General features: G+C 34.1%; 4 protein-coding genes across 6 annotated transcripts; 2 read left to right on the plus strand and 2 right to left on the minus strand.

Moving 5' to 3' along the window:
- Window positions 1-1,788: 1,788 nt before the first annotated feature.
- LOC124367521 (sodium-dependent dopamine transporter) lies at window positions 1,789-44,780 on the plus strand. Of its 3 annotated transcripts, XM_046824402.1 has the most exons (11): window positions 1,789-1,919; window positions 9,171-9,325; window positions 12,139-12,263; window positions 16,461-16,599; window positions 17,583-17,717; window positions 27,589-27,692; window positions 29,759-29,996; window positions 32,426-32,554; window positions 36,768-36,968; window positions 37,374-37,541; window positions 39,352-44,780. In XM_046824402.1, exons 1-11 carry the CDS (start codon window positions 1,811-1,813, stop codon window positions 39,481-39,483), a joined length of 1,635 nt encoding a protein of 544 aa, XP_046680358.1. In that variant the 5' UTR covers window positions 1,789-1,810; the 3' UTR covers window positions 39,484-44,780. The 3 variants fall into 3 exon arrangements, with proteins under 3 accessions (XP_046680358.1, XP_046680359.1, XP_046680360.1); XM_046824403.1 differs by lacking the exons at window positions 1,789-1,919; window positions 9,171-9,325 and adding an exon at window positions 9,657-9,737; XM_046824404.1 differs by lacking the exons at window positions 1,789-1,919; window positions 9,171-9,325 and adding an exon at window positions 9,814-9,875.
- Window positions 44,781-49,270: 4,490 nt separating this feature from the next.
- Window positions 49,271-50,217, minus strand: LOC124367522 (SUN domain-containing protein 2-like). The gene has a single exon (XM_046824406.1). It carries the CDS (start codon window positions 50,160-50,162, stop codon window positions 49,356-49,358), a length of 807 nt encoding a protein of 268 aa, XP_046680362.1. The 5' UTR covers window positions 50,163-50,217; the 3' UTR covers window positions 49,271-49,355.
- A 15,100-nt stretch (window positions 50,218-65,317) lies between these two features.
- LOC124367523 (cytochrome b-c1 complex subunit 9) lies at window positions 65,318-75,751 on the minus strand. Its single transcript, XM_046824407.1, has 2 exons — window positions 75,448-75,751; window positions 65,318-65,428 (listed from the first exon to the last, which is right to left on the minus strand). The coding sequence occupies exons 1-2, from the start codon at window positions 75,586-75,588 to the stop codon at window positions 65,384-65,386; spliced, it is 186 nt and encodes a 61-aa protein (XP_046680363.1). The 5' UTR covers window positions 75,589-75,751; the 3' UTR covers window positions 65,318-65,383.
- A 5,516-nt stretch (window positions 75,752-81,267) lies between these two features.
- On the plus strand, window positions 81,268-113,675 carry LOC124367524 (mutS protein homolog 4-like). Its single transcript, XM_046824408.1, has 17 exons — window positions 81,268-81,514; window positions 84,098-84,455; window positions 85,624-85,742; window positions 86,506-86,654; window positions 88,944-89,134; window positions 90,477-90,598; window positions 92,097-92,317; window positions 95,998-96,195; window positions 98,089-98,275; window positions 100,478-100,617; window positions 100,708-100,811; window positions 102,475-102,694; window positions 104,959-105,060; window positions 106,776-106,889; window positions 108,941-109,149; window positions 110,168-110,345; window positions 112,125-113,675. The coding sequence occupies exons 1-17, from the start codon at window positions 81,430-81,432 to the stop codon at window positions 113,472-113,474; spliced, it is 4,047 nt and encodes a 1,348-aa protein (XP_046680364.1). The 5' UTR covers window positions 81,268-81,429; the 3' UTR covers window positions 113,475-113,675.
- Window positions 113,676-144,179: the final 30,504 nt, after the last annotated feature.

Genomic DNA, 144,179 nt, shown 5'->3' on the forward strand with positions numbered 1-144,179 from the left:
AGTTTCTTGAGAAACTTGAAGTAGATTGAATGTGGTTCTCATGATTGGGTTGATTTTCAAATCTCCGAAGGCTAGGATAACATTTGGTTTGTATTCGGGTGGTTTTGAGGAAACACTTATTGTTTTTATTTTTCGTGTAATTAAAACATTGTTTCATCACTCCTAATGATCTAAAACCACAAGTTGATTTATTTATGTAATCAAAAAAATCGGTTTCATTGGGCAAAGTTTTTTTTCCAACGAACAGAAAGACTTTTCGGAAATTTCTTTGCACATAAAGTAGGGTGACAACACCCCACAGTGGGGATTCAAATACTGCATAGCATAACTGAATCCTTTAAATTGATTATTGATTTGAACAAACCAGATTCTAAAAAAATCATCTACGTCCAAGGAAGTTATTGTTTCATGGAAATGTTTCCAAGAACATAGTGTGAATGTTGAGTTTAGCTCCAGTTCACTTTTCCAGTGCAGCGTCTGGAATCTAAGAATTGTAACAGGAGCTAAACCCAAAATTAATATTGGATGGACCCTTCTACCCTAGCTACGTTAAGCATTTGAGTATTATACAAGTATTTAATGTATATAGAAACGTTTAATGCATCAACCACTGAATTAATTTAGTCGAATTACGAAATAGGACAAAAGGTAAGTCCTTTATTCAATACAGTTGTTTCTATTCTAAAGTGTATCTTTAATAGATATTTTGATACATTTTCAATGTTTAGTTGTTCATCTTCCAAATAATTGTTTGGATCCGTATGGTGGTTTGAAAGGTTATAAGTTGACTTTGATTGGTTAGAAAGATTCCCTTTGGGATTGTAATTTTCATTGGAAGACAGGGTTAAAGGCAATATTAATGCCATTGGATTCTACCATTGGTTTTACAGCTTAACGAACTTAGATACATTTGTGTCCAAATTTAAATAATTTATCTTTTATTTAGAAGATATAGATTTTATTTTTGTTATAATCAGTTTATAAAATGACCGCCTATATTATTATAGAATTTGTTTGTAAAAGTAATATAGAAATGTTATTGATGTTTTATACCAATTTATTGTAATAAGGTAATTGAAAAAAAGTATATTTATTTGTTGATTTATGGGTCAGATAATATTCCTGAAATAATTTTATGTCTAAGTCAAGTCAACATGGGATTATTTTTCACTGCACCTTATAGCTTAATGTTTTTATATGTGGCTGTTTTTTAAGTATAAATGAGACTACTTTCAGCAGGATAAGGTTTAATTGATTATATATTCAATCAGTGTATTGGTTTATATTAAGGAGCGTAAAAGTGTTTGCAAACTTCAGGAAAGAACATTTTGTAATTCCACCACATATCATCTCCTCTTCAAACGGATCATTATCGGCTTTGGGAACACATCTAGAAGTTTGTTACTGACCCAAAAATAAAGATCTGTTCAAATCAGACTTTTAAAAATAAATTAGGATGACATTTTGATATTTTTAGAGATGATATAAAAATGCCTTTCTCAAAAGAACTACTTTGTATCTTGATAATTAATATCAACAGTTGCTTCCAGCAATGTTTCGGGAACTGGACAGGACCATTGATATCGCAGGACCTTTTATATTTGAGATAAAAAAATGACATTAATTCTGTCCATTTATGTTTACAGGTACCAAAACCATGGATAAAATTGTGAGCTCTGCTACCTCGCGGTCTAATTGATAAATACTCTACGCTACTTTGGAGGATTTTAATTATATGTAATATTATGTATGCATTTAAATACTGAGTAACTTCTTTGTCTTAGGAGCGTTCTTGGTGCCCTACTGCATCATGTTGTTCGTGGGCGGCATCCCCCTCTTCTACATGGAGTTGGCTCTGGGGCAGTTCCATCGCAAGGGTGCTATCACCTGCTGGGGGAGGATCGTTCCTCTATTCAAGGGTAAGTCAGTGTCAAATGTCTTATAAGAGCCATACAAAGTGAGTTTACATTGTTCGTGGGCAGCACCCCCTCTTCAACGAGGAATTGGCTCTGACAATGAAACTTTTACACCCCTACTAGCAGATAAAAAAAATAATTGGCCTACTGAGTGGTAGAATTTAAAGGTAATCCGCCAAATTCATTGTTGGGAATTCCGCCATCACAGAAGGGTCTATTTAGAAATTCTAGTTTTGTACAAAATTTAAAGTCTACCGATGAAATCTTTCTTGAGATATATTTAAATATGTTAAATTCACAGTTTTGTTGATTAAGTTAGATTTTATAGCAGTCTTCAAATAATAAATGTTTTGGTGACTCAAGGAGGGTACTACACACTAGGGGTACTACCACTGTAGGGTACTACAGTGCGCTGAAATCAAATCTGGTCACCAAATTTTAACATTGATTTACACACTTACAATATTCTTTACATTTTGAATAAAATGTGTCACATAATAAAATCTCGTACGATTGTAGTCATTGTAACCATAAGACCAACAGATAAGTGTTCTCTAACATTTAGTAAATACCACGGCGTTACATGAACTATCATCGAACTCAATGTTGCCTATATAGAAATGAAGCTTAATGTAATATTTCAAGTCTATATGTCAGTTCACTTTCGAGATATCATGCGGGACAGACAGACATAAATTAGATTTTTCCAGCCCCTCGAGTGATAAGCCTGCGCTTGCGCACAGTCAAAAAAACGAACGAACCTTTATAAGTCGCAGTAATTTTTTATAAATTCAACTTGAAATTTATATATGAAAATTGAAATTTATATATGACCTTTATACGTAAAAGTATAACTCAATTCAAAATTCAGTGCAACTAAATTCACTTCGTTGTTAAAGAATGCATATTTTTACAATCGTGACGATGGAAAGGTTTCACGCCTGAACGCGAGCTACAAGGCCGATTGTTGTTTAATGGATTTTGGATGTTTGAGCCGGCCGAAGGGGATGTATGCGTGTCCACTTGGTGGCTGTCACACTGTGGGTTGGATAATCATGTAATCGATTCCGCAAATGCAATTACTGATAAAAAATATTGACAAATAGCTCAATCAAAACGCACTAGATGTCATCAGTTATTCTTTACAAGTTACGGAGTAACTGTTGCGTTTACTTAAATGTACTAAGAGTATATACAGGGTGTAAAAAAGTCTCGCAAGGACTTGACGATTCCCGAACGATTACAGGTAAAACAATAAACTTGGTACATCATTACTGCACATATAAATCTACTTTTTGAAGTAACTACTATTTTTTGGCGTTAAGAAAATCTTACGTGAAAGCATAGGTCGAGTAGTACATTAAATTAAGGTCTCTTTTAGTAGACTACAATGCCGCAAATCCGCCCTGAAAAGGTTCACTCTTTAAAAAATTACGCTGGTTTAAAGTTTGAAACATTTACAAAGTAGGATTTACAGTAGTAAGTATTATAGTATTATATATTTAATATTGGATACAAATTGTGCATCATTGCCCGCATTTTCACCCGCAATTTCGAAATCTGTCAAAAACTGTATATTTATGGCCATTGTAATTTACACTGGCCTTTACATTTTTTTGTTCCATGGTTGATTTTGCCTTATTTCCTGATCAATAACAAGAAATAAATACACAAAAGACAGGGAAACCTACTTGACTTGACTTGAAATTTATAGTAAAAGTTAGATAGTAAATTTGCCCTTTATATCTGCATTACAGTACTGACAAGCACTACGTACTTAGCATTTGCTAAAATGTACAGTTAGTTAAAAGTACAATTTTATTTTATTCCCTGGATATGTTTGATCTGTGCTCAACAGAAAAGGTGGCTATAAAAAGTGACGTTACTATCAAGCTTACTCTATGCTTTCAAGATCATAAATGTAAATAATGTAAAGATCATAAATATGAAAATATTGGTTAAATTAATTTTAAAAATATGTTTGTACGGTGATTAAACTATGTTTAAACTGCTAATTAATTAAAAAGTTAAAAAAATAAAACCTTAAATTTGAAATAAAACCAATAGAAATTTGTTAATTAAGATAATAACTATCCTATATTTTAAGTTGGGTCAAGCAATACTTATATTCATGATTTCATTGAAATCGCTTCTGAGGTTCCGAACATTTGCGTAAACTATCATTGTGACATGAGATTTTTATATATAAAGAATAATTATGTTAATTTGTTTTCTATCAATATACTTGAATTTCTGTGGATTTAAACAGGGTAATCAGGTTTGGAGGAGTGAGGTAGGAGATCCCTTAAATCCGTTTGAGAACAATACAACTGTTTGTCCAACTTCATTAATAACTTTAATATTAAGCCGAAATAGACATTATAAGGACTCATTAGTTTTGGCTTTAGCTTGGATGGGCTCGAAAATGTCTGTCTGTCTGTCTGTCTGTCCGCACGATTTCTTGATAACGAACTGACCTACAATATATTATAAAAGTAACATCGAGATCAAAGATGGCCCATGTCACTCCAGGTATTTGTTTCATCGTATATACGTTTACATTGGTCTTATGGGTAGCAATAATGGCAACGAGAAAATTGCTGGATAAATGAATACATAAACTGAGTTTAGTCATATGACATTGTGACTTGCTACATAGTAATATATGTGGTCTGATGAAATAAGCAATAGACTTGTAATATTGCATGCAACCACACGTGGTGTGGCGTACTCTTACCTCGTTTTAATTACAGAATTTAAATTTCTCCAGCTCCTCGATTGATAGGCTTCGCCAACGCGCAGACAAAAAGTATTAAAACATTGAATAATAATTTCAAATCGAAAGAGTCGACATAGCGAGTGGTTTCTTAAAAGCGAAAATGACAGTTGGCGAAGCAAATTAGGGTGGCAATTTAGCAAGCACTCTCTTCTTGCCCCATTTCAGGGCGGAAGCCGGTCGTCAAAGGCTGCCCTGCGAGCACGGCCCTGCACTGCTTCTGCCCTTTGCGCCCTACCCCTTCACCCCTCCACCACTTACCGCCACCCTACGTGTTCTTACACTCCATTAAATTTCTAGTAGGTTGTAAGGAGATTTATTCCAACAAAATGTGTTATTATTGTTTCAACAGATGAGCTGGTTTATTACTCATGTGAAGTAGAATATGATCTGTGTATTAAGAGAAGAGGGGGGGGGGTGCGGGGGGTAGTGAGGAACACTGAAGACTCTGACATTGAAATGTGTTACTCTGCAGTTTTAGGGGTTTCCCAAACTAATCTAAACAATGTCAACATTTTTCTGATACAGAACAAAAATGTTCACGCTGTATTTAGAAATTATAACTATTCTGCATCGTAATTACGCTGCATTCTAATTCCTTTGTAGGAACAAAAAACACTCTTTGTTTAAATGTCGGTTTAGAACAATTATCATTTGTGAAAATAACGGAATTTTCATTGCCATCATTGAATGGAAGTAAAAACGGCATCACTACTTTGAATGTAGAGTTTAGCTCCAGTTCATCTTCCTTTTATTGTAGCGTCTGGTATCTGACGCAGTCACATATTTGATTCCTGGAATCTGGAGTCATGTTCGTCTACAGAGATCCAGAAACGTCGACGACAAAGAAGAGACACCTATATGCCACTTCACCTATTTATATGTGTCTCTGATATCGAAACGATGTAAAGGATTTGAGCTTCTTCGCCACCGACTCTGGATCTCTTCAGACGAACATGACTCCAGATTCCAGGAGTTAAGTCTGAGACAACATCAGATTCCAGACGCTGCAATGAAAAAAAGCTGAGCTCAAGCTAAATTCGACATTCAAATTGAACCAACCCTTTCTAGCATAGCTACGTTATCACCTATTTCTATATTAACATAATTTCCTACATGATAACTAACCTTCGTTATAGACCAAAAACTAAGTTATAAAGTTCTCACTGGTTGGTTGCAGCGAGCAAACGTACGAGTATGCTGCGTGCTTTAGTTCTGATCATAACACTTACTGTTTATTTAGTGCACGTTTTAGGAATAGTACGCGTGGGGTTGACACACAGCATGTTTACAGTGATATCCGACTTCATCGTGTGACAATGCATTGACATGATCTATCCACTTTATCCTAGTTTGTAGTCTACAAGTAGTTATTCGTTTGAGGGATCAATTTGAATTTATTCACATTTATAAGTTACGAACAATTGAAAATTATATATACATTGAAAAGTCCCCACTAGGACTATATGGTTTGTGAGTGGCGACGAGTACCTTTATCAATCCTAGGGTATCTTAATTAGCCATGGATAACTGTAAAATAACATACAATTAACAAACTTATATATCTGATGCAACTTGATTTAATTAGATAACAGTAGTCGGTGCGAATGAACTAATCAAATACTTTACAGTAAATTAAACCGAAGTGAACAGCTTTTTTTGTATATGTTATGATTGTGGTTACATTGTTCCATAGTAGTTAAATCAAATTCTAAAGTAAATAATACGATCATTAGTTTTTAACTCGGATTAAATAATAACATTTGCTTAAATAAATCAATTAATTAATGATTCTTATGCGTTTCTAATTTATAAAATAATCTATAAAACTATTGTTGAAGCATCAGCAAAATATCACATTGAATATATTTAAGTGTTTGTTACTATATTGTTCCACTTAGTAATTTCAATGTCGCAAGCCAATATACTGAAAAAAACTTGTTAATTTCACGATATAGTGTGTTTTGAGCAGGTAAATAAATAGTGCTTTATTTGTGGTTGTAGCTTACAATTTGTACAGTAAATAATGTTTACTTCATAATTGATTATTCTCATACCTATTACCTATTGTTAACCTACATTACACAAAAAAAAAAACATCCAAGACGTATTTGTTTAACGTGAATAATATTGGATTTTACACCACTAAAATACGTACTAATAAGATGGAACTATTTTGTTTATTGTTACAAAACACGTCTCAATTAACAGTTTATTATTCGTGAAACTAAATTTTTAGAATTAAATGGAACAAATTCAAACGTTTAGAAAAAAAAACAGCAGGTTTTAAAATACAAAACAATAAAGTTGAACGCAATACAAGAACACGCCACAACCTGTATTCAAATCTTAGTGTTTAGAAACTGTGAATTTCTATAGAGGAGTTGGCATTTATTTATCTCTTGCCATCCGCTTAAGGCATTACCCAATACTCGCTACTTAAGCATTGCTTTTAAGATTAAAATGCGCATTTTCTTTTAAAAATGTATTTTTATTTTGTTAGTGATTTATTTTTTTATTCAGTGTTGCCTATGTTTTATATAATAACAAGGTAAGTATGGTTATGTATATGTACAAGGGAACCAAGTGTAAAAATAGTATAGTATGCTAGTATATAGTATACTACACTTACGAGCAATCTGTTTTGTTATGTACATTTAACCTCAGTGAGGGAAATCCACAATAATGACCCTATCGTTCTTTATCATTCCGTCGAAAAAATGTTTCTGATACAATCTCGATTACTTCAATAACGCAAATGTTTTTTGTATAAAAAAAATCCAAATTTGTCTATACTTTTGAATCATTTTATAACATGAAGAAGATTTTTGCATTATAATTTACGTTTTTCCTGATAATACAGCAAGAAACCCATCCCGGAAGTGATAACCCTATTTGATATATTTAGGTGTCGTGAACATAAAAATAACCTTTTACGTGAATATTTATTGTTTTTTTTGAAGTGAAAACTTCTTTAGGCGCGTTGAGCGTTTTGGTAGAGGGTAAAATCCTCGGTTCGCGTCACCGACATGCTAATGATACTAACCTGCATGAAAAAGTCAGTCTCGCTGTGTTTTTTAACCGTAGACTTGGCCGCGGACTACTAACCTGCATGAAAAAGTGAGTCTCGCTGTGTTAAAACTGTCCCGGCGGAGTATGAAAACAGACTGCGAAAATCAGTGACCTTTACGGCTTCCTCTCGCGATTTTAAAGTGAAGCCAATGTCGTACAATTCTGTAAGATGCGTCAAATTAAAGCTCTTAATATTGGCAATCTATTGGTTACATTTTTAAATATTAAAAAAATTTCGAAATAATTTTGATTATTGTTTACATTTTACATAGCGTTTACAATAACAAGAAAAAAGTAGTAAGCGAGGATTTTTTTTATTTTTTGGTCAGACAAAATTTGTCAGCGAGAAAGTTGTGTGAAAAATAGATGAATATTTTTTTTGTAATTTATAATTTTTTTATTGGAAGTTTAGTTTAGCCTGTAGTAGCATATGAAGTGATGATGAGTGAACGTTTCTGCCGGAACTGTAGTTGGCGCATTGGCTCACTGATACCGTATTAACTCAATAAATTAGTTTATTGTGCAATAAAAAAATACCTTTGCGAAAGAACCAAGTTAATTTAACTAATTTATTAGTTTTAAAAATATTGTGAGTTTAATTGTTATTGCAATTATATACTTTATCCGTAGCAATAACTGTATTATTTACAACGGTGTTCAACTCACTGTTGTTCACTCGGTGTTTACTCACTTGTATTCTATGTTTAACTAACTATTAATATTGAGCAATTACAACATATTTTTATACAGATAAATGAATAATGAAAACAACGAATATATTTTTAAACATTTTTAATATTTGTACGAATATTTGTATTTAAAAATTTAGCATTATTCATTTTAATTATGTTTTTAATATTTAACCTCTTCATCATGAAATGAGTATTATTACGGTATAAGATTTATCTTACTAGCGTGGTAAAATAGATTTCTAGTTATTTGATAATATTTTTTCGTGGATTTTAAAATTGGAAAATTAAAAACGCGTCACATTTACAATTATAGATGTACTCCTACTATAACGTATTGTTAATTACTCTCAACTTAATAGTTCCGTTTTCACTTCTATCGGCAGTCCCACGACTGCTACTGTTTTTTTTTTTTTTTTTTTTTGTCTGCTTACAATAGTAAACACTGATTTTATGGGATGAATTTGGAAACGTTTAGTTACTTGTGAAACTGCATTTTTCGACCATACAGCAAAGTCCCGAAATGTTTCAAAGTGACTGAAAATTCTTTATTGATTGAGGACACTTTTTAAATTCATATTTATTCTTTTTAGAATATTGAATTAAACACAGTTACTAGCTATTGAAATTGTATTTAACTCACTTTAAATGTATAATTGACATCCTGGCAGTTTAGTTCGCATTTTTGACTTGTATAACTTTCCCTTGTACATACAGGAATCGGTTACTCCGTGGTGCTGATTGCGTTCTACGTGGACTTCTACTACAACGTCATCATCGCCTGGGCCCTCCGTTTCTTCTTCGCCTCTTTCACAAACATGTTGCCGTGGACCTCCTGCGATAATGAGTGGAACACCCCGAACTGCCGCCCGGTAAGTCTCCAACGGTTAACACATATATGACATATTAGTACAAGTTTCCGTAAATATTATAGTATATATCCTCTTTCACAAACATGTAGCCGTGGACCTCCTGCGATAATGAATGGAACACCCCGAACTGCCGCCCGGTAAGTCTCCAACGGTTACCACATATATGACATAATAGTACAAGTTTCCCATAAATATTATAGTATACATCCTCTTTCACAAACATGTTGCCGTGGACCTCCTGCGATAATGAATGGAACACCCCGAACTGCCGCCCGGTAAGTCTCCAACGGTTACCACATATATGACATAATAGTACAAGTTCCCATAAATATTATAGTATACATCCTCTTTCACAAACATGTTACCGTGGACCTCCTGCGATAATGAATGGAACACCCCGAACTGCCGACCGGTAAGTCTCCAACGGTTAACCACATATATGACATGATAGTACAAGTTTCCGTAAATATTATAGTATACATCCTCTTTCACAAACATGTTGCCGTGGACCTCTTGCGATAATGAATGGAACACCCCGAACTGCCGCCCGGTAAGTCTCCAACGGTTAACACATATATGACATAATAGTACAAGTTTCCGTAAATATTATAGTATACATCCTCTTTCACAAACATGTTACCGTGGACCATCCTGCGATAATGAATGGAACACCCCGAACTGCCGCCAGGTAAGTCTCTAACGGTTAACACATATATGACATAACTAGTACAAGTTTCCGTAAATATTATAGTATACATCCTCTTTCACAAACATGTTACCGTGGACCTCCTGCGATAATGAATGGAACACCCCAAACTGCCGCCCGGTAAGTCTCCAACGGTTAACACATATATGACATAATAGTACAAGTTTCCGTAAATATTATAGTATACATCCTCTTTCGATCATTCTGATTACCTCTTCTCTCATTTATTGTGAAGTCAGTACTGAATGATGCACTCAGTTTAAAGTTTTCATTAATTGAACAACTAATGTAGATGTTATTATGACTTGATTACATTTTGCATGTCAAAATCTAACAAAACCCTTGTAAAGGAAACTATTGTCCTAAAGGACTTTGCCGAAGCAGAGAAGTAAAAGGACACTCTACAAATAGAGTTCTAGCATTAAAGAATGATCAATAATCCTCAGATACTTTTGAAATGCCATCTTGATAGCTGATGTAAACTAATATTTAATGGCGTCACTCACAATCATATTTGCTATTAATTTTGTAGTCAAATCAGTATTGCTAAAATTGTGTGCTAAAAAGATCTGTTATAGAAAAAATATGGGTAGAAGGATTCTGCGCAGGAGTGATATGTGATATACAGGTATATATAGATGATAAAATATGATTAAATTTAGTGTTGGAGAATTTAATTTTTAAAATTATTAGATACCGTTATGTATTTAAAAAGAACAAAATTGTTTAACTGTAAGTAGCCCTAGTAAATTGTTTAAAACACTGGACATAACAAAAATAGAAAATGAAATGCATTTTACTGAACCACTACCTGCAATGCACTACTTCCCAACTGGGATATGCGAGAGACGTTCAATAACTAGCCTAAATTCTTTTTTCAGGACGGATGCTAGTAGTTTCCTGAGAGACTGGAAGTGATGCCTGGTGCATGAGCTACGTAGTCTCTGTGTTTTACAATTATTTCCTATCTGTTAAAATACCTTGACATTGTTTTGTTTGTTTTGTTTGATTGTATACTTATTATCTATTGTTGGTTTCATTCGGATCTACCTGTAATATTTGTAAAATTGGTGTTGTACCATTGAAATAAATAAAGAGAAAATATCTTCTTTTTTTTTTTTTAAAAAAAAAAACAAGGCTTTACCTACTCAAACGTTTACCTACTCAGCATAGTATCCGTAAAAAAGTTATGGACTTGTCCCAACAGCTTAACGAGGTTTTTTATACCGACTGATTAGACTGCCTTGACGTATGAGCCAAATTTTTGCAAAAAGATTTTTATATCTTGTTATACTGGAATTTAATCCCACATAATGCTTCCTTCTGAAGATAAAAAAATTGAATTCATATGGTGCTAAGTTAGGGAAAGGGATAGTACCTCCCACCCAAATTTGACCATGGTTTTACGAGTTAATTGAGCAATTTGAGGACATGCGTTGTCTTGCTGGGGAATAACAACCATCCCTTTGAGAGCCAAATTTCTCTTTCATGGTTCACTGTGTTCAAAGCATTTATATGCATAGTATTGGTTGTTTAACTGCTTGCTTTCCATTGAGATAATAGCAAAAACCTTCACATTCAGTGTCAAAAACACCGTCAACATGACTTTTCCCGTTTACGACTGGATTTTGAGTGTTAGATGCTTGGCTCTCAACCACTTCTGAACTATTCTACCCACTTGGAAACATTTCCGTGATTTGGACAACTGTTGACATTAATTTGAGACATTCTACAGTATGTATCAGCTGGTTTTTCACCTTTCTGGAGTAACAAATGAAACACAGATTGATGTTCAACCAATGTAGAATTTGAAATAGACTCGCCATTGTTAACCAAAATTTTGAGGTTATGAATACGACAATGTTTTGACTCGATCAGCTGATCACGGCTCATTCTAGTGATACCAACTTAAACCCTAAAACTATTACATTTGTCTTACTAACAAAGTTTTCCCCATATGTTTAACTATAAAAAGACAAATTCTCTCAATGTTAGAATTCAATAATATGTTGTGGAACCTTAACTTCATGTCGTACTATTGTACATTTAAGTTTGTAATTTAAATATACGTCTTTGTAAAAGTTATTCTAATGGATTGTAATTACAGCTGGAAGTTCTTCTGTGGTCTAATGATGACGCGTCCGGTTTGAACTTCACTAGCAGCCCACATAACATCTCCAATACCACAGTAGAAAAGACAGAGTATACATCAGCGTCATCAGAATATTTCAGGTTGGTTCCTTATCTTGACTTCAATTGGCAGCCTCTTAGCAAAAAGGTTTGGCAAATACTGATATGTTACTTATTGGGCATGAATATTATACATTCTAGTGTCTGATATAAAACAATAATGTAGGTATATTATCAACCTTGATTGTTAGTTTACATTTCCAAGCTATACACGCAAGAACGAAATTGCAAAGGAAAAAGGAAGGAAAGGATAGAAATAAAAGGAGGGGAGTTGTATCCTTGATACCAATCCTAGTTTAATTTCACCAATTCCTTCAGGAGGAACATGAGGTGTAGTTAGTACACTTACTTCCAAAAGTCCATACAGTTCAGATTGTTATCAAACTTTATAGCCTATTTCTACCTAGAAATTGTCTACTACCTAGGAAAATAATGACAATTTCTCCAAGCAGCTGAGATTTAGCCAAGAATTCCGCTCTGTACGATTAAGATTCCGAGCCTAACTATCGTGCACGATGAGAAGTCATACGTTTCAACATCGTAGTCTGAGAGAGAAGCAGAATTAATGATTAGTGATTTCGTTACTTAGTCATTCTATTAGTATGGAAAAAGCTTTACGACCACCCTGTATTAGGTCTGATACGATAAACCTACGACCTCTCATCTGCCACGATAATAGGCTTATCACGTATTCTAGAAAACCATTTGTTATTCCTAATTTTAATAGTTAGGAATAGCCAAGAGACTTGCAACGTCATAAGCGTTACATCTACTAATGTAGTTTTAATTACACTTCCTATTTAAACAGCAGAACCACAGCACAGTAGTTTATTGAGTTGTTTAACAACAAAAGGAAAACGAACCGCTTCTGAAAAATCTCAGCTGTAAGACTGATGAATCGAAACTTACTGAAAAGAATCGGAGTGTTTGGTCATGTAACTGAATTAAGTTAATACATATATATAACGATATATACAGTATAAAGAGTGTATTTCTTTAATGGGCCACCTCTGTGATCTTGAAACTATAAATCTGGCATCAAATTGAAATTTTTAAAAGGAGAAACATTTCCTTGTTTTAAAAACATTTTAAAGAGTGCATTTAAAAATTTAAAAACTGCTGCCATATATGGTGGTCAGCTTTGTTTTTTTTTTATTATGGAATACTCTTTATTGTATTATTATTTATGATAGGAAAATGAATTCTAAGACTTTGGTAGATATGAGATCTCAGTGTTGAGATTCCTTATGGTGTAACATTGAGTACCTTTTTATCTAGAAGTTCATTCTAAAATGCAAATCGAACATTGAAAATGGAATTATGAAACCTTTTCATTAAGTTAAGTTAGTTAAAACCAGAGACAAGTGATAGAAATTGGTCTTTGTTAGTACTTATGTAGTTAATGCTTATTTACAAATATCTTAAAAATAAGGGGAAATTCTCGTGATGCAACATTTACATTTTAGAACATTCAAATGGAGCCGAATTAAAAAAAGGTGTTTTCTCAATCTTAATTTTATTAAAATTTTATAATAAATCTTGGTTTTTTTTAATTTTTAATTACAAACTAATGCAAGATAGATAAACGTAAAGTTATTTATGTACCCTGTTTAATTTTGTTTGGAATAACATTTGTCCGTTATTGGTGTAAGTTATGCATTTGTAAATCACCTATTATAAATGGTAAGGTAATTACAACCCGTCTCATCTTTAGTTGCATGGATAAGGACTCTGATAGATGTATAAAAATAGTGCCAGAAGCGTGAAATATTGGTTGGTAGTGATGACAATGTCTCGCAAAGTACGTGGTTGAGGTTTTGTTGATATATAAAACGGCACATAAATGGAAGACCTGACCGTAACTAATACCACCAATTTTTTGGTTACTGATAGCAGGCTAGGGGTGGTTATCAAGAGAAAGGGAGTGGCAGAGAGTGATATGTGAGTGAGATAAATAATTTAATACGCGATACTAACGCTCCCCCAGGACAGCACACTGAACTAAAAGTGAGGCACTGCCTAGAGTAAGCAAAGCTCGGCCGTATGAATGTGTCATCTCGTGGTTAGTAATTAGTTCATATGATCAAATTGTAGAACAGTAAGTATTTAGAGAATTGTATGATTAAAAAGATCCAAAAGCTGCACATGACCGATGACAGCCGACGTACTACGTCCTGGTTGTACGAATATGGTCAGCTAAATGACGTGATGGGATATTGACGTAAAGGCTTGAATGTTTTTGCCACGTTAAGTAGTAAAATATGAACGGCCGGCACTAACTGAATGAGAACATCTGGCTCGCCACATACTCGGAAGTTATTGTGCTGCACTACACGAGCTACTACGGAGCTAAGTTATTGTGCTGCACTACACGAGCTACTACGGAGCTAAGTTATTGTGCTGCACTACACGAGCTACTACGGAGCTAAGTTATTGTGCTGCACTACACGAGCTACTACGGAGCTAAGTTATTGTGCTGCACTACACGAGCTACTACGGAGCTAAGTTATTGTGCTGCACTACACGAGCTACTACGGAGCTAAGTTATTGTGCTGCACTACACGAGCTACTACGGAGCTAAGTTATTGTGCTGCACTACACGAGCTACTACGGAGCTAAGTTATTGTGCTGCACTACACGAGCTACTACGGAGCTAAGTTATTGTGCTGCACTACACGAGCTACTACGGAGCTAAGTTATTGTGCTGCACTACACGAGCTACTACGGAGCTAAGTTATTGTGCTGCACTACACGAGCTACTACGGAGCTAAGTTATTGTGCTGCACTACACGAGCTACTACGGAGCTAAATTATTTTGCTGCACACACATTTAAGTAGGAACGTGTTTATATATTATTCCTTTTTTAATATTAAAAAAGATGCTGGCCTTAAATTTTACTAATTAATTTTCGTAAAATTCGTTTTATTAAGTGAAGTCTATCGATAGTAAAACTGTTTTGACACATAATGTTATTGTACGTCATTTGCAAATTTAAAAATACTAATAATAATTAATATAATTAAACTTACTATCTGTTCTTAATTGTCACTTGACTATTAATAATTAAATTTCAAGTCTTACTTGTGATGATGAATTGTAAATTAGCGTTTGCTGTTCCTACGTAAATAAATAAATATGAGCTTCATCTAGCTGTTAGGCTTAATACACCCATTAAGCGTACAAAATATCAGGATATAGGAAAATCAGCATAGTAATAGAGCATTGATAGATAACGTGCAATAGAAAGAAATTGACTAAACAAAGATAGTTAATTGTAAAAATAGTTCTACTACACATACTAACTAGGTGGTTGTTGTTGTAATAGTTCTGGATTCAAATATAATTCAGAGAATCCCTAATTATACTCATGAACGAAAATAACCTAATATGATAGCATTCGATTACTGAAAAACTGGCAGCTTGTGATAAAGAACCCATATTGATCGTTGAAAGCTCAGAGCGATCGATGATTGCTTGAGCTTCAGCTAATCACGATAGTGCTCCGTCCCTGCCATTCATCCTGTAAGCGGATGGTCATTACTGGCTTTGTCAGTTTTGAATTTCCAAAATATGTTGAATGAAAGCCTGCCTCTCCATAGCAGAACACAATTATCCCAAGATTTTAATTCTTTCAGCAATCATTCGACGCGGACTCATCCGGAATCTTTATTTCCAATGTACATTACAATCATTTGTTAACAAACCAATACATCACGAAAGTAGATAAAAGTACAATGGATTGGCAACTCTGAGCTAATAGCTGAGTTGAGGTTGCCATCACTAATTAATTAAAGGCAGATGGTCCTTTATAGTAGTCTAATAGTAATATTTGGTATAGTTTCAGATTACCTTCATAATATTACTTTCATTCAAAACATCCAAAACATTGAAAACATAGATCATTCATCACTATTAAATTCAATGACAAATTCAGTTGTTTTATGAATATCATTTATCGTTTGCATTAGACTATGTCTCATGATGAATGTAAGATAAGACCATGTGGTGCAAACTTCACCTGGATAAATAAATATCCGTTCATTCATTAGTATTCTCTCACTATTAATATTTATCATGAATTCCCTCTTCACATTTTTTTATTCAGATATTTTTTGTCATAACAGTCTAATTCTATGTTCACGTCTGTAAATCTTGTACACACACTGAAATTGAGTATCTAACAAGATGAAATTATTTCTTGAATCCTTGATTATTCAAATAGCATTTTTGTGTTACAGTCGAGCAATATTGGAACTCCATCGAAGTCAAGGCCTCCACGATCTAGGAAACATCAAGTGGGACATGGCACTCTGTCTTTTCATCGTCTATCTCATTTGTTACTTCAGTCTCTGGAAAGGCATCTCTACCTCTGGAAAGGTAGCCGATTTAGTTTAAATATTATATTAGTATTTGATTCAAACAATTCAATAATTCGTATGATTTAATTAAAAAATGTAATATACTTTGACTTCATACGAAGGTGTACACCGCTTATTGGCTTTCTCGAGGGGCTGGAAAAGACTTAATTTCTGTCTGTACGTATATCTGTATGTCCATCCGTACGATATTTCAAGAAAGAACTGACATAAAGACTGCTATAGTAATAGTAATGAAAAATACAAGATACCTGCCATAATACAAGGATTGAATATTCGCCTTCATCATCAGAAATATGATTTTACCATCTTCAGTTATTAAAAAATCTAAAACATTTTAAGCAAACTATGTAAAGATAATGTTGTTTTACCTCGGTACTATTAGTGAGTCAAGAGATTAAACATTTTGTTTTAGTATGTTCATACATATCTGGTATAGTCAAACTTCGGTGATAAAAATATTTGAATTAAATTTTATATAATCCGGAATTTCTCTAGAAGTTTTTTTTTAATTATAAATTATGGATAGTTTCAGTTTTTTAATTTATCAATTTTTCGAATTATCCAATCTACTTTCAAGGAAATCAAATAAGTTGAATGTAATATGTTACAAAAGGTATAACACAACGTTTCGAGGATCGGAATCTATCCTCTACGTCAGGTGGGGGAGGTATTACTACATTTAAAAATAAAGAACAGAACGATATCTTTGTATGTATTAATACCTCCCCCACCTTACGAAGAGGATAGATTCCAATCCTCGAAACGCTTTGTTATGCCTTTTCTAACATATAACGATCGCAAATGTTTGAAATTCTGTCATCCTTTTAAATCTTTCATCGTCAATAATACACTTTAAACAAAGAAGTTAAATGTGTTAAATTACTAATGACTAACATGCATTATTTAGTTTCATGTCTCATAACACATACTTCTGTTTCTTATTTACTTCTGTCAGATGTTCAACTCTTTACCTGTCCTCAGGTCGTCTGGTTCACTGCTCTGTTCCCGTACGCTGTGCTCCTGATACTTTTGATCCGCGGCATCACCCTTCCTGGGTCCGCCGAGGGCATCCGGTACTACCTCAGCCCCAACTTCTCTCTCATCACTAAAGCCGAGGTGAGTCATCTATTATTATTATTATGATATTTAAATTGTAGGTTTTATTTAAAATTCAGGATGATTAAAAGGAATCAATTTAATTTTTTTATGAAGACTGAACACCAATATTGTAATTCTCGATGTCGGATATTTTGTATATACAGATTGAAAAATGCGAGTTCTTGTCATGCCTATTCCTTAAAAACTTTATATTTTAACAAAATTGTAAACATAATACTGTAGTTGCAAATGTTTCATAAACCCATTCTAAGGAGTTTAGTAATCAATATTGACCACAAATTCTTACGTAAATTTCCAAATATTCACTCACTATGATTATGATGTTAAGTGACACAATAGTAAACTGTTTTAACTGTTCTGATCATGAAGTACTTTCATTAATTGTGCCAATGAATTGTTCTGATTTCTTATGAATACTGAGATTTGCATAAGTTTTCACCACTTAAATCCTTGAACTAAGGATAATCCCACGTTTTTACGTTTTACTACGGCCCTGTTAATAGTATTATTAGGTCTTAAGGTCGGGTTGCGCTGCAAGCAGATGTTTTATGAAGCTTCTGTGTTCTCACATTTCTGTGCCCCAGAAATGTTCACTTATAAAAATAAATAAGTGAATATTTCGTTTTCGGTCCACTTTTGTTAGATCAAAATTTATTTAGCTTAATTAATTTATGTATTTGTATAGAGTGTACTGAAAATTATGTTTGAATTTGTTTTTAGCTCACATAAACCTTTCCCTCAGAACCTCAGTAAGTAAATAAATTTCTCTTCTAAAAAATCCTTCTAAATTCGAAATGGTAAAAAATGTGGATAACTTATTATGTCTGAGTTAGTAATTAAAAAGTGGTTCTAAATTTCTATAAATTCTGTTATTACTACACTCTTATTGGTTACCTTATACAAAATACTGTCCAAGCAAATAAATTTAAAGTTTTTAAAATCATATCTAAGTAGTTTCAAAGTTTATTTGAATCTTTCTGAAAAATTAAATTTGTCTTGAATATCTACTGATTTTATGAACTAAACTCATGCAACAATGGCATTTGCAAATGAGACTCTTGTAACAATAATAACAACTAGTGGATTGTTACATGATAATACTCACTCAGAAGTGTTACGTATTGTTTTAATGTGTCACATCGTCTGGTCAAACCTGCCTGAGGGATCCATAAACAGCTGGAATCCACGGCCTTCTTAATCTTGCCTTCATATGTGCCGGTTGCACTATATAAATACACTTTTAGTATATGTTTTGTGTTTTTGTTTGTATTTATAAGTTGCGTACTACACATTGTTGTATAACACTTATGTTTATTTTTATGTAGTAATTTTACACAACTTAGTGTATTGAAGTCTCAATCTGAGAAATGTGTAGTTTGTCAAAATTGTGTCCTTGATGGTGAAAAGGGTATCGAATGTGGTTTGAAAGGCCAGTGTGATTGTTAGCGAACATTTGTATATTAATCCTAAGAAAGTAGCAGAAGAAATAAATTTGTACACAAACTGAATATAATCATAATGAGATTTTAACATGTGACCTAGTAACACATGTACCGTAATAAAATGACCTATAGACTTTGCATTGCACCCTATGCGTAGTCTGTTACACGACAAGTGGTGTGGCGTTTTACCTAAGGTACCTTGTATTATATACGATAGTACGAAATTTGTAGTATATTGATTTAATAATGTAAATTAATCAATATAAACATTTTATTTAAAAAAATATTAATGCACTTTTAATAATTTTATCCAGTATTAGAATAGATGTGCTGTAACTTAGAGAAAGAAATCTTTCTTTGTATTGAACAGCCTCACTGTTATAATAAAACGAACTAATGTGATCGAAAACAGATCCCTAAATCATTCTAGTCCTGGATGGTAGGACCTGATAATTAACTAAAACCACTGTAGAAGTAGTGAGTGACCCTCTTTTGGTTATACGAGGTCGAATTAGTTGAATCATGGGAAGGCAACTCGTCTGTTCGCATTTGTTTGAGCGCTCCCACATCCGCCAAGCCGCAACACTTCCGACTTCCGCCCAGACTCAATATTCAGCTTCTAACCTCGTCTGATTCCTTTATTACTTAGACTACATGGAGATGTTTCTACATTACATTAACCATGGCGATCTTATGAGCTAAACAATAAAAAAACAAACTAATTCACACTAAAAACATAACATTTAATTTTTTTAAATATTTTATTCTGTATTATAACTTTTAAAGAAAATAAAACAACAAAACGCGTGATTAAAAACAAATCTGACAGGTTCATAAATATAACCCGAAAAGCAAACAAATTTGTTTTATTTATGTCGGCTTTGCTGCTAACTGTCCTCTTCATTCTGTTGACAAGATCTTCGAACAGGCCAGTGGCAAGGACGTAGCCATCGAGGGGTACAAAGGGTCCGGACCTCCCCCCCCAAATTTTCCATTACTTTTTTAGCAAACGGTTATTAATTATTTAAATAATTCAGTATCACTGAAATGTACTGCTTAAAGATCGTTCTCGACATTGAAACATGTAAAGAACATTTTAAGGGACAAAATGTGGAATGAGTGGTTGACTGCAATTTCCTTACTTTCTATCCAATACGGGAAATATCAGTCATTTTGACCCCTCCTACCAAATGTTTTCCTGGCTAAATTCTTGGCCAGTAGGCCATGGGAACCGGGAGAATGAGGCTAAAAAGAGGAGAGGAGAATAAAATAGCTTTACTATATCGATATAACCTTAAAAAGTAATGTTAGCCTGGATGTAAATTTCTGCAGTGATATCTAAATTTAAAAACCATATTCAAGTTAAGAGAAGTCCACAACACGAAACAGTCGTAAAAGGCTTCGCCGAATTTTTCGAAGCCTATCACTCAAAGCGCTTGAAATATTTATTGCTGTCTGTGTATCTGTATGATATATAATCTTTATAATATCTTTCCGCACATCTCGAACAGGCACTTACCTATAGACTTGAAATTGTGCCTCGAGAATCATTTTTATATGAAGAACACTGAGCTCGATTATGGCGCATGTCACTCTACAGGAATTGGGTGAGTATTAGAGAATATATTTTTACATGAGCTTCAATTTGCGATGTCACACGTTATTAGTTGCCATTTCAAACTTTTAGCTTTGGGCACGGAAGGGCATGGGGATGAGTACTCCCCTTTTGAAAATAATTTTATTTGTTCTCCAAATTAGTACTATACACTCCTGTTTACAGAATGTTGATAGGTGGGCTATAAGTCTTTTTAATACGAGTTGAAGTCTTCAAATGAACATCCTGTATATAGTTCATTTCGTTTTCTAGATACGCGCGGAAGAGAAACTGACAAACAGGCAAGAGGAATTATGCCAGTCCTCTAAGTGATAGCAAAAACATAAACCCCTAGACATCAATTCGATCTCAAGATAACTTATGTAAAAATAGCTTTCTCGCGCATTCAGCCAAACCCCTTAGAGAAACATGTTCCATTGGCGAACTCTTCCTTGTCTATGCAGAAACGAAGTTCTGTGAAAAAATTAAAGTCTATACATCAATCTGTTCTAGAGATATCCCGCGGACAGTTAAGCGATTTGCTACCGCTCAGCCAAATCTCATTGAGAATTATGCATCGTCATCTAACTCTATGTTGCTTCATAAAAATGGAGCTTTAAGGACAATATCAAATATCTCCATTCGTCCTCAAGATATCCTGCGGACAGACAGACAAAGCGGATATTTTGCCACCCACCCAAGTGAGAGGCTTCCCTGATACTAAAATAATTAGCTTGAAAATTTTAATAATTTATGAAAATTTTAATATGGCTAAATAATTTATTGGCTGAGCGTCAGCGAAGCCTATCACTCAAAGGGGTTGAAAAAATGTCTTTCAGTGTGTGTATCTGTCTTTCCACATAACTCGAACATGAACTGACCTACAGATTTGAAAATCGTGCCTGAAGATTCATTTTTATATGTGGAACACTGAGCGTTTCATGTGGAGGTGGTGCATTTCACTCTATGGGATTTGGGCTGATTAGTGAATACTTATATCCTATCGGTAACCCTGACACCAACGAGGAAGTAGCAGAGTAAATACATTTGTAAACATGAGATATTATAACATGTAACACATGTAGCCTAATTATTCCAACAAAAAAAAATAATTTTTTTGGAGTGTTGATATTTATTACTTAAACACTGGTGTGAAACCCCATTTAACGAATAAAAACGTGAATGCATCACGTGGCAAGATATCCGTAGACTTGACATTTTTCATTTCTACATTGAGAAGAATAATTTCTATGATAGTACATCTCCAGCCATGGAATTTCACTCAATAGGCTGACACAATTTCTCTTTTGTTTGCCGTGAGATGTAAAATTTCCTTTCTGTGTGATTGTCTGTCGTTCTACTGTGAATAATGAAAAGAGCATTAGACTTGAAATTTTGCATTGAACTACAGGGAAGCTTACGCAACACGTGATGTGGCGTACTTCAGCCCATATCATAGATAGGAGTTACTATCCATAAAGATATTATGTGGATAGCGGACGCTACACCTGGATTTTCTTGAAAGGAAAACGCCTGCTGTATTTGCTTTACGGCAAACGCCCTTTAATTGGCCAGCGTATGAGCAAATTATTGCTTTGAAATTTGAAATAGGATACTCCTATCAGTAGATGTAGTGCCCAGCTGACATACTGGAGAGGCCATAATTAATATTGGAGCCGTAAAAAATTGAAATAAAATTGGGGAAAATGCTGTTAAATGATTTATGTTGAAGATATCAAAGTCATCTTTCAGGTTACAAAAATACTTTCAGAAACATTATTTAAAAAAATAGTTTCACAGATTCTAAGAAACCATCGTAAAACATACTAGCACACTATCACTCTACACTCCCCTCCAAAAAATTTCCATAAAAATTATTAATAGTTGCAAAACATTTTACAAGTATTTACTTTTTTAAACTCCTTTAAGTAGGTGAAAATCACGTTTTTCTCATTTCTGTCGACGTAAAAGGCTAATTTACATCTTCTGTGCTTGTAGAGTTTCTTTGAAAAGAAGATGTCCAATTCATAAAAGAAAATGCAAAAATATATGATTGTATAATATATAAAAAAATTGGTGTAATATATACTATCTTAAAATATACATAGAAAAAGATAGTAGTATATCATATAAAACAAAACTTGAACGTGATCGTGTAAAAATAAACATTGCCGCTTGACGCTTCCCAGGCCAAAAGTCATCCACAGTGTGCCAAAGATTACAAAGCAAATGTATAATTCAATGCACGTAAGATTGAAGTTAAATCCAATCCTTTAACCGTCCTGTAACACATTTGTAGGAAATACAGGCGGTGTTACAAAACAAGTTGTGTTGCAGGTGATTAGGCAGAGTTTGACCAACAGACAAACTGACATACACGTCTGTGGCTAACTGGGGTGTGTTATGATCTCTGGCAGACAATTCTCGCATACAAATTATGTATCCGTCCTTTACGTCGAGTGACAGATTTCACCTTCTAACACACTGCTATGACTGTAGCTTTATATACTGGTTTGCCAATAAATAATTGAAATGTTATCATACAAGTTTTCATTTCTAAAGGTATAACCAAAATGTTCAATTTAAACTATTAGACTAAAATGAATTACTGGTGTAATTCTAGGGGATGATAGAATAGGACTTCCCCTCAAATTCCTAAAAATAAAAAATATTTGGAATTGGCAATCCAACTTGTTTGAAATACCGTTAATGTTTTTACTGTTAAGTTAAATGTCTTTTAAATTATACCTATCTACGTAATTTATTCAAATTTATATTTATATCACAACCCTACTGTACAGTGTGTTGAACAATCAGATTCGCCCCCTCCAAAGCCAAGTCCTAGTTATGCCACTGGCTAGAATTGCTGGAAGTAAATGATATTTACCGTTAACACTCCCACCGTCTTGTAAATCAAATTGTTCCAATACATGATGCACGCCAAATTCCAAGAACAATCAACACATAAGATTGTATCTGCGTAAAATCATTGCAGACTAACATACGAAATCATGAGCTACATTTTATCTACATAACACCGTTTGATAAACCATCATATTGCATCAATTACGTAATGGTCTTCATTAACACACTTGGCTGTAAAGAATCCAAATGCTGTAAAAAAGTGACTCGAAGTGAATTTGTGATTTTGGAGCTAATTAATAAAGTATAAAAGTAAAGTAAAGATATCTTATTTTACCAGGCGAAGTTAGGGCTAAGAAGCCCTCTCTAACACTTCTGGGGACCAACGTCTTAAAGGTGACTTCCAACTACAAAGGTGAACCACCACTAACGGCCGGGCAGGCGGGCTACTTGCAAGGACAGGATCGTTCAGGAACATGTTGAGAGTTTTGTAACGAGAATATTATACTATTTATTCTGAGTATAAGGCTGAGCTTTAACAAAGCGCATCACTTGAGGAGCTGGAAAATGCATTTATGGCTGTCTATCTGCTCCACTATTTCTCGAGAACGAACAAATAAATTTGAAAGTTTGGATGGAAGTTTCATTTCTATACAAGCAACATAGAATCCAATGATTGTGCCACTACGTTGGATTTGGATGCACGATTATTTGTATACTTGTCTCATGGGTAACCATGATGGCAACGAGAAAGTCGTAGGATACGCAAATGTGTAAACAGAAGTCATTTGACGTTGTAACATGTGACGCAGTAACACATGTAGCTTAACGAAATGAGATATAAACTTCTGATTTTGCATGCCACATTAGAGAAAAGCCTGTTACGAGATGCGTGGTTTGGCGTACTTATATCTAACTTGTACTTAGACAGGATAGATTTCAATGGTGGTGCCTGACCATCCTTGGGATTTGGGTGAGCGTTACCAAGGCATATAGTTCAGTGTGATATCTGGAGAATCAATTGAGTTGTAAACTTGGAATTTTGTTTAACAGCACACTAAAGATTGTGGCAAAACTCCTACTCATAAGTAGTATACTTTTTAATTCAACTAGTGTTGTCGAACTTGATACTCCATAGGCTGGTAAAATATCACTTCTGTCTTTCTATCTGCCTATAGGGTTTCTACTGGATATTTCAAGAACGACCTGATCTACAGCCTTAAAAAGTTTGCATGTAAGTTCGTTTCTACATAGGTAATGTCGTGTTTGTTGATGGACATGTCACTCTATGGGACATAACTGTCCGCAGAGTATCACAAGAACGGTCTTTATACGTAGAGTTTTGAATTTCACATGGAACTTCATTTCCACAAAGGCAGTAATCAATTCTATGATGGTAAGTATATTTATGGGATTTGGCTGTCATTGATGAATCACTTAATAGACTGGCAAACATTTCATATTGTCAGCCTCGGGGCTGTAAACATTTTTTTCTGTGCAATTATACCATCTGTTTATAAGGCATTTGAGAAATGAAATGAGTTAAACAATTGAAATTATACATGCAACATACAATGTGGTCTACCTTGTTTGCACCTACGACTGATAAGATTATCTGTTATAACAATAAAACCAGAAATACTTACAAAATTTACACACTTCACTACCTAACCTCAACCATAGTCTATTGGAGAAATATACGGTTGCATTACTCTTTGGAAAACTTTGTATGTAAAATGTCTATACAGAAATCGGGTAATTACTGCATTATTTCTTCCTAGTTTCGTAATGAGTCTATTACATAACTTGTGAGGTAAATAATACAAAAACTTTGAGCGTAGTTCAGTACTAGGAGATTTAACGGAAAGAGGGCGACTGTGTAGGACGTGCCGCCAGTGTCTGCCCACAGAGGGTCATTACCGTCACTTACTCAATGGGTTTAATGATGCAAGATGCCAACTCCAAACTGCCACCTTCCTCACTCTTTCTTTCATTAACTTTACTCCTTTTAATTTGTTCACAAGTGCCCGTAAACTTCAATTTTGTAAGTTGCCATTGAAATCCCTGCTGTATACATTCACCAACAGCTTATTTTGTATCATGAATCTCAAGTAGTTTAAATTTTGAAATGATGCAGTTCTATACAAATTTTAATAAATTAAGTTGACACATTTATTAAGAACCCGAGAGGGTCTTCATAAAGATGTGTCGTTGTGTCTGTCCGTCTGTATTAAACTCTTGATAGAAAGGTCCTAGAGGCTTGAAACAAAGTACGTAAGTTCCTCTTGTCCTACAGAAGAACCCTATTGATTTTAAGTTGTGCAACAAAGTTGAAATAATGCAGGGAAATGTTGTAAAGCATTTTTTTACATTCCTTCGGGTCCTCCGTCAAGAACGCAGGAAGGAAAACAATTTTGTTTGGGGGAGTCTAGAAACATATTTTCCGGTAGTGGACAGAGAGTAAGGCCCCATTTTATTCCTAAAAAATACGTGACCTGTTTCATTGTTGAGAACGATTTTTCAGCAGTACATGTCAGCAATACTGAATTATTTAAATAATAATAACAAACGTTTACTAAAAAAGTAAAGAAAACGTTTAAAATTTGGGGGGAGGATCCGGACTCCTTGGACCCCTCGCTGGCTACGTCCTTGTCCTCCTTGTATCATTGTCTTCTTAGCTACATTTTTCTAAATAGAAATTTATTGATTCATACTTTTGTTGGAACCCCATTATTTTTCCATCCTATAAAAATGTATACATTATTTTTTTTTAAATCGTAATATACGACGTGTATCCCTTGTTGTATTATTCAATTAAAGCATTGTTTTCAATAAAAACAGTTGCTTTATTGTACGTAATAATTAAGGTGAATGTTATAATATATTTTAAGTGCCCACTGTCTAACTTACTGACTCTGTCTATGCATTGCTATGGCAAGTAGCAAAAAGAAAATTATATTTTTTTCGGCTTTTCATTACTAAGTAGATTTTTAACTTAATACTTAAAATATTGTTATATTGTAATAAAAAAGATGTTTTTTTTGTATCTTGACCACTTTAATCTGACCAAACTTTCTCACGAACAAGAATGAAAATACACATAACTTACAGAATTATTAAACCTTAAAATTCCTTTGCATGACAGACTGCAAATAAACATCAAGTATACCAAACATTTAAACAACGTTTGATTTCGTGTTCTTGTGTTCCAGAGCTTAAAATTGGCCTAAATGTGAAGTATAGTGTTCTGGAAGCGATGATTTGGATATTAGATTTCAGAAAATTAAGAAGCTCACTATAACTAAAAAGCATATCCCCAAAGTAATAATACACTGGGATATAAATATCAACCCGTAAATCATAAATAACAGACGTCATCTGAAAGAGAATGGAAAATGTTATGATGAATAAGTGAATTGGTGAAGTTCGGTGAGCCAATGTATTAACGAACGGATAGTCTCATGTAAAAATACTTTCCAATTGTAATTCAGAAGCTCCTTTTGTATTCCATGATACTCTTCACATCCAACCGTGCTGACCAAAGGACTATCTTGGACCTATTGGACAAGAGCTACTCGTACGAAAACGTTTCTTCTAGTTGTAGCAAGCCATTCATTGCCCTAAGCCCTAGGTATCCCCAGGAGAATATAAAGAAAGCGAACGCTAACAGACTCCAACAGGCTGGAAGTGAATCGAGGCGAGATTCGATGTTCCTTTTCCTGGACGATTTAATACCTTCTAAATTCCTTTTCCATCTAGTACAAGTTTAATATCAAACTTTCACTGTGTCCAGTGTTTGTCACCTGGTCAGGTAAATGCAGACACAATCTACAGTCAAACTCGCTGGCTTGCAACAACTTCATGAAATTTACAAAAAGAATAAACCTTCTTTTTTTAAGAAGAATTTTTATTTTAATTTAGAATTGTTGTTTGTGAATTTTCAAATTCACTGACAAACTTTTGTGTGTAGGTGTGGGTGGATGCCGCCACGCAAGTGTTCTTCTCTCTGGGTCCAGGATTTGGAGTTCTACTTGCCTACGCCTCATACAACGAGTATCACAACAACGTCTACCAGTAAGTAGCCCACATAGTTAAACTATTTTTTTATGGTTAGAACGTTCATTACACTCGAACCTGGAATGAGTAGGGTTGTCGTATGGTAATGTTGGCACAAAAGGAGATTTAAACTGACGACCACTAATATCGTGGGGGAGACGGGTTTATGAGTGACCTCCCGGAAATATTTCGAAAGTTAAGCACAAAATACTAAGCCACACTGCTATAATAACATACTAAATGCAATGGGAAAGCGGGTTTAGCTTCATTAACTCTTATGTTCATGTCAACGTAAAATTTCTATTATGTAATGAATTTTTTGTGGAAAATTAAAAAAGCTGAGTTTTGTTGTTTTGCGAAAAATTTCCGGAGATATATTTTTACCATAAATATCCAGTAATGTTCTAAGAAATCCGGTGATACATATGGCCACCCTAGGAGTGAGGTAAAATTGATATATTCCTACTTTCGTATATTTTCCCCAAAATAATTTGTGAGAGCAATGTCATCTAAAACAACTGGTGTGAACAGCATGTGATGAGGATTTTTATTGTATTCAAAATCCCCAAATCACTCTCTTTCCCCTTGCATTTTCCTCAGATGAACAGCATGTGATGACGATTTTTATTGTATTCAAAATCCCCAAATCACTCTCTTTCCCCTTGCATTTTCCTCAGATGAACAGCATGTGATGACGATTTTTATTGTATTCAAAATCCCCAAATCACTCTCTTTCCCCTTGCATTCCTTATGCATCCTCAGAATACGATATGTTTAACATGATGCTTTGTTACTAACATTGAAATTAAATTATTTAATGAGGCGCCGAAGACTACAACAAGAATATGATTTAACTTAATTTTTAAAACTCTTCTTTCAAAAGGCAACAATTTTAATTTTTCAAGAAAAATGATTAACGAATTCGTTTGATCTTCTGCATCTTGAGCTTTTATTTTGCCAAGTTACACCTTGGCTTTGAACGGTTACTAGTCCTATTTGTTTGTTTAATCCTTAGCAATGTGTGGCTATCACAAAAATAAGACTATTATAACAGTATTAAATAACTAACATAGAAACAAGAGAACTGGTTCATTAGTTATCAAATGACTGAGATATTGATCTATTGCCATATTTACGAGTAGAGAAAACTCCCCCCTCTGCCAGACACTGGCTTTATGATATCTATAATTAAAAAAGCAAAAGGTATAAATAATTATATATTAAATTATGTTAATATAGATAGGGTATTGTAAGTACATAAAAGTCTTTAAAACCATACATTATAAAAACTATTACTATCTTAAAACAGAAATAATACAGAATGAATCAGCTTTATAAACAGAAGCTTTACTGAGAAAGTTAACTCAGAAAAATGTATATAGGTAATTAAAAAAATTTGTGATCCTAAAATAATTGATAACCCAGTTGGGGAAGTGTGGAGTCTCCAAACTCATCTCCAAGAGCTGTAAGATAACAATCTCATACTCAGAGGATTATATTATAATATTACCTGACTAGCCATAGTAATAGATTTTTAATATAAAAGCCTACCGATGATAGTCTTAGCGGCAGTATAATAAGCGGCCACCACTACAATAGGATCATCGATATTCACAATTTATTATCTAAACTACCGAAACTAGAATTTCAAACCGAATTACGTTATAAGTATTTCAAATTACACTACAGTTTGGCGGTTTTATACCTAACACAGTAATAATTTTATGATAAATATAAAACTATCTTGGCTAAGTGAATTAAAACAAATTTAAATCAAAACAGTGTAACATTTAGTTACATTTTACTTTTTTTTTAAAGGATAAACGTATCTGGAAGCTAATGAAACAAGTAATACATGTATATTGACATTGCGGCCATTACTATAATTGTATTAAAACAAATGTTTTGTATTTTATTTTATTTATGTATTTCTAATCGATAATTTGGTAGCATTATTCGATTGTGGCGGTGGTTGCTTACTATACTGCAATCGTAGTCTTATATTAATGCTCTTCTTTTTGTAATATTTTCTAATAAATACATGTGATAGCTAGCTTCTCTAAAGAGTGATAAATTCCTTGCAGAGATGCCCTCCTGACGAGTCTCATTAACTCCTGCACAAGTTTCGTGGCCGGCTTCGTCATCTTTGCCGTGCTGGGCTACATGGCACACGTGTCTCGCCAGCCTATAGCCGAGGTGGCCACTGAGGGACCCGGTCTCGTGTTCATCGTCTATCCTGCAGCCATCGCCACCATGCCCGGCTCTATCTTCTGGGCCCTCATCTTCTTCATGATGCTGCTCACTCTGGGTCTGGACAGCTCGGTGAGCCTCTAACTTAGAACTTGGTATTGAGGTCAGAAGAAACCAAAGAATTTTGTAGGCTAAGAAGCCGATTTCATGACTCGTTTGTTTTGTGAGGCAGTTTTGATAAAATTAACTTCTTGAAATGTTTCGGCCACGCTGTGAAGAATTCAAGACACCCTCATGCTACCAGTTGTTTTGTCATACCACGCTATTTTTCGCTGTTGAAGTTATTTTCATTCTTGATTGTTCTAACGTTTCTCTTATTACCCTTGAATAGCAGTAGTATGAGAGATTTACAAAAGACTCATCCAGCAGTCACCCAACTCAACCCCAATCAATCATTTATTGTCGTTGACATTTGATATAATACATGGCTTGGTCAGATAGCTTAACATAGAAGATTAACGTATTAAAAGTCCTAAGCTCACACCATACAATTCTTGTACTTCGTAACTTACGTACATACTTACATTGATTACAATGCTCCCTGTTGTCTGTTTGAATCTGAGCCTCCTTCAAGAACGTAGCCAGGAAAAAATTGGAGGCGGGGAATAAAGACAACTGATATTTTCCCAAAGTGGACAGAAAGTAAGGCCCCATTTTGTTCCTTAAAAGTTCTTGACCCGTAGTTTATTTAAATCGTTAAATTGAAACAATTTAAAATTTGGGAGTAAATTTGGACCCTCTACGTCCTTCGCCTCCTTCTTGATTACCCAATATTACTAGTGGTAACTGTTATACCATCGTTATATCTGTTATAACTGTTATCTGTTATACGTAAACATTCAATATAGCCTACAATTAAACTTTATATAAGAACATTTTAGAATGATTCAAATTGTGGTTTTCTTCTTAATAATAACCGACAATTCTTGGGTTAACACGTTATATATAAAAGTTGATAAAACGTTAACATATCATATTTGCACAAAGGAACGACTAGGTCTTTAGTGCATGATAAGTAAAGGAGAAATAACTTTCAATTGTATGTTAAGGACTGTATAGCGAAAACATTTAAAGGAAATGTTTGATACTTAAATGCATTTATCAATACCATTCAAATTAGTTTTACATCGAAACTTAGGAGCTTCATTCAGTCATATTATTAGAGTTTGGTGAACGTGAATAGTTGGCTCGAAATCTGTTGTACGCAAATCTGTGTTTTTGATTTCACTTTCAAAGTACGTATTTGACAAAGACTATCCAAAACCAGACATCTCACTGGGGTTAATAATATAAAGACTGGTCAACAGAATTCGTTAGTGATGCAACATGTCCCGCAAATAATTTAGTTCCTAGTTCTGGCCGTTAGATGACACTGGTGGCCCGATTCTCTGCTAAATTAAAATGTAATGAGTAAGAAGAATACACTTGTAACAGTTTTTTGTCTCTACTATGTACATTTGGAATCGAAGAATTCATTAGTTTTTTATGTCTGCTACGTAGGCTACATTTCGAATTGGAAGAATCCATCTTTAGGTACTGTAGGATAAGTTAAATAAATAAACCAAATTGACACATGTTTTAACTACCTTGGTGACAAAATATTTGTGTTTATTATATACAATAATAAATCTCTGAACACTTCTGGTATATTTTTTATTTCGTACGATGTAGGCTACATTTCAAATTCTATGAATTCATCTTCAGGTACATGTTTAAGTTAAGGCAAATTGTATTAATAAATAATTGAAACCAGATTGTCATATGTTTGAAATACCTTGGTGGCTAAATTTGTTGTATTTAATCTTATATGTGATCAATGTATATTGTTTAAAAGTCTATCGAATAATAAATGCTTTGTTAGAAAATCTTTGCCATTTAATAATACATTATGATTTATTGTGGCACTTTTTGTGTTTACTTTTTTTATGTGATAAAGAATGAAAGATTATTAAATACATTGCCCAAAATAATGGATACAAGCCAAGCACGATTGATATATTATTGTAGAACCACGAAAAGTAGAAAAATAAGAAGAAAGAGCCATTAAGGAAAATGGGCAAAATTAATCTTAATTAATTATTAAATGACAAAGACATACACAGCATTATTATTTTATATAATTCTAAACAATATACATTGATCAAATATATAACTAAATACAAAATTTAGCTTCCAAGGTAGTTAAAACATATTTTAGTTTGGTTACTTTTATTTGTTTACTTCATTTATTTACCTTAACCTACAATACCTGAAGGTGGATTCTGCAGATGGAGTTACACATAAACATAAACACTACAAAAATGTTAAAAGGTGTATTCTTCCTACTTATAGTAAACACTTCTCGAGGCTACATTACTATTATAAAATATACCGTTTTATGAATACCTCTATTCATTTTTACCATATTACGTTATTTATTTGTACCCAACCTTTTTCCTCACACACTTAGTTGTGTTTTGTCTCCCATATTCTTTTATTTTATTTAAGAAGTGATTTTTCAGTTTGGAGGTTCCGAGGCGATCATAACGGCCCTGAGTGACGAGTTTCCAGTGATCGGAAGAAACCGCGAGATTTTTGTCGCTTGTCTCTTCACTCTCTACTTCTTTGTCGGTCTGGTGTCGTGTGCTCAGGTATGTTGATCATCGATATCTTTCAAGATAGTGAATTAGATATGAGAACGATTAAGTGATTATTAATTAAGTGATTCATTACTTATTATTAAGTGATTATTACTTATTTTCCTTTTTTGAAGCTACTAGAATTATGTCTGGTTTGTTACCTATTCTTTGTTTAAAGTTTGTTTTGACGATAGAAGGTTAGTGACGGTAACATGATTTGTTTCGGACATTTTCCATTATTCAATAACAGTAACACACAATAGGGGTTTCCTATCATTCAGTGATACAATAAATCAGTAACAGTAGGCTACGTTTCGATATCTGGACTCTGATCTCTTCCTCGGGTGAATAATAACTTACCTAAAACATCACAAGCGTTTTGTCTATCAACTCCATGCACACTATCTTTAAAACATACACTTTATACAAATACAACACTAATTATTAAAACTGAACAAAAGAGTACAAGTCACAACAGGCCTGCTCTGGACAACCAGCTACTGACAGCAAGAACGTAGCCAGAAATACATTTAGGGGGCCTCCCCAGGAAACATTTACATTTTTGAAACTTTCAAATTTAAGTAGTAAAATAATGAATTTTGCACCAAGTTTTTACATCTTTGAATAGGTTGTGTTGACGATGATAGGCTATTTATAATTGTGGAGGCACTGTTTTAGTAGGCTGTGTAGGATTAATAGTTTTAATTGATTAGACTTATGTATTAACGTAATAAAAAAAATGATGACTTTATTGTCTGCAAAACACAGTAAATAGTATACAAATCCAAATTGACAATTGATAATATGCTAGAGTTTTTATTAATGTAAAATTCTTCTTGACTTCTGAGTTACCGTATCTAGTACTTGCTCTGGGGAAACTAATATTTTCCCGTAGTGGACAGAAGGCAGTGCAGTCAACTGCTCATTCCCCATTTTGTTCCTTTAGTGTTTGACCCATTTCAATGTTGAGAACGATCTTTCAGCATCACGTATCAGTAATACTGAATCATTCAAAAATAATAATAATCATTTTCTAAAATAAAGGAATTTTACACAATTGAAAATTGGGGGGTCGGACCCCTCGGACCCCCCGCTGGCTACGCCATTGACTGAAACCTAAATCACATACTGTAGACGAGTCACGAGATTATCCCTGGGCTAGTACACAGCGCAGCTGTGTATTGCAGTGGTATCATCTTACTTTGCAGGCACTTAAGCCAGTAATTACGTCTGCAACATTAGTACGATCAGGGCCGTGCGCATGGGGGGTTTTGGGGGTTCAAACCCCCCCCCTTGAAGATTGGGATATATCATATTGTTTCCATATATCAGTTTAATTGTGCTCTATTGCGCCGTCAGTTTACGCGCATGCGCGCGCAAATATTTCCAATCGTTTGATTGCGCGCGCTTTCTTCCGCCTGATTTGTGTTATATACTGTTTAAAAATTGGAGCTCCGACGCGCTACACAATTGGTCGCGCGGGACCAAAAACGGAGCGCGCATGCGCGGACCAGAGCGATAGAGCGACGGAGCCGTGCAGCGCTCAGTCCTCCTGCAGCCACGAATAGGTGTGAATAGGTGCGTTGTTGCGAGCGATAACGGGCGGCCGGCCCTAAGTTTTTGTCGTCGCTGTTCTCGTATGTCAAGTCGCCGTTTAACGACAAGCTTTGTTTTGTATACTGAGTTGGCGCAGACTGAACTAATTACACCAGAAAGCTTCAGTGTTTGTTTTCAAAGACGCACGTTACGACGTTAACATATCGTTCTACTGGAACAAAATGGACATTCGGAAATTTTCGAGCTCTTTTGAGATCAGAAATCAGAAAGACTTTATTTGTTAATCAATCACACATTACAAAATGAATAAAGAGCCACATGGGACGAATCCTGTGCGTGGCTCTGAGTTCCATTAAAAAAAAACTGTGCGCTTACTACGTAATATATAAAAAGACAGAAAGAAAGATAAAAAAGAAACACATTACACTAAAGAACTAAAATAAATTTAGAAATATATGTACAGTTTTACGTTAATAAAAATAAGTGCAAACTAAGACTGCTACAGAATAGTTGTAACTACACTTAATGCATCAACCACCGTATTTGACTAGCACTACAGAAATACTTTTCTTCCTCATGTAGGTTCAAAGATGTTTTTTAACCATTTACTTTATGAAAAATATTTACGAAAAAAGTAATCATTAAAAACAATTAATGAATTAAAACATAAAAACAAAGTATGAACTAATAATAAAACCCCCGACTTCAATTAATTAGATATCGTGCGGCAACTGATGTGAAATTAAAACTTCATTTAGAGCATTCTCCGAAGAATGCGATGTACATTAGCAACCGTATTCAAAATGAAATAATTTCCATTTGTAATCAAATGATACAAAAACAGCTCATCAATAAGATTAATTAACAGTAGGGTTAATTGTAAGACAGGGCCTTATGGCCCTAAAATTCGCCCTTTTGTATATATAATACAAATAAAGTCATTTGAATTTGAATTTGAATTTGAATTAATGATTCTAAGGCCTTTACGCTTATGGCAGATGAGTTAGCGACATTTCCGGGGGTCGAACAAATTTCTATTTGCATCCGGTACGTAAGCGAAGATCACCGTAAATTTAAAATTTGCGAAGATTTCTTGAGTTTTATTCTAACGACACAACTTACTGGAAAGGACTGGCGGATGTGATTTTATCGTTCCTGGAAACTTCACAGATTGATTGTACGTACTTCTTCGGTCAGTGCTACGACGGAAGCAAGAAATATGAGTGGAGAATTTCACGGAGCTCAAGCTTATATTCAGGAAAAATACAATTTAGCTCTGTATTCACATTGTGCAGCTCACAGTTTTAATTTGGTTGTTAGTGACGCGTGCAAAGTTGTTCCGATCAGACATTGTTTAGGCACTATTCAGAGCGTATATAATTTTTTCAACTACCCCAAAACGCCTGCTTGCACTTCAAGACGCCATTGCTAGAAATGATTACCTTCGTGATGATAAAAAAAGAAATTGAAACAATCATGTACGAACGAGATGGGTGGAACAGCACGAGTCAGTTGGAATATATTTTCATCTACAACCAGCAGTTATAGACGCCTTGGAAGTCATCTCAAGTTCTTGGACTGATTCAAAAACGACGGCCAACGCTTTTCAACTTCTATCTATCTGCAATAGGAACCTTGGATTTTTCAAATTTCATTAAAAAATTCTTCAATCAGTTCATTCGTTGGCTTTATCATTAAGTCGAGTACTTCAAACTGAGAATCAGGATTTAGTTGAAGCTATAAAGTTGGCCGATGCTGTAAAAGAAGAATTAATGAATATGATAAAGCACGCAGAAGAAAATTTCAGTACGATTTTTGAAGAAGTTCGCCAGACATGTGGAAAGCACGATATTGAAAGTAAAAAAGCCGAGACTTGCTTCCCGTCAAACTCAACGTTTGCAATGTTATGATGGGGGATATTGAAGATTACTATAGAATTTCTACGTATTTACCATACCTTGATTTATTCATCACTCATCTTGAAAGACCGTTTTCTCAACATCGCGAGATACTAACAAATTTTGGATGTCTTTTTTCCATCGAAAACTTCAACCCTAGATGAAGAAGCCTGCAAACAACTCTTTTCTAAGTACGCTAACTACGATTTTGAATGCTGATTCTCCTGAAGTATGGATCAGTGAAGTGCGGATTTGGCGAAGACGTTTAAAGAATGAGTTACAAATGTATTAAAAGTATGTAGTTTTAACAATTTTATAATAAAACTCATTTTTCCATACGTATTAATTTTTTTAATCTATTACTTATTTAAGTTTCTTCTTTTTTATTTCATAAAATAAGTATAGAACCCCCCCCCTAAATAAAATTCTGCGCACGGCCCTGAGTACGATTATAGTTTGAGTCTCAAGATAGGTGATTAGCGCCTTCAATTTGTCGTATGCAAAAAGATCAGGAAACGTCTAGTGACTCGCCTGGAGTAGTAACAACCACTGGTCGTTCAGTAAAACCTCCATGGTGGTATTTTTATTTTAAAATACTAATCAATGAACTAAGATACAAACCTAATATGTATTGCTAAATTAAAATATCTAGTTACAAAGATTCTTGAGATGTATTATACATGATGGTTTCGACTTACGAGTTGATAACCATTGGACCTCTACAGAACTGATTACAACTTCCTATATAACAAGATCGATTTGTTTCACAGGGCGGATTTTATTTCTTCCATCTACTGGACCGGTATGCGGCTGGCTACTCCATGTTAATCGCTGTTCTGTTCGAAGCCATCGCCGTGTCTTGGATCTACGGCACGCGGAGGTTCTGCGACGACATCAAGGACATGATCGGCTTCGCCCCAGGTTACTACTGGAAGGTCTGCTGGTATGTGGTGGCCCCTGCGTTTCTCATGGTATGTCACACTACGCGTTGTGCTTGGTTAATACTGGTCTAGATAAAAGTAATTTGCAAAAAATAGTTCTTGGTTGTGTGTGTAATCAGATCATAAAATAAAACAATTGTTTTAATATTTCAAAAGGTTTACAAAATGCGTCAAAAAAGTTAAATTAATATAATTACTTTGACCTTAGATAGTATATCTAATGTAAACCTAATATATATCTAATGACCTTAGATAGTAACAAGAAAACTACACAGGACTCATTACATATCATACATCTAATACATGAGGTGTAATCAGTTATATTTAAATATTTTATAAAACACTATTTCCTTAAAGAAATAAGAACAATGCAGTATTTTACCCTTATGACTAAAATTTTGCAATCAGTCTATTTTAACGCTGTTGTGTTGGCAGTTTATCATAGTGTTTGGTCTGATGGGATACGAGCCACTGACGTACGAGAACTACGTCTACCCTCAGTGGGCCAATGTCATCGGCTGGATGATTGCTTGCTCCAGTGTCTTGATGATTCCGTTAGTAGCTATCATCCAGATCATCATCACCCCAGGCACTTTCTGGCAGGTAGTGTTTTCTTGTTACGCATTATAGGTAGTTGTTGTGCACGGTCTTATGAAATTAAATTCTAAGGCTATAGTTTGAGATCAATTAGGAGATTTAATTCGTACAAGAATACTTTGAAAGGATAACAGATTTCGGATATTTTCCAACGTTATAAGTTATAGAATAAGAAACTACGTTTTAAAGAACTTAACAAATTCACGTCAAAAGTTAACAGCTCAACCTTTTGTTGAAGTAAGGCCACGTTGGTGTTTTATTTCTTCTTCTTGGAAATGAAGATTAGACAATTGCACCTAGTCCTATAAGGATATTTGCGCAGTTTTCGGAGTGAATGATATTTTGGATGGGTAAGGTTGGAGTAGGGGCCGCCTCCTGTCGGAATTCACGAGGAAAGGTTTAGGGCACTAATCTCAAGTCATGTCCCCTAGGAAGAAGAAGAAGCCAGTTCTTAACCAGCCTCTCCAGTCAAAGCAAGCAGGGGTGGCACACCCTTATGTCTAGGCTGGAAATAACCTTTGACTCTTAGGGAACAAACCCCACCAACTCCAACAGTCATCTCCCGCAGTAGACTAGACCCATTGAATTACCCTTGCGCCCCAGAATCTCAAAATTTGCGGTTAGTGACTTACCGAACCTGGATATCCATAAGGTTACCCAGATTTAAGTGACACATCGGTTTTGCTGTATCCATTGTGGGTTTAACTGGAAGGTATAAACCAGCCAGAAGTGAACCCTCCTGGGGAACTACTTTGGTAACCTAAAGGCTATTGAAAGAAGAATTAACTAGTAAATATAAAACATTTTTAACAATCAGAGAAACCTCGGCGAATAATTTTAGATCCACACTATGACTTTCAGATCAAGAAAGATAATGAACTCCTAAGACGGCTGTCATTTACCTCCGCCCCGCAATCGCCGTCTTGTTTTTTTTTCTGATGAAGTGCCGCGATTCACAGGACGTGCCGATATTAATTTTTTCTCAGTCTCTCGCATTCTCTAGTGTATCCAACCAACATCAAAATGTTGCCACCTCTATTATTATGGAGTTCATAATTATAACGCTTTTAATGGTGCAAACGGAGGTTTAGTGATCAGTCCGGCAGACTGCAACAACGTGTCTATCCATCTATATCAATATCTTTCTAAATCCGGAACTTTATACGTTACGATAGTGGGGAGACAATTGGTTTTAATTCGGATTAATTTCTCTATTTCTACCAAGGATTCAGAAGGTTGCAGGGACATTTTTACTTTATCTTAGTGATATCAAAATATGTAAAATTTAGAGAACTGACTTGAAATTACATACTGACGTACTTACGGGAAGTAATGTTTGAATGTGTCATATGACAGTACATAATTTCTACATAAGCACGATTCCTCTGGAAACCTATCAAGCGAAAATAGCAAAACATAAAACATCTGTGGTGGGAAGATTTAATTCAATATCAATGTTCAGTTTAGCACCATTTCACCTTTTACTCAGTGACGCGTCTGAAATCTGACAATGTTACAGAGTTAATTCTTGGAATCTGGAGTCCACGTCCATCTGGTAAGATTCAGCGAGACTGAACCATTAGGATAACTTGACAATACTTAGTACTTGCCATGATTCCAGTATCCTTCTGGAACGCAAAGATCCTTGCTGGATTAACTCTGTGACCTTAACCTTGACCTTCACAAAGCAGAAGATGATACCGTGCTAAACTCAACATTCTCATTGCTAATACTCTTGATGTTGCATGAGAACCCTTCACGGAGTCTGTACACCTAGTGGGAAAACCAGACCGTATACCTGATTTTCTGTTTTCAGAGGATCCAAATCCTGACCACCCCTTGGAGGGATCATCAGACAGTGCTGGCGAGAACGATATCTATGAATGGCGTTCAGTCGGACCCATCACACATTCGCCTCACCAGCCCTCAAGCCACGGACGAGGTGTAGGGTTATCTAGACATAGGTGTCACCGCTCTAGGCAGGATCGTGGCCCATCGATTGTATACAGTGTATAGTCTTCTCCTGACACGGTTTAGTGTTGAACATTTACGTGCTGTTAGATGTTAGTGATGATAAATTTATATTACTCTTAAGGAATTTGAAGAATTAATTGATGTAAGTGTTTTCCTTGTGAAAACACAGGATATTTATTTGTGTGTAATTCATTTCCAGGAGCTATTTTAAAACAGCACCTTTTCCTATTTGAATGTCGTAGTCGGTTATTTACAGTTACTGAACAACGGCTTAATAATTTTGCCATGAAACCAACTTTGTAAGTAGACCATGCATGAGTTGACTTAACTTTTTTGCATATATTTTGCCACTCTTTGCCCTATATAATAGAGCATCATGTATAAAGCGCAGAAAATATAAACACTGAAGTCTCACTGGATCAATTATAATCGCGCGATCCAACGGCCGGTCCTACTACTACCGTCGCTGGGACTTAATACACTATTAGGGAATTTTATTAACTTGTATAAACCACATTGAGGGCGTCTATGTTTGTATCGTCTTTGTGTGAATGTAAGTACGACAAGTAGGTGTCAATGTATTACGAAAAAACTGAGGGCTCTTGTAATAAAGCAAATTAGAGGTCGGACATTAACCTTTTAGGTTACGATAGTGGCATCTTGTTTCATTTGCCACTTATTATAGTCACTAGGTTCACCAACGGAAGTACAGGTCCAAGCCGCAGGATTGCGCTGCGAACAATTGCTTGTTCCAGTGAGACTGAGACCTCTGTGTTTCTTCTTTTCTGTGTCCTTAACACTCATATGACGTGAATCTTTTAAAAGCGTCCAGAAGATATATGAAAGGGTGGTATATGAATGGAACTTGGTAATCGAAACCGACTTTGGTAATCAGTAATAACCCAATATTCAAAACCGGAGCTCTTATGGTTCGTATCGTTATGTCTTCAGAATGTATAATATAATAACGTTTGCCTGTAGGCATCGGGAGGTTAGTACCGTAAAAAAGAGAGGTTTAACTATAAGTGTAGACTCAGCAATGTTCAAGGTCTTGATACTGACCTATTTAAAAAGAACATTCTAAGAATTGAGAAGATACAGTACAACTAGATGCAGCTGGATTGTGATTATAGAAGATAAATTTTCCAAGGGTGGCTCTAACTACGTTTTTACTGGGAACTATATTGAACGGAATATCTATTTAGATTGAATTTAAATCTTAATCATTTCATAGTTTTAGCTGTCGCATTTAACAATTCCTCTATAGCTGTTGTTGAGAATGAAAAAACGCACTTCATATACTGCTATACATTGTAAATGGTAAAATGTACAATTGAAACAGCTACAAGATTCAGTAGGTCAACTGTACAGTCTGTGTAGTTTGTATGTATTCAACGGAGTGAGTACACTCACGTTATTGAGAGAGGCTTGGTTTTCCAGGGAAGTGTTGTGGAAGTTTTTCGCCTTTGGAGATAATGTAAAACACAATCTTCTACCACCATCCAGAACGGCTTATTCACGAATCTTTAAGCCTCAACTACCTCTTCTGTGAATTGTCTCAGACTGCTTAGTCGTCTTTTATTGAGTGTTTAATTAAACTTCAAAAATTTATTTTGCAGCTAATAGTTGATTGATACCAATCACTCAAATATGCTGTGCACATTGGAGAGACAAATCTTGCCCAACCCGGTCCATTTTTCTCGTAACATTTCTTTCAGGAACTTTTAAGTAAAGCTCAGAAACAAACTTTGTGTGTTTTATTGCACAACTGTTATTGCCCGAACTTCAATGCAGTTTTTAGCTTATTTACCTTGTCTATAAAGGCACTTTTAAAAAATATGGCAGTCCTTTTGCCGAGAAATACACTTAGATATAGAAAGTAGCCTGAAAGCAGAGTCTATTTACCAGCAACAAAATGCTGTTCTTGTGTACCTGATCCTAACTTACCTCTGCAATGCCAAAACAGAATAAAAGAACTGATTTATACTGATTTATTCAACCGATTTTATTACAGGACATTAGGAATTTAATAAATTATTAAAGTGTAAAGATTATTAATTATTAATCAAGATGAAAGAGGAGAGCGATTGTTTTGCTTACTATTTTTTCATAATAAAAAAGGATTGCTCAACTAGAAGATATTAATTAGAATCCTTACAGAACAAAACAGTAATTATTAAAAAATATTAATTGAGCTTCAAGTAAGAATTCGATCATTTCAGTCCTAAACATTCCACCGAATTGTCTAAACATTGAATGGAAATTGGGTTAGTTTGTTAATAACTTTGTGACAAACTATCTGATGAGTTCAATCGAGAAATTAACATTGTAGACGAAATACAGGTGCATGCCATAATATGTTTGCACTAATTTAGGAAACATTAAATTAAAAGTTAACGACTGCCTTATGCGCAGCATTACACTACTTTCAAAAATACCACATGTTACGCCATTATACCTCCGCTACACCTTTATAACGAAATTAGTGAAGACAGAGTAAATGAGATAGAACTATTTAAAATATCGATCAGCTTAGTAATGCCAAAGGCCAAAATGATACTTTAGTAGTCTACGAAATTGTTCAGTTTTTAAAACTGTGCATGTTTATGTCTCGCAAAGTGAAAATGAAATAGTTATTTAATTAGGACTTTGTTAACACACTAACCAACTACTTATCTTTGAGCATAAAAACATCAGCCATTTTTTAATGAAAAAATTAAGTATAGTCTGTAGTTTTCAGTACACCTACCGCATTTTGAAAACCCCCGATACAATACTGGAAAATTACAGCAACTCGCCTTCAACTTGATGAGCAGTTTCTTCTTCTCACAATAATGAAGTCATTACGTAACGTGTTGTGTAAATATCTATTACGCAACCTTGAAATTTTCAGCGTCTCAATACTAAGTGGACACAGCAAACTTTAACCTCTCGAAGTGACGACAGTGAAAAGGAACAATTAGTAGGGCGTACCGTTACATAGTAATTTATGTAACAAGTTACGTAAATATACAGACTGTATACTAAATATAGAGTATTCCATAAAATAAAACCACGTAGCCTTTTGAAATTCCTCCCTGAATGGCGTGGACGTTGATGGAGTGTTTATTTTGAATGGAAGGTATTTCAATGAAATCATATAAAAGGTCGTGTTTAAATATGAACAGCTGTTTTCTAACTTTCATTTTGAATTGTCAACGTCTTTTAACAGTGGAACGAGGACTTATAATTCAACAAAATTTAACACAATTAAACATTACCAGATAAAGCCGTTATGTATTAAATAACAGATTCAACTAGTTTTTACAAATTTATCATGAGAAATTACCAGCATTACCAGTTTATGTCCATTAATACCAAGCTTTCCAAATCCATCATGGTTATACGTAAATTATTAGGCTCACAAACAAAACAAAATATATTAATGCCACAAAAACTGCAATTCGAAAAATCAATGGAAAATGTAGATATTATTATGCTAAAATCTGTTTAAGTGCATTGTCATTTAGGTTAAGAATGTTTTATTTCTTCGGTAACATAAGAATAAAACAACTTACTTCTTATTTGTTTAAGGTACTTTGTTTAATATAATGGAGGAAAACAATTAATTATCTTCTTTAGCTACATTAATTTTAAATTTAAATTCCCCTAACCTTTAAGTGTAGTGTTAAATATGGAAGGGACAATTTTTGCCATATTTAGGCATAATTCTTTAAATATAACAAAAGGAATAATTTTTAGTTATAAAATAAACACTAATAAACAATATATTAGTGTTGGATTTGACCATAAATGACTTAACTGCAGTGTTTTGCTTATCAGTCTTTGAATTTCAAAAGACAATTTCTGTCCAACGATGTATATAATAATGATAAAGAACAATGGAAAGTTAGCTGAAGTAGAAAAGAAACACACATTAAAATAAATATTACTTAAATAATTAAGTGTAGTGTACTTCAATTGTAAATAAATGAATGTATTGTCTAACACTGATATGAAACATATGAAGATTATATTCTCCATAGAGTACCTATGATGCTTTGTCATAGACTTATCGTCCATGTGATAAAGTGGTGTATGGTGCAATATACAATATGTTATTGAAGTATTACCATTACCTAATGTAGTGTCTATTACTAATTTGCTTTCTAACTTGTATAGTTCTAGTTGTATCTATTCTCTTTATCAGGTTTAATGTTAAGGGTCGTATTATTGTATATTTTAAGGAACCAAACTTAAATGTAGTTTAATAATAGTAGTGCTACTACTACACTAGATTGACTTGATGTGACATATTCTCTGTAAATAATAGTGTTAATTGGCAAATCAATTTTAGCTGGAATGCATAGTATTTAGAGAAAACGTGCAACTAGTTTGTTGAACATATTGCCAATTCGTGTAATTTAAGGTTGAAAGCAGATCATTGTGATATAAAAAAAGTTTCATTCCAAGTAAGATAACAGTTCTGTATCTGTAGAAAATAAATGCATTTATTAATTGTTGTCGTGTTGATGTATTGCTTCATTTCTTTAAAATTACGTCTTAAAGATATAATTTTAGATATATTTTAAAGAGCAGATTATCAATAAAATAGAAATATTGCAGATTTTGTTAATTTCAAACACATGTTTGGCTGTATTAGAGAACGTTTTAGCATAAAGGCCTAATTATGCGAAAAATGTTTACATAGAGGTGTGTACTAATAGTGATTCTGGTTGATTTTTCTGTATAAAAATTATATTGTAAATTATTACCTAATCAATATTAATTAATTAGAGTGGATATGTATTATTCGTACAATTAGTAGTTATATAGAAATAAAGAGTGTTATAGAAATTCAATGTCAATATTTGGAAGAATTAACATTAGCTTTTGGTCCTAGACTAGATGGTCTCTGGGTAGAAGTGCTTTATTACAATGCCATATAAATACTAATTACGGTACTTATTGTGTGTACTTGCAGTTGATGTGTGTATACAGTATTCAGTGGACGTCACTCGGTCCAAACAATGCAGCATTTGTACATTAGTAGAGTAAAATGAAACTATTCCCTGTAAATGTCATCACACCATACCATGTCTAATGTGAAGCTTAGTGTTAGCTTTAGTTGTTGGCCTTGTACATTTCAGAATCTTTTATAAATTTTGATAATTTACATAAACTTTAGAAAACACCAATCCAGCCATTTGGCTGTTTTCTAAACCATTTAAATATGCATCATATTGTGTAATGTTTGTACAAAAATTCTGAAATATAAGTCATCAATGTTGAGTGCTCATTTTTATTTATCCTGTTTTGCATTGATTTTGGTGTAACATTTAAGCCAATGTCCCTTCCTGGTCACAGATTTCAGTGATTATCCTGAAATGAAAAAGATAAAATGATTTTTACTCTCATACAGCACTTTCGCCAGTCCTTCCTATCGTGAGAAAATTAAAGGCCCCTCTACATGTTCCAAGTAAGAGACGGAATATACTGCAGTGACATTGTGGTTGTACAATACATTAATATTGTGCGTTCACTCTGTCTTCCCAACTCTGACGAATTACAAAATTTGGTACAAATCTCCCTCGAGCACCGTTGATACTTCAAATCGATGATGTCAATATTGCCAAAATACCATTTCTTAATGAGGCCCCATTTTGGAGATTCCAAACTTCCGGATCTCGAGTACAAGACAGAACGGGTTGCAGTGATGATGATTACTCTCAATCTGCATAACTGGCATCCGCCATCATGTCCCTGTCGAGGTGAGGGTAATAATGCAGTCTTGTAAGTCCGAATCGTCAGTGACTGTGTATTTAGATGGAATAAAATGCAGATTTGTTGATATTTCCCAATAACCACTATTGCTCTCAGGTATGCCAATCTGATAGATGAATGATATTTCTTGCTGAATCCATGAGCTTTGGTTCTTACGCAGCGAAAGAAACCAGTTGCAAATAGAGGATAGAGAGTTTTCCAATCTCTACAACCATCCCCAAGAACTCTTACAGCCAGGTAAGAATATCCAGTGACATGCGAATATGCAATATCCGTGCCCGGATGCAGCGATACGGGTTGGAATACGAAGAAGGTAGGCTAATTCACAATGACAATTACTCAAGTCAAGTAAGACTGCAAACTGCTTCGATCCTGTAGGATTCGATGTTAACCGAATATCATACATTCGGGCCTCACGACAGTATTATTTCGGCACTGACGGACTGTGCGCATAAGTATTCGGCGTTACAGGCATGTTTTTTTTAGAATTCAGTGCTGACGGAAATTTCATTTTTCGAACCTGGGGGAATATATTCGGTGCTATTGGACAACTCATTTTCGATGTTACCTGACTAAAACACCTTACGGCCCTGGCGGATTCGGTCCTATCGTACCCATTCCTCAAGTATGTCTCAGGAATACTCTTCTTCATTTTCAGTGTTAAAGAGCTAGATAGTAAATATATTATAGCCATGTTCAAGAGATTTCAAACCAGGTACAGGGTGAAAGGATAAAATATGGATGGAGATGGGATTTCTTCCGATAAATACCACTGTCTCAAGAGTTTATTGGAGGCAAGTTGTCACCTGGGTAACAAAATCCAATGAAAACTCTTGAAGTACGCGAGGTTTCGAGTTTGTTGTAGCGAAACTTAAATTGATTCAGTGAGGGGTTTTTCTAAGACCTGCTACAAATACAACTCCAACGGACTTGTTAGGACGGCTGAACACGTAATATTATTGAACATTAATTAGTCAAATTTACATAGATTACATCCTTGACTAAACAGCCAGTACGTTTGGTCTTTTACTTATAAGATTTTACCATTGGTGACATTCTTCTCGATTATAAAGTATTATATAGTACTTGAATGAATGAATGAAACAAATAGAGAGAGAGGGGGGTGAGAGAGGGGGGGAGAGAGAGAGGGGAGAGAGAGAGGAGAGGGGGGGAGAGAGAGAGAGAGAGAGAACGAGCAAATATCAGGGTGACTTGTGGTTATAGTACAGGGGTCGAGTGCCAACTTAATTTGTATAAGCATACAATCTGGTTTTTCTCGAAATCCATAGAGGAATCCCCATTTTCTGCGTTGTATGCTTGATGGAAGTAGTAAGGAAAGTAGGAAAGACATTTTTGGGTGTGTAACGAACGGGTCTAAGTGCTTAAGCTACGAAAATGTTATAAGAAAAAAATAATCATGTTTTAACCCTTTTGATGCCCATAAGTCAAATCCTTTCTTGATCAAAGACAAACACATTGCACAGATCATTATCAAAAGCATGTCCAAGGCAGTCAATCTGTGTCACTGTTGAGCCCCCCATTTCAACCTCTACCGAAACTAGACGATAAATTTCTTCCCTAGAAATATATGTGTCTCTACTGATTTCAAGGAAAACCAGGCTGGGTTCTTAACAATACAAACTCTGTTCTGTTGCTATGTCCTTTAAAAACATACACTTTAGCTACTCAATTATTGTACAGTAGTTTAAAGTATAATGTTGACGCAAACAAATAGTTCGTCTGGTCGTGTGCTTTCACTTGTTGACCAGTTTTAATTGTGCCTGAGTGCAAAATTTTCTATTTATTAAGTTTGGGTCTCACGTCAGGATTTGTGTGCGTGTCTGTAAATATTCAATTTTAATTTTGTCTTTAACGTTACTCGCCCTGTGTAAACCCACAACTCCATTGGTTACTCTACTTGAAGAGTATGTTTAGGCCACACGTGTAGAATAATTATACTCTACTAAGTACTCTGCCTACTTTATCCATGTGTCTGTGCAGAGATGGTCACACGTCTGCCGATTAACTAATTATATTCATAAACTAATCACTATGTTCATCTTTGGACTCTTAATAATTACCTAATATAAAACGCATAGTTATACCTTTTAAGACATTTGGATATTTTGATATTATGAGGAAACCACTATTTTATGAAGAGTTTTTCTTAGCGATGACTTCAAAAAATACACTATTAGAAAGAACAGACATTAATGGCTTACATTGAAAATTAAAAGTCATTATGGCAATTGGTTCTTGTTTCTGCCTCTCACAAGGAAGACAAGAAAGAGTCCATTCAGTCCCTACCTACTACTACATATTAGTAGATTACACAATATTAGTAGATTTAGATTAGGCAACCATACATATGTTACCAGTAGTACCAAAGTTCAAGGTAAGCTTTAAGAGAGTGCTCATGTGATCTGTGCTTGAATTTGGGTACTGTCTTGAAGGTTATCGCCGAATGGCGTCCACATTGATGACCACCAGGAACATTTCCGATCGGTACTTCCCGGCCTTAGATTACGGCCCGGCTCGTCCAAAGTGATCTGACGTCGGAAAATTCTAATAAGATAGAATACTAATAATAAATATGTTACTATTAATACTACTAGTAACATATGTATGATTACCTAATCTAAATCTACTTAATATCTACGTATAACAATGTAACGTATAACAGGTCCATTGTGTCTTTTTACGTAATAACAAGTAGTAGGTAGGGACAGAGTGGACTCTATCTCGTCTTCCTTTTGGGAGGCAGAAAACAAGAACCGCGAACCGGTCGTAATAATGAGATGATATTTTCACAGTAAACCGAATAATGATTGTTCTTTCTAATGGGTTTTAAGTAGTTTTTTAAGTTCCCCGTAAGAAAAATTCTTCTAAGTATGGTGGCTTTCGGATAATACCACACTACCGTCATCTGTAATGAAACAAATTTTTGATGGTGTGCATTTTCTCCTATGAATAATATCTGAAGGACCAAATAGTTCATATAAATAAAAATGTAGGTACTTTGGGATTATACCGACCACACCCAGACATGAATCGTTATTTGACATTTTGCTTCTACTGATTACTAGATTAGCGTAGAACAATATTTCGTCAATATAAAACAGGAATTGTCTTATCGCAAACCCCTTCCCATCCTCAGACAGAGGTCAAAGTCGAGCGTTCTAGTAGATAACGTGATTGCAGAGTCTCGCCGCCCGTTCAGCTGGTGCGTCGCTTTGTTGTACTTCCGTGTTTTACCCCTACATTTCTCCAAACACAAAAACAAACATTACCAAACAAAAACTAAACTCTTTATTGAAAAAAAACACTCAAAACTTGTTTTTATTCTTGATCACACTCCGCCACCCAAAGTGCGAGTGCCTCCGGCCCTGTGCCTGCCGAAGCCCGCGCTGATGTCAACGAAAGAAAAACATCCCTCGAGATAGTACCTATCAGTAAAATATCAAATTTTAGAGGGGCTGATCAGAAATATAAATTGAATTGTAATGGAAAGGCAATTATGTACCGTGCAAAAAACTTAAATAATCATGTGATGCACGCGGCCTGCCGTAATCGCGATTCTCGAGAAAGATAAGATAACAGCGACAAAAATACCGATCACAATACCTGGAAATGCTTGTAAGTTTGTAATTTGGTAATTAAAGAGTTGTTCTTTCGTTCTATCATGTTTGTTTCTATAAATTTATATTTTTGGGTTCTTCATACTGGTGTGGTCGGTATAATCCCAAAGTATCAAAATGGATCTTTATTAAATCTCAGACCCTATTAAAAATACCAATTTAACATGCTAATCTGTTAACTTTCATTCGGTGTTGATCTTCTTACATTCTACGATAATGAAACGGAAATAAACTCAATTCAATATAGGACAACTATCATACAATAGGAAAGGATCGGAATGAAACTTGGCCACTTTTGTAAAAAAATGTCATAATAATGACAATTATTGCAAGTATGACGTCTAACCGATGTTCACAACATTCTCTTCTTGAAACGTTTATTTGCCATTAAAAAACATATTACAACAAAATGTACTGTCAAAAGGCATTGATATGGAATTAATAGTTACTCCTCTATGACTATGGGTGCTTTTGGACTTATACCATGGATTCTGACACGGTAAACGCATGTATAATCTGGGTGGCCGTGGTTAGAATGAACTCTAAACTCTACCTCTTTAAATCGTTGAGTCGATGGGTTCTTAACAACAAAAGTCTGCACCTCAGGTCCGGAAAGTCTGTAAGTAAATACACCAAAAGAATGGGGAGGGACGTCTCCGTTTGCGTTATCGTACAGGCCCCAGAGGGAGAACTCGTACGGGGCTGACGCGATCGCACCGTCCGACAACAAATCTCTGGGTGCGTGCTCCAGACTCACTTTGTTCACAATAATTTCGTCGACCAGTTCAATAACTGCAGAGCCCTCATGGCCTTTAAAAGGCCAACAGTCACCAGGCATCACAGATTTTTCAAGAATCCTCGCTTCCAGTTTGTTGTCTCCACATCTGATCCGGTATCCTAGAATCTCCAACCCCTCCGTTTGGTATGTTTCTGTATTCCCGATAGAAACTATACGTCCGTTGTAGGCGTAATCAACGAGGCCTGTCATGTCCTTTTTGTATAGATCAAATTCACTCCGCAACGTTTTGATTTCTTCTACATATTTCCTTTCTTTCAGAGTTAGTTCAACAACATTCTTTCTCAAGATTTCCACCTCGCTGTTCATTTGAGGAACCCCTTCACATTTTGATTTTATATCGTCCAGATTGCCTTTTATTTTCTCGATTTTCTGATACAACGTCACTAATGTACCGACACACGTGAAAATTAAAACGAACTTTGACTCCATACACAACTCACATAAATTGCACATTTAGGTTACTTTAATTTCAAAATTATATACATGTGCAATTGGTAAACAGCGTATAAGAATTGCTGACATGTGGAATATTATATAGGCTAACTTATAATATGCTGCATATTGGCTTCAAACCATAGAGGAAAACAAGGCTTTATACCAAACAGCCACAGAGAAAGAAAAATATAAAATTATAATACCATTGACAGAGTACTAATAGAGCAAATGAGTAAACATTGGTTTGCTATATAAAATTAAATATTGGCGTAAGAGTACATAAAAATATCCGGTTTGCTCACTTTCAGGAGCTCTAAATGACTATAGAATTACTGGTTAGCTGAATGCAGTCGTATGGTACGATGGAATTAGCCAGTGTTTTTTTTAAGTAACAATCAGTGGACGATATGCATGAAATCTAAAGGGCATTTATTAAACATTAATAGATGGATTTAAACAAATAAGCTCGCCGCTCGGAAATTAAAATGACCGGCGAGGAACTGAATCATACAAAAATCCACATAACGTCTCACCAATTCTCGTAGGTATATAATCTATTAAGCTGACCAAGTCTCCAATTGCGTTATTTTCGTCTGCCCTCCATTTCTGTTTCAGTACGGGTGACCATTCATTTTCTAACTTACAATATCGATTGAAGTAGCCGCAAGGTCAGCAGATTTTAGTATAGGATATACATATACACTGCCAACACTTGTACCTATTGCAGAATATCTATAGTCTGTCTGGCTATACAGAATGTCCACAAATTACGCTGCTAAAATTCACGATTTGATTTGATAAGTCAAAATGGGTCAAGAATGTCCTATCTTGCTTAAATTATCATCTATCTGTCTGTTTGTGATTTAGGGGAAAATTTGTATTTTTAAAGTGAATACACACACACAAAGTATGAACTTTGCCAAATGTTTAGTCTCATTAAGACCTGATTTATAAGTTTCAGAAAATATCATTAGAGGTTTCAAAATGGCGGCCATGAACAAACATACTTCCGAATTGTAATAACTAAAAAACGGGTGATTTTAACAAAACATTACAAGGATAGTGAAATTTGGGTTACTTTACCAAGAACATTTTAATAGTAAGTTTATTTCGCTACGACAATTTTAATAACAGAACAGTAGCGTAGCCAGAAATTTCGTTGGGGGGGGGGGGTACGAAACCGGGGGACGTTTTATGTGTTATTTACCGACGTGAAACTGGCCATAGATTCGATCCATAAAAAGAACGAGGACCAGGACCTAGTTCGTAATTGAATCCTAACCTAGTTCATCAGCTCAAACCATGCAAAATAAACATTTAATTAATAACGTGAAGATAAATACTACAAATAAAGACTTTAAATGAACAAACCCTTCTTTTATGGCAATAATCTCCACTTATAGCGGCCATTTTCAGGACTATACCGATTTTACAGGCTATGTAAAAACCAATCTATGGATAGCCGTACCTCAAACACGTACGAGCCAATTTTGATAAAACTTTCTATACACAATCACTACATGGTCTACTATACTAATATATATATAATATATATATATATATATATATATATATATATATATATATATATATATATATAATATATGTAGTATATAATAATAATATAAAATATATAGTATTGGTTTTTGTCAGCGCTTGGCCTGAAAAATCGGTATGGCTCCGAAAATAAGCGCGGCCTAAGAATAAGGCTTATATTTTTATTTAAATCTATTTGAATTTATTTAGTTTTATTAATTGAACTGGTTCAGGAACTAGATTAGTTGTAGTTCAGGAACTAGGTCGGGAATAGTTCATGAACCAGGTTACGATTCATGTCAGAAGATTAGTTCTTTTTATGGATGGAATCTATGGGTAGTTTCACACTGCTTGTTATTTGCCATTAAGTTCTCTGGTAACAGGTAGTCTAAATACCAAAAATATGGAGCTTTAGTAACTACACCATATAGAAAGTGGAAAGATGTAATAGGCAAATTCAACTCTCACAGCAACTCTAGTACCACAAATTTTCTTGTATAGCTACATAAACTTTTCGAAGTTCGAGTATAGCCGAGTAGAAGGCACCAATGTGATGTTGGCGAATGTATAATGACGACTTTTTGTACCATTAAACTGTAGACGAGTACATAATTATCGCAAAAAATACTTTCGGTCGGAAAATATACCTGAAAAACTCTACTGATTAGAAGAACTTCAACTACTTTGTACTTCAGTGATTGAGCTAAACGTGGTATTTTCGATTGAGTTAGGACGACGATTTTAGTTATCATTAAACTGTACACGACTACCTATATAATAATCGAGAAAAAAATCACTTCCCGTAGGTAAATACCGAGGAAAAGCTCTACAGATTCAAATTTTGACGATTTTGGATTTCACTAGTTGAGGTAAAAGTGGTACTTAGAATTATGTTTGGACATTGATTTTAGGTATTCAATGGTTGATTATATAGGTATTAACGCCGACTAATGCCTATATAATTATCGAGAAAAAAATCACTTCCGATCGGAATATACTAAGGAAAATGAAATAATACCTCTGTCAGTGAAATCCAAAGTAGTCGGAACTTCTTATCAATAGAGTTTTTCCGGTGTATTGTCCGACCGGAAGTGATTTTTTTCAATTTTTCTTCGATAATTATGTAGGTATTAGTCGGCGTTCAATTGATACCTAAAATCAATGTCCTAACATAATTCTAAGTACCACTTTTATCTCAACGGCTTAACCAGTGAAATCCAAATCGTCAAAATCTGAATTAGTAGAGTTTTTCAGGTGTATTTTCCGACCGAAAGTGATTTTTTCGATAATTATATACAGTTTCATGACACCTAAAATCAACGTCGTAACTTAATTCTAAGCATTTATTTTAAGTCCTCAAGACTAATTTGAACGAAGTGGTCGCTAATTTAAACTGTTCGCCGTGTTACGGTTCAGGTTACTTTGCGACATCACGTGACCGCGCCCTATACAAATACCGTGATTACACTACACTACCCGAAATAGTACGGTGTTATTAACCTAAAAAAAGGCCTAACCTTGACATCCAAAGTAAAAGTTTTATTCCAACTCCAAATTGTTCTATATACCCCTCTTATTGTTTGGTAAAAAGTTACACCATTTTGAGCGTCGGGTTTGGGGGGAGGGGGAGAAAAAGTAGGAAATTTAGTAGTTTTTTTAGTTTTTTGGAAATTGGTTGAAAACTAAGCTGTTTAGAACAAAGAGTGTTATTTACAAAAATATTCTACATGAAATTTTAAACAAAAAATGTCCTATGCATATTTCCTGTAAAATTTACGGTTTATGAGTTGTAGACGGTGTAAAAATAAAAATGATATAATTTTTAAGGTTTTTTTTCCAAATAAAGCTATATAGAAATAAGTAAATGATTTAATTAAAGAGTAATAATATAGTACAGTATTATAGTCAAAAAGAGGCTAAGAGGCACCATAGAAGGTTGAAAAAGTAAAAATAATTGTTAGGAGAAACGTGGTAGTACAAGCAGGCGTGGCCGCCATCATAGTGACCATGGACCGCGGGCCGCAACCAATGGCGGTTCTGTCTTCTGCACCTGTTGTCTGCCCCCTCCATTCCACACGTGTGTCCCCCTGCCGAATATACTCTAGATAGCATATTTATAACCTGAGGCCCATACAACGAACATTAAAATATTTCTTTAACAACAACGAAAAATGTTAGGTTCAACCTAATAGCGAGAGTTCCCGCGGGTTAATGTCGGGTGCAAGTATTACCTATTCCCCGGTTATATATTGTATTTTATTAATACACTATTGTGGTACCACATAATTATTAGTTGGTGTTACAAAACGGTAGAAAAATGGTAGAAAAATATAATGTAACTTTAACAAAAAAATGTTGATGTCGGGTGCAAGTGTCCACCTGTTCCCCGGTTTATACATAGTACTTTATTAATAAATTATTGTGGTACAAAATTATTTATTGGTATTACAAAAAGGTACAAAAATGGTACAAAAATATGATATAACTTTAACATACAAATGTTGATGTCGGATGCAAGTGTCCACCTGTTCCCCGGTTTATACATAGTACTTTATTAATAAACTATTGTGGTACAAAATTATTTATTGGTATTACAAAAAGGTACAAAAATATGATATAACTTTAACATAAAAATATTAATGTCGGGGAACAGGTGGACACACGTCCATTCCACCCCTCCCTCACGCACTGTCACAGATCGATCGATATTCTTCTTCAGTCGTCTTAGGAGACAAGTTGAGTACGTTTGTGCGTGGTACTTCTAGTGCAGTTTTGCTGTAAATTTGTTATGGTTGGTGTTTATAGTAACGTGCGAATTATGTGAAAATCACTTGAGATAGTGTGTTAGTTATGGCGGAGTGTGTGTTAAAACCTTGTAAGGACAAGGGTGGTGAACTAATTACTCTGACTAGAAAGGCGGTGGACAAAATAATTCAGTGCAGTGAAATACGTAAAGATGGCGTCAAAGCCAAGTTCCTGCAGAATGATTCGCTTCAAGTACATAGTAAGTGTCGACAAACCTATATATTACGTCCAAAACCACCTGAAATGGAAAAAGAACCTCCAGCAAAGATACCACGTGAATCATTTGATTTTAAAGCCTTATGTTTTCTTTGTGGTCGCAAGTGTGTAGATGTATCTAAATGCAGGAATCCTGCTCAAGAAAAGTGGAGTTTAGTGCAGAAACTTGAACTGATTGAAAGCATCAGAACGGAAGCAAATAACAGGCATGACAAGTGGGGAGATGAGGTAAGTGTGAGGCTCTCTCAGGTCATAGATCTCGTAAGTTCTGATGGGAGGTACCGCTGGCATTGTTATCAGACATTTCAAAAGCCAGGATCGTCACGGCCCGAAAAAGGAGTAGCAACCAGTAAAGGTGGGTCTAGTGCTGATGCCAAAAGAGAAGACGCTTTTGAAAAGCTATGTGATTATTTGGAGGAAATCAATGAATGTCAATACGACTTTGAAGAACTACAAAATATATTCCTTCGTCTGAGCCCTGAAGTTGAGCCATATACTGTCACACATTTCAAAAGAAAACTTATCCAGCGTTATGGTAATAGTTTACATTTTGCAGTTTTACCAGGAAAAAGAAGTGTGATTTGTTTTTCTGGAGCATCAACTAATATTTTATCAGACAACTGGTATAAAAATCGGAACTGTGATAATGAAGCTGAAGAGGAACTGAGATTGATCAAAACTGCAGCAGCAATTATTCGACGTGAGATAAAGTCCAAAAGTTACGACTATTCCCAGTTTCCAACAATTGAAGACATTTGTAAAGGAGGATCTGAACTGGTACCTGAGTTGCTCAATGTCTTGATAACTGAAATCATTCAGCCTACTTGTACAAGACAAACATCCGAGAAAATCCAGAGGGCAAAACAAATTATGGAAAGGAAAAAAACAGCAATATGTCACAGTATAATACGCGATGGTCGTCCAAGATCGTTTTTATCCCCACCCCAACTTGGAACGGGTATTTTGTTACACAGACAATTTGGTTCGAAGGTCTTGATTGACACCCTGTGCAATATGGGTGTTTGTGTACCTTACCAGGAAGTGTTGAGATATGAGAGATCCGTCACTTGCCAAGAGAACACAAGAATAGAGAACGGTTATGTGCAATTCGTGTTCGATAATGCAGACTACAATGTTCACACACTAGATGGTCATAACACCTTCCACGTCATGGGTGGAATTGCTTGCATTACACCTAAAACAGCTCTTCAGGTTGAGGAAAATGTACCTCGAAAGAATGTTGCTGCTCAAGCCGTTGAAAACAAAGGCCTGTTTGACTTGTAAACTTACAAAGCCCCGGCTATATCTGGATATTCTAAAATAGTCGCTACAAACCTTGCTTCCCTAGAAGACAAACCATCACTTTCATACAAAAATGGACGAACACTTAATATGTTTTGGTTGAGTGGCACCTGGTTAGAAGGTCCAGAAGAATGTAAACCTGGTTGGAGTGGCTGCATGGAAAAGCTTTATGCGAAGGAACAGTTCCAAACTTCGGCTGTAGTCCCTATTCCATTTATCAACTTAGCTCCTTCAAATCCATCAACAATTTATACAGCTCTTCTTCAAGCTGCCAAACAAGGGGCTAGCAATGGTCAAACGATAACAATGGTGACTTTTGATCAGCCATTGTATGCTAAAGCTCGTGAAATAGTAGCCGCAGCATCTCATGACAGCCCGTTGAAGTCACTCTTCATTAGACTAGGAGGATTTCATTTGTTGATGTCCTTTTTGTCAGAGATTGGATTCATCATGGCAGGTAGTGGTTTGGAGGAGCTGTATAGTACTGTGTATGCTAAAAACAGTGTTCAACAAATGATGAACGGGAAAGCTTACTCTCGGGTCATTCGTGCTCTCTGCCTAGTCGAAGAAGCACTGATGACTGTATTTTTGAAAAATAATGAAACTCTCATAAGTGTGAATAAAGATGAGCTTAATAATGTCTATTCCAATTTCAAGCTTGGAAATGCCTCTCCTGAAGAGATTGCACAGTCAACCGTGGTAAAGAGCTTTGTAGACATTTTAGAAAACCAGCTTAGGCGTACAAATGAATCTGGACGAACACAAAAACTGTGGATTCAGTTCATAGAAATGGTTGAAATCGTTCGAATGTTTATAAGAGCAGAGAGGAGTGGGGACTTTCTCCTTCACCTTCATTGTGTCCATCAAATGCTTCCCATTTTCCATGCATCTGGTCACTTTAACTACGCTAAATCTGCACACGTTTACCTACAAGACTCGCTGGAACTTCTCAACACATTGCACCAAGAAAACGATTTATTTGTTAATTGTGGTTATTTCACCATCCGACGAACTGAAAAGTTTTGGTCTGGAGTATGGAGTTATATGACCATAGAACAGGTTTTGATGAGGTCCTTAAAAAGCATTGGTGGATTGACTGGAGGTAGAGGAATCACAGCGACAACTATTGCCACTTGGATCAATTCCATGCCGACTTGTTCTCGGGTGTGCGAAGCAATGGAAGAGTTTGCAGGTGTTCACAGCCTCTCTTCAGAGCAGCACGTGGAGCTACGAGATGCAAGGCAAAAAAGAAACAGTAAGGATTGCAAACCTTCATTTCTTGGATTGAAGAACATAATCCGTTCTCTAAATCACCTGAACTCTCTTCCTTGTCAACAGGGGTTATAGGTGATGAAACTGTAAACTGCGATAAAGCATTTGAAATAGGAGCCATATCCATCAAAGCTATTGAAAACAAAACATTTAAAGAAATACACATGAAAAGAAAGTTTGCTGTCAAGTCTCTAGCCTCTATAACGAAGCCGGTGAAAATTAACAACGACATGGTATGTGTAAATGCTAACACTCTCTTACATCGGATGGTGTGTACAGTAAGGAGTGATGAGAGATTAGAGGAAACTTTTCAGTTTGAACTCTGTGCATATCCTCCATCACTGTTTGACGAATCTGGCTTGATGAGGAAGGGGAAAAAAATCATCAATGGTGACGGTTTTGGTTTCAGATTCAAAAGAGTTATCAAACATCGATTACCCAGTGAAAGTGTCCTATATAATTTACGGAGGCCACCTCCTACATCGTGTTGTCTGGCAACAGCCTACTACATTTAAACAAATTTTGCGAGCAATATAGTGATTACGTATGTACTCATTATGGAAAAGCGACTGTTGTTTTTGATGGTTACGAACGAAGTAGCACAAAGGATCAAGAACACCCACGTTCCAACATTGTGGTCAAAGTAGAAGACTCAATCCATGTCAACATAAATCAAAATGAATTTTTAGCTAGTGCTAAAAACAAGATGGGTCTAATAACCCTCCTTTCATCGCACTTGCAACAATGTGGTTGCACAGTTCTTCAAGCATCGGGTGATGATGACCTATTAGTAGTCTTAACAGCTATTGATGAAGCGAAGAAAGATGTTCAAATGTGTGTTATTGGTGATGACACGGACTTATTAGTACTGTTGACTGTCCACGCACCTTCAGGGAATAAACTGAAAATGGTCGTACCTAAAAAAGGAAATCACCAGGAAAAAGTGTACATTATTTCTGACATTCAGCAAGGCATTGGGGATATGAAAGATGTACTTCTGGTTACATACGCCTTCACAGGATGTGACACTGTGTCTGCTGTCTATAAGAAGGGAAAAATTGCACCTTATAGGAAAGTTCAAGCCAACAACGTTCTTCGTGAAAACTTCTGGTCTTCAACAACCCCAAAGCCGACCCCAGTGCAGTGGCTGATGCAGGAAATTACTTCCTACTTGCAATGTTTGGAGCCAAGAACACTGAAGATCTAGATTGTCTCCGCTATCAGTCCTACTTGAAAGCGATTGCAAAGCAGCCTATACATGCATTACTGAAGTTGGATGCACTACCCCCCACTTCAGGAGCGTCCAGACAGCATTCATTTAGGACCTACCACCAGGTACAACAGTGGCTGAATGAAGATAAGGATCCACTCGAATGGGGTTGGAAGAAGATTGGCGACCACCTGACACCAATTACAACAGCACGTCCTGCAGCCCCCCCCAGGAATTACTGTCCCTTATAATGTGTACTTGCAAAGATGAATGCGTTCGTAATTCTGAATGCAGAAGGAGTGGTCTAAACTGCACTAGCATATGCAGCAATTGCTCAGGCCAAGCATGTGATAACATGGACAATAATAACATCTTAGACGACGAGCTAGAGGAGGAGGATAATGTGCTGGAGGATGAGTGAAGTTAATAAAGACATTGAACATTCCAAATTTAAAAGATATTTATGCTTAAGAAGTGAATTTATGTTGCAATGTTCGTAGAAAGTTCAGGGTGGGTTTCTCCGTACCACAGGTTTATATGGCCTAGGCCTGTGGAAGCCTCTTTTCCCTTAAAAAAGAGTGCCCCTTGATAAGGTGGTGAGGTTGTCATTCCTTCAAGGGCTTATCACTAACATACCACCGGCCACTGAAATAGCAACATTCTTTTACGAAGCTTATTTTTAAAAAAAATTATCAAAATTGCGAAAAAGTTAACATTTACACCGTCTGTAACTCTTGAACCGTACAATTTAGAGTGATTATGAAAAGGACCATTCTTATTTAAAATTTAACGTAGAACATTTTTTTATATAACAATGTTTAGGATAAACCGCTTAGTTTTTTAAATATTTACGAAAAACTAAAAAAAAACTAGTAATTTTTCAAATTCCTCCCCTCACCATCAAAACCCGACGCTCAAAATGGTGTAACTTTTTACAGTAGAATAAGGGGACTATGTAGAGCAATTTGGTGTTGGAGGAAAACTTTTACTTTGGATGTTGAGGTTTAGGTCTAATTACACCGTACTAAAAGGCCGAGCCCAAAAGTATCGTTTGATACTTTATGATTTAAACGAAAGGACAATTATATTTTTAACAAGGGTCACTTTAATCAATTAAATCAATCAATTTAATGTTTGTAGACAAGAGATGTTTGTAGATAACTCTCCTTTTCCCCCCTGCTCCATGCTTTATTTATTTTTTAATGTCTTAATATTTCTGAGGGGGTACAGACCCCCCCTTCGCTACGCCACTGTCTCTCAATTAATACACTGAACGAGTTATTAATGTTGTTTAACAACTAATTTATAATCAGCTGATTGTTGAAATTAGCAACTGAAATTAAATACTTAACTTTGAAAGTAAGAAATATGTCTAAAAAAAATCGTACGTTAAAATCGTATTCCACTTCATTTTGAATTAAACAATATCCCTAGTATTCATATTCACTCCATTAAAATATTTGTCGAAAACAGAGACCAGATTTACAAAATTTTGTCTGAAATGACTTACCCTTTATCACTTAGTGTATGCAGTACATTTTAATTTTAAGAAAACTAAACTAAAAATATAACTTATTGTTTTTATTTCTACGTAACACAAATTTTCCTTAGTAGGAGAATTGTATAAAAAAATGTTAAAATGCATTAAGAATACTTTTGTTATTATAAAAATGTAAATGGCTCATTTCTTAAAGTAATTGATAAATAACTTAAGTTACTAAAACATACTCCACTAAAAAAAGAATGGTAAAGTCAATTAAATATACACTGGAGATAAGCATTGTAACAGGTCCATTGCGGCTCTTTCTTCATTTTTTGGCTAGAGGTGTCTTGTTCAGGCTTGTCTGTCCAATTGAAGGAACAATTGTCTTTTAATGGAGATTGTGGTCAATACTTCGATTAATCACAAATCTAAGTTCTAGGTACGTCTATAATAAACTGGCTACATTATGTTGTGAATAAGTCATGTAACCAATGAATTTTTCAATGTTAAAACATTCAAATTTTCAAAAAAACATTAAGTGCTTATTTGTTAAATTTATAAAATAAAACATCTTGCATAACTCTATCACTAAAAATATTGTATTATTTATTGAAAATTAAGTCACGAGTTAAATTTAATTAGTTGTAGAACTAAAGTCTAATTACATTAATCAACTTAGAAGTTTGTTACTTCTAGTATATAATTTGAATACAAATCACAAACTAATACAATAGTCTATAAAATTCACATTTTAATCTAAAACAAAAATTTTTTTTCACTTTTGAATTAATTTAGTGGGTAGTTTTAATCTTGAAATTGAAATTTGTTGTCTCTCACGCGATTACAAGCTCTTCATGACAGATTTTCTTTTTAATTGAGAAAAAAAAAAAAAAAAAAAAAAAAAAAAAAAAAAAAAAAAAAAAAAACAGTAATTGAATCTGTGACATTTGCAGCATTTAAAGTTTAGCTTTTGGTTCTGAAACACTATTTTAATAGGTAAATCTATAGCAGAATGATGGTAGAGAGTCTTTTTTCAATATTCGAACAATACAAAACCACGCCATTTGTACTTTCAAGCCACGGAATATCTTTATGTATCAGTCTATGAGAATTGCATCCAACGTTGAAATCTGTGCCACTTGGACTATTATGGCTGTGCACCATCTAGCAGCAAATGAAGAAACTGTGATTAAAAATGTATAAAAGAAAACTATTAAACCCCTCACATTGAATAAATCCTGACAATAATTAAAAATACTCAAAATTTTCAATGTAATTGCTAAAAATTAACTGTAAGATTAAATTGAATTAAAACTCAACAAAAGATTTAGTATATTAGCGCTATCTACGCTTTAAAGAACAGTTCCGATATGGATTCAAGTTCTATTCTCTGGAAAGTTAAAGATACAGTGGAGTCCCGCTAATCCGAACACGTGTAATCCGAACGTCGGTTAATCCGAACAAGTCCAGGAGGAATTATTTATAACGATAATGAACAGTTATAGGAACTAATTACATAAAAAATGAAAATGGGTGCATCATTTCGTACATAAACAAAGAAAACTTTAATTAAATAGACATACAGTATTTTATTAAGACAAATTGTATACGGTACAGTACATAAATAATGAAGTTAAATACAGTACCAAATTGAAACTTAGTATGAGTTAATCGCATGGGCAAAAACATTTTTTTACCGAAAATTGTTTTTTTATGATTTTGTATTCCCTATTTCATTCTTTTTCAGAAAATACTTCACTTAAGATCTTCTGATGGTTAGTTCTTTTTTTATAGCTGTTTTTCTAAAGAATTGCAAAGAGATTTTGACGTGCAAGTACCAGAGAGCGATGGCCAATAAGGAGGCCTATGATCATAAAGATAATTTCCACCTGCCTAAAGTGGTAATGGACAAAATAAAACCAATATTTAGGGACTTGGCTTCACCAGACCTTCTAAGGAAATGTTTACACGGAGGTACACAAAACCCCAATGAATCCGTCAACAACATAATTTGGTCTCGACTTCCTAAAAATACATTTATTCTAAGGTCAACCCTTGAACTAGGTGTATATGAGGCTGTTGCTTGCTTCAATCAAGGTAATATTGTGAGATTTTTAGCTTTAACAATTAGGCTACAAGCCTGGCAACAATTTGGTCAGACAAATGAAACAGAAAAATGAGATCCGAATCCGACAAGCAGAAAATGCCATCGAGGAATTAGAAAAGAAGTGCCGGCAGAGGACAAAATTAACCAAATTAAGACTGGAAGAGTTGCTTGAGGAAGAAGAGGATCCAGATAACCCAGCATATGCCCCTGGACACTATTAACTGTAGTTTATTTTTGTATTTTTATAGAGTTGGTTACAATGAACTTCAAATGCGTTTTCTGTAAAACTATGTTTTTTTTTCGATAGGTACACTTTTCTCAAGAACTATTATAGGTAGCCTAATGATTCTTTTTTTAATTTGTTCCCTCAGTAATAATCTACATTATGAATACATATTATTGCCTTGTGTTCAGTACTTAATTTTATACATCAGAGTAAGTTGTAATTTTTTATGATATTTTTTGCATAAAAAGAAAAAAAAGTCACACGTTTATCTGAAAAGATTTTTTATAACCCTGTATTCAAAATTTTAAGAAAAGTACAAGGAACAGAATAAAAAAAATTAACTGGCTATCATTTATAGTTTTTAAGATAATGGTACCTAAAATTCATCAAATTAACATTGCGGGGATAGGCCCATCCGACTCCCCTTAAATTACTGTATTAAGAAGTGGAATCAAAGAAAAATTGGACCTATAGTACTGATATTATTATTGAGTACAATATTAATTGTTAAAAGACATAAATTCAGTTATTGTCTTCTGTCGCATTGAAGAGAGTCTATTGGATGACGCGTAGTTTCGTATAACTATTAAACGCGTGGACCCGTACAATATCCAGTACACTCACATTGCTTAACAATAGAACTCTCACACTAAATACGGTAAATGTGCGTAGTATTCGCAAACACGTTTATTTGTCAAGAAATACAATGCAACAGTCAGAAAACATGTTTTAATAAACAATGTTGATAATTCTATAACAAAATAGACCCATCTCAAGTTTAAAACCGTATTTTTCTGTAATTTTGGCTAATCCGAACAATCACGTAATCCGAATAGGGCTCGGTCCCAATTAGGTCGGATTAACGGGACTCTACTGTAGTATGAAACACTTTTCTTTCACAATAAGAAGGAAGTAAGATAAATTTTGATATGTTAAAAATTGTACTGTTTAAACGTCTTCCTTATAAAAAATGTATTATAAATAAGATAAGAAAGGAAAATATTAGTACCTGAAATGTGCCAACAAAATAAATTGAACTTTTTTGGGGGATAATATATGAACTATTAAGAAATAAAACACTACATATTTTAACATTGATTATCTATTCTAATAAAATCTGTGTGAGGCCCCATTGCAAGGAGTTTTCAAATACCGTCCGTTTGTTAAATGCGTACTATTAAATATTAAACGACGTAACCAATGAATTCATAATAATAATAATAATGGTATTTTTACTTTGTTTACATATTAAACAGTTAAAATAATAGAAGAAGGAATAAAAACCAAAGAGCTAAGTGCAATTTAAATAGACATCAATGATTATTGTGGTCAGACATCTGACAACTGATTAAATATATGTGGTAGATTTAATAGTTTGCAAGCTAGAGAATCAAAGACATTAATCCAGCTGTATATTTACCATGTATTAGGATGTTAACTCTTGGTGCCGAACTTGGTCAGTATTCATACAGTTAGAATTTTGGATTTTTTTGTCTGTGCCAACCAAACTTAAATTTGTTTGGCAGCAGCTATGATTTTTTTGTGGGCGTAAAACACTTAGGTCATCATCGCCTACTTGCATAAATGATAGCTACTCATAATTGGTGGTATCAGTTTACAGTACACATATTAGACGAAAACATAAAAGTAGGTAAATAAAACATTTCATAGAAGGAATAAATAGATAACAATTAAATCAACAACTTGAGAGAGACTGTAAAGTGGTCTAACCCATTAAACGATAAAACACAAATAACAATAACGGTAACAGGAGGAACTTAATAGCATAAGTTAAAGACTATATATACATTGTAATGTTTGTCTGCCACCAAGATGTCTGTAAAGAGGCCAATCCCGAAGCAGTAAATAAAATCTATACAAAGATATAAGCAGCATTATGAGATGGAGTGTACCTTTAAATAAAACTAATGGATCAGTACATAGAGCTTCTGATACCAGATGAAGTTTGAGACTATAAAATATTATATACTGTTGTTTATTGTGGCGGACTGTTCTCAGATAACGACTCTATTTTGCCTATACGCCAACCTGTTTTCTGAAACCTTAAAACTGTGTCATGAGTTGATTGATGGAATCTGCAGTGTACGCTTACATGAAAAGATCCAAGAAACTCAAAACTTATTGTGTACTGTTTAGCAATCTTGTATTAAACAATTTTCAGGTTTCAGTTAAGGCACAACAAAGTTTTGATCATCAAAAATTATAGTATTTAGCTTATATATCACAGTAACTCCCATTGCACAAAACTTTATCCAAATTATTTCTGCTTAATTTAATTTTAAAACGAAGAGGGTAAAAGCTAATGCAAAAGACCTCATACATCATTTTTCTAAATTTGACATAATTACTTTAATTGTTATATGGGCAAATCCAAAATTAAAAAAATATATATACAGATGAAATTTATTTGAGAAATTTAAATCTACAATCTTAGGAAATTAAGCTTGAAATAGGACTTTACGGAGAAGTCGGATTCTAACAAAGTGGGGAAGGGTGTGAAAAAGATATTGATTGTATACTGAGTCTACAATAAACAACCACCATCACACACAAGCCCAGAAACATACTAAACATATGCATAAAGATTGTTAACTAAATTAAATATTCTTAAAACTAAATTAATGATTCATGTTAATCTTGTATAGGTAGAAAAGAAAAGTGTATGATTGCACTTCTACTGATAGATGTACTCCTGACTAAGAATTATCCTAATAAATAAAGTTGTTTCATTTGATGTAATGTATAAAAATCACAATTTGTAGAAATGCTTGTTGTTATTTGCACCACAGTTTTATTAAAATAAAACAATAAAACAAATCAAAATTCTAAGTAAAACTGGCTGAAAAAGAATACAAATGAAGATTAAATATTCTGATAACAGTAATTAGTAAAAAAAATTATTTTTTGTTTTAGCATTTAACTGTAATTTTTGCTTAGCTTAACATGTTATCTATCACAAAATTAAATTTAAGGGGAGGGAGATATTAAACACATATTTCTACATTAACAAGTAGATTTAATTACACTTAACATACAACATAATTCTTCTAATGCAGTTGTCTTAGGAAGACTGATCCAATTTTTCTTTAACATCCTCCCACAGTTTCTGGAACCAACAAACAAAATTATTAAGAGTCTTTATTGACCACTATTAGTTTATAACAAGAAGATCCAGATAAAAAGGGAGAAAGGTGAGGACTTGGACAACATTTTAGTTTGCAGTTGCAGAATAATCATAATATTAGTAATCAGAGCCAGCTATTAATGGATGCAGCTATCTATTAAGTCAATCAATCAATTTAAAATCATTTTAACAAGAATCAGTCGACTGTCAGGCCCGAAGGAAAAAAGAAGTTGTGTAACTTAGGGAAACCAACGCACTGTTATTGGGTCCATACATTAATTTAATATAGGAATTGAATATATTTCCACTCTAGATTAGATTAAAAATTAAAAATAAAGGAATCTTAAATTTTAACACATTTAAACAAATGAGTTTGCAGCTTCAAATGTACGGAGTACTAACATTTTTGATTTGTGTATATTTTTCTGCCAAAGTGTCGTTTGTGTTTAAAATAACTTACTACAAATTATTTACAATTGTGTATTTTTAAATGTTACTACTAATATGTATATATATATGAATTAAAATGAATAAAGATGTAATATAGCATAATTTCAATTACCCTTCCCCTACCCATATTTAATACAGACAAAAATTCATTAATATTGTTATGGTCCTAAGATCTGAACCAGTTGGTTTGCAGTAAAATATACATTTTAAATGTGCCAGAGTCAAATGGTTATGGTTTTTGAGAAATTCTTAGTCTATAACTGTACGTATATTAGCATCACCTTGGACAGACTGATTTTGAAAACATTAGCACATAGGTGCAGCTGGTATTACTAATTAGATACAGTTTTAATGTTTAAAATTCTTGGGTTTTTTTCCAGAAAAGGGTCAAAGAATTACAGAAAATATTCAATAACATTAGTTAAATATTATTTTTTATAAAACATTAGATGCTCTACAAATTGTTATAAATGGATTCATTTTCTACAAATTCTTGGGTTTATAGCTAAATTTTAAATAGTTGAAATAGTACAATATTTAAAAGGATAAGAACTGCAGACACTTGCCTCATTAAATGTTGATTTATTATTAATTTATTAATTAAAATTCCATTAATTATTTATTAATAATTTCCTGATATTGTCATTACCATATACTGTATTTGTTATTTATCTGAATGTGTATTATTTAATGTTTATTTATTTATAATAGTGCATATGTAACGTTTAGAATAATATTTATTTATAGTTATTTTGCTTATAAATATTCCAGTGATACAATGGACATGGGACTTGGACTCAAATCACTTATTTCACATTTTGATTTATTTGTACTGCTATAATGTAATTGGGTGTATTTCCTGTTTTATAGCATGAAAATAGAATAAAATAAAAATAAAATAAATAAATTAACTTTTACGTTACAAAAAATCATGATGGCATGTTCCTGCAATCCTGTTATTCTTTTAAATCATCCACTGTATAACATTAACAAATTAATGAAACATGTAAATATGTAATTCTTAGTCAAACACATTTAAACTGAGATAAGTGACCAAACAGAGTGTCTAAGAAAATATGTATGTAAATTCAACTTATTTACAGGTAAACTTAGCGTTTGCAGTTTTTAATTCTGAAAATGAAAAAATTTGGGATTTACTTAAAAAATCATGACTGGTCTAACATTTTTTGCTCTTTGCTCTATCAAATAACAAGTAAAACACCTTAAGAAAATTCAAAGCATATTTGTTGGATAAATAGACCAAAATCTAAATTAACTCCTCCCCATTCCAAAATCCCCCATATGTATAGTCTACCCAAAACCCACAAACCTAGCACCCCTCTCTGGCGCAAAGAGCTTATGCTCAGATAAAGATGGATTAAGAGAGGAATTTAGGAAAGTTGAATCGGATCTTAGACACAATGGATACCCCCAGTTAGTAATAAATAAGTGCAAACGAACCAGAAGGATCATTACTGAGTCAGAAAAACAGAATAGTGATAAATTTGCGTTTATGTCAATCCCTTATGTGCTGGGATTATCAGAGAAAATTATAAGAGTAGGTACAAAATATAACATTAGAACCGTGTGTAAAACACACTATACTCTTAAGAGAAAGTTTCTTAAAATTAAAAAAAAAAATGGCACACAGGATTTGAAAAACTTTCTTTACAATGTAAAATGTAGTTGCGATAGATAATACATAGGCGAGACAAGAAGACCATTAAACGTAAGAATAATAGAACACAAAAGAAACACAAGAAAAAGTCTAACAGGAAAGTCAAAAACTGCACATCAGTGTTGGTCCAAAGACCATCATATTAATTGGGATAAAACCAACATAATAAATTGAGAACCTCATATCTTTAAAAGAAAATTAATTGAGGCTTCATACATTAAATTTGCAGACCAATCAATAGGTTAACCGTCAGTCGATATTAGGCCACTTTGGTTGCTAATTCTGAAAAATGAACTGAAACCCAAAAGTATCAAACAGATTAGATATTTGTAATAAACTAATGAGGAGTCACAGTATGGTTTAAAGTTCATCTAGCATGAACTAATAAAAAAAGCCCACTCCCGTTCCCTCCCTTTTTGCCGCCATCTGGTTTCTGCCTTGATGATGGCAAATATCTGGAAAAATCCTGTTCCCTTCACAACTGTGACAAGTTTGAAGATTTTGATCAAAACAGTTGTTTGAGTGCAGCAAGTGAACAATGCAACCAATAATTAACTTAACCAAATTAATTTGTTGGTCTTGTTATTGCGCTCAACTTTGTCCATTTCATCTTTGCTGTATATATTATGGTTTCCAAGATGCCTACAGTGTGCATAAAATTTGGAACACACGGTATAAAAGGCAAAGCCCTCACTCTCATCTCTAATTCTCCAAATTCCTGATAACTCAGAAAGTTTTAATTTGACACACGTATGGTGCATGACTTAAAGAGAAAAACTTAAGCATTTTCATGAAGATCAAACACCCATACGACACAAGAAAGAATAGACTAACTTTAATGTCAATTAAAAGCATTTTATGAGTCAAATTACTTGAAATTGTTCACAAACAGGTGCACTTGGTCCTATCCATCATCTCTTAGCTCTAATAATAATAGCTTAATCTCCACAAACGAATGACATACCTTCAGATGACAGTAATAATTGTGATCTGTCCTAATTAATATGATTAATGAGCTAAATAATGATGTTGTAAATAATTAAATATGATACTATAGATATGAAGTGGGCTAACTTTAACTCTACTAAAATATCACATATTATCTAGTAACTAAGGTAAAAAAGGTTGCTTGAAAATTCATGAATTCAAAATTGTATTTCTACAACCATTTTTACTCTGATTCTATATTTTTGTGAGATTAATAATATATATAAAAATTTCAATAAGCAATAAATTGAAAAAAAAACATACTTGTTCCACCGGGACTTGAACTTACTTGCCAGACAAGCACATATAGGCTATATACAGAGTGGTTACAAAGGGTGGCTGATAGTACTCATCATTACAAACAAAAAATGACATATAAACATAGGTTGAGAAATGTCTAGTTTAGCCACCTATCCGCCATTTTGTATGTTATAAAACAATTTTAAATCTAAAAGTAATAACACAAAAGAACCAAGTTTACCACATAGGTTTGAATAGACAAAATGAAAATGTAAAATAATATTTGAGTTATTTTCTTTTATATTAAGAAAATTGAGCCTGTTGACAGTTTTTAAAGCCAAATAACAAAAAAACCAGTATATTGACAAAAAATTTATTACATACTGACTATTTTAACAATTTATTATTATTCCAACGATGCTTGTTTCAATGAAATCTATCAATGCAAAAGTGAGTATGACCACTTTCAAGGCAGGCTGCATAAGTCAAGACTAGCAAACATTTTATCTTTTGATAGGCCTCAGCTGTTTTTCATCAGTTACATAAATATTACAAGATACCAACTATTAAGCAATTTTAATAACAATTCAAACGGTACTATTCCCAATGAATTCCGTCCATACATAATCAAACATGAGCACTTTAAACATACGCTTCCACAAGCCAGGAGCGGCAAACAAGTCAAAGTTAAGAGGTATCAGTTGTTTTGTTATTTTTAGTAGAAAATACTTAAATAGTTAAGGATAGCAATAATAAAATCTCAATCTTGAATTATTTTTTTGTATTTCCCGATTGGTTACATTTTGTTGCATAATTAAAATCAAGAGGTAGACATTCTTTCTCTCTTGTAATGCTAGAGACTAGTGAGTGATGTTTTCTGCAAATTCAATTAACAAGTTAGTGTTACAAGCATGAATGCACTTTAACGTACACTACTATTAATGTGTAAGAGTGGACAGAAGAAACGTGTTGTTTTTTTTAATGAAGTAAAGGACTTTAAATTATGGTACCATTATATGTGTCTTAATTAAACAATCTGGTAAAGTATCATATTAGAAATGCCCCTTGCCATCAGTGTGGCCTACTCGCAACCCAAACTTCACAACTTGTAATGGATAACTTTAACTTTATTTAATCTATCTATAATACGAACTTACGCACTTATCTCAATAATTTACATAATAATAAATAAAGACAGAGGTATTACAATGTTAGCTTCATTTCATATTTTTAATTATAGTTTACTCCATCCTTTACGACACATGTATAATCATCTCAATGTCATTAAAAACTTCTCATTGACTTTGTATCACAAATGTCTTTAAAACCATAAATGTTGATGTCAAGAGTTCTATCAATATGATTTTTTTTCTTTTAATGCCATCTTGAGACAACACAACCCATGTATTGAGATTCAAATTAAACCATCACTCATTGGATTTGCTTTCTTACAAAAAAGAATAGATAAGTTAGTTCTAAATAGTATACCATTAAAGTTAAATTGCAATAATAAATCAAAATAAATATTAGGCTACATTAACTAACTGGTTTGCTAAAATGTAACCTTTTATTTATTTATCGTTCACATGAATAAAATCTGAGACTAACTGTGAATGTGATACTTTATATAACGTAAACATTATATTTTAATATTTTTACTCAATTAATATTAAAACTCGGCTAATTATTGTGTATGTAAACATAATATAAATCGTATTTATAAAAAATTTAGGCAAAATCAATTAAGAATTTACAAACATTGATTACCAAGTGATTTTTTCAACAATTTCATTTTTTTCTATATTTTTCAATGCTTTTTCCATAAAAAAGGGCTCATGTTTCAGCAAGTAATTTTACATGGAAATAGCTCAAAAGAAAGGCTGCAATAGTAAGTGGCCACCGTGCCTTAATCCAATCAGAGTAGTACCAAGTTATTGGTTATAAATAACCAAAACTGGTAAAATATGAAACATTCTAATTATAGTTATTTTACAATGAATTATAGACAGTTAAAGAATGATAATATATTAAAGAAAAATATTCTGTTCTTTGGTATTATCCAGTGACTCAATCCCTATCTACTACTTATTATTACACGATAAAGTATGATTTATACTAGGTTATCATAAATGTTTTACTAGTAACAACAAAGTTAAAGTGTAAACTTTAACGAGCACTAACGTTGATCTGAGCTTTAATTTGGGTACTATCTTGAGAGATATTTTTCTTTTATCGCCAGAAGCGCAACGGTGCAAGCGGAGCACACACCAGATAGCCAGGGGAATTTCAAATCGATACCTTCCAGACCTCAAATCATGTCCCAGATCATCCAACTCTTTTTATGTCAGATCATGTTGGATAATCTGGCATGTGGTCCTAAGTCAAGGAAAGTACTGATTGCAAAATTGTACTGCAGTATAATAAGTGGCCACCAACACAATCAGATAATGATTATCGAATGATATGGAATCATTAATATACATAACCATCCAAAGGACTGAAAGCAAAATGTTGGATCAAATAACATAATAGATATTTCAAAGAACAATATTAGTTCGGCCTAGTTTTTCAATCTTAGAAATTAATGTATAGTTTATAAATTAAAATATAATATATAGTTAATATAGTTACAACAATTATATATGGGGAGACTTTAATAAGCGATCTATACTCGTTCAGTTGTTTTTTCAAACAATTCGATATATTATTATTCTATTTTGATATGTAAAAATCTTACACAATAAGTGTTATAATAAATGGAAAGGGTACAGATAAGCGGACCCGGTTCTTTATATCGAAATTGGCAAACAATATTACTTAATCATAACCCATCGATTACTGATTAATTATTTTGAATTATTAACTTAAATAGTCTACATCAAACAGCTGTAAACACTTTAAAATAATACATGTAGGGTAATATTTCAATTTTACATAAGTAATTTTTAATTATTAAAAATGGCAGTAAATTTTAGAAAACTACAAAGACATTGCTTTGAAAGATGATAAGACATGTTAATTCATGTTTTTCTTGTTTCACTGAACGATGGCAAATGTCCGGAAAAATCCTGTTTCCTTCATGTTAATTCAAACAAACTCTCCAATAACATAAAGTTTTTTATTTTTTGTGAGGCCTTTCGTACTCACATATTAGGAAATCCCAAGAATAAAATTAATGAAGAAGAAAAATCTGGAATTTATCAAATTAATTGTGACAATTGCGATTTAAAATACATTGGCCAAACAAAAGAAAGTTAAAACAGAGAGCTAAGGAACATAGGGCATGTTTAAAATACCAACAGGAAGAAAGATTAGCCATGGCAAAACATGCACTTCAAACTGGACACTCTTTTTCAAATGCAAAATTATTAAAAGAAGTACAAAATAAAAAATTCCTTGATGCATATGAAACAATTTTTATAAAAAAAAAAGAACCAAAATAATCTGGTAAACAACGAACCTGGACCTTTTCAAAATTCACCGTTACTTTATTTGATTTTAACTAAATATAAACTTTATTTTTATAATATACATATAACATACTGTGCTGTCATAGAATATTACCTCTTTGTATTTTTAATGACATATGTTTTTATTTAGTACAAAATTGTTTATGTTACTATTGTTATTATTATTCATTCTTTCATGTCGCCTCACAAAAATAAAAAACTTTATGTTATTGGAGAGTTTGTTTGAATTGATATATTCATTTCCAATAAGGCAAGAGCTTCAAGAATGATAAGACATGAATAAAATATATTGTTTTTGTGGCTTCAACATGTTGGACTCGTACCGAAAACCCCATTATGTGAAATTTGTGGGAAAAAAACAACGCCGACGTGAAATTTGTGGAAAGAAAACAACGCCGACGTGAAACTGCCATAGATTCCATCCATACAAAGAACGAATACCAGGAACTAGTTCCTAACTGAATCCTAACCTAGTTCATCAACTCAAACCATACAAAATATATGGGCAATTCCACGGTGTCGGACGTAAAATTCATACAGTTTTTCTTACTGTCTTTCTTAATTTATTGCAGTTGCCAGATAATATTCACACTTTGACTACTTTAATTGAAAGAGCTAACAATAAGGAACATTTTGATAAATGAAAGTGCTCTTAAATATTACTCACTAAGTAATAATAAAATAAATATCACTGGTGTCGGACGTAAACTGCTGAGAATGTTAGTGGTGACTTCATTTAAGATATGTTAAAAACTCTATGCATTCTTTTCACTTAGACATGCCAATAAAAATTGTGGTTGAGCACTAATAGATATGCTATAAAAACATGAAAATTTTAATTGGATATTAAAAATATATAATTATATATATTTAATTAATCACGTGAAGATAAATACAACAAATAAAGATTTTAAATGAACAAACACTGCTTTTATGTTAATAATCTCCATTTATAGTGGACATTTTCAAGACTATACTCAATAATTAAAAAGGCAAGTTCTGAGAAACCCCCTATAAATGGTCCCGTACCTCAAAAATGTAAGAGCCAATTTTGATAAAACTTTCTATACACATTCATTACATAGTCTACTATCCTGCAATACAACCCTCATTCTTAGGCCGCGCCTATTTTCGGAGTCATACCTATTTTACAGGCCAAGTGCTGACAAAATCCAATCTATGGATGGCCATACATCAAAAAACGTGCGAACCATTTTGATAAAACTTTCTATACACATTCACTAAATAGTCTACTATCCTGCAATACAACCCTCATTCTTAGGCCGCGCCTATTTACGGACCCACACCTATTTTACAGTCTATGTGCTGACAAAAACCAATCTATGGATGGCTGTACCTCAAAAACATACGAGCCAATTTTGATAAACCTTTCTATACACATTCACTACATGGTCTACTATACTAAAACATAAGCCTTATTCTGTTTATAGAAAGTTTTATCAAAATTGGCTTGTACGTTTTTGAGGTATGGCCATCCATAGATTGGTTTTTGTCAGTTCTTGGCCTGTAAAATCGATGTGGCTCCGAAAATAGGTGCGGCTTAAGAATGAGGGTTGTATTGCAGGATAGTAGACTATGTAGTGAATGTGTATAGAAAGTTTTATCAAAATTGGCTTGTACGTTTTTGAGGTATGGCCATCCATAGATTGGTTTTTGTCAGCACTTGGCCTGTAAAATAGGTATGACTCTGAAAATAGGCGCGGCCTAAGAATGAGGCTTATATTTTAGTATAGTAGACAATGTAGTGAATATGTATAGAAAGTTTTATCAAAATTGGCTCGTACGTTTTTGAGCTACGGCCATTCATAGATTGGTTTTTGTCAGCACTTGGTCTGTAAAATCGATGTGCCTCCGAAAAGGTACGTCCTAGGAATGAGTCTTATATTAAAGTATAATAGACTATGTTACGAATTTGTGTAGAAAGTTGTATCAATATTGGGTTATATGTTTTTGAGGTACGGCCGTGTATGTTTTTCCAGAATGTGACACGTAAAATTGATATATCTCCGAAAATAGGCGCAGCCTAAGAATGAGGCATGTGTTAAGAGTACAGTAGACCAAGTACTGAATGTATTTAGAAAGTTTTATCAAAATTAACTCTTACGTTTTTGAGGTACGGCTATCCATAGATTTTGTTTTTCAGTGTTTGATATGTAAAATCGTTAAATCTCCTGAAATTGTCGAAGCCTAAGAATGAGGGTAGTAATATAATACAGTAGACCATGTATTCCACGTAATGTATTAAGTATATTCTATAGATTTTTTGTATTTGTTCTTTTTGTTTTTAAATTATAAAATTTATTTAGTTTTATTAATTGAACTGGTTCAGGAACTAAGTTATTTGTAGTTCAGGAACTAGGTCAGGAGTAGTTCATGAACCAGGTTAAGATTCGTGTCAGAGGATTAGTTCTTTTTATGGATGAAATCTATGGGCACTTTCACACTGCTAAAACAACTGTAACTGTGAGAAGAGCAAATATGGTCGTCTTTAGTTTTCCTAATTTTTTTATAATAATTTGTTTGATCACTATAAATAATAAATTCATATTTTAATTTAAAGCATAGCCTATGTTATTGAGGACTATAGATACTTTTATATCGATTGATAGTCGTTCTAGGATTTGAGATGCGAATATTAGGTATCGATGATTAAATGTTTCGATATAAAAAACCGGGTCCGCTTATCATACCCTACCCGAACATAGTTATATTAATTTTTAATGTACACAATAAACACCAAGACGTCACTAATTGTTGAAGAATTTAAACTAGCGATCAATACAAGGAAATTATCTGAGATATTTCTACATACAAATACATTATTTGGTCGACATTTTGCTTCAGTTCTTTGGATGGTGATGAAAATCGATGATTACATATCACTCAATAATCATCGTCAGATTGTGTTGGTGGTCGCTTATTATACTGCAGCCCTAAAAGCAAAATGTCGGACCCAATAATGTAACAGATATTTCAAAGAATTTAATATAGTTTGCCAGTGTGTTGGTGGCCACTTATTATACTGCAGCTGCAACCATTTTCTTTTACAAAAAACATCAAATGGTGTGAAGTGGATAATGTTAGTATTTAGAGAATCAACGGAAATCTCAAAACATGTATTGTAAATTAGTAACAAATTAAGTCAATATTCTTACCCCTTTATTGTGTGTTCGCCAAAAGTAATCCACTCCTTGATCAAATGACCTTTCAAAAACAAAAGCACTCACTACAATTGTCATTGTAAATGTAGATGTTCTCCTTAGCAAAGCATTGTAGAGCGACTTTGTGATTGACATGGTTTAAAAATATGTATTGATAATTGTAATAATTTCCTTATAGGAAATACTAAATCCCTATATTTTTCCAATCTAGTAAGAACTTAAAGAGAGGACAGCCCAAGCCCAAGCTCACAAGGGTAAAGTCAAAGCCTAGAAATTTCTTTCTGCTAGTTTTTTTTTCCGTTATGTGCTTACTTAACAGCTGGTGTTCGGAATAAGCTTTGGTCTTTCATTGTTGGTAAATCTGTGTGAAACTGGAAGACACCATCGCAAGATTAGATTGTTTTAAGAGAATAGAAGTATTTTTTTCCTTCTCTTTTTTTAAGCCTCAGCTACAGCTATGTAGGCTTCGATGTTCACTGGTTTATCTTGTTTTTATACATGATTGGCCCTACCCGGAATTTGAACCCGTGATCTCTCAGTTAGAGAGCCGAGACTATAACCATTAGTCTACGGAGGAGGACGAATAGAAGTATGTTTAGACTAGTATACATGTATGAGAACGTGTGTGAGATTTTTTGCCAAATGCCGATGCTGAGTGGTATAAGACGTCAATCTTTGGATCTGAGTTACAGATACTTGAAATCCTATATGTGACCGTAGCAATTTTAACGATCTTGCACTGTATCGACTTTCCCTCAAATTCTGTTTGATAAGATCCTCGCACATACCAGTGGCCCATGAAGACGGGCAAAATAAGGCTTGAAAAGGGATAAACACACTTAAATCACTAATCTTCCTTTAATGCTTTACGAGATCTCAGGGCCTCCTATAATTACGTCATATTATAATCCTGACTGCGAACTTTGAAAGAGACTGAGTCTGTGTTCCGTTCGGGAACAAGACTCTAGAGCCTTTAAATACGCTCTTTATTACCTTTTAAATAAATTCTAGAACTTCGTTCAATTTGTACATCAAGTATAATATAGAATCATTATTATGTGACAATGCAATATATAAAAAAAGGAATAAAACTATAATCATACCATCAGTCAAAGACAATATTCATAATTATCTCCAAAGATACTTTTTATTTTGATTTTAATTTTTTGAACCAAATAGGCCTATCATTTTCTTAATTTTATTCATAGTTTAATTTACTTCCCTAACTACTATAAAAAACTAGAATTAAAATAAAACTATTATAGATCTATTTCACTCTTTGCTGTATGTAAGGTGCACTTACCGTGGTTGTAAATGTTTTTATCCCTCTACCAATTAACTTGCATTTTCCTAATATTTGTTCCTTTGCGTACAATTTAGCTCTAATAAAGATACCAGTACTTGTAATTTATGTTACAGTATTATCTTGTCTACAAATGAACATTTCATATTAAAATCATTAATCTTCCTTTAATGCTTTACGAGATCTCAGGGCCTCCTATAATTACGTCATATCATAATCCTGACTGCCGACTTTGAAAAAGACTGAGTCTGTGTTCTGTTCGAGAACAAGACTCTAGAGCACTGTGTTAGTACTTTATAACGTTTTACAATGCGTAAAAATTCGCTTGGGCAACGAGGTCTATATATCTCGTAATGCGCTAAATGAAAGACTGGTTACGAAATCCACGTAATGCATAGAAAGAACAATAAATTATGCTACGGCAGTGAACGTATTAAACTTTGACATGACAATTGAAGCCTTCCTCAATTAGACAATTAATGTTGTAAGTTATTTTCATTGTGTTTAAATTGAGGTAGTATTTTTTATAATTTTAACCTTTCTCAACTAGACAATTCATTTTGTAGGTTATTTTCATTGTGTTTAAATTGAGGTAATGGTTTTTATAATTTTAACTTATTAATTTTTTTGGTTGTATTCTTTAGACTGGACTCGAGAAAAAATGCTGCAACTAATTGAAAAAATTAGGGCTTCGTATAGGATGTTAAGTTCAAAGAGTTTTTATTAATTTTGGACTTGTTATTTGTACCATACATCGCACAACTTTTATCTTAAAAAAATATTATTGATTCTAATTGGTTACCTACCATATTTATCAACTTAACTTTAAGTTTTAAATTATTTGTTAAGAAACATTATATTTCCAGGCCATGTCAGTTTATATTCTTATCATTTCATATCTTTATATTTGCGTCTATTAGAAATTTCAAGATGTGTTCCCAAAGATAATGATGATCCGTTTGAAGAAAGGTTGGTAAACACTGATTTAATAATATGATCGATTGATTCCTCAAACCCACTCTTACATTTTTTACAGTTAGGACTATCTAATAGCTTCATCTGATGTAATCGTGGTGGGTTGAAAAGGTCAAAATCTCAACCAGCACATCATTATTATAAAGTGTATGTTTAAACTACTCATTCATATCCACGGCTTCATGGTTAAATTGCACTTACTTGCACTATTGGCCTTTGTCAGAACTTGAGAAATCTCTGTGTACTTTAACAAACAATGTATTTATTTTTTTCTGTAAATACATAATTATATCTTTTGTAGTGATTTATATTTGTCTGAATATTCACATCATTACTATCATGTTTAGAAATTTTGTCAGCAACTTAATTTCTTTTGATACCTATGTTTTCGGGCATCTACTGTAACGTTATGGCTTTTTACTGGTAATTAATTTATGAACTAATGAAACCTTTGTAGGTTGCACAATGTTGTCTGCAGAGCTACTTGAAAATTAGAGAATATCGTTAGAGCAGTCCTGTCTTCTAACTTGTCAGGGTATATTAGAGCTTGGTTTATTACCTATAATTCTGCAGTGCATCTGAAGTTGATTGATGTAATGTCATACCAAATGTTATATTGTTCTTTGCATCGTATATATCAATCCCTACTCGTGATCCAATCGTTGACTCATCTGTATATATGTGCAACGTATTCTTCACTTTCATATCTATCGTTTGGATTATCATTTGCCTCAGAATATGTTCGTTAAAGTTTTTTACTGATATTTGCAAAATTTAAAGTACTAATTTCTGTCCAGTCTAGAAAAATAAGGGTTTGTTAATTTTGATAATGAGAGTACTTCATTATCCCTAAGAATTACTCCGTATATTCTAAGTCCAAAGAGTACAAGGATAGTAACAAAAGGAAAGAAATTTACACTGCCATAGTGCAAGAATTAAAATTCCTTGGTAAAGAGATTCAGACAAATTTTATACTGTACAAAGCACATTTTTCTCTCTGTAGCTCTTTTGTCCAAAGAATCACGCTGCCACCACCGCAATTTTCTTTTCTTTATTCTATCAACAGCCGTGTTTATGTATAAAAACTCCATTTCATCACTATTCATAGTAATAATGATATAAAATCTTCGAAAACAACCAATATTTAACATCTCGTTTTTAGTATCAACATGTGTGCAAGAGTAAACGCTCAGATGTCAGTTAACATGTATTACGATTTCAGTACTCAAACTTTAAATTTAGTCCTACTCCGCAGACTAATGGTTATAGTCTCGGCTCTCTAACCGAGAGATCACGGGTTCAAATCCCGGAGAGGTCCAATCATGTACTTTGACAATAAAATAAAAACCAGTGCAATTCGAAGCCAGCGTAGCTGCCGCTAAGGCTTAAATGAGATTAAAAGAAAAACAAAAAATAAAAATTTTAAATTTGTATTATACAAGAATATTATACAAATTCTCATTGTCATACATGAGTACCAGTGTAAACGTACCTTAGCGGTTAAGATATATAATTTTATTTTTCTCTGTACAAAGCATTAAATTACAAATTGTATTTGATTTTTGCATATATTTGTGTTTTGATTTGTTAATGCGTAGTGAATTAATAATGTAAAATCAGTGCATTAGTTTATGTTTAATTTTGGACGCTCCTTGGTTTGATGTATTCAGTTTATTTTTTAGGTTAGGAACTTGTTTGATTGTTTATTTCTCTCCCATTATGGAACAGACCTCACATGAACGTAATTACGATGATTCGTTTCGGAAGAATTTCAACATATCGGAATTCAATCAGTACAAATCATTTTATGGATACATTTCTGATAATGAATCAGACAAACAGTTAAGTCAAGAAACATCAAATGAATAGTATTACTTCCCCGCCAGACCATGGACTCAAACGTAATTTTGTAAGTTAGGTTACTAGGAAAAAGTAATGGCCCTATTCAACTCAGTAATAGATATGAATCACAACAAACAAAGAAATCCTATAATAAAGAAAGTTCAATGGATGAAGATATCATAGCTAACAACCCAATAAATGATTCAAAGCCATCCCCATGTTATTGACAAGATTGATAAATGTTTCACCAATGATCAGTCCTAGACTCGATGGTGATTAAACCTGAGAATTCCTATAAGTGTTCTTAACTTTTTCATCATTACTGCGACCTAAAAATAGCGATCAAATAAAACTAGCACAAGGCTAGAAATCTGGTCAGTGTAAGAAATAGAGTTACAAACAAACCAATATCTAAATGTTTTATTGATTTAGTCTTGCGACCATAATAAAGAAACATTAAAAATTTAGTACGGTATAAATTAAATGCAAATGTTTTATTTGGACCACCTAATAAAAAGTTGTTCAATTTACACGTTGCGAACTTTATGGACATAATAAATCCTACTGTCAAAATACATGTTAAGTTGAATAGTCTCAGGATCATGATACAAAGGTTTGCAATTAATCTCTTGCGTTTTGTACTCTGGTGAGTATCTTGCGAACTACAAAGGCTGTCCTATGTGTAAAGAAATAAAAAACAATTCCATTATCTTAGAAAAAGACTTCTGAAATCAACTAGGTTCACTCTGGACGAAACAACCCAACTAATGTTAACCAAAACCAGTCATCTCAAAACCAAATAGTGAATGAAGGAGTAACCTTTACACTTTACTCGAACTGTATGGAATAATCACAGAAATAGCAGTTTTCCTACAATGGAGCAAAAAAAATAACATACACTTGTTTTATCAAGAACTGAAGGATTTTTTACTCCTTCGCCGAGAAGCAGAGGTCACTGTCAGTCTGCTGGCACGTCACACGTAGTGGTGGGCCTATCTATTATTATTTATTAGGGTCAGTGAAAACGATCCTTGTAAAATGTAAATAGTAGTGAAATTTAACGGTGAAAAAGGTGAACAGAAAATAACTTCTGACCAACATTTATTAACTGGTAGTGCTTGTCGGTGAACGATGAAACGACGCGCTAGAAGTAACTTCTTGGTGTGAACAATAAAAAGTATTAGCAGTGAACTTAACTTTTACAAGCACATTAAAACAGAAAACAATATTTCAAAGTTATCTAGCAATGGTAAGGTCTAAACCCTTGTATTTTATGGCATTGTTGCATTATATTCGATTAATGTAAACACAGAGTAACTATTATTAGCTATATTATATTATTACTTATTAGTGATCACTTCATAATGAGATCGCAGGTGCTGGTCCTACGCATAACACGACGTGTATTGCTGTGAATCCACCGATGAATAACCAGTAAAAAAATTCCAGGTATCAACAAGATCACTGGCTACCGATAGTAATATTCCACTGCTTGCATTTCACCACTTCAATTTAGCCGTTTCATTAATATCTGGATGAAGATTTCACAGGTTAACAGTGTAATTTCAAGATCAATAAACAAGTACCAAGACCTCTTTTCACTACTCACATTACATGTTTGTGATTGCGCCATTGGGTCATTTGGTTGTCGGTGATTAAAATTAACCAAAGTACACAGTGTGTTTTCTTACTTCCTTATTTCTCCTTTCCCGCTCCTGGATATCTCTGCCGGGATTCAAGCAGATTGCAATTCAATTCAAACCTCCCTTTCGCCATAGTTGGCCGAGTTAACCTGTCTATATTATTATGTCGTCAAGCTGTATCTTTTGTTTATTTCGTTGATTGGTTCTATTATTATGAATGTAATTCGAGCTACTCTCAATAGAAAATCCACCAGAGGACGACGTGGAAGGTGTAGAAATGGACCAGTTTTTAATACATGTAAGTAAAACTAGAAACCATTATTTGAAGAAATAGGTTGTGTGATGTACAGTTCTAGGCTAGTATAAATTATTTAAACCTAGAAGTGACTGCAAAACAACTTAGTAGCACAGTATTTTCTGGCAAACCAACTGTAGCAACACAGTTTTTATGTCAAACATTCATGTATTTTTCAATCTAGCTGTTAATTTTGCAGCAATCAAGGCATTAGTTTCATTCAAACAACTAATATTATATAGCCTAATATTCTGTTATCAGTACCTACAAGAGAAGTCATTTAGCTAGTTTCAGAGGCAGGTTGGTCTATAAACCACTTCAAAACTTTTAGTTCTTAGTATTTCTGAGAATGTTTAAGTGCTGTAAAACCATATATTGCACAATGATTATTGACATGTTTAGAATTTAGATTATATCCCATAGTGCATCAATCTAGAGGGCCGGGAGTATCGGGATTTTGGGTAGGAGGGTAGAGTATGATAAGCAGACCAGGGTTTTTATATAGATTAGTACAATCATCGATATTTAATATTCATTTATCAAATACACATTTATAAATCATTTCAACATATCTATAGTCATAATCACAATCATATTTTAAATTAAAATAACTAATACAACGCACACATTGATAATCTTATAAATAATAAATGAGCTCTAACGATCAAACAAACTATTAGAATTGGAAATAGAAAAAACTCATAGATAATAATGAAATGATAAGAACATAAAAACCATTTATAACAGGAAATAATACGAAATACGCGTAATTATTTATATGTTTTTTCCTGTATAGCAATGATTAACCGTTATCGAGAAGTTGTTGAAGAATCTTCTCTAGACGACCGTAATTCTCTTTTGCAAAAATACTCACAGAGATGATCTGCAACTGTCTGTTATTATCTAGCCTATAAAAGAAAATATGTTTATTATATGAGAAAGTATTTACAGTTGATACAAGTTATTGTTCAAAATCAGTAGCCTATCGGTTAGTTATATCGAAAGTTATAATTGAGTAGTATCGTTTGTCAATATCGATATAAAAAACCGGGTCTGCTTATCGTATCCTACCCGGGTGGGATAATAAACTAAAATGGAATTTCTATAAGAGAAGTGGATAACAGGATTATCAACATTCATACTAAAAAGGACAGGGAGTTTTATGGGAGAATAGGTCTACTAACTATGCTTGAGGTTAATTTAAGAGTGTTTTTGTAATTTTGAGCACAGTTTCTACCTCAGATAAAGTCTATCCATCATTTTTCCTCTGATATTTCGGTCTGATATTTCCTAACTGGTTACATTCTAATTTTTTAATGTATTCTATAAACAATTAAAGAAATGTTTTTCGTGGACACAATTCTCTCAGTGTGTTTTATGTTTCTATTTTTTCTGAATATGGTAAAATGATCATCCAGATACTGTAAGAATGGCCATTCAAATACTTGAAGAATAATTGTTTCAGTATAACTTTGAAATAATAACTCTTTCTTTTTTTATAATTGTCATGTGTTGGATAGAAGCTAGATACTTTTAAAATAGTTGTTTTTTGTCTGTTGCCTGCATTGTGAGGCAACAGGATTCCAACGTTGTAATTTAAACATTATTGAAAGATTTATTTCTCCTGTATGTGTACAATCATTTGTTACTATGGTATTATCAAGAGGTCGCTATTTTAGAAAGAGTTTTACTTACAGGGGACCTTAAAATGTACGTTATTAGAACGAACAGATTTTTGACTTACTGTGAAAATTATGTCATTGTAACGATCAGTTCTTGTTCTCTGCTTCTCAAACGGAAGCAAGAAAAGTATCATTTTTTGAGCCAGAAAACAAAAACTGATCATTCTAATGACATGTAATTTTCACAGTAAGTCAAATAAAGTCTCTTTATTCTAATAATGTAATTTTTTTTGGTGTCGGTAAGAAAATCTCTTCTAAAAATAGTGGACTCTGGGTAATACCAAAGTATCAATCATTCTTCCCATATTTAAACAATGAGAAAAACATTGAAAAATGTGTTTCTACTGAATAAAACACAGGTCCTTTAAATTTGTTAGTAGAATCTATTCAAAAAAAATGTTTTATAGGAGTTTTGGTAGTCAGTAAAATCTATTTTTACTGAATTGAAATATGTTTAAAATTAGATATAACGATATAATACCAATTTAATGTATTGTATTGTTAGTGTACAAGGTACGTTGGTATTACCTAGAGGCCACTCTGTTTCTAGCTACTAGTTATTCTTGTTACTATGTAATAAAGTAGGTTTAGATTAGGTTATCATAAATATGTTACTAGTAGAACCAACGTTAAAGATAAACTTTATGAGCGCTCGCATGATTTTTCTTTTTATAATACCTATGTACTTAGGTATTATAAAAATCATGATAGGCTAGTAACAAATAGTAGATAGGGATAGAGTGACCTCTGAATAATAATACCAAAGTTTCATATATGTTTAGTGGAAAGATCATGTTATTATATTTTTTTTAAATTGATGATTTCTCTGCGATCTGTCAATGATTATGAGTTTATTTTATGTGCACATATGTTGTTCTATATACAATTGTTATTATGTTTCCAGACTTTCCTCGACCAGCTGTGGATCAAACATCAAATAATTCCCTCTTAACAAGCAGTGATGTCACTACAGGCCAACAGTCTGCTTCTATACCAGCCCAAGTTTTGGGAGCTGCCAATCGAAACAGCAGCAGTTCTCATTCTACAGAACCAGTTAAAACTCCAAACTTGGCAGCAGTGTTCCAGAACAAGACCACAAGCAAAGAGCCACAGATTACCAATGAGTTTCTTGCCGAAGCTTTTCGCACTCCAGTCATTCCTGAGATGACCAACAGTTCCACTAGTAAGTTATCCAGCAACCAGCGTCAGCCTGTGAGAAGTCTTCCTCCCCCGAACTCAGCGAGCGGTGCCCGTAAGCCAAGGTAAGTCCTGTTGATCCGTTAGGTGTCTTAGAAAACTCTGTTTAAGATCAACTCCAAATTGAAAGAAGGTTCACAAATAAGATTTTAATCCTGTATTAGCTGTGGGTTGTCTGTGATTAAGCATGAACCTAGAATTTTTTATCCCAATTTGTTTATTGGATGCTGCCAATGTCCAATGCTAAGAACAGTCAGAAAAGACAGACTTTTACTATCAAACTTTGTTTGAAAAGTGCACATTGCTTATACCTCCAGAGCTAACTAACAATACAGACACTTAGTGTTAAGTTCAATGCAAGTAAAAAAATTAAAAAAAGCTTAAAATGGCCTATAAAATTGAGTATGCAGAATCACAAAACATGACTTTAATTATGTAAATATCAAGCAAGACAAAAAAAAGCACTTTGTCAAATCAATGACAAAATTAAGTAAAACACAAATTCACCAATAGTAATCGTCAATGTAAAATAATGTAAAAGTAATTTGTACATATAGTACAAACAACATTACGGTACTAGATATCTTTACTAGGCTGTCAATTGATATCTTGCTATATATCTTGTGTTTGAAGATTTATCAACATCAAGAGCAGATGGTAGTTCTCGAATAATATTTTGATACACTTTACAAAACCATACATCTGTAACATTCTGTCATCCTTTAAAGTCAGTCACCTATCATCAGCAAGAAACCATAAATAAATAAGGTGTTTGGGGTTGACAGTCTGCACTCTTGTTAGGATTGAGTTATATATATATATATAGTTACAATAACCTTAGTTGATGTATTGAAAGAGACAGTTTCTTCATAAATAGGAGTAAAAATAGTTTATTTTAGTAGCATAGTGTTTACAACTTAAATTTTTAATTCCTCATACAGTGTTTAGAACTTTGTATTATAATATTTGAAAAAAATTCACATGTATTTTTAAATGATGAAAAAGTACCTTATTAGTTTTAAGTACTTATACTTAACATTTTGCTAATGTGCCTTAAGTTTTAAATGATTCCAGTCTGGTATTCTATAACCTGTATTGTACTAACAAATAATGCACCTAGTTATACACCACATAGAGATTTAATGGTTTCTAAACATTTTGTGACGTAATAACAGTTAAAAAATTGGGATAAAAAATTCTAGGTTCATGCTTAATAACAGGTTATTGTTCCAGATCATCGACAAGCAGTGGCCCACGACCTGTCTCTTCATCTTCCCACACTCATACATCTCACACTCCTCGGACACCCAAGACGACATCTAGCTTGGAGAGTGCCCAGCAGATGATCTTGGGTAAGAGATTAGTGAGTACAGGTCTGTAGATGGGCAGGACAGTTTAAAATAATGTTCACACAACCAATGGTCAATCCTTTTGATAATTATAGCTAATTAACAGTCTAATACTAATAGTAATATAAATAGTTCAGTAGTTTATTAAAGGCGTTTTTCTAAAATACTGGATTTTTAAAAATAAATTTAAATAGATCCAAAAACCCATTAAATTAAGTTGATTTCAAGATTTTTTAACTGTTTTCATATATTTTTCAATACTTAATTCTTTGAGAGTTATATTGGTCTAATGTATGTGGCCTGTAGGAGGATTGCTGGGTTAGGGTGAGTGAGAATAGCCCCACGAAGAATAAAGGTATCCTGATTGAAATTATATCAGTATGGCAGATATGTCTGTTTGTACCCTCATACTCTGGTCTCTGGCAGAGGGATAGAAACGATGTCTGGTTGGAGCCAAATGTTAGTTCTGTAATCCAGTTATGCTGATTATAAACACTGGGTAGAGGAGTTTAATTCGAGGTGAATATTTTATTCCGATTTCTTATCTAACACAGAAACACTCACTGGTAACTAATGCTTCATGTTATTAAAGTTACGTTTGGGTTAAGCTGAAACTCTTCTACTGAATGAATTACAATTCAGTAGAAGAGTGATGTAAACGTATTACATATGAAATTTTCAATCAGCTGATGTATACTATGGTGAATTTACCAGAATCTATCTTTATCTCCTGTATTAACTAATACTCATTTGATATAACTGGTAGCCATCACCGAGGGACGAGGGTTGGCAAGAGGAGAGGTCGGGGTGGCAGCACTGGACGTGAATCGCCCGCATCTGGTCCTTTGCCAAATCAGCGACTCTCAGACATACATCAACACTCTGACCAAAATTAATATCATACATCCCGTAGAGGTAAGTTTAGAAACGCTCATTTTGATGTCAAATTTGTTTGAGTGTAGCTTATTGATTTGAACTCAATAAGGAATGTTTACATCACTAAAGTAAAGATATTTGGTAAGTGTATATATATATATATATATATATATATATATATATATATATGCTTAGCTAGGATTATCAATTCCCAAATATTACTACACACAACGAAGTTTCAAAAACTTAAAATATGCTTTATCAAATTACAACTACACATGTTCAAATATATTTCAATGCAATAAATATAAATAATTTTGAATTCTAACAATTTAAAAAGATAAAATGTAGAGTATCACTGTAGAATATTTTGTAGACTATATTATAAGTTTTTCCGTCAGGTGCAAATATGTGTAAATTCCAGGCATTAGACACTCACAAACAGGCTACATGTAGTTGACTATGAGAGAAGCACGGCTTTTCTGATTGCACTCCCGCTAACTGTAATGTCTGCTCTTGTGCTTTGTTTATAGTAACAGGAAAGCTAAGCTTGATAGGAAACTGAACCCTTTTGAATTCGAATGGAAGATTGGTGGGAATAATTGGAATCCAAGGTATGATAACACTTTTCCCTTACCGACACCTGTTAAAATAGTAGTACCAAGTATATTCTGCCCCAATTTCGTTATCCGAAGCCTTGTTCCATTACATAGCAAAGGAGGATTTAGATTTCGCATAAGCATTACTGGTACTTTTAGTTTTAATTGAAGTTTATGTGTAGGTACACCCGACAGTTCAAGTGAATTTAAGAACTCCACAGAATATGAAGTACTAAGTTCCGTATCCATAATTGTATCCATTGACAAATATTCCTTCATTTCTCCTTGCACCTCTAAAATGTCAGTGTTGATCCGATGAAGTACTTCATTTTTTGGTGCTAATATTGCTCTGGAGCACAACCACAGATCACAACTTTAATTTTGTAGCAATTCTGGAAAAACATAAGCAATGACATCCACATTATTTTTTACTAAATTGCAAAATTCTCTGGATAGTAATATGTAATCTTCAGCATCAACTTCTAAACAACCATCACCAATTTTCAACAACATTTCTGCGTAAAGTCCCGAATCCACATCATTATGAAGATGCACTCTCATATTCGTTTTCAGGCTGAGTTTTTCAACTCTCGACCATAAGCTGGATGATTTAATGCTGGCTTGAATTCCATCTGCTGGTGTCCCCCTCTGAATGACTGGTAGGGTTTGTCGGAAATCACCAACCAATAAAACTACCATTTTTATAATCAATTGGATTTGATGTTAACGTGACCATTGATAATACAGTGTGGCGGTATTATAGTACTCATGGTTGGAACTTCATTACTGGTATGCTAGATGGTGTTGAAGTAGCTAGATTTTGAGATTTTTTGACAAAATTTTTTTATTTGTCATAAAAAATAAAGTTTTTTTAGTTAATATAAAGTATCCTATGTTATTTTTAATACCTCCAAGAATATATTTACAAAGTTTCATAATTATCGGTTAAGTAGTTTGCACGTGAAAGCCTAACAAACAAATTTACATTCGCTTTTATAATATTAGTATACTAAATAAATTTTATTTTAACATTTCGTTATTAATATAACACAGATTTTAACTGTATACATATCTTTAGATCTGTATTCAGTAATTTTCGGAGTCATGATCATGGTGCAATTTACATAATTAGCTAAAATTATTGTGACCGGTAATAAAAGGTTATGTCTTACACTTTAAAAAACCACTATTACAAGTTTATAAAAACTCTAGGGAAGCTTACAAAAAAACAGTTACACAACTGACAGTTGACAAATATTTTGTGAATAGAATAGCAGGTGGAATAGCACTAATCAATAAGGGCACATTTTGGAGTTTTTATAGTCTGGATTTATGCTACTGAATGGCAATACCATTTAGTTACATGAGTTTATTCAAACAAAGATCAAATGGCGAGTTCTGTATGTTTACGGTGTAGCAGTGATGGATCTTGGCACACAAATTTGTATATGTATGTGCACTGCAATTAAGGGGTTAAGAAACAATTGATTTGATTGTAATTAATCGGAAAATAATCTTAACCTGGATTACAAAGGAAGTACACATCTATGTTGAAAACATGTCACTTTACCTTTAATTATTTTGACATGATTCAATCCATCCATTTATTCTGATTGGCCTGAACCTATACTCTAGTGACATCTGCCCATGGTCGATAGGAATGTAAAGAGAAAAAAGAAATTTACCTATATATTTTAGTGGTTCTCTCACCTGTTTTGTCCTTGAACAGATTCTTGTGCCGCACACTTTTGTTGAATGCCAGGCGGAGAGTAAGCTCTTCACGTTGCTTCGTGACAACTTCCCGCAGGTCTCCGTCACTACGGTGCAGCGTCGCCACTACAATGACACAGTCGGGTTACAGCAGGTTCAGTCACTGTGTTTGCCAGAGTACAGCAGTGTAGAGCTGGTCATTAGTCACAAGTGAGTCAGTCCTTGATTTCAGTTTAGATGCTGCATTGTGTGGGGAAGAGAATTTCAATACCTTCCCTTAAGGGGATACTGTCAGATTTTGGTTGCATTAAATTTTTGTATTTAATAATGTCAAAGTCAAAGAGTTTTATTTTCATTGATCATGACAAAATGAAATAGAAAAACATTAATTCTTACATATAATTTACAATCTTATTTGTATTCATGTGAATTCCTATAGCTTCGCCTAGATTGCTCCACCTCACATTCTAAAATTTTGTTTAATGTATAAAATGGAATAGTTTGGTGCCAATTAAATAATTTCTTTTTATAACTGTTACTGAAATGCTTCAGGCAGTTTCATGCAGTTTGAAAATTTGGATTGAAAACGTTAATCCTATCTTTGCCAGTCTATGTTGTGGAAGATAAAGTTTTATCCTCTTCCTGATAAAATGTATGTGGATATGAATCCTGGTGGAAAATACGTGCAAGTTTGATTTAGCAAAAATCAACATATGGTATATGTAAAGATTGATGATGGTTAAGATTTTATTGTGTGTGCACAATGGTTTTCAATGATCTTGAGGTGCTGCTATACACATTGTTCTTAAAATCATCTTCTGAATCATTAAGATCCTATTAATTGCAGAAGAGTGTCCCCACAGAATAAGCTATAGCTAACTGTGTGGTTTAATAAACTCATTTGTTCTTTCCAACTGCTGCATATATAAGATGTGTGACTGGAACAGCCTTACCCAACCACACTAGGAAATTCTTTGAGAAGAAACCTTTGTATATTGGAGCAAAATTTTACAACAGTCTACCAGATGAAATCAAGAGTGAAGAATTAAAAGCGACAAAGAAAAAAATTCACCAATATGGCTACTGGATTGACCTGTTTAAAACCTAAAAGTGTTTTTTAATGACTGATGTATTTTAATGTGTATGTACTAACAACTTAATGTGTTTCTTGCTGATGTTGTAAACATTTTACTTTTTTCATTTAATTGTTATTGCACTTGATACCATTTCAAATCTTGAAGATTTTGAAAATTAAGATATCTCTCTCTCTCTAATAATTAAGTATATTTCAAAATAAATGTTTTCGGATTATTTATTCTAAAACTGTTGTCAGAAGCACTTCATGGCTTAGACTAAAATCTTAGCTGTAACCTCATGTCAAAGACATCTGTCCACTAAATAAAAGTATTATATAGATTTTATACTGTATAGCTGTAGTACCAGAAACAATTAAACAAAATACTATGATAGGTCACAAAGCATGCAGGGAGTCTTAGTTTTAACGTAAATAAAGCAAAATGGTAATCTATTGACAGATTTAAATTATTTTCAGGTTTTATGCTCTAGCTGCAGCTGCTGCCTTGCTAAAGTTCACAGAGCATATGAAGAATATAATATTTAGTCCAAAATCACTTAAAATAGAATATCAGTCCCCTGAAAATGTAATGGCAATAGGTTTGTAAAGTTTATTTCATTATTTATCATTTACATTTAAGTAATTTTTAAAACATTTATGCTTCCTGTATACAGGAGGTAAGCCTAGAGTTAACGTACTTCACTCATTGGCTTAGTTGATTTTACCAGTGGTTCATAGTCCAAAATGAGCAAATAATCTGGCTGTTAGCATTATATAAAAAAAATCGTCATATAAGAAATCACAAATTGTATTTTACTTCTCTACAGTAAATAGCAGCATTTTGTATTTTGAATACATGCTTAGTAAAATAACTAAAGTAAAATAAATTATGTATGTATCAATGTTAAGGTTGGAACTTTTTCAGTGTACTAATTGTTCTCAAAACTCATATTTTTGCACTACACAATTCACGTCTTTTTAACATTGATCAAGTCTTGGAAGCGCCTATGTCGCCTATGCTTAAATCCAGCTCTGTGGTGTGATACAGTTCTATCATTTCGATGTCTGGGATTTGCACAATGGCTCAAAACTTTGATTGCAAAACGTATAGGAGAAGTTTAAGACATACTACTGATTCCTATCACGGTACAATAGTCCTTCTACGGAATTTATGAATCAGTAGTACTTTTTTGCTTACCACTTTTTTCCTTACCACTTTGTTCGTAAAGTGGATCCACATGGCTAAGCTCTCATCAGAGTGTACTCATTCACAATTAATTTTAAGATAACTTACTTTAAAGTTTTTTTTTCATTTTTTGAGCCTTGTGGCTGTTTTAGCATTTAGCACATCTGTTAGTGGAGGTCTGTATGGGGTGTAAAGAAATAAATTATAACACTAGTGAATAACAAAACAAATTCCAGTACTAATTTAAAATTGAATTTTCAATAGGTCCGACTTCATAATTGATTTTTCTTGATTTTTGTTTCTGTAAAATGTTTCCCAAGCATTCAAGTGTGTTGTGTTTGTAACTTTGTTTAATAACTGTAAATTTTTATCAGAAGTGATGTGTCCAGATTCTACACAGTCTTTCGCAATAGCAGATTTTTCAGTTCTTCCATATTTTATATGTGAAAAGTCTTCTTTGAATCGTGGTCTTGATGTACCTAAATAATCATAAATTTCATAAATGTGAATTTATTGAAAATTTAATTGTACTCTCATCACAATTCATAAGAACATTAAAATGTAATCATATTTACGTCTTTTATACTGGCTAACTATTTTTCAAAATCCTTTACCATATTATGTTATTTTTGTTCTTATTGTTTAGAAAAATGTTAATATTTATTTTTTCATTTGTGAAGTTGCCTAACAATAAAATCCTCAATTCTGAAACGCCTCGCAAAATTAAATTAATAATTGAATTTGATTTGTAATTCACTAGTGGTATTAATTATAGTATGTGATGTATAAAATTGCTCATCACACAAGTGATTGAGAGCAAAAAAGTGAATAGATGAAATTTGATTACCCTCACACTATCTCCTCTCATATGCCTTCATAATAGAGATGGTTTATACCAAATATGTTTTCAGACATGGACACTGCTCAGAGACTGGAGCTGGTAATATCCCGCAGTGATGGAGACGTGAAGAACAGTCTGCTGGGTGTGCTAGACTACTGCAGCACTGAGAGTGGCAAGCGGTCTCTACGAGCTAACATAATGCAGCCACCCACCTCGCAAGAGATCATAGACTCTCGTCTGCTCTCGGTCACCGAGCTGTCTCAGAGCCCTGCACTCCTCCACTCTTTGCAGGTGAGTGTACTTTTCCAATTTCGTTAAGAATCGCAACAGCATTGGATTTTAAAACCGCAGTGGGTTCATACAGTATACAATAAGCAACAAATTACAATGTTGCAAATTAATAAGCCAACTTTAGGACTTTCTCCAAGGATATGATGTCAGTTGTGCAGTAACTATTAAAGTACTCATTCAGTGAGGGTTTAGATAAACCATATCACATGTTATGTTGTCTTCTTTTAATATGTGTCGCAAATCTTGCCTCTGAATGTACCTTTGACCTTTTGGCTCTTTGATTACTTGATCCACTTCAAGACAGCGTCAGACAGCCCTATTTTATTTATAAAGCGATGTATTATTGATCCATGTATATTTAACATGCTCTATCATCGATTTGCAGACTCAGATAAACTGAAAAGAATATAAGTTTAAAATGACTATATTTCATAGGCTACAATATGGTGCATTTACCTTGAGAGGAAGAAATATGACATGTTCTACATTCAGTCAAATATATTGAAATTAAAATAACAAACAACCATCAAAAGTATTAAAATAAGTTCATTGTCATTTATTATAGTTGTTTGTATTACAAACTAAATTTTCAAAATGGTTTCAATCTATAAGACTGTATACACTCTTGTTTTGTAAGTATATTGATTGCCTCAGTGCGTGAATGCAATACTTTACAAACCTTCTAAATAAGGGGTTTGTAGATACCAGTTGTTCAATTATGTAAAACATATTAACTATTAATCAACTTTTAGTCATGTTATCAAACTTAACCAAACCATCTGACCAAATTTGATACATTATTAATCTTGATAAATTTGATGAAACTATTTGATGAAGCATTATTGGCTAATTTAAGAGCGATTAAAGTTTTGTGATCAGACTACAATTTTTGTGGGGTGTAAGGTCTATACACAATTTTATAGCAAAACTTAGTAATCCATTTTTAGTGGATGGTTAATCCATTGAATAAGTATTAGTTAAGGCCTCTGCAGTACTGGTGCAGCAATTAATTGGGCAAACACCCAAGACTTTGGTTAAAGCTTTTTAAAAAAATAAATCATTAAATTCTTTACCATTGTCTTTAAAGTAAAATTTTCATTAAATATACTACATACATATTTGTAATAAAATTATTTATATTTTAAAATTGTTAATTTTGTATATATTTTAAAAATTTGGGAAACAAACATTTTTATGATTTTTAGTTACTTTCTAACAACTTTAACATACTTTATGTAAAATATTACTATATTTTTTACATACATCAAAGTTTTCATGCAACATTTAAAATCATAAGCTCAATAAAAATATGAGTAATGTTTTCTTATGATTTTGCTGGACATTTATTTCAACTTCTTGTTTTGTAAGTTATTCATTTTTTTTTATTCACAGCACACTAAATTACTTTACAATTTACTAGATACTGTACACTTGGAAATTGTATAATAATCCAAATAACCTTCATCTTGACGTTCAAGTTCTTCATCCTCGCACAAACCGTGAATCGGAAAATGGGGTTTGAGTACGGGAAATAATTATGTCTTCCACACTTCCATCACTAGCACTGATATCAGAATTGCACTCGTAATTGCTGTCTAATAACAAAGCAACAATAGTATCACACAGTTTTGTACACCCATTCAATTTCACAACTAAACACAAAAAAACTCACCTATCTTCGCATTTAGCAGCTGACAAACGAAAACAATGACAAAATGTTCCTAAAAAACAAGTGGTCAATTCAGTGTTGCCAGTAACAAAACGATATAAAATGTATTTTATCTTAGTAAAGGAACCAGTAAAGACCATGGCAACAATATCTGTCGGATATTTTCAGAACTAGAATTGCTCATAACAATAAAGAGTGGCTAAACATAGACTACGAGTGCAATAGACTCATACGTAACCAGTGCATGGCTCGGTAATCAGTCCGGGCCGCTCGGCATGTAGCTAGTGCATATGTCTTCCTCAACCCATTTAGGTACTGTGGAATGGCACTAGTTGAAGGATGACCGAGTCTGTGGTGTGACAGTGTGGAATCAAGGCTGCATATATTGACTGTAAATTATGCTTATTATTTATCTAAGGTAGCATTATTTTTATTGATACTATTATGTTAATTTTACTTAAAAATGCAGTGTAGCTTTAATTAATATGATTTAGTAATAATTGTGCTAATATACAGGGTGTACATAAAGTCCTGCACGGGTATAATATTTTCTGAACGATAACAGATAAAGAAACAAGATTTGGTACATCAATACTACACCTAAAAATCTACTTTTTGAAGGAACTATCAGTTTTCTGTAATATCATGGGGACGTCCCGCAAGGAGTCAGAAGGAAATCTTAAATAGGAGCATAGGTCAATATGGACATCATTTTTTAAGGGCTTATCTAGCAGAGTTTAATGCCGCAAACCGCACTCAAAAAGATTGATCCAGTACAAAATGGCTGCTGTTCAAAGATTTTACTTGGTTACATTTTATTAGTAGCCATAACCCCAGTAAAGCAAAACTGCAACCAAACGAATACTGCAGCTAACTACTACATTATGCTTGTCAGTTGTACAGAAGTGAATTATGACATTAGTTATCCTCAAGGGTTACAAATTTGGTCCTAATATATTGATAACGGGGAAAACCTGATAACAGTAACAATTAGAAATCTCAGCGAACTATGACGATCGGAAACACTTCCTGTTTTCATAAAGTGTTGAACAGTTCTCCCTACAGTTGTTCTAGAAATTGGCTGCCTCTCGTGAAAGCAGTCATTAAATAAATGGCATGCTTCCTCGTATGATCGTCTGTTATTTCCCCAACCATCATAAGAAGTGTTATACGTTCACGTTCGTCAAGCGACATAGTGTAGTTGAGAACTACAAGCAATACGACAAACTCTTTTGTACTAAAGCGCACTGATAAAATGGATGGACAGCACTACTAAAACAAGAAAACTAGAATAGCCTACTATGAATAGACTGGCTAATAGGAAAGTCCTAACTGCGACCCAAAGATAAGAGATTTCTAATTGTTACTGTTATCAGGTTTTCCCCGTTATCAATATATTAGGACCAAATCTGTAACCCTTGAGGATAACTAATGTCATAATTCACTTCTGTACAACTGACAAGCATAATGTAGTAGTTAGCTGCAGTATTCGTTTGGTTGCAGTTTTGCTTTACTGGGGTTATGGCTACTAATAAAATGTAACCAAGTAAAATCTTTGAACAGCCGCCATTTTGTACTGGATCAATCTTTTTGAGTGCGGTTTGCGGCATTAAACTCTGCTAGATAAGCCCTTTAAAATGATGTCCATATTGACCTATGCTCCTATTTAAGATTTCCTTCTGACTCCTTGCGGGACGTCCCCATGATATTACAGAAAACTGATAGTTCCTTCAAAAAGTAGATTTTTAGGTGTAGTATTGATGTACCAAATCTTGTTTCTTTATCTGTTATCGTTCAGAAAATATTATACCCGTGCAGGACTTTATGTACACCCTGTATAACTGGCATTCAAGAAGTATATCAGAAGAAGAAACCGTTGTACCTTTTCCTGGGTAGATAATGAAGTTTCCAGTTCATTTCAATGTACACATTTTTACAAGTAAATATAGTATTTTAAGACAGTTAATATATTTATATTTACACTGATATACATATGTTTATGATGTTGTAGACAGCTGTGTCAAAGTTTGAGGACGTAGAGCAGTTGCTATGGTTGTGTGTGCAAGTGCCCAACTTCAGAGATGAGCAGAAAGCATCAGAGATACAGACAAACTATGTGCTGCTGCTCAAGACATCTCTGGATAGTCTTCCTGTTCTCAAAGAGACCCTACAATCCACACAGACACCCTACTTCCATAAAGTTTTAAAGGTATTCTATTCCTGTAATGTGCAGGGTGTTTATAAATGAATATCAGAGTTTTAACGTTTTGCAGTATTTATTACTAAAAATTAATTATTATTAAAAATTATAATTAATATATGAAATTAAAGAGCAACTCAAATAGTTATACCTAAAAGCTTACAAGTGTTCAATGTGAGCACTATTCATCACATGACACACATCAAGTTGATAGCCCAGTCCTTCCCAAACTTTGATCAATGCGTCTCGAGTGATTGTTGCAACAGCTGCTTCAATACATACTCACAATCCTTTATGAATCTCCAAAGGTAGAAATCACTTGGTGTCAGGCTGGGTGAATGTGAAAGCCATGCGAAACAAGCTCTGTCATTAACCCTGTTGCTGCCAATCCAGCGGTCAGGTACAGTGACGTTCAACCAATCATGTACTGATATACCAGTGAGTCAGTACACCATCTTGCTGCCAAATGAAGTCCTGTGAGTCATCTTCTAATTGAGGAAATAGCCATAGTTATTGAGAATTGAGATATGAAATATCATTGAATTTTGAGTTTAGCTCCATTTCACCTTCCTTTTATTGCAGCGTCTGGTGTCTGACGCTGTCTCAGACTTGACTCCTGGAATCTGGAGTCATGTTCGTCTGAAGAGATCTAAAGAAAGTTGATGACGCAAAAGTTCAAAACAAAACATTTATATTGTTTCAACATCAGAGACACCCATAAATAGGTGAAGTGGTAGTCTCATTGTCTCATCAGGTACACAATTGAGTGCACTACGATGTCTGATACGTCAGAAATCAGACGCTGCAGTAAAAGAAAGGTAAATTGAAGCTAAACTTAAAATTTAATTAAATCAACCCTTCCTACCACAGCTACGTAATATATAGAAAACTTGGTTGTTTTACCATGCTTAGATATCATGTTTATCACATTGTAGTGCACTCAATTGTGTAGTTGATGAGACAATGAGATTACCACTTCACTTATTTCTGGGTGTCTCTGATGTCGAAACGATGTAAATGTTTTGTTTTGAGCTTTTGCGTCATTGACTTTCATTTGGATCTCTTCAGATGAACATGACTCCAGATTCCAGGAGTCAAGTTTAAGAGAGCGTCAGATAACAAACGCTGCAATAAACGGAAGGTGAACTGGAGCTAAACTCAAAATTCAATTAAATCAACCCTTCCTGCCATAGCTTTGTCATGTGAAGAAATACCAGTTACAGTTCCTTCTCCAAAAAAGAAGGACCCATAACTTTCCGCCTAGATATGACACACGAAACGGAGTCTCGCTGCAATTGTACCATAACGTGAGGGATTTCTACGCCCTAGATACGCACATTGTGAATGTTCACATGTCCACTGAGGTGAAATGTTGATTCATCACTGAAAACGACATAATCCAGAAAATCTTTATAGTCAGTCATGCAACAACGTTTAGTTTGCATAATTGACACGTAAATCATAGTCTGCATGCTTTAGAGCCTGTAACAACTGTAAATGATAAGGACATAATAGTTGTAAGTGTTTCCGTAAAACTTTCCAGTTGTTACTTGAATTGCTAATTCATGATTGTTCCCCAAAGATAGTTTCTAGAATAACAAAATCTTATGTTGACCTCTAAAGTATATATATATATATATATATATATATATATATATATATATATATATATATATATATATCTTAAGGGATTCCATTGTTTTTATAATGGACTAAAAAGTTTTTATTTTATTTTAATAATTTGTGCTTGCTTCAAATTTTCTTCTTTTAATTTCATTGCATCACCTTGTTTTCTTATTCTTGTCATTTCTACAAGTTATACATGTAGGAATAAATGGATTTTAATTTGATTTCAAATTTTCACCTGTGGTGTATATATCGACAAAATGGCATTGATTGAAGGACCTGGACGATGAGAGGTTTGCAGTCATGCAGACCACTATCCTGGAAGTAATCAACGACGATGCCAGGACCAAGAAAGGCTACTCAGCATCACAATTCCAGAGGTGCTTTGCCATTAAGACTGGCATCAACGGATTGCTGGACATGGCTCGCTCTTCCTACTCGGATCTTGTGTCCACCACACATGGTGAGCTCTTTGTGGTTACTTCCAATTAATGATACACATCGAAAGTAGGAAATATATCTTTCTTGGTAGCTCTGTCTGCATACTTCTGTAGCAATATGCTTCCTTTCTAAATCGTTTTATAGCCTATTTTGACGCAAGCATTTTTCTTCTTGTAGTTGCACAGTATTTAAATTATTTAAAAAAACACTATAATTGAATTTCAGATGTTAATGCATTGTCAAAATGTATAACAACTTTCTGTCAGTGAAAAATGTTTTTTCAAACACAAACGCACTACCACTAATAATTATTATGTACTATACTTAATATCTTTTAGATAAAACATTAACCCGGGAGTGGTCGCGCCTATGTCGCACCTGAATCCGGTCGCTGTGGGTCTAGGTGACCCGCAAATTAAAACCTTGTTATATCTGAAAGCTCTATTACTTATTTAATTAATATTACATATATGTTAATTTTGGAGCTAGGCAATAGAATTTAACATGTTTCGGAAACATTTTTTATTTATTTACATGTTGTTTTAAAATTATGAAATATATGTCACAAATCTTAGCAGTTTGTGTTGACTAATTTTCTAATGTCTGTATAAAAATCTAGTTACAAAATATTTAAATTTTTATGAATGTATTTATTGGTTTAAGATACAAAATACCTAAATAAAATTTAAAACACATACATTATTTCGAAATATTTTTAGTAAATTCTCCTGTCAAATTTAATAAGATAAAAACTAAAACCTAAGTAGAAAATTAATAAGTAAAATATTAAAACAACTATGAAGTATTTAAACCTTGCCTAATATTGCATATAATTAATTTTATAATAACTACATCTTAAAATAATCAAAACTTATCACTATTCTTAAAATATTATCTTGAGAAAAATTTTTGAAGTAAAACAAGTCGGGGACAGGTCATTGAGACCTGAAAATAAATTGCATTTTTCATAAAACTTAAAGTTTAAAGATTTTCTCTTTAACTTGTTATTATAATAAATTATATTACATGAGTAAACAATATGAGGTAATCCTAGGTAATGTCCTCTATACGCAAGAGGAATTTCATCATCCGACACAGGTCCATCATTTTCCGAATCTTCGTCACTCTGCTCTGTATCTGAATTTCTGCAGGCATCGTCCTCTCTTTCTTCTATTTCATCTCTTTACGTATTTCATCAGTTTCAGCTCCAGTTTCAACATCGGATTCAACATCTTCTTCCAGGGCCTGGAGAATTCTGTTTTCATCCAACACTACACGCTCTGCCGCTCTAAAGGGAGCACTTGTACTTGAGCCTTCAGCCATTTCACTTAGTTTTTGAACAATAACGTAGAATAAAAAATTATATGCTACAAATGTTAATAAAAAACACCATAAACGCTAAAAAACACTGTTCAAAAAATAATTTGATGTAAGACACTTTGACAATGAAAACGGTCGCTGCGGGTCACGGTGACCCACACGTGTCTATCCCGGACACCAGTCTCGCATAAACTGAACAAAACTGTCCTGAGTTATAGTGGGTGGGGAGGCAGGAAGGTATGCGAAAGGCCGGAAAAATTAATATTTTTGTATAGTCAGGATAGATGACAAAAGTCACGTGCGGGTCACTATGACCCACAGCGACCACTGCCGGGTTAAACATGTAAGTACATCATTTAAAAATGCGCTTTATCGTTCTTCTGGCTTCTTTGAAACAAAGGATTTCTTTCGGATTTGTCTTTGTTGCCATTATTATGTCTGTAATTAGTATTTAAAACAATTAATTGTTTAATAGATAAAATAGATTTTTGAAAATAATATTTTAATGTATTTTTTGCTAAAATTTTTTAAATTTTATTATATTTATTCACTCTGGTATAACAATAATTATGAAAGTGGTAGAAGTAGTTATTAACTGTTATTTTAAATACCCTAACTGCATCAGATATTTTAACAAATATGCATTCTTTAAGCTCTTCCAATATTTTTGCACATAGATTTTCTACCTGAAAAAGTGCTTATCTCTTGGAGCTGAGTTATGAAAATTGATGGGTGTCTTGTAAAAGAGCCCATGTATAATTTTATTTGGACACTGAGAAAACAAACAGAGATGGAATTTATCAACTAGTCTGAGAAGAAGGATTTAAAACTCAGCAAATTTCTTATTGGCACTCCATATTCCTGATCACAAATTCACTAAACATTTTTCGAATTTTCTTTAAAGAGAAAATCCAAGAGATGGCCTCAGAATTCAACCTTCCCTTGAGAGCGAGCTGTACTCTGACTAAGGGGCTTCACATCCAACTCAGGATCATCAGAAACTGTGGTTTTTCAGTGAAAGATCTACCCGCTGTTTTTATACAGGTTAGTGTTTTTTTTGTATGTTTCATGTAATGTTATTACCCTCATAGTAATGGTTGATCTCAATAACATACAAGACTCTATGTTGTCCAGGTGAGCAGAACCAAGAACTTGATCACTTGCACTACCGAAGAACTTGTCGTGTTGAACCATCGCATGAGGCAGATGCTGCTGGAAATACAGATCTTGAGCAATGTGTGAGTACCAGATGGTGAAAAAAGATTATATTTAACTATAGAAGTTTTGTTTAAACCTTAGAATCATGGATACACTTAAATGACGTGTTTAATTGTTAAACAAGAGATTTTTCAGTGGTATTTGAAAATCAAACTAAGTTCAGTACTTGTTTGCAGTTCAATTATTTACTTGAAATAACTGATAGAACTAGGAAAATACACTCATTGTGTATATTTAGCTGAGCATTATTTTTACATTGGCCTATGCGTAAATATGATGGAATCGATAAAATAGCGTAATAAATACATCTATAAATGAAATGTTTACAATTGTATGTTATTTGAGCATGTTACATTATTATTATTATAGAGTAAAATGAAACAATAATAAGAGTAGAAAATCAATGTTTAACGTCTGTCAGTCTGTACATTTGTGCGTAGTGCCCTCCCTAGCTCACAGAAACATACTTGAATACTGCATCTTTGACCAGACTAGCTGGATAGATTACGTCATTGTATTTAAAATTAATAAATATTATTTAAAATAAAACTGTAGGCAAGATGGCGGTACAACACGAGATTGGAGTCCATTCCTCCACTTAAACAGCAAAAAAACTCATCAAGAGAGTAAAATGATTTGGAGAGTAACCATAATTTAATTTTGACTTCAAATGCCTTTTCCTCCAAACATTGAACGGTCTCAGAGAGTTTGTTAAACATCCTGAGTGCCAGCACTGGGAAATAGTCCCTTGTTTTACTAAGGCGGCAGCAGGGTAAGTCTCCATTGTTAAAACCACGGAGATCGTAAGAGTGTGTGTCCGCTCTAGATTGGAAAGATTCTAAGTTCTCTCTTGTATAAACCAGGCTCTGAAGAATATATTGGCCGAAAACAGTCTGGATCCCAAGTCTCTGAAAAATTGGAGCACAGTGATCTCGATAACCATTGTGATGAAGTCTGGACATGTAACCAGTGATGTTAACCCTTTAAACAGGGCTCTGGGATTTTTGTACTCCAGGCGAATATATATTTTGCACCCTCATTACAGTGTTTTTACTTATATAACTATACCTTCGGCGGATCCTGTTATGGAAAAATATTTCTAGTAGTCATTGTTATAATAAAGCATTTGATTTTATTACCGTACAAGGTATATATAATACGTATTGATTTCTGCAAGATACGTATTAGGAAATCAATCCTTGACTTAATTAAACAGACAGCTGTTTTTTTACATTTGTCATTTTGGCCTATATTGTTATCACTGTACAATTAATTCACATTAAACACTACAAATCCTAAGCCTTAAAGTATTAGCTAAATTGCCTCTGTACACAACTTGGTGTCGCAGCCGTGACTTTTACAGTACAGATTACAGAAGAGGTAGCAAAACGTCTCGGTTTGGTTTCTTAGATCCTCTATCCGGTTTCTTACATTCACTTTGGCTGATGTGGTGCAAAAATAAAAGGAAATTTAGTTTTCTTTTCCACAATAAAATGCTTTAAAATAATAAAAGTGAATGGAATATTTTCTATGGACTATATTTTTATTGGAGATTTAACCAGTTTTCCTGAAGTTTTATATAATAATTCACAAATAAATACAAAACGGAATGATATACAATAGTTTAAAAATAAATTTAAACTTTGAGTTTTCCTTAAATTTGATTAAGTGCTTGTTCTGTAGAGTCTTATACCAGTTGCTGCAGAAACTGCGAGCACACATTGGCTGCTTGTACCGTCTCTGTGAGGACATTGCTGAGCTGGATCTGCTTGTGGCGCTGGCTCAGGTCAGCTCTGCAGACCGCTTCGTCCCTCCCACCTTCGGCGACAAGATGGACATCAAGCTGTCCCGTCATCCCATCCTGGATTTCATCAGCCCCTTCACTCCTGTGGCTAACGATGTGGTTGGTTCCTAGTGTAAAGCTTGTGTATGACAGACTTAGATAAGACTAATAAATAATTATTAGAGCTGCCCAAATGAAGACAGATAGAGGCTGTGAATCCCCACTCTACACCCCGCGCCCAACACTGTTGATTGTAGCCATTTGATTTGATTTTCTTCATCTGTTTTGCAGACAACATGTAAATCCAGCAGACAGTATATGAATATAACCATATCATAGTGTGGGAACAGCTGGTGGTTAGAAGCAATGTGGCAACATGGCCTCAAATTTCATTGGTTTTTTTTTTGTGCGCTTGACAATAATGACTAAATGAAATCTGTCTGGTTGTTACTATTTTACCTAACCAGTCAGTTAGCCAGTTGACTTCTTGTTCTGACTGTACAATTTTTCAACAGCAAAATTACACTAAAATTTCCCTATTGCTTGCAGGAATGTAGCCAGGAAAAAATGTTTGAGAGGGGTCTAGACAACTGATATTTTCCCGCAGTGGACAGATTAAGGCCCCATTTTGTTCCTTAAAAAGTTCTTGACCCATTTCTGTAATGAGAACGATCTTTCAGCACTGGTCCAGTAATGCTAAATTATTTAAATAATAATAATCGTTTATAAAAAAAATAATTGAAAAAATTGAAAATTTAGGGGAATCTGGACCCCTTGGAGGCTACGTCCTTGATTGCTTGTCAACATTATTAGTTTTCATGGTGTACACTACAAATGTGTTACCTGTACAGTGGAATATTGGCTTATTTTTGTGTGAACTGAGTTGTTAAAATACTGACAGCGCTCTAAGTGAAGCAACAAAGCTTTTGGTTGCCATACAATCAAACCTATGTTCTTCCCATTTTAAACAATCTTTAGGTATTTTTTCACAGGTAACAAACAATGAAATCCAGTACTAGCATACACATTCTGTTGTTTTTCTACTACTAGTTTTGTAAGTGGAATATTGTTCATGTACAAAATACTATGGGAAAAATCTAAGTGGAATATTTTGTGTTAAAAGAAAAATATATTTTGTTACTGATCTATGAAAGTGCAAGAGCACAAATATACCATTGTTTTACATATTTATACAGCCAACATAATATATTTGTAATATTTGTTGACAAACAAGAAACATTCCAAATTCGTTCTACCATTTACTGTTTGTGTGTCAATAAAAAAAGCAGTAACTTTCTAATTTAGTTAAGGCAAACTTGCTCTTCGTAACCTATTCAATCTCTTATTGATACTTTTGGGTTATTTTTAACCTCTCAATGAAGTAAATTTATCTTGAAATATGTGTTGAAGATTATGAGAGCTGTAAACGTCATAAGTACTAAAGAACATTCTAATGATTAAAGGGATCTGAGGAAAATAAAGGAACTAGTGATTTAAAGAAGTAAGTGGCTTGGAAAACAATCTATTATTTTTGTGTAAAATATTGAGATTTACAACGCTTTAAAATTTTAAAGAGACTGGCTGCCAAAACAGATTCATATTAATTTTCCTCACCAAAATATATTGCTCTAGAACAAATATCTGCCTTTTGAACTGATCTTAGTTCTCCTCATATGAACCAAGGCAATGGAAATTGGCTTTCTTCTCCTGTGTAGGACCAGGTTTGTATAGGAAAATGTAAATGTGTCTTATTCTCATACATTACACCAGCTTCTTATAAAACCATGAAAGTAGATCTTGTTTTTCTTTATTAGACCATAAAAGTCCATAAAAGACCATAGGGCCATAAAAGTAGGTCCCAATAGCACCTTTATAATATACCTACAATATATCTACCTAATATACCTTTATAGGTATTATTGGATCAATATTACCTGGTACAATAATATCTTTACCATACAAGATTTGTATAGGACCATGCTAAAGTGTAGGTCTTGTTCTCCTGTATTTAGACCAGGTTTGTACAAAACTATAAAAATAGGTTTCATTCTCACGTATAGGACCATGTTTGTACAAGACCATGAAAATAGTCTTCATATCCTATGAAAGGAAATTTAGATGTATTTTATTTAGTACATTCTAACATTATTTTGGAATAAAAGAATAAGCTTTTTGATGCAATTAAAAAAAATGAGGACCAAAATGTAAAAGTGTGGTATTTATATTTTGTGAAAGTTTGATGCCGATATTAATTTGTAAGAAGCGGCGTTGGTGAAACTGGAGTCTTGCCTATAATACTAGAATTGCTTTTATTGCCCCTGACATTACTTAATTTTTGTGACTTGTTTTGATTGGTTCTATTGACACACTTTGGTCTGTTGCAGTTTGCCAGTGCAGAAAAGAACTTCCACATCATAACTGGACCTAACATGGGTGGTAAGAGTGTCTACATCAAACAGGTGGCCTTGTTGCAGGTCATGGCTCAGGTAGTGTTCACTACCAACAATACAGACATGCAGATTATACAAACACTCATACAAATATTACTTGATTAACTTAATATCACCAACAATCTACTGTTGTACTCAAGAACGTAGCCAGGAAAAATTTTTGGGGGGTTTTAAAATATTAATCTTAAACTATAAATCTATTTTTGTATGTACATTGATAATTGCAGTTTATAGGTACCAGTACATTATATACATATTAAATAAATTTAGCACTTATGCAAAAGTAATACATTTTAGTTATTAAAGTAGTTATTAAGACAAAAGTAATATTAAACTACAGAAGTACTTATTTGTATTAAAAATTACAATCAATTCTACTTTTTATTTTATTTTTTGTATTATTCTGTGCAATTTTTATATTACATGCTACTACCTTGATTACTTTACTTGATTTACTGTAAGACAGCAACTCCAGGCACAACGATGAATTGCAACGCAGTTGAACTATCTTCTCCGTCACTCTCTGAGTTTGTTGAAGATCCAGACAGTTGAATAATTAACTGTCCACATCATCTTGTAAATTATCTATCTTCCACATGTCTTCTTCAATTTTTCCACATGTTTGCAGTAATTCTTCTATTGCTCCATTTTGACGGCCTTAAAAGCATTTTCAATCAATGGCTCTATTTGCTTGATGTTTTATGTTTTGTTATTTACATCAACATGTCTTTTAACTTGGCTCCGGACTAACTTAGCGGGATTTAACTCAAAGTAAAAAGGGAGTGTCAGAACTATCTCGTCGATAACGTTCAGTGAATACAAGTGCTTAATTTTAACTATAGTGATACGAACATCACTGATATATAAAACACGTATGGACATGTGTTAAGGTACGAAAGGTAGGGTACAGTAAAATCTATGTAAGCGCCTTTGTGTGGTCCGCGAGGACAGTTGACACAATCCGCACGACACTAGGCACGATGTTCCCAGTAAATGTAGTAACATGAGTATGTTGTATTAGACCTGTACTGCATGGTGAACGTGGAACCGAGTATAGTGTAGGTTCTACTGGCAGGTATAATCCACACTGAAGTAAACCCTCCTGGAGCCAATATATTGGTTACTTTAATTACTCTTATAGAGAAACTTGTTTGAGTCATAATCATTTGAAGGAAATCCCCAAATCTGGTTCCTGGAGATGACTATACAACAAAAATGGCTACATCCAAACACATCCAAGATATGTTAAAAACTAGACAATTGATTGAGATAGGCTAAAAAGTTTATATTTTTGTAGAATATTTTGTTTTTATTAATTCGACAAAGGATAATCTTAACTATGTACCAAACAGATAGTTTTATCTTTGTGAAAAACTGAAAAAGGAAATCTTGAGCAGCTTCCCCACTCTGTTCTTTATGCATTTTTATTGTAGTCATTGGGGCACTTAAGGATTTTACTTGTTTGACGCAATAATAATACAACATAAATTATGGTATGACTAAGAAAAGGGATCTCAAAATGAGTGTAGCATTTATTCTGAAGAGAATTAATTATACTACTGATAGAAGTATGTAATACAATACACTTATATACCGGGTAATAATTTCTGCTGGCTCTTCTGTAGGGTTTACTATGATGATTCTCCTAGTCACACTTTAATAAAATTATGTGGATGAGTTTTACTGATAATATTGGACTATTACAATACACACTGCACAAGAATACTTAAATGTTGTACTCACCCCCACAGATTGGCTGCTTTGTGCCTGCTGAGACTGCTGAGTTTAAAATCATGAAACAAATTTTCTCCAGGATGGGTTTTGATGACAGCATTGAGTACAATGCTTCCAGTTTCATGTTAGAGGTGAGTGTGCGCTCCTTTAAAATTGATATTCAGACTGTAAACTTTAAATATGAACAATATGATCTCACTTTGAGGAAATTAAAACATGAATTTCACGTCTAAAGCTGGTGAGGGTATTTAATGTCAAACAGCACATCCTTATGAGGTGGGAGATTTGTGCTCAATTAGCGTTTAAGTGGGTATAGACTCTCGAGGAACTATGTTTAATCGTGGATAAGGAGGTAAAATCACACCTTACGTCGCGTAACAGGCTTCGCTGCATGAAAAATTTCAAAACTACAGCATGTTTCATTCTTGAGATGTCCTGCGGACAGACAGATTATTATACAGGAAAGAAACTCTTACATTCCCTCCGCAAGTAAAAGAGAAATTGTGCAAGTGATGAAGTTCAACTAAATCCCATAGATGAACATGCTTGAATGTCCCATCATAGAATTCATTCTTGTCTGTGTAAAAAAGAAGTTCATGCCAAATTTAAAGTGAATTTTAAGTTTAGTTCCAGTTCACTTTCCTTTTGGTGCAGTGTCTCAAATCTGATGCTGTCACTGACTTGACTCCTAGAATCTGGAGTCATGTTCATCTGAAGAGGTCCAAAAAAGTTAGTGATGAAGGAGCTCAAAATGAGTTTTTTTACATAGTTTTGACATCAGAGACACCTAGACTACAAAATATAGTGTAATCTAGGTGTAATCTTATTGTCTCATCAGGTGCATAATTGAGTGCACTACGATGTTTTAGACGTGATTCTAAGGCACGATGGAGCAACAGAGTTTTCTACACATAATGTAGCTATGGTGAGGATGATTGATTCTATGTGAATGTTGAGTTTTGCTCCATTTCACCTTCCTTTTAGAACCACAAAGAAAAAATGAGGATTCATCACTGAAGAATATTTTTTTAACAAATAAGTTCTTGCCATTTTGTTGCCGTCATCTTGGAAATATGTAGGTATTTGAAAACATCTTGAAAACCGATGTCAAATTCATGTCTCTCTACCTGAAAAAACATAAAAAACAAATTTTCACAAAAAGTGTGGTAAGTGTGGGTAATTTTTAAAACTGATGTCAATGTAAAAAATGTTATTCATAAAATTTACTTTTGAATAATGCATCACATTTGGGGGATTGCCATTTGAAAATGTTGAGTTGAGGTGAGCCCCTCCAGGGTGGCTGCCCCTAAACATTTGTTGATACACCGAAAAGCAGGTTTTGTTAACCTGCAAAGATCCCCAAATTTTTATTTCAATTGCTCAAACCGTCTAGAAATGAGAGGGATGACCACTGACTTTTGGATGATCCTTTATAAATTAAAGAGTAACTGTGGGCCAAGCACCGGCCCTTGAGGAACACCAAAAATAGCATCTTGTGACCATGATGTATTTACAAATACCTTTTGTTTTTGAGTAGGTTAAACAATTTGAGAGGTGAGTCAGTAATAATTATATTTTAATGTCTTAAGGTCATTAAATGGTATGACATCAAAATCTTTACTTATCACATAAAATTACTTAAGCTCTTTATTTTTTTTTTAAACTAAAACAATATTTCTGAGAAAGTTATATCTATAATTGATTTTCCTCTTCTAAACCCATATCGAGCCAAGTTCATCAGGTTATATACCTCTCTAAAAAATTGGTTACTTGACCAGAAATTAAAATTTGAAACAGTTTTGAAATGCCATTTTTTATGACATTAAGAGTATGGACTAGCAATTATCAGTATAAAATACCTGATAAGTATCAAAACAAGTTTCAACTTAGAGATTACCTCCTTCATCACTATTAAGTAATAAACAGTAAACTTTAAGAGTCTATAATGGTTTTATGTGTGTGAATTTCTTCAATTTACGTTTCCAGATTTACTTTTTCCTGTTAGACTAAGACTAGTATTAGTTTGAAAGCTCACCAGCAGTTTGGATATTCAAATGAATTAATTATGAAGAATACAAAGGTGTCATATTAGGGTGAATATGGCAGACACGTGTCTTAAATATTATATTGTTGCTTATCTTATCTTAATATAAATCTTGACAGATAATTCTGATTGTGATAGATGCAAGAGATGCAATACATCATTCGTTCTCTGAGACCCAACTGTCTGGTAGTGATAGACGAGTTGTGTCGTAGTACTGACCATGAAGAAGGTACTGCTATAGCCTGGGTAATGTGCGAGCAGTTGCTTCAGTCCAAGGCTTTTGTCTTCTTCACTACCCATTACCTCTTCCTCACCAAGCTTCAGACCCTCTATCCAAATGTTACCAAGTAATTCCCATTATGTCTGTTTCTGTGCTTGTACAAATACGATTTATATGTTTTATTTACGTTTTAATGAGATGTATCAGTTTGATTCTAAATAAAGACAGAAGTGGTCAAGTAAGAGAGTGAATTATCTAGTGAGACAAAATTGCTGTACAAAAGATGCAACTTGTCAAACCATGACTGCTGTAGAACAAACAACTGAAAGTAAATACAGTCACAATAAAAATAACTGTCCGTTATTTATTTAGGCATTCATATAATTTTAATTTGTTTAAATTTAACATTAAAATATGTAATTTACAATATGTTTATAAATATATTGAAACTGAAATGATAGTATTCTGGTAAATTAACTTCAAATTGTTTGATAAAATTGCTGTGAACATATTTACAATTACAAAGATATTTTAGTTTATTTCATTTTAAAACTCATTAGTTATTGTTGAACACTAGTAAGCCAATTATTTTAAGAGATAAATGAGATAAAATGTAATATGCGATAAATCTTTTACAATTTTTAATCAATCCAGCTTATTGTATGATTAAAATGCTCATTGTTAATCATAGATGTGTATTTACTATATATCTTTAACTATACAATTAGTAGTTGCATATTTTGTATCAAAATTATACATTTTGTAAAAATTTCAGTTTCTAATTCTCATATAAATTTACGATAGTTAGTAATTGAAAATTTGAAAAATTCCATATGTGTTTATTTTTTTAGGAAAAGATAATTACCTCCTAATTGTATCCTGCCAGTACAAACTACTCTCATCCCCACATCTAAAGGAAATATTATTAAAGGTTTTAAAGACATGTCAAATTACAGTAAATACAAGTAATGTCCCTATATTATTGAAAGGTAACTATGGAATAAAATCAATGTGATAATGAATTTTTGTTTTAATAGTGTTAATAAAGCTTTATAGGTTCAGTCTTTATCATTAAAACAATGCAAAATGCAATAGTAAATTGATAAATGACATGAGTAATGGCCTGGTAATCTCTGTTGTCACAGTCACCAGATGGTCACGGAGCAGAATGACGAGAGGCAGTTGGTGTACACACACAAAGTAGCACCAGGAGTCACTAGAGTCATGCTGTATGGGTTACGGCTGGCCCAGGTCACATCCATTCCTCCATCGGTTCTGCAACGTGCCAAGGAAATATGTGACGATCTGACCCAGCAGAGAATGGTAGTAGTCATTACTTTACAGCTTTAATATTCTAAATTGTATAATCATGTAATCAAGTTTTATTCTTGTCTCTTAAACCTACAACTGGCGGCCATTTCATCCTGTAGTGTCAGGCTGTTTTAGAGCTTTACGGAAGGTTTTAAAAAATGATTAAAATAGAAATTAAGAGCAAGAATATATTTGAATAATATAAATAAGAATAATATTTGAATTTAAAGTAGGGCATACAAAAATTTTTATTAACACTTTTTTAATGAAAGTAAAATTTTGCAACAAAGAGTTTTTTAAATGCTGGGGTTATTGTGAAATCAAGTTATTGTGAAAAAATGTAAATGAGAGGTAGCCATTGTATGTCAAATTTTATCTAGTTTAAGAAAAACAAACTTTACACTTATATATGAAACCATAATAAAGCTACAAAACAAAAAAGCAGATATGCGCATATATGAAAATCAGAGAAATACATAAGAGTTTGGTAGTCCAAGTTTTGCTAATGCAATTGTACATGAATATACGTTATATTGCATATTTTGTTTACTAAAAATGAAATAAACTATATAGCAGCTATAATGTACATTCCAGAACTCTTTTTTGAAAAGTATAAAAAAGTTATTTTACATTATTCAAACATTTTACAAAAGATATTCAGTTTGTTTTTGAAAGTTTGTATTATATAAAAATTTATACAAATATTATTAGATATTTTAGAAAAATCAAGTTCTTATTACCGGTACTGAAATTTGACATAAACTTAGTTTTTATTCTACAACCACATGAGTTACTCAAATAACCGTGTATATGTAATAAACAATGATCCAGAATGATACAAACAGTTATCATATATATATATATATATATATATATATATATATATATATATATATTAAAACCAAAGAAATTACGGTAAATATATATTAGGATCTATTTACCAATGCTAAATTGTTGCTTCAGAACTAAAGGAATACTGGAAATAACATTTAGTAAGTGAAAAACAATTACCAACTACGTGAAATTAGTTTTAGCCAAGTGATCTTCCAACAGCCTACTCGGAGCCGATAATTTATCAAATAATAGATTTCAGTAAACAGATACAATCAATCATGTGTTGTTTCATTACAACACTAAAACACGAATTAAACTTACAATTATAAATGGCTCGGCACAGATGTAAAAGTAAATATCTCCGGCAAGATGGAGTTCACAAAAAAACATGTTGTTCTCTTTTACGTTTGAAAGAATCAATTACTACTTCACAGCCATAATAACAAAGCGGAATACAATTTTAGTTTTCATTCACATTTTTCTTCCTGAATCCAGTGGTGCATGAATGAAATTGATACATTGCCGGAGTACATTATAAGAATTGATTTTGTGAGGGAACGTTTGATTGACAAAATTTTGTCGATTAACACTACAAGGAATTTGACCTTTTTTTTTATAACATGGACAAATTTTTTAATACAGGTAACATTAATTTTGGAATATCAATTGTATTTAATACTAATTTTTTGTTCAAAATTATTTCATTATATTTTTTTTAGTTGTTGCCCTTAGTAGTGATTGAGATATTGTGTAATTTGGCTGTGTGCTATAATTTCTGTCATTGTCAAAAAATTAATAAAAATTAAAATGACTAAAAAAGATTATCATTATTATCAGAAGTATAAATGATTGGTTTGCTATCAACATTTAGTTGACGGGGCATTACAACAATCTTATTACACACAACATACCTATTTTCTTTGCTTATCAATTAAATAACATTTCTACATGTTTCAGCCAATACCATATTACTGTGAGGGAAAAACTGAAGCAGAAGAAGATCAAGAATACATTCAAGAACTCTTAGATCTAATTCAAGGTGAACGATTCAATCTGAATGAACTTCTAAAAGTTCAGGCAAAACTAAAACAAAGATATGGAATTGAAGATGAATTGGAGAATCAAAATGTTGAAGCGAGGCGTGATACAGAAGATAAGAGTGCTGAAATCAGTGAAGATAATGATAACTTAGAAATTGATCATGAAGAGCCGGATAAATCTTTGTTAGATTGCAATGTCCCTCAACCAGTCAGGTCGTCTAAAAATACCCCTTCCTCAAGTAAAGCACAGCATTCTTGTGCAATTAACTCATCTGTGCTTGTGGACAAAAATATCACCCATACCAAAACACCTAAGTCAATGATAGATCCTTCCATACCTTCTGTTTCAAGTCCTTCAATGCTACTCAGAAGAGATAATTCAAGGAGTAACACTCCAGAACGGTTACAAATGGAGATGTGTATGTCAAAGGAAACTGTCAGAAATTCTGAAGTGATTACCAATGAGATTTCATCCTCTTCTGTAATAAGAACACCTGCAAGTAGAAACAACTTGCATTCTGAAAAAGGAAATCATCCACTAGGAAACGTTCTGCCTTCAAATTCTGATGTTACAACACCACAGAAATTTCTAAGAGTACTTCCATGTACATCTTTAAGAGAGTCTAATTATTCTGAAAATATTGCGGGAAATCGATATGAGCATATTTATGTTGAAGATGTACACTTAACACGTGACTCTCCATTTAGAACCCCATGTCAAATCCCTCCTTCAAAGAACTACAATACACAAATAAATTTTCCAGCAGTTTTGAATCATTCTCAAACATCTTCACCAAGAGTTTTATCTCCGACTTCAATGCAGAATTATTCCGTTCCTGTATTTGGTCACCATAACCTGTCACAACTCCAGTCACCTATTTCTAGAAGTACATTTCAAGATTTGGGTGAGCAAACTGTGAGAACCAGATCATCAGATCATGGTTCGTTCTTTGCAGAAGAGGATAATGATCGCTTACCCAATAGATTCTTCACAGAAAATAGTCATCATTTGCGTAGTTTTGGCCCTGGCAGTAGCAACTTAAGAAGTATGTCTGAAGAAATTCAACACCAACGTCGCAGACATGATTCTGATGAGAGACCATCCAGTATGCCTACTTTTTTTGGTGGAAGATTTCCTCATCAGAGTCCGAGAACACCAGCTTCAAGCACTCCTATGGTGTTGGATCTTAACCCAAATTTTGATACAATTCCTAGGAATCTTGGAAGTGGAAGTGGTAGTTATGATGAAGACATGTTTGAAGAATAATGCCTTTGATGTTTTATCATGGAATTGTTTTATTGGACATCATGGACAGAATTATAGATACGAAGCAGTTACAGTAATATTATAGAATATAAAAGTGTATACTCCATAGAAATAACCTAGAAGTTATTATGTAGTTTGTTAAAAATGTAAACGTAATGTATTTTTGAACATTTCAATAAAGATAATATTTTATACTTTTTATATATGCATTAAGAATTATTATTTTATCACCAATTTATATATTACCTATATGATATATAACAGCCGTTAATAATAAATGGGGTCAGCTTCAACACAATCCTTCCTTTTAAAAAACTTTTTATAAGTAAACAAAAAACAAACTTAATTTCTTTCTCAACAAAACAAATTAAGCTTCAAATACATTCCCATATACTCATAGGTACAGATAGCACAGAGCAGGTTAAAGAAACAAAATTCTTGGATATGAAAATTTATGATTATTTAATTTATGGGACAAACTTACTGTCTACATTATAGCAAAAATCAGCTCAGGCCTGCATGTCATAAGAATATCTCACTCATGCAGCCCGAATGTTTTAAAATTAGTTTATTTTGCCCCCCCCCCCCACACACACACCCATTTATCTTATGGTATTGGCTTATATTTGGCAACTTCTAAGGAAAACCTAGATCACATTCTTAAAATAAAAAAAGTATTGAGAGCTAACCTCAAACTTAATTGGCGAGATTCAGTAAGGCGAAATTTTAGTGAATTGAAAAATTGAAAAAGTATCATGCTTTTTTTAGTGTGTCTATTTTGTATGAAGGTGAAGTAAAAAACGTGATTTAGTTGTACTATGTCTATGGAAATGCGTTGTTAGGTGATTTAATTTGACGCAGTAACATATTTTTGTACACAGTATTTTGCCTGGATTTCTGTACTTCCGTTCATGCATCGCTGCGAGTTTGCTGCGTATTATTGCCAACAGATGAAAAGCTATTCACAGGCAAGAACGTAACCAGGAAAAAATTTGGGGGAAAGGGGTCCAGACAACTGATATTTTCCTGTAGTGGACAGAGAGTAAGGCCCTATTTTGTTCCTTAAAGAGTTCTTGACCCGTTTCTTTTTTGAGAACGATATCTCAGCATTACATGTCAGTAATACTAAGTTATTTAAATAATAATAATTTACTAAAAGATTTAATGAAATATTTGAAAATTTAGGTGAGGAGGAGGTCCGGACCCTTGGATCCCCTCACTGTCTACTTCCTTGTTCACAGATTTAATTAGTTGTCAGTCAAAAAAGATTGCTTGAAGAGACAGATTAAAAATTAAAACAGTAGAAGCTAACATTAATTCTTCAACTATATAATTAGCTATCTTATAGTAGCAGCTTATTTTATCAACAAATAAACACAATAGGTATAGATTAATGTATAATACCACTTATATAGGTTTTTAGACGTCTACTTTAGTATTATGGCTTTAAGTGCTATAGTATGAGACATATTGTAAGCCTGGCCGTTTGGCTTTATTGTGTATTAATAATGTAAAGAGACGTCAATTAAAATTTAATACTCGTGTTATTCCAAGAAACTAATCTTCTATGCCCATGTGAAGTTTAAACAATATGGTCTAAGTGTATCAAACAACAGTTTATATGCACAACCAGGCTTGCAATGATGTACTATAGTATGTCTAGAACTATAGTAAAGTTATTGTTTTTCTTCGCATTATATTACACTAATGTCTTTGGAAATTTCTGTAGTTTTTGGTATAAAGCACATAGAAATCTCAGGGAATTTCATTCCAAAAACTGTGTAGCAACCCTGTTTTATTACATATTTTATACAAAAAATTTGATTCAGCATGTAATAAAACATTTATTACATATATCAGTTGTATATGTTAATTAACATTATTTGTTCACAACAAAAAAATTGCATTTGAACAATGAAAACAGTTCCAGGTATAGCTCATTTGGTTTATTTGTAATGAATTAAAAAGAATTACATTACATAACTAATATGTATTATGAAATTTGTGTTTGTAAGATATTTGCTTCTAATACAAAATATTATCGACCAAATGTTTGCATAAAAATGTTGGATCACACACACATTTATAGTTTATAGATTTCAGTTAATTATTGAAAAACTGTTTTACTGCCACGTGCTGCACTCTATGAGAGGTTGTGAGAAGCAAATGAGGCTGGTCGGGCTGGTCAGTCAAGTGCTGCTACTTCAGTGTTATTCTGATAATTGTTAGTAGTCGCTCTAAATTGAGAACCAGATACTTGTATTGTTTTTCATGCAGTATTTTTGTTTGGCGTATTCTACCTGTAGTTTTTACGGTTTTATATATTTTTTAAAAGATTGATGAAGAACTAGCGTCATGTGATATTTACCCGATAAGAACAGTGTGAAACCTCAAACATTATTTTTTAGTTATTAAAATTACTGTTTATGTTTTTATTTTAAAGACGTGATTATTATAGCCTAGGCATCCAAAAGTGTGTAGGCTTTGAGAATTTAAACAATAAGTACAAAACAGTTTGAGATTTTACTCTTAATAAAACAATCATAATATCGAAAAAATCTCAAGAAGAAGCGTTTGAATGCGTATAATCATATTTGTAAAATGAGACATCTCCTATAATTTTGCCATCGAAAATAAGAGCAGTCTAACAATATTTGAAGTTTAACATTGTTCTTAAGTGCTAAAATTCAAGTTTATTTTACTGAAACCGGTTCTTGAACTGTTAAAAACTTAAATGTATTCTTTATGAATACACTAATGAATATTTGTTTGTCCTACAACGGTTGGCGAAGAACGTATCAAAATACGTATATAAATAACATTCATACTTATTGGTTTTCATACTATTGTTGGATTTGTATGTTATTTTTTCGAAACAGTTATTTTTTCAAAGCTTTGTATATTATTCATATTTTTTAATGTTAGTTTTCTTGTTTTAGTGTTGTGTTCCTTGAATAAGAATGCAAAGTAAATTTGATATTTTTGCACGACTATTCTCACCATCTGCTTATTTTAAGCACGTATTAATTTGTCTTGAGTCCCGTATGCTTTGATGCTAAAGCTGTTTTGTACATTTTTATGATCGTCGAGTATATCGTCACAACCTCATTTTAAAATGAACATAACCTAAAAATAGTATCGGAAATTACTAAGAAGAGCATTGCCTACCTGATTATAACTGAAGCATTGGAGAAACTACTACTAAAGCACAATACTGTATAACCGTGTTGTGCAATAATAGTTTTAGCGCTTCTCCTATAAGAATAGCTGTGTCAAAGGAACTATTGCACCTCAAAATAAACAAGTTCGCAAGGAATACTACGGCGCGGTGGGATCTAGGAACCGACGCTACAGCGATCTTGTGATCATCGATAATGTTGCCTCAATTGTTTTCCCAGAGATAGCTCAGTAGAAAACTATCTTTTTTGTTATACTGCAATGAACGTGTCTACTTCCCACCTACATTCAGGAAACAACTGATAGCCGTACAGAAAGATAAATACTTCCCGGCCTCCACCGGAAAGTATTTCCAGCCAACTACTATATAACTGCAGGTAACCATCAAAATTGCTTCAGAACAAAACGTCTTCTTAATAACAGGATTGCACCGTAAACAAATTATCAGCATTGTCTGTTTTAATTCAACTAGCCTTAAGTAGTTAGTTGTTAGTTTTTTCATACGTTCATTTTGATTCCGTACTGTATTTCATCTTTAGACAAAAAAGTCAAACGAAAACCGTTTCAGTAGATGCAAACCTCTAAACAAGAATGCAAAACCATCTATTTTGTATTAGGGTTGATCAACACATTTCAAAATGGTAAATTGAGCAAAAACACAGTATATTTTAGTTACATAAAAATTAGGGGAGAAAGGTTCACTAACATTATAAACTGTTTACCGTAAAGTCTTTGAAGAAATAAGCATAATCATTGGCTTTAAAATAAAATATAAATTGCATCAGTATGGGAATTGTTGCCAGAGAGTTTATACGGTAAAACTAACTCTGTGCACTGATCTGTAGATAGCACTACCGTGCTAAACTGTTTTAGAGTTGTGATCCATTAGAATCTTTAGGTATGACATCATTTTAACGAATTACATTTGTAAATAGGATATCTTTATTACTGTCAGAATCTACTATTTAATATAACGTCTAATATTTATGTGTACCCTATTGTGAGATGTGGCAGAACAATAATGAGACTGAATTCGCGGAGAGTGACCCGGCAACACTGCAACCTCCTCCTTATTACAGCTTATACTTTGGTTTCTCCAGAAAGCCAGCACAAGTTCTAAACTTTTACAGCGTCTACGTGGCCCGTTAGAGAGTAAAAAGTGGAGGGTTCCGAGTTTGGTGGGTTTTGAAAATTGAATGGTATAGTGGAACAACGATGTGTCATTAAATTTTGTGTTAGGCAGAATGAAAATGTGACTTTGAGTTTTGAAAAATTGCAAAATGCTTATGGTGAACATTCATTACCTGGGATGCATTCAACGTCTAATACTGATGAGATCGTGGAACGAGTGAGCACTTTGATTAGGAAGGTCAGACTTACCTTAAGATTACTGATCAATGGGTTGAGTTTAAATCGTTTCGTTCTTCCTCAGATTAAGGCCCAAGATTTGGGCAAGCGGGAGGTGTATGCCACCATGGTAAAAACAATCTGACAACTGAACCAAAAGTGTGCCTTGATCTTCTTGACATTATTGAAATACCGTAGTCCAGATTTTTCAGTTACGGGATCACTGGTGTCGTGGGATTTTGAGTATGATCCCGAAACAAAATGTCAACGTGAAGAGTGACACACTGCCCAATCCCCACGAAAAAGAAAAGCTCTCATAAGCAAATAAAGAAACAAGACAATTTGTTTTTTTATACTAGGGGGTCGTTCACGAGAATTTGTGCCTCAAAGACAATCTGTTAATCAAGGCTTTATAAAGACGTCCTTGAACTACTCAGAAAGGGGTGCTTCGTTCAGATAGGAAATTGCAGACCATTGGACGCTCCATCATGACTATCTGTCCCATCACATAGCAATCCTTTTTCAACCAGTTGTTAAATGACAATGGTATTCATATGTTTATCCAGTCCCTTATTCACCTTATCTCAGTTCCAGTTTCCCTTTTTTTGTACCATAAAATCAAGAGAAACTTGAAGTGACATCATCTTGATAAAATCCAAAAAAGTGTAACCCAAGAATTACAAGTGATATCAGTTGAAGACTTTCAGTACTGATATGAAGAGTGGGAACGACGCTTCCACCGCTGTTTAACTGCTCAAGGAAGGTACTTTCAAGTTGATAAAATCAGTGACTACAAATAAATTAATTCAGATAGAATTTGTTTTATGTTTCATAATTTATTGCCACATCTCGATATTTATAACCACTGTTTCTCTGGATTGACGCTAGATAGTACACACATCCTCCTTGCATTGGCATAGGACAAGCAAGGAGTATGCATTAACTGATTTCTTGGTAAGAACACATAAAATCTTGAGTGGCCTTAACCGTATGCTAAAATTTATTAAATATATTTCCTTTATATATTTTGTTTGGTCACTGCCACGTTTCCATTATTTAAAGCTTCACATTGAAATTTAACACGGGACACATTAAAAATAAGACTATTTTCAAAATGATTTATAGGCCTATTCAGAATAACATAACTGATATATCATATTTGTTTGACCAATCAAAAGTATTCTTCTATTGACATAAAAGTTCGACACGGTCAAGGATTCCATAAACTGTACAACATATAAGTAGGTTTGAAAACTATTTAATAATAGTTTTGCGTTTTAAGAACGTGAGTTTGAGTTTATTATTCCCTAATACAACTTTATGTTCTAAAAATAGTAATTTAATTTTTGTCTTCTACATGGATGTATTTTATTACTAAAACAGATTAAAATAAAATTGATGTATTTATGTCTGAGATAATGTCGTGACAGTGCTACGTTGGTATAATGCCACATAATGGTGTAAAGTTACAATGACTGTAGTCACCATATTCCAAACAGGTAGTAGATTGAAAATTCCATTCGGCTAACAAAAGCAGGATATTCAAATCTGCTACTTGTGCTAGGAATATTTTATCATTAGATTTTGAAATAGGTATAAAATTAACGTTTTAAGCAGTTTCTTAACTTTAATATGCATTCAATACGCGTACAGTAGATTCTTGTTCTAACAAGCACCTCCATAAGATCTTGGCTCAGCGCTTTCTGGAGGACGTAATCCACTTGCGACATCGCTGTATTATCAACGGCTGAGAACGTCATAGCTTCCTGTGTCTGTCGTAAGTTTGATCGAAGTCAGTTTTAATCCGTTTTGTTGGATTTGACTAAGATGTTTGACAATGTGGGACACTTTGCCATTGCTAATATACTGGGGGAGTTAGAAGAGTCACATATCCATGAGTCAGAGACCTATCGGAAGTGGGTCAGAGTATTGTATGACAGTGATTTACATGACAGGCGAGAGATGATGGGTTTATCGTGTGGGCTTGGTGTAAGGCAGGGAAATCCATTGTTGTTGTTTTGGTTTCTAGGGGAAAATCCTGAAATGATGACTGAGATTGAGAGCTGCAATAAATTATTTAACAGTTGCTGATCATCTTTGGCCTTTACACATCTCTGGATTGGATTGGACAGAAGACGTTGTCACAGAGATTCGACTACAATCGAGGACATTCGACCTGCAAAGCTAGGAAGACAAAGTTAATTACAGGTCCCACTTTCATTTTAGGAGAAAGTGCACTTATTATTCGCATGTCTGCTTCTGGAGAGTATCCACCTCGGTGTGTATTTCAAGGTCGAGTAGTGGTCGGAGCACGTACCCATTTATATCTGCATCGAATTACTATTGATAATTAAATCATCAAATTTAAAACTTCTCGTTACTTTCCTTGGGGTTTTTTTTTTTCAGTTTTGCGTTTGATCGCTTGATTGCTTTGTACGTGCTTCCATTTGGAAATAGCTGCAGTTAGAAGAGAGTGTGCCTGCAGACCTATCCATGTTAAAGTACGCGATGATTCTTTCAAAGTCAAGTTGCAAATTTTTTGAGTCCTGATCCTTGATCGTGACAATAGCTTTTTCTCAATTCCAAATAAGTTGGTGATGTTAACTTTTAACGCTGTAGCTGCGTGAGGCTTGCTCACTTCATAGTTTGACGGCCTTTTTCAAATTTAGAGAGAGTACGACATTCTACATCAACTAGTTTGTTGAGAGCTTTTCTTGGAATCTTGTGGATCCTTGGTCCATGGGTTCTCAATAGCTTCTTGGACACCCTTGTGGTTGGATCCAGCTTCCCTTGGAGTTCTGAGTAGAGATTGTGATCAGCTCATTGACTTTCTATTAAGTTTATCCCAACAAGAATACACAGATCGAGAGAGAAAATGCTGAGCCGGTTTCCTTTGCGTAGGAACTGCAACGCTCACATAATTTAGAATTATCACCAAACTCGTGATGTTCACATAAGATGTTACGTTTCTTTATGCGATATGATGCTTTAGCTTTATTCATTGTAGGTTAGATTGTCTATTGAATGATTGTCACAGAAGAAGTTAGCCACGAGTTCGAAAGAGGTAATACCTGTGTCTCACTGAAGGTCCTTCGATGAGGTTATACTTAAAGATGTAATTAAAGGGATGTACTAAATTAAGAACGCGTAGTTCTCGGTAAGTTTTGGATCTAACAGAGCTTGTGTCAGTTCAGATAATCCATTTCCCTTCTACGTGTATATTAGAATTAACTAAATATGGGCCAGTATTGTCATTACTAGTGGCTGGCCTACCATTATTTTTCTATTATATCTTTACTCACCTTCGTTTCCTTTGAGTTTTGGCGCTCTACATGAACAAAACACAATATTGGTGTAATGGTATCAGATAAATTAGAGACATTCACCACATACATCAAGAACTGATAATGAGGCTATTTTTTGAAAGCGTAGGTTATAAATTTACTATACCGGAGAAAGACTTTTGGAAAATTACTAATGCTATAGAGTAAAAAAAACTCATAAATCAAATGAAATATTTCAACAAAAGTTAAAACATACTAAATACTTTTGGTTTTCTAAATGTTCATTGATATTTCTTTGAAAAAATGTCTTCGTACTATGAAAGTTGGTATGCCACAAAGTTTTATATGATGATACAGTGTGATCATAGTGAGTTTTCAGGGCTTTCCTTTAAGAAGTGGGAACTTTTTCATGCAGCGTACTCATCAATTTAGAAATAGATTTAAAACTTCCTTTCCGCGGGTATGTTCTAGTAATACACAAATTGAAGTATGAGTACCAACCTTTACCAGTAACTTGTACCATGGATGGAGTAAGTTTTCAGCAACTGTAGCAGTTCTGCCATGAAGGCCGCTTCTGTCGTCACTGTAGCTGAGTAAGTCATGTTTTCAGTTTAACCAATCAGCAGCCTATCTCTATATTACCAGGAAGTAGCAGTCCTGGTCATCAGTCTACGCCCCTGGCGTGTAGGTTCTGTCAGGGTCCTGTCTCGTGTCCACGTAGGCTCACCAGAGGTTGTTCTGCCCACACGTAGTGCCTGCCACTTCGCTCACGTAGCGTCGCTTTGGCGCCATACTTTTCTTCCGACTGGTGGTCTCGATACTCGACATTCGATACTAGTAAAATATCGATACCACGGTGGCTGATCGTTACCCCCAACGGTAGTAAAATGCTGCCGGCGGCGGAGGAGGGACCGGCGGTGTTTGAAGTCAGACAATGGGGGTCAGAGGGCCAAGGTCCGGCAAGGAGTCTTCTTCAATAGCCTGATAATTTACTATCTGTCTGGGATAAATTGAAAAATAAGAAAAAACGGTTTCCCTTGCGAGTTTTAATGTGTGGATTACATCACCTTCACTGCCGAACATGGAAAACCAAACATAAAATCGGTTCCAGGAATCGCCAGCGATTACACGCCCGATGGGCGACGAAGCGTGGGAGAAGTTTCTTTTGTGACTAACAACGGTCATAAAAAGTTTCCACGAAATATTTTAGCTAGAGTGCAGAATATTCGCGTTACATTGAATTCATACAAAGTAACATTCAGTATTACAGTATTGTGTGCTATCAAATATTCAATGAAAAGGTGGCATTTGAATAGTTTAATCTACGCCTTTACAACAAATCTTGTACGAATTTTCCAAAGCGTGCTTCATCCTTTATAACCTACTACTTTTCTAATAATTTCTTCTCTACTCTATACCTTCACTTCTCTATTTTTTTTTTACTTTTTTTCAGATACCGATCTTTCTTCCACCAATTTTCTAAAGAGTTTTGTTGTCTGCAGGGACGAGATTTAGTACTATTCTTCCTTAATCTTTAACTGAGAACATACTTTCCTTTATGCATGGCTTGCCTCTATTAATTTGAAATTTCAATTCGCATTTTTATCTTCAAACACGTACTAAGTGTGCTGAGTAGATTTGCAGTAAGAACAATTTGTTGAATTCACACAGTGATGGCATGCGCCTAAATATCATCAACCGAAAAATATTTACCCCAATGACTTCTGCTTCATCCAAAAACATAGAAGTATCTAGGTAAACAATTTTGTTAATGAGAGGCCGATCTCAATTTAAGCCATACTCAGCACGTCCTCATGAGCCACTGACCTGTGCGAGGATCTTATCAGACAGCACAAGGAGAGACTATACAATATGAGGTTGATGGTACTGATAAAAAGTGCATCGGTCACAGACAGGATTTGAACCTGCGCTATCTTTAACTCAAACCCAAATTTCAACGCTTACCGGTTCAAAGTTTAGACCGGTTAGCCACCAGTACTCCCAAAAATACCGCTTAATTGACAATATCTCACATAAGATCACGACGTTGACCTTCTTAGTGTTTCAAAATTGTATTGCATGGCTTGTCTGGTCAGATCCATTCCAGGACGATCATTAGCTCTCACTCTCAGTGGCGTTACCTTTATTGTCGATGTGATTCTGAAAGAAAGAAAGTGTCCTTCAACCTTACCTACAAGGAGAGCTCTAAAGCTCGTTGTTGTTTGCAAGCTTATGATGAAAGGAATAGGAACTGCTTCCAATATGAACGGAATCCAGTATTGTTCAGACAATGTAGGCCGACTCAGAGTTACTATCGTCGCTACGTGCAGTGGCTGAGGACGTACAATGCGGCCAACTAGGTCAAGACGATGGACACCTGACATCGCCTGGTTCACACGGAGTTGTCATCCAAGTACAATGAGACATCCTGACCTCCTGGCCCATCCTCGCTGGCCTCATCATGTCGCTGTTGTGTGAATGTCACTGTGCCGCATTGTGATTGCTATGTTTACATTTATTGTACGGAGTTCAGACTACACTTAAAATGATTGTGTGAAAAGATCCCTACTCTATCTCTATCATTAGCAGAGGACATGGCTCAAATTAACTCTGGCAGTTTCTTCTGCAGGTGATCAGCCTTCAGTGGAATATTAAGCGTGTGCTAAATTTATATACGTAACCTCGTAAGTGAACGAAATTTTCAAAGGGCTGATAAGTGAGTCAATGATTTGTTAAATATTGTCTAGTTCTTGGAATAGGGCATCGACACTTTTTATAAAATAGTGAAAACAATTTTGTTTTTGAAAAATTACTGCTACAAAACTATTATTTCTTGAACTATTTGTTTTCACTTAAGTACATTAATATTATTTGTAATTTATAGTATCAGTTGACTGCTATCACTCACCAAAAACGTAGCTAGGAAAATCTTTGGGGGGGGGGGACCATTGATATTTTCCCGTAGTAGACAGAGAGTAAGGCCCCATTTTGTTCCTTAAAAAGTGCTTGGCCCGTTTCTTTGTTGAGAACGATCTTTCAGCAGTATGAGTCAGTAATGCCGAATTATTTAAATAATACTAATCGCTTACTAAAAAAGTAAGTAAAAAAAGAAAATTTGAGGGGGGGGTCCGGACCCCTTGGACTCCCTCGCTGGCTACGTCCTTGCTATAATTATAACGGGCTTGCAACTGGTCAGCTTGGCTTGAAAAGGGCTTACAAATAAATCGTTTATAGAAAATAATGACTACAATGAGTTTATAATGTTTAATATCTCTCTCAGACGTGTGCGTTAGACTAGAATTTTATTCTGTTACATAATAGGCACTGTCTCAAGATATCTGTTTTTTCGCCACCATCACTAATGGACGAAGGCTATAGTGATGGTGAACCTTTTAAAATTAGAAATATTTTCTAATACTGTTTAAACATTCATAAAAACTGTTTTTTTATTACTACTTCAGTAGTTTTAGATCAGCATTTACCCATAGGGAGAAGTATAAGATGTAGAGGAATATAACATAATTTTGCCAATTAAATTTTAATATACATGCAATTACTTATTAATAGGCTATACTTTGAAAGATGCGTCAAATTTATATTGAGCTGTGGTAAAGGTACTTGAGAATCCATACTTCTTTGCCAAAAGTATACTTGATCAGCCAAAAATATATAATTTTAATTCTCAGAGTCCCAGGATTTTGATCGAATTTTATGTAATATCGTCGCGATAGATCCAGACTAGACTGCTACGTAATGGCACCTGACTAGCAGAAATATAAAATGTTAAGTATTTACAAATAGAGATCTTTTTGTACTTATAAAAGAAAGAGCGTTCCATACACAGTACAATGGGCTTGGCTATCGTTGGCTACACAAAAAGCGACTAATTTGTGTATCTAGACTCACGCACGCAGGCTTACACACACCCGCAGGTGCGGTGAATTGCAGATTCCTCGACGTCAGCCAACCGGCCCTTTGTGTACTACTGTCGGAGTCAGTGTAGCCAATCCGGGGGAGTAATTGCACTCTGAGCCTACACTTGACGCTCTGTTAAAGTGGTGGTAACACTGTTCAATTCTTTGTCGGCACCGATGAGGATTCGCTTTGGTTTACGAGTGTTTATTCGTTAAGACAAAAAGTTAACGTTGTCCTTGGATGCCATGCTGGGATGTTGCTGTTATTACGTCTTCTGACTGGCCAGAGAACATCGTGATGGGTTCAGTTGGTTCTTTTACACTACGGAGCTCGTTTCTTTCCACAAGTGACTCGAAACCTTGTAAAGAAAGCTGCTCCAAGTGGAATACTATTGCCGTTGCATCTTTAGGTCTATTTAAGTTTTGAAAACATTATGGTAAGTGTTTCAGTTTTCTTATGTTGTGTCAGTTGCTATCTGAACTTTCCTGAAATTTCTCCGGGAAAAAATAATCATCTGCCACATATTGACTGAAAAGCACATCGAATCATGCTGACTTCTTCTATTTTGTATCCGGATAGTTCAGAGCCTATAAGCAACTAAGAAATCGGGCCATTCAGTATATAATTAATAACACCATTATTGTACAAAATGGGCTCACTAAACCAAAGCCTATCTATGAGTAAAAAGGTTTACGTAAAAAGGAAGTCAAATCAAGTTACACATAGAATTGTGTTCTTTTAATCTTTTATACTTCAATTACCTAGCTTTGTAGCTTTCCAGGAGAGTTCACTTCTGGCTGGTTTATACCTTCCAGTTGAACCTTCACTGGGTACAGCAAAAACCGACGTGTCACTTAAATCTAAGCAACCCTGTGCATGTCCAGGGACGGCACATCACTACCGCAAATGTTGAGATATTGGGGGTCAAAGGTTTTATCAGTAGCTTTAGTCTACTGCGGGGAATGACTTTTGGAGTTAGTCGGGCTCCATAAGTGCCAAAGGCAGTTGCTGGGCATAAATAACATAAGGGCGTGCCGCACTCTGCTTGCTTTGACTGGAGAGGCTAGTACATAAAGTGGCACCCCCTTCTTCCAAGGAGACATGACTGAGATTAATGCCCGACAATCCCTCCTCATGGATCTCGACAGGAGGCTGCCCCTACCCCCACAAACCTTACCCATCCAGAATATCCTGTCACTTCGGAAGCAGCGCAGAGGTCCTTTTAGGACTAAGTGCACTTTCTTAGCTTCTTGTCCTAAGAGAACAAAAAAACCCTTATGCACAAAATGGGTTCAATAAACCAAAACTTTTCTAAGAGTGAAGATTTGTATCTGCGAAGAAGTCAAAAGTGATACATAGAATTTTATTTTAATATTTGAGATTTAAATTTAAGGGTTCACAGACAAACAATTATAACAATGGAAGGGGTAGTATAGAACGATTTGAACGTCGATGATCTAATGCAACCGCAAAGAAGGTGCTTCTCCGATAAAATCGATAACTTATTTTGTTTTTATTTTGATCGTGAACCAGGCACCATATCTCTTGCAGTTAGCATTTGTTACACCTAACACTGAGATCTGCGCGGCAATAATTATTCGCTAATAGCCATAATCTGCAGGTTATACTGGCCGCGATACGGATCATAGAAGTGCACTCACCGGCCGATACGAGCACAGTAGTGTATAAGGCGTGCCGTGGCGCACGTTTCACATAAACACCGATAGATAGAACCTGCCATGCTAATAGTGTCGGTCGTGCGGGCGCAGGGTTGAAGCTCCTCTATTTGCTCGGGTCCTTGTCCGATTCGCATCTCAAACGGAACTGTAGCCTACGCGACACGAGATTGTGGAGTGGGGCCACAACAGACGTCAACATGATTGTTCATCTCAATCATTCTGCGTGCATTGTAAGGAGCGATTCGCCACTGTCTTTGTCAGTTATGAATATCAATTTTGCACCCTTCAGACGAAAAAATAAGGTTATAGTTCTCAGAATACGTCAAAGTTTGGCTAAATAAGCGTAACTCAGTTGCTAACACAAATGAAATTCAACTCTTTCCGCCAAGATAGGAATTTGAAATTTGGTAATTAGGTGAGGCTTGGCTCGAAATATTAAGAAATTGGCTAAATCCTTATTTTGAGCACTCTTTTTGGGAGAAGGTGTTGTCTCATAAATGTTATTGAAAATATATTGTATGGTTTTTTAACTATCTCAAGAAGTACACTGAAGAGTAAGTAACTCCAAACTTTGGACAATGTGAAATATTACATCGGAGGTAAAGGCGAAACATTTTGAAAATATAATAATTGGTTGAGTGTTAACTAACATCTAAATTATATATATTTTATTACTGATTCCGAGTAAGTCTGACTTAAAAGGAAGTTGAAATTTACGATCGTAAAAAACCCCAATAAACATAATTATTGTGAGTCACATTACTAGTTATATTATAGTAACACACATTTTTTGGTTGGCAACTGGGTGAGTGCTATAACGTGGTTACATTTTCCCAATATTTTTTCTTATTAATTATACTTAGGTGTCTTCAAATAAGACGTCATGAATAGGCTGTAACCCTCATAATCGCCTTTGGTTACATTACTGCATCATACGTTAATACCACACATAATATGACTGCGGGATTGAGGCCAAAGAACGAAAACACAAGCTAGTACATCGAAAGGAATTGGCTTAAGAAATCGTCAGAGGTAACACTGAATTAAGATACACCCTTTCAACTGTACGGAATTTCGGAACAGTGTTGAATCAAAATTTAGGAGCGCCCGAAGAGATCAAATCATCTCAGTGTTTGACCTTTATTCTTCGTTCGTTGCAAAGTCTGTTCTAAATAGTTTGAGGTAGTTCTCCGTTAGTTTCGTTTAGATGGGAGTGTAGAGCTCGGTACTTTGGTAGTATCCGAAGGTCGATATTTTCTTAACGGGAACCTAAATAAGTTATATTACAAGAAACAACAGACTTTATTTTACTTACTATGAAAATTAAATGTCACTATACAATTTATTCTTGTTTTCTACCCCCCAAAAGAAAACGTCATCGAGAAGAAGGCCATTCTGTCCCTATCTACTATTTGTTATTAAGCTATATTAGTAGAATTGGATTAGATTATCATAAATATCATACTAATAAGACCATAGTTAAAGATAACCTTTAAGAGCACTCACGTCACGTGATCTGAACTTGAATTTAGGTATTACCTTGAGGGGTATCTCCCTTTTTTCCGCCAGAAGTGCGGGGCACCGAAGGCCCGCACTGGTGGCCAGGATCATTTCCGGTCGTTACTTTCCCGACCTCTGATCACGTCCCAGATCGCCAAACTTTTTCGATCACGTTGTACGATCTGGCACGTGATCTGAAATCGGAAAAGTTCCTGGCCATCAGTGCGGATTTCTTTGGCGCCACCACTCGCACTTCTGGCGAAAAAGGAAAACATCCTTCAAAGTAATACCTGATTTCAAGCTAGGATCACGTGAGCGATCTTATATTTGCATATTTATAATACGTATTTATGCGTATACTACTTGAATAGCCTAATGTCAGATAGTAGGTAGGGACAGAGTGGCCTCCTTATCACCGATATTGCTTCCTCTTGGGAGGCAGAAAACGAGAACCAATCGTCATAATAACATTTAACTTCTACTGAAAGTTAGATAAAGTCAGTTATTTCTAATAATTTAGCTTTTTTAGGTCCCCTGTAAGAAAAGCTCTTCCAAAAATAGTGCCCTCCGGATAATATTGATTGATAACATTGGCTAGAAATCTGTCCATCGAGGCACAAATACTCAAGTTGTTCTTGAATATTTCTTAGGAAAGTTTTCCAATGAAAAATTTAAAGCCAAGAACTGTAGGTCTCCTGCGGGTTTTGGAGGATCAAAGGAGTGGTATAATGAGAAGCTGGCTAATGTTAAAAAACCATTGTTTTTCTCCTTGACAGAAGTAAAATCCCTAGTGATAGGAGAGGGCAAAAAGATTTTATTTGGCAGAGAGTTGAACCCCTGTAACATAGTCTGGGATCTGGTCAACCAGACGCGCAAGAACACACCAGTTATAAAGTGCACAGATAGTCCGGTTGAGTTCAACTCCTTTTTACTGGATGAGGTTAATAGGATTGTCGGACCGTTGTTACCTGACGACGTGCAGCATCTGCGTTTAGAGTAGACCACAAAACGGATTTGCTTAGTAATTTTGTGGAATGGGAGCTTGTCTGTCCTTTGACCGTTGTTATAATTCAAATTAAAAAAAATGTTACTTGCCAGGGCGTATACGGAATGTCAGTAGTAGCTCTAAATGTGTTGCTGAGGTAATGGCGAATCCTCTGACCATGTTAATAAATCTTTGTTTGACAAGAGGCATTTTTTCAGATGCCCTAAAGTTAGCATGGTGAGTGCCTGTCTACAAGAGAGGAAATCCGGTAACTATGGAGAACTATATCCTAATATCAATATTACCAGTCTTGTCCAAGGCTTTTGAGTCGATTATAAAAAAATAACTTGTTCTTTACTTGACCCGCAATGGGCATGTTACAGATGTACATTGTTTCAGGGAGGGCAGATCAACTGTCACTTGTGTCCTATGTTCTGGATTTTTTTATGATTTTGGAAGGTTGGTAACTCTGTAGCCTTAATACTGGCTGATCTAACAAAGGCTTTTGACTGTGTCTCGCAAGAACTCCTCTTAACCAAACTGGGCAAATATGGTATCAGTAGCAAGGTACATTTTATGCTAAAGTCCTACTTTCCGAATAGATTGCAGGTTATCACAGTGAGAGGAGCAACATCTTCATCTCTACTTGTGAAGCATGGTGTTCCACAAGGCTCAATATTAGGACCGTTAGTTTTTATTATTTCTAATAAATGACATTCTCTGAAAGGAGATGTTCTGCTGTTTTCAGACGATTCTACATTTTTTCGAAGGGGTAAAACACCAATCTATCAGCCTTGCGAATGTTGTCTTTGATGAGGCAGTGAACTGGTTCTCTACAAACAAGCTTTGCCTTAATAAAGAAAAAACATAATTTATGGTATGCAGCCTAAAACGTAATGTAGATACCGAAGTTAACGTTAAGATACTAGGCTTACTAGGATACTTCTTGATCCAAAGCTGTCGTGGAGAGGCCACATCAACAATCTTTGCAAAAAGCTGGTGAGAACAACCTTCCTCTTCAGAAGACTTAAAAATTTGACAAATTTGGTCACGATCTACCATGCCTTGATTCATAGTCACCTTATATACGGACTGTTGCTCTGGCGTCACGTGGCGGGCTGCGAGGCTGTGTTTCTGTTTCAGAAGAAAGTACTCAGTATAATTTCATCTGCTGCTTATTATCAAGATCACTGTGCTCCAATATTTCTTGGGAAGTCTCTTCGAGAGTTGTGTTTCATACTGCGTTCGGCCAGTTCATTCTTCAGAGCCTGGTTTAAAAAAGAGGGAATTTTGATTCTTTTCGATCTAGAGCTGAAACACACTCTTAAAATCTTCGTGGTTTAAATAACAGGGACTTGACCTATTGCCGACTTAATAAGACAAGAGACTGTTTCCCAGTGCTGACACTCAGGATATATAACAAATTCTCTGAGGCCATTCAATGTTTAGAGAAAAATGTGTTTGAATCCAAAATGAAATTATGGTTACTCTCCAAATCAATATAGTCTCGATGTGTTTTTAGCTGTTTAGGTGGAGAAAGGAACTCAACTTTCGCCATATTGACTAGAGTTGTATTTTAAATAGTATTTATTAAGTGTAAGTCCAATGACGCAGTCTATTCAGCTCGTGTAGTCAAAGATGCAGTATTCAAGTAGGTTAGTTAGTAATTCAGTAAATAGAGTTGTATGAATGAATGACAATTGCATCGGTCAGTGTCTTAGTTGTCATGACAAATTGCAGTTCTACGAGATGTGGGAAAGGATTATGGAAATGATATTAAAAGGTAGGTTTACTGTGTTGAAACTTGTATAGAACTAAGAAGATATTTGCTATGATGATTATTCGTTTCGAAAGTCATTTGCAAATTTTTAGATCAGAAATAAAGGGCATAATTTATGTCACATTTATGGACGTAAGTTATGAACAAGTAGCCAGGGAATGGGTTGATTTTGACGTGGAACTTAACTTTAGAGACTTACTCTGAGATTTCGTAGTGTTGAAGCTTTGACATGTAGACACGAATAGTAAATAGTCCACCTTTCGATGACAAAATTGTCTCTGATTTGCCGAAGGAAGTTGATTCGTCATCTAATCACGGCGTTCAAAGCACTTACCGGAGAAGAAGTGAGATGTAATGCTTTTCAAATTGATAGATTACAGGCACTCGGAAATGGCAATCGTTAACAGCACGGGTCGTGGTAATTTTCTCCTCTCTTTTTCTTAAATTTAGGTTCAATGTTAAAATTCTCTGTCCCATCAATTATGTGATAATCAAGTTTAAATAGGCACTTATGTGATCAGAACTGATCTAAATTTAAGGGATTTCTTTGCGAGTCAGCCAAAGTTGTGTTTCTCTACCTCAAACAGACTGAATGTTCATTTATATCAAATGAGATGATTACCAATTTCTACTTCTTTAATTAATGTATAATACTAAAGTTGATGTGTTGTCAGTCTGCCTGTGTTCATATTATGTCCCATGTGCTTGCTAGTGGATTTGAAACACTTTTCAATTCCATCATGGAGTCGGTAAAGGCTGCGAATCTTCTCAAGCCCCCAAGGTTGCAGTTTTAAAGTTCATAAACTTTTTGCAGTTAAATTTTCAGTAATAGATGGTTTCTTATATTTTAAAATATAACCTCAAATATAAACCACGAACCTATTTCCACCACAAATATCTTTAAACTGAGTTGAACCTAAGGTTTACAAATTTTGAACTTTGGGCAACTCAAGCTTTCTGCCACAGGCTATAATGCTTCTGTTGCATCTACGAACGTTCATCACCCGTGGGTTTCTGATTACGAAAGATATTTAACATTTTTTGTGTTATATACCGTGTGTTCCAAATTGTATGCACACTGAAGGAATCTTGGAAACCATAAGAGATACATCAAAGATTAAATGGACAAAGTTGTGCGTAATAACAAGACCAACAAATCAATGCGGTTAAGGTATATATTGGTTGTGTTGTTCACTCTCTGTGCTTAAAAACTGTTTTTAGTCAAAATCTTCAGACTGTCACAGTAAGATGTAAGTATTCTACATTGTAACGTTTTGTTTTAATGAATTCAGCACAAAATTTCTTCTAAAGTAATTTCTATATTATGATAATGTTTTTTTTTAAACCAGCAAGCATATTGTGTAGGGTTCAAGTCAATTTTTTAAATGCAACGACCCACTTTTTACTGTATTAAAAGAAAGTAGATGTTTTACAGATTTAAAAAATACCATATTTGTTATACTTTTCTTGTAATTTTCAAGAAATACATAATAAAAACCCGTGTGTTGAATGGTCGTTTGAAGAGAAATTATATTGTATTAGTCGGATGGTTCGTAAACCTGCCTGATCAACCGATATTGCACTGCAATTATTGTTGGGATCAGATATTACAAAATACTCAATTGATTTTTTAATACGAGGGATTTTATTATTCCAATAATTGCAGGGTTGGTAAACTTGTAAGGTTTTACGATCAGCTGTTTAACAATATAAAAATATCAGGTGAGCAGTCAAGTTAAAAGAAACTACTGAAAACTATAAACCACTACCATCTGTTTTGTGTAAATACCATACCATAGTGAGTTTTACACTCAGTAGACGTTTGGTGATGGTGGTATCTCTCCAACTTCAAAACTATGACTCACTGGCCTTTTTGTTCAGAGAAACTTCGGAATTAAATAGCAGGAATGTTTTTATATTAATTTATTCACTCTCAAAGGCTCTCAAGAAACATGTTTGCCATTCGAACTCAGTGCGATCTTCATTGGGTTTTCAATTTCACTGTTTGGCATCCCCGTTAGAAGTAGCCCTATTTCTGAAACCATCAGTTTTTATATATAAAAATCCAATAAGGGATTTCGAAGAAGTTGGAGCCACAAGATTACAGGTTTGTTACAGTAAGGGTTCGAAGATGGGAATTTCTTCCATTCCCCATCACTGCCCCTAAGGAATATTTGGTGGGAGAAGCCAGGATACAATTAATGTCCTGAAGAATCTGCAGTGGGAAAGTACCCAAGGGGTACGCTGTACTTTTATATAATGCTTAAAGTAATAACATCCCTGAGAGATTTGTTACTTGAAAGCTCTTTCTGAAAGCTTTTACGTTGGTTGAATGAAGTGACTTCAGCAGGTACGTAGAAGTCAACTGACGTTTCCCGCTACCATCACCGCTAACTCATCGGTGAAAATACACCAGGAAAATCCATCAGCTACTTGCGGTGGAAGTCATCAGCTGATGATGCGCTTAACGACGGTGTTTGCTAAATATAGCATTTCAATCAGGTGCTGGCAAGCCGCACGGTTACAATGATATCATTGTCTGCACAAACAAGCGAGCGTCGCACAAACTGGTGTTTACACTTTCCATTACGACGAGAGGAGTATTTAGTTGACATCATCTCCTGAAATAGTGTCAGGGAATGAGTTACATGCTGTTCTTGAGGAGACTTATACGTAATGCCAAAAATTTCGTTATAAAAGTTAAAACGGATGGTGGATTTATTATCTCAGGGTTGGAATGTCAAAAATATTTAGACTGCAAAATAAATTGTAAAATATATGCATGAGAACATTTATTAGGTTAACTTATTATTTAAAAGTGCGAGAAAGAACAGTTTTAAGCATTTTGTAACTAAGCCCACTCTTTGTCAACCATATTCAACCCTGGTTAATAAAAATTGAAATATTGAATTTATAGAATAGCAAAGTAAAATTATAGTTAATTTAAATTGTAATGTTAGTCAATAGTAAGATAAATTGTGCATTTTTAGTTTCTAGAGTCTAATGAAGTTATTTATAATGTAACTTTAAAATATGTTTGTTCGTGTTATGTATACCGTATTTTATTGTATGCAATTGAATTGTTTGGTAGTCCTTTATGTCGTAGAATTTGTAGATTTCCAAACATTTCATTATTAATGTTATAAACAGTTTATTTTTATTGCAAGTGTACTAATAAAAACCTGCCACTGGAAATTTCTGTACAACAGTTTTTTTGAATTGGTCGGAGGGGTTCCAACATGGGCTTAAAACGTTTTGCTGATAAAAAATAACAACAGTGATCCAAGCCCCTTCCCTGAGCCACCCCATACCTCAGTTCTAAAATATTATATTGATGTTGTTTACATCAAGAAAGAACCACGTTGAAGCATTTTCAGCCACCCCATAAGAGTTAGATAGGTTGAACAAAACTTCAATATCTACAAGGTAAAATTCCATCTGCAGGTCAAGGTATATTGCAGCAGTACTTATGCTTGTCCTTGTCAACTGCATCAGCAATGCATTCATCCCACATGACTCGCAGTTATTGTTACGAGTTCTCGCTTATGAAGGAAACCAAACGTGTTGCCTGATGTTCTTTTGTGGTACATATTGTAGACTTCATTATAGCTCCACTTAGTTTGGTGGAAATTTTTTTGATTCGGGTGCATAAACTTTTTGATCCTTTAGTGTAGTTTCCCTTTGGTTCAAAGAAGAATATTCATTTTTGGGGTCAAAACATCAGAGAGCAGGCTGCCTGTATCTCTGTCTGGCTGTCCGATATGTACAATAACTCTTGATATAAAGATCGTAAAGACTTGAAACTTGGCACATAGGCCCCTATTCGATTAAGGAGTTACAATTTTGATTTTGGGTTTAAAAGTTTAAAGGATAGTCCGTCGGTATGTTCGACCGTCAGTACTAATAGCTCTTTTGTTAACTAACGGTTCCTCGGATACTCAGTTTACTATCTTTGAAAATCAATGGCTAGTGATTGAGAAATTCTTCAAAAACGTATTATTTGATCAAATATTTTAAGATATATTAAAGCATGAAAGTTCCACCTCTATATGAGCAACATCGGGTACGAGGATGGTGCATGTTAGTTACTCCATGGGATTTAACTGAGCGTCGGCGAACATTTTTACATTGGTCATGATAGCAATGAAAATCGAAGAATAAACAGTTTTATAAACAAACTAGCTGTTTCCCGCTGTGTCGCACGCTTTCCGTAAGCTTTGCCCGTGTATGAACACTTCTGGTTCAAGTGAATTATATTTCCAACGCCAATGTAGAGTTTGCCTTGTTGCCACGATCAAGAAAATCTGTCAAAAGTGTATGTTTATATGCATTGTACACGTACATGTACTTTATTATAAAGTGGTATAAAACTCGTGCTTTAAGTCCATCCAGAAATTTATCTCAAAGACAAATATACATAATATCTTAGCGCCTTCAAATAGTGTTTAGCTACTTAATATACATCACAGTCTCTTAATTGTAGTTTATAGTGTGCAGGTGCTTTGAAAATTTCTACCTTTTGCAGCGCCCTTGGCGCTGGTGGCGAGTTACATCAATGGGCATAGCATATAAACCTTCTCCTCGGAAAAATACACATACGTACAAATTTTCAAGACGATCAGTCAAATAGTTTACGATTCTATAAAGGACATACAGAGAAACATTAATTTATATATAGACTGAGTACAATCATATAAAATTTTATTATGTGAGATTTACACATGTAGCATTATGAAATGAGCAAAAGACATGAAATTTTGAATGGAACCTTAGCGAAGTCTGTAACGCGACGCGTGTGTGGCGTAATCTTACCTTGTATATTTAATAAGCATATCATCGTATATTTGAATGTATTTGCGTACTAATTGGTTCGACACCTGCAGAAGAGAGGAGATAACAGTTTTAAAACGCTGAGCCGTTCTTCAGTATTGTAAACCTTCAACGTTGACAAAATCTCCATAATCCCAATTTTTCTTAGAAAACTCTCAGAGATAAGATTATATATTGGATCTGGTTCTGTAACAATAAAGCAGACCGGGACTGGTTAAATTCATCCAATGCCATCGAGCTTTAGACAATAGATGGCATTTATATAATCTATTCCTTCAGTACTCCTGATCCATATCGAAGCTTTCAATAGTTATAAAGGGCGTTTGATAAGTCAATACCCAAATTTGTGTCATCCGTATACAGTTAGTCAAAAATGAAGTCAAATGGCCAAAGAAAAAGTGTAAAAAAGCAGGCTAAAACCTTTTACATATCTTGCTTTACACATGATGCAAGCCTCAGTGGCAGATGTCCGAAGGCGGTTGAAGAAATGTCTTGCCAACACTGTAGTACGTGCATTTTGAACTGTAGTTGAACAATTAAGGTTAATTAATTACAACACTGTAAAAAGAAAATGAACGACAGTCATGCAGGAAATGTCGTGGGCAAGAGCGCATAGTTTTATGTCATTGGTATAATATGCAAGAACTATCTAGTTAGTATATTTATACTAGTGATGATAACCAGAGGACGATGTGTTGGTTGCCAGAAGCCGATATGACGTAATTAGTGACAGCTGACCGTGGTGTGACGTCAGCGGCTATATTTGCCAACAGCTGACTGAGAGGAAGGCCGGTACCGTGTCATCGTTGACACCACGACTGCACGCGCGAACGCCCCAACCTTGTGCCATACTCCAGGGGTGCCACACAGCGTGTAATGTCGTCTCGCAGGGTGACAGCGCGGGAAATCGGGAAAGTGCGGCTTTTAATTAATTCCGCAAATGAGTTCCGCACAGTAGTGTCATTGAGATAAGGAAACTTAAATAGTTGACGTCAACATTCCACTGTATTAGGCAAGATGAAGACTAGGAGACGGGAATTTGTTATTTTGAATAATATTAGAAAAATAATTTAAGAATTTTCGTCAGACCTATTGTACAGCAAAGAGTTCAAGACTGTCTCCATATGCAGAGGAATGTGGATTCATAATTTTACCATTTTAACTAGTAAAAGTAAAATTGTATACATTTATACAGACTACAAAAATAATTGTTTGCATGGAAACAGAGAATGTTAATCTCTTTTGTTCTTCTAGAACAAGAAGCTGAGGAGAGTCATTATTGCATTCATCCCTAAACAGCGCATTTGCACTTGCTTCCGGAGTGAGGATTTTTAGGATGGGTAAGACTGCTGGAAGGATATGCATCAATGAGAAGGAATATTCCTATATCTCAGTCGTGTCACCTTGGAAGAAAGGGGGGCCTCCTCCAGTCAAATCGATTAGAGGCAGGCACTCCCTTATGTTTAGTCTTGCAACTGCCTTTAACCCTATGGCAGCTCCACCCACTTCAACACCCATCCTCCGAATTAGACTAGACTTGTCGATTCATCCTTTATCCCATTATCTCGATTTTTGTGGTTAGTGATGTGCCGGTCTTGGACATCACTGGGGTTGCCCAGATGAAAGTGACAACTTGGTTTCTGCTGTACCCAGTGTAGATTCAACTGAAGGGTATAAACCACCAGACAGAAGTAAACTCTTATATTTATTATCTTAATGGAGAGGTCTGCGAGGAATCAGTGGAGAACCTTTTATTGGGTGAAAGTATATTCTCTGCTAATTTATAAAAAGTTGCAGTAGAGAGTTTGAAACTTTGAACATGTTTCTAGGGTTTAGAGCATAATATTTGACATGTTATAACATTTAAAGTGTTGCAGCCAGGATGGGAATAACCCTGGATTCAAAGTTTTCAAATCGCAATCCTCCTTTTGCAGCAGATTTTTTAAAAGGAAATAAAATCAGGAGTTTGTGATGCCAAATAAACGTCTTTACCTTTTTTTATTTGTTTTCAGGATAATTTACCAGTATTTCTAAATAATTACCTAAATTGTAGAAGTATTGCAAATTATAGATGTATGGATAAAATAAAAATTAACATAACATAGTGCGTGAGAGAGCAATTATATGGCCTCCAAGAATAAAGGGTTAAGGGTATGACCTCGTCAGTCAGAGTCACAGTTCAACAGCCAATGGGCCGATAGGCTCGTTTGCCATATAAGCTTCCCTATCGGTAAAGTTAACATTGTCATGGTATAAAATAAATGTAGATTGTGGTATATTAATTTAATTTTGTAAGTGTTCTGTGACCATTGTTAATAACACTTACCCATGTTGTCTGTATTAATAGAATCGCAATCCACAATGTTAAACTCCCATATCTAATACCTAAGTTTTCCTGTTTACACCGCTTAGAACAATTGTAAGCCGGATAACTTTGATGTTAGTTATGAAACCATCTGAAAATGATATAGAGATTTAGGGAAAACCTGCTGAAAAGTGTATTAAGACTAATTGAGACCAACAAAAAAGTGTTTTGATGATTACACAGAGATGAGTGTGAAAAGGTAAAAGAGTAACACCTCTCCATTTATGGACTCTGAGATTTGGGAATGGAGGAACAACTATCAGAGAAGTTCGGTAATCTTTGGAAAATAACCTTTTTGGTAGCGGTTAAACAACTGTGTGGTTTTCATTTAAACCAGAGGACAGATACAACAGACTTTTCATTCGAACAACTATTCACAACGCGATCCAACGGCCAAGCCTAGTACCACTATGGACGAGATCTAAGATGAAAATATTGAATTCTGTTGTCTAGTCGTGTTTTCTAACCACGATGTCTTGATTGTATGTTATTGCAGGTTTTCACTAATTACGAATGGCACTAATAAGTTTTTGATCTCCAATGATGAGGTTACTCTTTTAGGGTTGATTGAGCACAATAGTCGTTTTGTTCATGAAACCTTTACCAATAATGTATATAGCGAAAGAACATTTATGTTTTAATATTTATAAAAATCGCGTGATTTTTCCAAATTGGATCATTTCTTTATGACTGTTAAAGATTATTGTTTCAAATCATCATTCAAGTCACTGATTTATTTCAACACCAGGCCATATTCTCTTAAGGTTGCTTTATTATGTCCATTCCACCTCTTTATTTGGTAGTAAAGTACGGTAGATACACCCTTAAATAGGTTTAAACCAGAAAGTTATATGGAGAAATAAAGTCTCTCGGCAGTTAAGTCCTGAAGTTTCTTCTCAGAATCAATTCTAAATCAAGGTAGGTTCGTCAGCCTTGCTCCAACTTGTTGTACCATTTAAAGATATACTTAAAGCGTTTCAAAACCCTTTTTATAGTTATTGTATGTTTCTAGTGAAATATACACGTTATACACTCTACAAGAAAAAGTAAATAGAGTTTTTATGCGTATTCATTATGTATTTTTTAAGAAACCTCCCATAATTCTGTGACCAAAAATAAGGACGAAAATTATTCGTTTAGGGCTAAAATCTAGATAGCTACTGATACATCCTGCTCTTAAGAATATATTTCATAGTTGCAGTATTCTAAAAATACCTCTCCACTATGCACATTTTGACTTCGTATGAAAACCTTCAAAACTATTAACGTATTTCTATTCCGTCTGACATTAGAACAACCATAAAAAGAAGGCGTTTTCAAAATGAAGTGTTAAGTAATAATAAAATGTGTTATTACGTCTTTTATGGTACTGACCACTAAGCATGGCCGTATTTGGAAACAAATGACGACAATAACTTTCAACGAGTCAGTAAAACGAAAGGATAGACTCCGTCTATCCTGTATGTGGAAGTCGGGTGAATTCAACAGCGGTTAGTATCGTGGGTGTCCACTGTGCATTTTCTGTTCTTTTCTGCTTATTTCCTCTTTTCTCCCGTTTCCGTTTATATAACTAGCAACGTAAAAATGAATTCTCAGACTGAATAATTACCCTGATGTAGTAATGAATTTTATCTTTTTTCCAAAATGCGGTTGAACTTCTGCAATTGAAGATAAACATTGACCTAGTATTCTTAATGAAATTCTTTTAGCAGCACTTCAAAAAACGGATTATACTTTAAAATGGAAGCACCATGGAAGGACATTTGTGTAATTTGTTTGGATCACATATGAGGGGGCACATTGCTGCGGACAAACAACCGGCGATACGGCCATTGTATGCAAACATCTGTTGGCCGTAACAGCTGAGATATGCGACATGTCAGCTGACCGCAGCACGGCCACCGACTACAGACAGACCGCGGGCGACACGACCGGCGCGGCGTGGTGCAGTGCGCTCAGACGGCCAACTGTTACTATAAGAAATGTTAATAATTGCTCCTAGCAGTTTTAATGGCAGTGACCTTCACAAATTACACTTTTCGTTATTTTCGTCGTAGCATGCCTGCGAAAGACTGATTCAGCAGCAAACTTGACTTGACTTTTAACTTTACTGATAAACGATATTGTAATCAAACGTAAAAACCTTGAAGTCTTACTTGTAGATTGTTTTGGGCTTAATTTATTCTGAAAAGGATTTTTCGTCCTTTAAACAGTATTTTTAACGATGAAAAATACGCTCTGGTTTACTCAGCATCTAGGCTATCTAATAGGCACTGATGATTTTTGACCTATTTATAGGCTATTAGGTCATCCACATCTCATGATGCAATTTTATTCTCTCGTATCATAATGAGCATTGTTGTACAAATTGATGTTCCTCATTCAATATATTGCCTACTCCTATGAATATATGTCGCTGGGAATTAATTACAAAAAAAGTCATAAAACTTCCTATTTGAACTTGTAAGGTTAAGGATTAAAATTTACTAATTAAATAAGTCATCAACACAGGTTTTATGGGCTATATGGAGTCTCATTCAGAGTTCAAGTGCCCGATTAACAAAGGCTAATTTATAGCGTTGATCAGTCTTTCTTTGATCTGTGGGCTCTTTGGCTGGTAATAACATACTTTGAAGTAAATAGGACTGGTGAGCACAATAACAGTTTGCATATAATTTTCGACTAGGACTCGAATGTCTTCCACCACTGAGCGTTCACATCCTGTGTTCTGCTCCGCCTGTCGGCGTCGTCGGGCTAACGAAAAAAGAGGAACTGGAGGATCAGATATCCTCTTTTCAGAGACCAAGACAATATCGCTCTAATTTTGGCAATTTGAGTGCTTCTAATAAAATAAATACTAATCCAACAATGGACGCTAAACTGGAAGAGAGTCAGCTTTCGAGTTTCGTTTCCTTGATCAAGTAACTTGATGTTTTTAATCTCCACAAAGACCACACATTGGTTTTGGTTGTCAGTGTTATTCACTCATCATCCACCACCATGAGGATGATACAATTAGTACAATTATTAATTCACCTTATCGACTTCCCATGTATCACTTGGTTTCGTAACAGCTCTTTTCATTCGCCTCCAAGTATAAAGTACACAAGGTCGAATGTAAGGAAAGAGTGGCGCCGGCGCCAGTTGGAGTATCGAGGGGTTGTGTCGCAAATAAAGTTTGACAGCCCAGTATTACGTCTATACTAGGTCTTACGATCTTACTGTGGCGGCAAGATTTACGTTTTCGTTGACCTAGTGATGACGCTGCGTAAATCACGACTAGTGAAAGGTAGTCATCACATCCCTGTTTTGTAGGTGAGGGGAATGGGCGTTTGAAAAAGTTGAATCCATTAAGGTTTGAACTATGAACTTTTGACTCTAACGTTTCTAATAAGTCTTACTAACTTTGATTCCTAACTACTTGGAAATATATATATATATATATATATATATATATATATATATATATATATATATATATATATATACGATCCTACCAATGCGTTATGTTTGTCATGCATCACATTAATTCCAAATTGTTTTCATCCGTAACTGCCTCATTAAAAAAATATTTAAAGCTTCACATATACTTAAAGCTACAAACAATTACTTTTTACAGTCTAATTTGTTGCTCAAATAGAAAAATATTATTTATTTGAAGGCCCAACACTTCATAGTTTTTCTTAAATCAACAATCTTGTTCTCACTTGACCTTTCAACTCCTCTTATCAGAAGCTCATATAAAAGTTCCTCTTTTGATAGGTAATACCAAGAAAAAATAGTTTTACATAGCCATATGACACTGTGCAAAGTTTATAGATGTTATCTCCTATGGTTTTTAAAATATTAAGCCGTACCCATACTTTTCAAACACCCTGTATACGCTTATATTAACTATTTGTTTGAATAAAAAAAGGTGTTGTAAGGTCAGGCTGACAAAATAGCCTGCTTTATTGCTCTTCACTGTTAGTTTTAAAAAGTTACTTAGTTCTCGTCCTTGAATAATAATTTACAATTTTCAAATACCGCTACAAATTGATAGAAGCTAATTTTTTACCCTGCTGGGTACATCCTTACAATTTTATTGGTTACATTAAGGAAAAATTATAATGACTACAAACCTTTTTATAACATATAATAGTTTTAAAACATATTTTACTGATGGAAACTGGCAATACATAAACTTAAACTGTCTGAAGACAGAGATGTCTAAAAAGTGGGATTAATGAAGTTTTACTATTTCTTTTTTTTCTAATTTAAGAAACAAAGAACATTATTACATTTTCAGAATCCTGTTTATGTATAATTTGGACTGGTAATGTAAATAAATCATTTCATTCTTTTCCTCTATATTCTATCCCAGAATATTAGCATTTTGTTCTGTGATTTGTAATTGTCATTAGACCAAGTTTATTGTTTAGTGGCATATGTGAACATTTGAAAAGTGTTTTTTGAATTGTTCGCAGAGTAGTCTAGACATAGCGATCTTCAGATTTTCCCATTCAGAGTATTTATTTATTTATTTAATTTACGGCAATACACCATTTTACAAAATATCAATAATTAGCTCAGAAGAGGAATAGTAACTTAGAAGCAGCGTGCAACAATAATATATACGATAATAAATTAATAACAGTACATAACAATATAAATAACTAGGACAATAACAATGGACATAAACTATATAATACATTGTAACAATAACATAAATAATAAAATATAGATAACAGTAACGATAGCAAATATATAACATCGCAGCACTATGTGGACCTTTAAAGGCACCACCAAAACATAAGTTGCTATCACAGCCAATATTCGTGCATAAAGCACGATGTGGCCCTATTGCATAGATTGTAGTGTTGTTCCATCTATATAACTTTGTTTGTAGTTAATTTTTGTAATAATAAACTAGTTATAAATTAATTGAAGTTAACTTCTTGATTTAAAACTAAAATTTAGTACAAACTTTACTTTCATCCAGAATTAAAATAAAATAAACATTTCTAATTGAAATTTAAATCAAATATAATTTTCTCTATTATGAGCGAAGGTAAAAAACCAAGCTAAAAACTCACTGAAAAACTCTTCGTATCACGTGTGTCACGCGTTTCATCCAAAAATATTGACTAAGAACCTAATATCTTAATGCCATTAATTTATTCTCTCTGTCGTATATTAAATTCTTATTGTAAGTAACCAATAACTGATATTAAAATTCAAAATTGTACTTTAAAAATTCTTGCAACTACATTTACTTAGGTACTTGAAAAGTTGCGTTGATTATTTAGTGATATCCAAATCTTCTTAATCAATTTTTTATCAAAATACAAATATACAATAACTCTTGTAAGAGACAGCTAACATTAGTTGACATCAAATTCTCCATATTATGATAGTACATCTTTATCTTTAGCTGGTTCAATAGAAACAATAAAATTTATATTAAAAACAAATTTTGGTTTATTTACATATCACAGCAAAACGTTCTAGTGAAGAATCAAGATGGATGAGAGGGTTCGAGTCTGGTTCTGTGTGCTTCTATTTTGGCTCGTCTTCCTTGTGGGGTTCCTCATATACATCCAGGAAAGAAATATGAAGACGGAGTAAATATCTACTACAATGTAATACCTTATTCCAAACTTGATGGGAAACACATAATTTGACCGTATAATTACATAATTCGTGTGAAAATTGTGTGTGAACATATATCTCACATTAAACGTGTTTATAATAAATGACGTGGTAATAACTAAACTAAACATTGTATTTAATATTATGTACCAATTATATAGTTTTAATGGTTGGAGTTGTAAGGTTGTGGTTAGATTCTACCATGCAAAGTC

This window comes from Homalodisca vitripennis, chromosome 8, assembly GCF_021130785.1.
Source record: "Homalodisca vitripennis isolate AUS2020 chromosome 8, UT_GWSS_2.1, whole genome shotgun sequence".
Taxonomy (NCBI): domain Eukaryota; kingdom Metazoa; phylum Arthropoda; class Insecta; order Hemiptera; family Cicadellidae; genus Homalodisca; species Homalodisca vitripennis.

Bases quoted from the DNA above. Each gene is read 5' to 3' on its own strand.
- LOC124367524 (XM_046824408.1), top strand. From the start codon at position 81,430: ATGAATGTAATTCGAGCTACTCTCAATAGAAAATCCACCAGAGGACGA. The intron at 81,515-84,097 runs GTAAGTAAAACT...TTATGTTTCCAG, and splicing joins TGGACCAGTTTTTAATACAT to ACTTTCCTCGACCAGCTGTG. The intron at 90,599-92,096 runs GTTTGTAAAGTT...ATATGTTTTCAG, and splicing joins TGAAAATGTAATGGCAATAG to ACATGGACACTGCTCAGAGA.
- LOC124367522 (XM_046824406.1), bottom strand. From the start codon at position 50,162: ATGTGCAATTTATGTGAGTTGTGTATGGAGTCAAAGTTCGTTTTAATT.
- LOC124367521 (XM_046824402.1), top strand. From the start codon at position 1,811: ATGTTGTTCGTGGGCGGCATCCCCCTCTTCTACATGGAGTTGGCTCTG. The intron at 1,920-9,170 runs GTAAGTCAGTGT...TTGTACATACAG, and splicing joins GATCGTTCCTCTATTCAAGG to GAATCGGTTACTCCGTGGTG. The intron at 12,264-16,460 runs GTTGGTTCCTTA...TTTGTGTTACAG, and splicing joins GCGTCATCAGAATATTTCAG to TCGAGCAATATTGGAACTCC.
- LOC124367523 (XM_046824407.1), bottom strand. From the start codon at position 75,588: ATGTCAATCACAAAGTCGCTCTACAATGCTTTGCTAAGGAGAACATCT. The intron at 65,429-75,447 runs GTAAGAATATTG...TGTTGGTTCCAG, and splicing joins GGCGAACACACAATAAAGGG to AAACTGTGGGAGGATGTTAA.